At 44.2% G+C, this 144,179-nt stretch overlaps 2 protein-coding genes across 2 annotated transcripts; both read left to right on the top strand.

Moving 5' to 3' along the window:
- Nucleotides 1–16,620: 16,620 nt before the first annotated feature.
- LOC134391935 (cysteine-rich venom protein triflin-like) lies at nucleotides 16,621–28,141 on the top strand. The gene is made up of 7 exons (XM_063115857.1): nucleotides 16,621–16,635; nucleotides 18,673–18,786; nucleotides 20,325–20,415; nucleotides 23,674–23,819; nucleotides 25,240–25,334; nucleotides 26,500–26,588; nucleotides 27,999–28,141. The coding sequence occupies exons 1-7, from the start codon at nucleotides 16,621–16,623 to the stop codon at nucleotides 28,124–28,126; spliced, it is 678 nt and encodes a 225-aa protein (XP_062971927.1). The 3' UTR covers nucleotides 28,127–28,141.
- A 34,161-nt stretch (nucleotides 28,142–62,302) lies between these two features.
- LOC134391934 (uncharacterized) lies at nucleotides 62,303–120,692 on the top strand. The gene is made up of 12 exons (XM_063115856.1): nucleotides 62,303–62,362; nucleotides 64,088–64,201; nucleotides 65,232–65,322; nucleotides 69,154–69,299; nucleotides 75,681–75,775; nucleotides 81,823–81,911; nucleotides 103,855–103,916; nucleotides 106,370–106,483; nucleotides 111,304–111,394; nucleotides 115,468–115,613; nucleotides 119,973–120,111; nucleotides 120,499–120,692. The coding sequence occupies exons 1-12, from the start codon at nucleotides 62,303–62,305 to the stop codon at nucleotides 120,690–120,692; spliced, it is 1,341 nt and encodes a 446-aa protein (XP_062971926.1).
- Nucleotides 120,693–144,179: the final 23,487 nt, after the last annotated feature.

Below are 144,179 nucleotides of genomic sequence, written 5' to 3'. Positions count from 1 at the left end.
TAAGTGTTAAAATACTGAGTGAATAAAAAGAACATACTTTTCTATGTTGAAAAGTAGAAAAGTTATAGGCGTTTATTTTTTCCAATGCAAGTCTATGGGAATTTTTTTTTTTTTTTAAAAAAAGAATGATTTCAACATCCGAATCTCGATTTGGATTCGAATCTGAGGTGAGGCAGACTGGGTCTAAATCAATCTGAAGCGAAATCGGGCTCGATTCAGAAGGTCCGAATCAGGATCCAAAGTGAATTGGGGGGTCCATGCACATCCCTACATTAGGAGTCTAAAGAATGGTCTGAAAGCCACAATAGGGTCCAACTGCTGAAGCTAAGAGGGTTTGCGGCTAAGCAGTGACTGGATGGAAGATTGGCTAGAAACTATATATGAGCTGCTCTGAGCTCCTTAGATAAAGAGCAGTGTCTAAATATAACAAAACCAACATGCTGTATTTTAGGGTTTAAATTGGACGAGGAGGTGCAGGGAACGCTGATCAAATTTGCAGATGACACAAAATTGGGTGGGATAGCTCATACCCTGGAAGACAGAAACAAACTTCAAAGTGATCTTGATAGGCTGGAGTGCTGGGCTGAAAACAACAGAATGAAATTTAATAGGGATAAATGCCAAGTTCTACATTTAGGAAATAGAAACCAAAGGCACAGTTGCAAGATGGGGGATACTTGGCTCAGCAATGCTACAAACAAGAAGGATCTTGGAATTGCTGTAGATCGCAAGTTGAATATGAGCCAACAGTGCGATATGGCTGCAAGAAAGGCAAATGCTATTTTGGGCTGCATTGATAGAAGTATAACTTCCAAATCACGTGAGGTACTGGTTCCTCTCTATTCAGCCCTGGTTAGGCCTCATCTAGAGTATTGCGTCCAGTTCTGGGCTCCACAATTCAAGAAGGACGCAGACAAGCTGGAGCGTGTTCAGAGGAGGGCAGCCAGGATGATCAGGGGTCTGGAAACAAAGCCCTATGAAGAGAGACTGAAAGAACTGGGCCTGTTTAGCCTGGAGAAGAGAAGATTGAGGGGAGACATGATAGCACTCTTCAAATACTTAAAAGGTTGTCACACAGAGGAGGGCCAGGATCTCTTCTCGGTCATCCCAGAGTGCAGGACACGGAATAGCGGGCTGAAGTTACAGGAAGCCAGATTCTGGCTGGTCATCAGGAAAAACATCCTGACTGTAAGAGCAGTACGACAATGGAACCAGTTACCTAGGGAGGTTGTGGGCTCTCCCACACTAGAGGCCTTCAAGAGGCAGCTGGACAAGCATCTGTCAGGTATGCTTTAGGGTAGATTCCTGCATTGAACAGGGAGTTGGACTTGATGGCCTAGTAGGCCCCTTCCAACTCTGCCATTCTATGATTCAGAGAGCTTTGACTGTTGAGCAGTATAGAAATGTAATAAATGGATGGATAGATGGATGAAAATAAAAGTAAAATAATAATAATGCATGCATAGGGGTATTTATTGTATTTATATCACATCTTTCTTTCAAGGTGGTGTACATGGTGTCTGTCCCCCCCCCCCCCCCATTTTATAATATAAACTAAACTAAGCTTAGTTTATAATATAAACTAAGCCAGGGTAACTCAGTGAGTCCCATGTTTGGTGGCCACTTGTGAATTGCAAAAAAGAAGCCCAAATCCAGTGAGCAGATCACTGATGCTTACAAAAGCAGACTTAGGCCACATCTACACCAAGCAGGATATAGCACTATGAAAGTGGTATGAAAATGTTATATGGAGGCAGGATCTACACTACTGCTTTAAAGTGGTATTGAAGTGCACTGACAACTGTTGGGGCCCAAGACACATGCCGTATACTGCTTTCATACCACTTTCAGAGTATTATATCCTGCTTGGTGTAGAGGCGTCTTTGTCCCCAACAGTGGTCAGTGCACTTCAATACCATTATAAAGCAGTAGTGTAGCTCCTGCCCCTAACATGAGCAAAGCAAAGCAATGTCACCTTATTGCATGTTTTGCAACAGACTTGGGTGATTTTTATCTCCAATATAGGAGTTCTCATTTTTTCTTCAGCTCTTTTCAACTAAGTCTGGGCTCTACAGTTAGCATATATTTCATTATGATGATGATGATGATGATGATGATGATGATGATGATGTAGTATTCTACATTTTCTTTAAGGAACTTAAGCACCATACATGGGACTATCCCACTTTATTCTCACAACAGCCTTGTGAGGTTGATTAAGCCAAGAAATAGTCCAGTGGGCCAGTCCATCCGAACGGATGGTCCAGGGTCACCAAGTGAATTTTATTTTTATTCATTAAGGTTTTCTGTTAGCAAAGTGGCTAAATAAAGCAGACTAAATCCAGTAAGTGAAAGGCTTGGCCAAGTTTACTTAATCATAAAGAAATAGTCCCCTGGCTATAAAACAACAGAGCAAATCAGGCCAGGCTTCTAACAGAATGAAACTATTACTACTACAAAACATAGTGAACATGCTAGTCTTTTTATACATAAGAAACCCAAGCTAAAAAGACAATGTATATGGCTGCCAGGCAACATTCTCCAGCTCCTAATGACTCTTATTTGCACCCAGGGCTCTCTGATGTCCCCAGAACTGCTAATTAGGTCTGCAGTCTGAGTGGCAGTTGTTATTGTACCTACTAACATTGGACAAATTAATCCTCAGCTTCCACCCATTATTAGTGTGATCCCCTGCCATCGCTATTCCAACATTTGCAACACAGTTCTACTTGGCCTAACTAAAGCACCTCATCCACCATGCCACACTGTCTTTCATGTATAGGAGGAGGTGTATAGGTGGCTACTCGGAGGAGGGCTTTCTCTGCTGTGGCACCTCGGCTGTGGAACGAGCTCCCAAGAGAGGTTCGCCTGGCGCCTACACTGTACTCCTTTCGTCACCAGCTGAAGACCTTTTTATTTTCTCAGAATTTTAACACCTAATTTAACTTAAATTTAAACTTTGCTGTTTTAATTCCGTATTTTAACCTATATCAATTTCTGCTGTGTGGTTTTACCCTGGTTGTGCTTTTTATATTACATTTTGTGTTTGTGTTTTTAGATTGTTGGTTGTTTTACTATGCTCTTCATGGTTTTAATTTTTGTGAACTGGCCAGAGAGCTTCGGCTATTGGGCGGTATAAAAATGTAATAAATAAACAAATAAAATAAATAAATGTATACCCTGTCTTCAGTGGCACAAGACATCCTAGAAATATGAGATGACTTATTATCTAAATGGCTCCCCATAGCCTGCCAAACTAAATGTTTAAAGCTACCAGTATGCATTTTAAATTTGTTGAGATAGCTACCTTGAGTCATTTTCAAATTGCCACTGGCTTTAAATTCTGATTGCCACAAATACATTAAGGATTATATAGCCATATTCATTAAACAAAAACCCTACGATTTACAAAACAACTTTAAGGGTCTACAGTTTTCAACCAAGCACCAAAAAGCAGGGAAATTGGGAGTGAAGGCTCACCAGCCTTAATGCCACATCCTCCCTAAGGAGGCAGAAAGTGCCAGTGAAGTTCTCATTCTCCCAAAGCAGATAAACCAAGAGGACAGGATGGAGAATATGTAGGGTGACCATATGACCGGATTTGCCTGGATTTGTCCAGGTTTTTAAATGAAAAATCTGGTAGGGGGAGTGGAAATCTGGATTTTTCCAAAGAGCAGCTCTAAAGGGAATTAACCAAAATGCTTATAACTCCATCATTTTTTTAAGATAAAGACATGAAACTTGGCATGATGGTAGCTCTTAGGAAGGGCTTTAGTCATACCAAAATTGAAACATATCCGTTCATCCATTGATTTTTTTAGATTTTTTTTAAAAAAATTAGGTTTTAAAATTATTATTTTTAAAATTGTATTTTTTAAAGATAAATTGATGAAACTTTGTACCATGATAGGAGATAGGTAGAGCTTTAGCCACACCAAATTTGAAACAGATCCGTTCATCCATTGATTTTTTAGGATTTTTTTTAAAGTTGAGGTTTTTAAATTATTATTTTTTAAACTGTCATTTTTAAAGATAAAGAGCTGAAAGTGGGCACCATGATAGCTTTTAGGTAGAGCTTTAGCCATACCAAATTTGTAACAGATCTGTTCATCCACTGATTTTTAGGGATTTTTTTAAAATTTGAGGATTTAATTTTTTTATTAAAAATTTTATTTTTAAAGATAAAGTGATGAAACTTGGCACCATGATTGCTCTTAACAAGGACTTTAGCTATGCCAAGTTTGAAACAGATCTGTCCATTCATTGAGTTTTACGATTTTTTTTAAAGTTTGAGGTTTTAAAAAAATTTTTTTTTAATGACATTTTTAAAAGATAAAGGGCTGAAAGTTGGCACCATGATAGCTCTTAAGGAGAGATTTAACCATGCCAAGTTTGAATCAGATCTGTTCATCCATTGTTTTTTGGGGGATTTTTTTAGAAGTTCAAAGTTTTAAAATTATTGTGTTTTAAAACTGCTGGAGCCATATCCTTCAAACTCAGGTTGTCAAACCTCCTCTTTGGGGTGTTGCATATTGAGCAGTTTCAGCCCTTGGCATTAAGGGGATCTCCAGTCTTTAGGTAAACTGCCACAACACCCACCCTAATGTTAGAGTAGAGAAACTTGTGACAATTATACACAAGCTTTTTTTAAAAATTGAAATTAAAAAAAGCCAGCCATCCAGCCGGCCAGTGGCAAACCCTGTTAACAACAACAGCAGCTTGCAATGAGTGAAGATACAGTCAGAAAAGATATTTGAGGGAAGGGGAGACTGTATCACACAAAGCACAGCAAAAGCTTCAAAGTACAGCAAAACCTACAAAAGTAGTAGTGAGTGAAGTTAATTTCAGATACATTGAATCTCACTTGTTCTTTATTTCAGTGATTTTAACATTAAGATGTTATGTAGAACAGATTTGTCTTAAATGTGTGCTGTAAAATCAGACATGTGACCAAGGCTATGTTCGGGTGGGCACGCCCCCTTGGTGCTGGACACGCCCCCTTGGGGGGCAACCATGTTGTCCTCCTTTTTGGTTTGCAAAATATGGTCACCCCAGAATATGATATGCGGAGGTGACTGTGGGGTTGTGGGAAACTGATGACGAACAACTTAGGGCCACCTACTTCTTTTTATAATAGTAGAATGCCCTCCTAGAGGCACACAAAACACCTCACTTGTGAGAACCCGTGTGTAGCCCTCTGTTGATATTGCAGGAGCTGGAGTTTGGAAGGGAGGAAAAGACAAGCCCTGACTGCAATACCTATTTGTATCTATAAGAGGGCACTCCTGCCTAAATACTGTTTTACAGAGACATCATTAAAAAAAATGTAAGCTGCTGTCAGACAGGAAGTATGAGCAAGCATTTGGTTACTTTTAAAGTAGGGTGACCAACTGTCAGGATTTCCCCGGATTTGTCCTGGTTTTTGTTCTTTCCATGGTGTCAGGGGGGATTTTCTATAATTTTCAATAATGTCCTGGAATGACACACCTTCCCCTTTAAGGCTGCCATTAGCATGGCAGGAGGGAATGACATGCTTTCTTGAGGCACATCATTCCCCCACCCCGAGCTCCAATTGAGGTCTTAAAGGGGAAAGTGGGTCATTCGTGGACATTATAGAAAAGGCCCCAATTGGAGTGGATGGTGGTGGTGCAGAATGAAATCCTTTCCCCTCCTCCACTCCAATCGGGTTCTTTAAGGTGGCGGGGGAATAACGTACTTTCTGCAGGACTCAGAAAGCTGCTTCCCCCCCCCCCACACTAGGTGTCCTCTTTTTTGGGTTCCCAAATATGGTCACCCTATTTTAAAGTGATTAATCCTTTATTAATACAGGATGTTCAATTAAATGCTCCAACACTGAAAACTCAGTGTACAATCTGGAATCCAACTGTTTTTATTTCTTATTAAAAATGTCCATTACTAAACTTTTCAAGGGCAGTGACAGCCAACTGCAAACTGTGCTGGCAGCAACTAACTTAGAGATATTGGGGTTGTGGTGGAAATAAGAGCCTTGAATGAAAATGTTGACCCAGAGTGAGAGAACGGAAAATGTAACACATTTTTTTTAAAAAAAAGATCCACGGAGGATCTGGGAAATTACAGGCCAGCTAGCTTAATATCTGTTCCAGGTAAATTGGTGGAAAGCATTATTAAAGATGCAATTAGTTAACATATAGAAGGGCAAGTCCTGATGAAAAGAATCAATACTGTTTCCTATCTCACTAACTTTTCAGAGAATAAATAAACATGTGGACAGGAGTGATCTGGTTTACCAGGGGCAGGCAGCTTGTGGCCCTGCAGATGGGTTGGCCTCTAGTCAATATGATGAGGGATAATGATGATGGTGATGGTGATGATTTATTGCATTTATATACTGTCCCATAGCCGAAGCTGTCTAGGTGGTTTGCAAAGATTAAAACACAGAATATTAAAAACAAATATACAAAATTTAAAAGCATAAAAATAGAGTATTGGATGATGGGAGCTGAAGACATTTACTTGGACTTCCAAACGGTTTTTGACAAAGTCCCCCCCGAAGACTCCTGAGTAAACGTAGGCCTTAGCTAGACTGAAGGTTTATCCCGGGATCGTCCCGGGGTCATCCCTGTTCATGTAAATGACAAACAAGATATCCCGGGAGCAGGCAGAGACGACACCAGGACAACCCTGGGATAAACCTTAGGTCTAGCTAAGGCCTTAGTAGTCATGGAATAAGAGGAGAGGTCCTCTTATGGAACATAACTAGCTAAAGAACTGGGACATAGGAAGTTGATTTATCAGCAGGGCTGTGCCTCGAATGAGGCGGTGCTCCCCTCTGATTTTTGGAGCCGCCCCGTCGCTCCATTTCATTGGATTAGCTGCCAAAGCTCTGATCCATTTTCGTATAACCACTCCATTGTAGTCTATGGAAAGTAACAAAAATGCTTACATCTCCAAAAAAAATTTTTAAAGATAAAGAGATGAAAGTTGGCATCATGATAGCTCTTAAGCAGAGAATTAGCCATGCCAAGTTGGAAGCGGATCCGTTCACAGATGTAGTGAGGGGCATTTTGGAGGAAACTGGAACCTCCACATCACTCTTCTTCTCCTGCTCCTCAGAAGGACCACTATCACCACCACCACCAGCAGCAGCAGCAGAGAAAAGGCTGCCCCTAATTTTGTTGGTAGTGGGGAACTAGGAACACCTCTCCTTCTCCCTCTCCCACCATGGCCAGAACTACCAGTACCCATTCCATGCCTCATGATGGAATAATGGGCAAGCTTTATTATCATTTTTTGGGGGGTGGGGGAATGAAAATGTGTGCTTGTGCCCAACAACTAATATACACAACACACACACACACAAACTAGAAGACTGACAGAACAACACAACAACACAGAACCCACAAAGATTATTTTATTTTTTAGGTATTTTTAAAGATTTTTTAGTGGGGGGTAGTAGACTTGAAACACACACACACTAACAGCAGGCACTAGGGATGTGAGGTGAAATGCAAGGTAAAGGTTTTAAAGAAGGATTGGAATGGAAAGATAGAGAGGGGTTGTGTGTTTTTTAGCAGAGCTAACAGTAAAACACACACACACACATACTCAATATAACAACAAAGGGAGAAGGTGGGTTGCATAAGGAGCTTGGAAGGAACTTGGATTTTAGATACACACCAACAACAACAACAAGAAGAAGAAACTACACTGACTGAGACAGACAGTCTGGGATTTAAAGGATTGGAAAAATAAGGGTATAGATAGATAGATGATAGATAGATGGTGGGGTTAATAGTATAGAACAAGTACACACACACACACACACACACACACACACACATATGCAATAACACATAAAGGGTGTGTGTGGTGTGGGTATAAGGTGCTTGGAACTTGGGATTTTGGGAGGTATAAATGACACAGACACAGAACTAAGCAGAGGCCCAGACACAGAACAAGGAATCTCTCTCTCTCTCTCTCTCTCTCTCCTCTTTCCTTCCAATGGTCCAGGGGCTAGCAAAGGAATGACTCTTCCAGGGCAAGGACAAATGGTTATATCATTTGCAGTCTCTCCCCCTAAGAACTGTGATTGGAGGGGGGGGGCAGATTGGTTAGCCACAGATGCCAAATCTCAAAACTACCCTTCACCCCCTCAGCATCTTCCTAATATGGAGAAGTGTTCAGTTAGTCCATCAACATTGCAACTAGTTAAAACGACCCTCACGAAGCCTAAAAAACCATCAGATACCTTCAAAGTGCTTCGGAGCTCCGAACGATGTTTGCTCCGCTCCGCAGGTATCCAACAGTTTTAAAACCATCCCCGCAAGATCAGAGCTCCATTGGACGTTTGGATTTTTGGAGCAGAGCGCACAACCCTGTAAATCAGAGGTGCACAAAACTCTCCACATGTGTAATGTGCTACTGCTTTTTTCTCTTTGTACTGTATGGAATATAAAATAAAAGGGTTACCATTTATTAAGAGTTGGCTTTGGTTGTTTCAGGGTCTGTTTCAGCCTTTACGAAGAAGGATGTGAGCTGAGGCCTGTAGACCTGCTGTAGCGTCTAAGAATGATCTTCTTAGTTGTTGTTTTTAAATCCCCCACACCAAATAAAGTTTTGTTACAGTTCATGATGCCTCATTCAAAGCATGATTATAATAATGAGTTATTTTAAGGCTACATACTAATACATAGTGCATCACCATCTTTCCTCCAGTTCAAGTTATTGCTGTCAGGTATTGTTAACTTCTCACAGTCATTTGTGATTCTATTACCTGTAAAATAAATCTGATATTCATTTACAAAGCAGAAAGTATTCCCACTCATTTACAAAGCAGGACGCGTTCCCATATAAACACCTCTTCAGTGCAATTTAGGACTTGCTACGGTAAACCCTTCAGAACAAACAGAAAGGACGACACTGGCAAAGGTAATGTAGCCTTTCATTTTGACAAAAATCCTGCTTGCTAAAACAATGGCACACTTTCCACATAGATGTCTCCTGCCTAAGGGGTTTCAGTATATATAGTCCTTATCTCATATATAATAAAAGATAGTTCAAATATATGAAGTCTCTTTTAAATTATCTGTTAAAAGAGAAAACCCATCAACTGTAGGCTACCCCATTTATTCTACTGGATGTTGGAGGTTAGGCAAACAGCTATGAGAGAGATGACGTTCTCTGTGGTGACACCCAAATTATAGTGACACCCTTGCAAAGCGTGTTCATCTGGCTCCTTCCTTCATAACTTCTTGGTGCCAGGTGAAGTCCATCCTTTTAGCTCAAGCTTTTATGGAAATTTATGGCTTTATGGTAAGTGCCCTTTCCCCTTTTCATGGATTGATGGCTATTTTATGGGGTTCTAGTTACCAGCTCACTATGGCTGTCTTTACCTGCTGCTTTACTTGGCATAGTATTCATCTTAAGTGTATTAACCTTTCCCCATAAACTTAACATTAAGAATACCCATCTATCACTATTTCATGAAATATCATTAATCAACTTATTTAGATTTAACTTAATCATTTGAGATATGTCTCTTGGAATGATGATTCCCAAGTGATGGACTTAGGGCACTGACAAAATGGCCAGTTGGCTAATACACTAGAATGTATGCTATCTCCAATCGGCATTATTTCCAACTTTGACCAATTAGTTGAATGGCCAGATAAATCACCAAAAGTATTAATCCGTTTCATCAAAGCCAGAACCGACAACTGGAGTTTTGAAATAAACAATAAAAGTTCATCAGCATATAGAATAATTTTGAATTCTAAGTCAGCATGTGAATACTGCTGCTTTGCTTCATGGCACATGCCAGGTGTTCCAAGCATAAATCAAATATCAATGAGGAAAGTGGACATCCCTGTCTAGTACCCCGGCCAAGTGAGAAAAAAGCAGAAAGTAATCCATTAGACCTTACTCTAACTCTCGGGGCTATTTTTTTAAATTTATTTTTTACTCATTTCAAAAATTCAGTTGGGAAGCCAAAAATTAATCAAAGTAATAAAAATATATTTCCAATGAATTTTGTCAAAGGCCTAAAGAGATAATGGCTGACTATCTATCTATCTATATATAAAAGCCCAGACTGCTCCTCCAAGTCAGTTATAGTTTTTGCCTTATGGCGCCATCTGTCTCTGGAGAGGCCACCAGTGAGGGAGGAAGCAGCAGCCAGGCACCTCTCCACCGTGCCTGGGTCCAGCTCCAGCTCAGAGCCCCCTCCCTCCTGCTACCAACTGTCTCTGCAGAGGCCACCAGTGAGGGAGGAAGCAGCAGCCAGGCACCTCTCCACCGTGCCTGGGTCCAGCTCCAGCTGAGAGCCCCCTCCCTCCTGCTACCAACTGTCTCTGCAGAGGCCACCAGTGAGGGAGGAAGCAGCAGCCAGGCACCTCTCCACCGTGCCTGGGTCCAGCTCCAGCTGAGAGCCCCCTCCCTCCTGCTGCCAACTGTCTCTGCAGAGGCCACCAGTGAGGGAGGAAGCAGCAGCCAGGCACCTCTCCACCGTGCCTGGGTCCAGCTCCAGCTGAGAGCCCCCTCCCTCCTGCTGTCAACTGTAACTGCTGAACTTTGCAACTAAGATTGTAGTGCCTGAATTTGCTTTCCTTTCCGCCCTCCTCCTCCTCCTCCCTCCCAATCCCCTTTCCTTTTGTGTCATGTCTTTTAGATTGTAAGCCTGTGGGCAGGGACTGTCAAGAAATACTTTTGTAAGCCACCGTGAGAGCTTTTTTTGGCTGAATGGCGGCATAAAAATCCTTAAATAAATAAATAAATAAAAAATAGGGACGTTCCTCAGAACTGCGGCCTTCTATGGAAGTTTTAAGTTCCAAGAAATAGTTTTTGCCCTCTGGCGCCATCTAGCAAGGTTTCTTGGAACTGCAGCCTTCTAGGGAAGTTCCAAGTTCCGAGAAAGATAACTGCCAGGAGCTTCAGGCCTAGCAAACCCACTAACCTCCTCACCAGACTGTCTGCTCCTCTACACCTGTCGTATGACAGGCTTGTTTGCTAGTTTTTAATAAATCCCACCTGGTCTGGTTGAACCCTTGATGGAATAACTTGTCTATCAGCCAATATGGCAGTCAATATTTTGTTATCCACAACTGGTATGCCGCTTGCCAGGTTTAGGAATCACAATAATATAAGCATCAATTAATGATGAAGAAAGAAAGCCTGATTCAAAAATATGATAATAAAGACAATAGAGCTTCGGAGCTAGAAAGTTAGAGAATGTTTTGTACTACTCAATTGGAAATTCATCTGGACCAAGTGATTTCCCAGTGTTTATATTGCATTCATAATTTCCTCCAAATGTCTTGTTCTGCTATCTCACTACCCTTACAGTAAAGATAAGTATAAAAATTTTTAAAATGTGAGTTTATATTGATAGGAGAATTATATACTTTATTTATTTATTTATTTATTAAATTTATATACCGCCCCATAGCTGACGCTATCTGGGCAGTTTACAAAAGTTAAAACAGTGAACATTAAAAAGTATACAAATTTAAAACCATCAAAAATATAAAAACAACAGTGTAAAACAGTATCCATTTTAAACAACGACAGTTCTGGGGTCCATTAAAAAACAAACCAACTTAGCATATGTTGTTAAATGCTGTTAAATGCCTGGGAGAAGAGAAAGGTCTTGACCTGGCACCGAAAAGATAACAATGTTGGCACCAGGCAAGCCTCATCAGGGAGATCGTTCCATAATTGGGGGGCCACCACTGAAAAGGCCCTCTTTCTTGTTGCCATCCTCTGAGCTTCCCTTGGAGTAGGCACTCGGAGGAGGACCTTAGATGTTGAGCGCAGAGTATGGGTAGGTTCATGTCGGGAGAGGCGTTCCGTCAGTTATTGTGGTCCCAAGCCGTGTAAGGCTTTATAGGTTAAAACCAGCACCTTGAATTGGGCTCGGGATAGGCAGCCAATGCAAGCGGGCCAGAATTGGTATGTTCGGACCTTCTGGTTCCAATTATCAATCTGGCCGCTGCATTTTGCACAAGCTGCAGCTTCCGAACTGTCTTCAAAGGCTGCCCCACGTAGAGGTCATTGCAGTAATCTAATTTGGAGGTTACCAGAGCATGGACAACTGAAGCTAGGTTATCCCTGTCCAGATAGGGGCCACCACATGGAGTTGTTAGAAGGCACTCCGTGCACTGAGGCCACCTGGGCCTCAAGTGTCAGATATGGTTCTAAGAGAACCCCCAAGCTATGAACCTGCTCCTTCAGGGGGAGTGCATCCCCATGCAGAACAGGTTGAACACCCACCATCTGGCCAGAAGAACCACCCACCAGCAGCATCTCAGTCTTGTCTGTATTGAGTTTCACTTTATTAGCCCTCATCCAGTCCATTGTCGCAGCCAGGCACTGGTTCAGCACATCCACAGCCTCACCTGATGAAGATCAAAAGGAGAAGTAGAGCTGCATGTCAGCGTACTGATGACAATGCACTCCAAAACTCTGGATGACCACACCCAACAGTTTCATGTACATGTTAAACAGCATGGGGGACAAGACTGACCCCTGCGGAACCCCATACTGGAGAATCCACAGGGCCAAGCAATGTTCCCCAAGCATCACCTTCTGGAGCCGACCAGCCAAGTAGGAGTGGAACCACTGCAATGCAGTGCCTCCCACTCCCAACTCAGCTAGACGTGCCAGGAGGATACCATAGTTGATGGTATCGAAAGCCGCTGAGAGATCAAGGAGAATCAACTGAGTCACATTCCCCCTGTCTTTCTCCCAACATAGGTCACCATACAGGGCGACCAAGGCTGTTTCCGTGCTAAAACCAGGTCTGAAACCCGACTGAGGATCATTCTCATCCTTAATAGATGAGATAACATTTTGATGTTTTTGCTGCTTAACATGATGTGTAAGGATCTTACTAGGATGTTCACCAATTTCCCAGCATACTTGTCTTTAGCAAGTCAAAGCAAATTCCACCTGCTGTGAAAGAATAATGTTCAATACATGCTTGGCATCCTGCAATTCTGGGAAAAGTTGTGCAATGGGGGGATGGCAAACTGGGTTATAAGGGATTTCAGATTCTTGTGTAGATACATCTGTTGAGTTCCTTTTTTTTTTTTTATCAGCATCATAGGCAATGATTCCGAGCCCGGATAAAGGCTTTGCTAGCCTCCCACTCAATGGCACATGAACTGGCTGTACCCTAATTAGTTTTGAAGTACTCTGTCAGTTCAGCTAGCACCTCAGTTTTAAACTTCTCATCATTAAGAAGAGAAACATTAAGGCACCACTGGCCAGGGGCCCTAAGAGTGTCAAATAATTGCAATTTCAGACATACTGGGGCATGGTCTGACACCGCTAATATGTCAATTTTACAACCTTTTATTTGATCTGTGAAAGTTGTAGAAACCAAAAAATAATCTAATCTAAAGCAGTTATGATGAACTATTGGATTAAATGTATACTCTCTATCAACAGGATGTAAAATTATCCAAGCATCAGTTAAACCATATTCCATCATGTAAGCCTGACGTGCCAGTCTCACAACTGTTAGAGTCTTAGGAGGAGGTGTGCTCCTATCCAGCAACGGGTCTAAAACCTCATTAAAGTCCCCACCCACAATCAAATAATCATAAGCCATATCGACCAGATTGCTAAAACAGTCATGAAGCATAACCACAGTAGTGGGTTCATATACATTAATCATAGCAATTAGTTTATCCATATACTTTTAGATAACTGTAGAGCTGGAGATACCCGAGAAAGATGCAGCTGTCACCCACCTAAACCATCCAGATTATGAACCTGGAGAAACCAACTTCTGCAATGAGAACATAAAAATGAAATACAATTGGAAGCAAAAAACAACAACAGGTGCTTTTAAATAGACATGCATAGGATGACAGTGTAAAGTGATTAATTTTAAATGGGTATTTATACATATAGTCGTACCTAAAAGTGTGATGTGTGAAGTGGTCCAGGTTCTGCAGACAGAGTTTAATATTACATGCAGTTGGATAAAACCAAGTTGTTGTTGCTTTAAATTTTTCTGTCCTGTTTTTCTACAGCTAGGTCAACCAAAGTGGCCAACAATCACAACCATTATTATTGTCTCCACCACTTGGCCAAGCCTTCACTTTAAGAAATCAGATATCATAAAATGAAAACAGTTTGTTCTGTTCTTGCCCTGCTTCTCAGAGAGGGCCTTCTTGACTCCTTCATTAGCAGCCAGAACTGCAATAACTTCTGCTTGAGCCTCGCATTGTATGGATCATGTTCTGCCAGATATAGGCTGGCACATAAGCTGAACACCATGAACCATGGGCAAGATCAAGATCAACACAAAGTGAAGGCAAGAAAGTCATTTCACAGTTTGAAACCAAAAATCGTAACTGGAATTATACATGTACTTACTTCTGAGTAAATCTCATTAGGCCTGCACTGAATGTCCACAACCAACTTAAGCAAGCACATTTTCTAACTGCATTTGCAAATTGTTTTTGTTTCTCCAGAAATGCACCTTCCAATTCTCCTCCTGTCCTTCGCTGCTGTGCTGCAGCAATCTCTCCTAGAGGTATGAGCTTTAGTACTTACTAGGACATCTGAGAGACATAGCTTAGTCAGGGATCTACCATTAGTTGTAGTCCCAGTATTCCTGGAAATGCTGTTCCGCAAGTGCATCTAAGTGCCGAGGGACATTCATCTTAACATTTTAATCAATTTCCGAGGAGCCAAGAACGTACAGTGGGGAAACTGCAGTTTCCGCCCACCGTGCGTCCGCTGACCTGAAATGTAGTGCAGGCTGTTGGGCCACTCCTGCCATTGGAACAATCCTTTCAAGCAGTCAGGTGTGCCGCTGCTCCTGCCTGCCTGCCTGCCACATTGGCTTCTCCTCCTCCTCCTCCTCCTCCTCCTCTTACCGTTGCAATTGTTGCCACCAGGCTGTTCCGCCTGTTTTTTCTTCTCCCAGGCCGATTGCAATTCACCTGGAAGAAGAGGTGAGCTGCAAGCGCTGTGGTGGCAAATTGGGTAAGGAAGGGGAAGCTGCCAAGTCAGCTGCTGATAGGAGAGCTGGTATGAGATCCTCTTCTCCATCCCACCTCCATGGGCAAAGGTTGATGGACAGGAGATTTGAGCTGTTGGCCCCGAGAGTGCGCCTGTACAAAGTACTCTCCATTGCACTCCTAACTGCGTGCTCTGCATTGTCTCCCATGCACTGAGTTGGTAACTTCCTACCTTAATGGGCACTGAATTTCATATGTTTTATGATCTTTTTTCCATGAATATACCAGTCGTCGTCCATTTAGAAAGGATCTTTGAAAAGCACTTTCTTAACAATGAGTAATGTGAATTGCAGGTTATAATGAATTGCTTGTTTTTCCTCCTAAACCTTCTCCTCATCTCTCATTCTCTCTTACTGTCAATGATGTTACGCTTACTCCGGTCAAGGAAGCTCGTAGTCTTGGCTTTATCTTTGACTCCTCGCTCTCCTTTATTCCTCATATTGAGGCAGTAGCTAAATCTTGTCGATTTTTCCTGTTTAATATTGCCAGGATTCGATCATTTTTGTCTGTCTCTTCTGCCAAAACGCTTGTTCATGCGCTGGTTATTTCACGGTTGGACTACTGCAACCTTCTTCTCTCTGGCCTTCCTTCTTCTCACATCAGTCCGTTGGTTTCTGTTCACCACTCTGCCGCAAAGACCATCTTCTTGGCTCGCCGCTCCGACCATGTTACTCCGCTTCTGAAATCTCTTCATTGGCTTCCAATTCACTACAGAATCCAATATAAACTTCTCCTGTTAACCTTCAAAGCTTTTCACGGTCTAGCTCCTTCCTATCTCTCCTCTCTCATCTCACACTATCGCCCCGCTCGTGCTCTTCGCTCCTCTGATGCCATGTTTCTCGCCTGCCCAAGGGCCTCTACTTCCCTTGCTCGGCTTCGTCCATTCTCTTCTGCTGCCCCTTACGCCTGGAACGCTCTTCCAGAACATTTGAGAACTACAAGTTCAACCGCAGCTTTTAAAGCTCAACTAAAAACTTTTCTTTTTCCTAAAGCTTTTAAAACTTGATGTTGTGCAGACTTCTACTGTTACTTTCTACTGTTAGTTTTACCCTACCCTGTGCCTGCTTACCCTACCCTGTACCTGTTTGCATTCTCTTCCCCTCCTTATTGTTTTACTATGATTTTATTAGATTGTAAGCCTATGCGGCAGGGTCTTGCTATTTACTGTTTTACTCTGTACAGCACCATGTACACTGATGGTGCTATATAAATAAATAAATAAATAAATAAATAATAATAATAATAATAATAATAATGTTTACTGCTCATCTTTTGCCAGCATTTCTAATTCATTCTAATTTCTAAATAAGTCTTTTGATCCAAGATTCTTCCTTTGACCCCACTGCCTTTGGGCTAGTTTTACTATTAACTGCTTAGAATCCAAAGTATTGCCATTAACCTTCACATATCATACGCAAAAAATGAACTGAATGAAAATGTTAGCCCAGGGTGTGTATCGGCTGCAAAAAAGGCAAATGTAACACACGTTTGTTTGGTTTTTTAAAAAAAGGATCCAGTTAGCTTAACATCTATTCTGGGTAAATTGATGGGAAGTTTTATTAAATATAAAATTAGTATGCACATAGAAGGACAAGTCTTGATCAACATGGCTTCTGCAAAGGTAAATCTCACGAACCTTATTTTGTATCCAGAACATGATTGGGTGACTACTGTTCAGCATCATGGCCATTGGTCTGTAGGGATCCACGTGGTTCCGTCCCATCGTCTATGTTGTTTAATATCTACATGAAATCATAGTGGAGGTCATCCAGGCTTTGACATGAGAGGCCATTAATATTCTAATGACAATCAGCTTTATTGCTGTTTGTTACCTGAGACTAAGGAAGTGGTTGACTCTCTTGAATGTTGCCTCAGTTTATTTATTTATTTATTACACTTATATACCGCTCCTATAGCCAGGGCTCTCTGAGCGGTTTACAGAAATTCTAAAATTAAGATAAAAATGAGTATACAAAATTTAAAATTCTAAGACACAGAACATACACACATAAAACATTAAAAACCGTTTAAAAACTAAACATGTGGGTGATTAAGATGTGCCGCCATATGCCTGGGCAAAGAGGAAAGTCTTAACCTGGCGCCGGAAAGATAGCAGCGTTGGCGCCAGGTGAGCCTCGTCAGGGAGATTGTTCCATAGTCTGGGGGCCACCACCGAAAAGGCCCTGTCCCTCATTGCCACACTCCAAGCCTCTCTCAGAGTAGGCACCCGGAGGAGGACCTTAGATGTTGAACGTAGTGACTGGGCATATTCACGTCGGGAGAGGCGTTCCATCAGGTATTGTGGTCCCAAACTGTGTAAGGCTTTATAGGTCAAAACCAGCACCTTGAATTGGGCTTGGAAACATACAGGCAACTGGTGCAAGCGGACTAGAGCAGGTGTTATATGGTTGAAACTTCTGGTTCCCGAAATCAATCTGGCCGCTGCATTTTGCACGAGCTGCAGCTTCCAAACCGCCTTCAAAGGCAGCCCTACGTAGAGTGCATTGCAGTAATCTAACTTGGAGGTTACCAGAGCATGGACAACTGAAGCCAGGTTATCCCTGTCCAGATAGGGGCGTAGCTGGGCCACCAACCGGAGTTTGTAGAAGGCACTCCGTGCCACTGAGGTCACCTGAGCCTCAAGTGACAATGATGGATCTAAAAGAACCCCCAGTTCAATAATGGGTTGCATGAGGGTGAACAAGCTGAGATTAAATCCAGACAAGATGATGGCCATTAGCTAGGGACTAGGATTCATCCTATTTTTGAAAGGATTGTGCTCCTCCTGAAAGCTTAGGAGCGCTCCTTGATCCTATGCTGCCTCTGGAGCATCAAGGGTCACATTTACACAACTGTGATATGAACCTGATCAGTTGTTCAGATCAGCAGGAGAAGGCCTCTTGAAGACACCCCCCTAGCAGAGACCCATATGTTGGGCACATGAGAAAGAGCTTTCTACTGTGTCACTCCCAAACTCTGGAATGCACTCCAGCTATAGCTACGACTGGTCCCCCACTCTCTCTACATTCGGGAAGGGGATCAGCTTGGCTTTTCAATTTGTTTTTCTGGATTTTAATATTGTTGTTGCTGTTGTTTTCATTTTATTATGCTTTTATCTGATTATTATTTTATTTTTTATACACCACCACAATGCATTTCAGAAAGGCAGCACAGAAATACCTTTAAAAATAACACAAATAAATCATTATGGATGTGTCAACAAGTGTGTTGCTTATGAAAAACAAGGAACACTTTTTGTCATCTTTAAATAACAACATTAACGAGGCGAGCATGTCTACCTCAGCCCTAGTAGAAAAGGGTCGCCCCACTCTCTTCTGCTCAGCCCTGCTTGGGTTCGAAAAGTGGTAGTGCTTTGACACCTTTTATCACCCAATAAAGGCAACAGAGCACTCACTTCTTCTCAGTCCCTCATCATGTGGGTAATGTACAAATGGTGAAAGTAACAGAATTCATATGACAAATCTGATTTCAGGTTGAGTTACTTGGTGATTGTACACATGAGATCTCAGGATCCTGTGATAGCTTAATGGGATATTGATATGAATGCTTCCTGTACATGAGGATCATCATAAATGGAAAGAATTAGATTTTTCAAATCAAAGAAATCTCTGGTATAACTTCTTTTTTTAAACTTCAGGACAGGACAAACAGACTGAGTGAAATGGATTCACAAAAACAGAAGGAAATTCTTGACAATCACAATGCCATCAGGAGAGACGTGCAGCCATCCGCCAGCAATATGCTGAAAATGGTTAGAGACAATTCACTGATATTGCTTGCTTGAAAGACTTCTATGTGGTGTTACAGGAAAGCATCACCCAAAAGGGATGCAGCCACCTAGAACATGTACTGCCAGAATCCCAGTCTTCATTTCCTAGACCATTCTCAAGTTTCTTTGATCCTTCAGGCCCCTGCCCAGGGCTCCGGAGGTGAGACCTAAGGAGCCACCCTATGCACATTGAATCGGGCTGCCACACAACTCCTCCACCACCTCCATAAGCTGTCCCCTGTCCTTCCCTGGGCCAGTTGCTGGGGAGTGTGTGGGTCACTGCTTCCTGCTGCTGGTGCATCACTGACCCTTCAATCATGAGCAAACTGGCAGGCAGTGGCAGCTCTTGGGCTCACCCACAGCTGCTAATGGGAGGAGCTGGGGGGAGAGGAAGAGGTGATATCAGTGGGGCTGGTTTACACACTGAACACTGGCTGCTGCTGGGGAGGGGAGGGGGGAGGAGAGGGCTGGGATGGCAAAGGAGGAAGAAGAGGAAGCAGCAGAGGCCTGCCCTGGGCCACTTCTTGATGCCCCACTGATGCTGGTTCTCTCCAGCCTCATTGTTTCCCAGGATGCTGCTTGGTTTAGCTATCTTTGTCAAGGCTGCTTCACACTACCGGCGTATTTCGCCCCTCTTGAGGATCTAGGATGTGACCAAGTTGACCCACGAGAATCAGTTATCTTAAGGAACACACAGCAGCAGCTCAACCAATAACAGCTCTTTGGAATGCCTCTGGGATAGGCAGGGAGCTGTGCCAATCAATGCCACGTATCTCTTATGGCACTGCCATTTGGTTCATTTATCTAAGTATTACATTTATATGCTACCTTTCCATGAGAATTTGCCCAAAGGGACAGTTTATGGATGTAAGAAGCTGTCATATACCAAGTCGGACCATGGGCTCACCTGACTCAATATTGTCTCCTCCAGCTTCTAGACAGGATTCTTTCCCTGACCTTCCATGGCAATGATTGAACCTGGGCCTGTCACCTGTTCTCTCTCACTGAGCTATGGCTATTCCTTTACGTAGAGATTAACTGAACATGGCTGTAACATAGCAAGTCAGTAAATGGCTCTCTTTTTCACACCCACCCACCCGCCCAAATTTCATTGCCTGCCCACCCCTTGCTGGTAGGCTGCCCCTCCACACTGCCAGCCTGTTCTCTACCACCGAGCTTATGTGAATGAAATGGCATCATGCCTTGAGTTGCAAACCAGTGACGTCTCCACCAAATTACATTTTAAGTATGAGTTATTGATGAAACAAGCCAGCTTCATACATAACCCATGATCTGAAGTCGGCTTCTTTCAAATGACACTAACTAGAGTTTGTTGGATTAGGATGAAATGACAAGCTGTGGTTAAAAAGAACAGAATTGAAAGCCTCTGATCTCCTCATGGCCGCTCCAGAGGAGGAGAGAAGAGAGGGTGAGCCTGAGCCTTGCTGTTTATCATGAAGTCTGAAGTGGCCCATTGTAATATTTATTTGTTTGTTTTCTTTTTGTTTTGCTTTGCAAAGACATGGAGTGACAAAGCCAAAGAGAGTGCTGAAAAATGGGCTAAAAAATGTATACCAAAATCCAGTCCAAGTGCAGAGCGAACTGTGGATGGTAAGTGACATAGAACCATAGTAGAGTTGGAAGGGTCCTATAAGGTCATTGAGTCCAACCTCCTGCTGAATGCAGGAATCCACCTTAAAGCATCCCCGACAGATAGCTCTAGGGTGGGAGAGCCCACCAACTCCCTGGGTGATTGGCTCAGAACGTCATGGGGCACTTTGTCAAAACCTTTGCTGAAGGCAAGATATATTATGTCCACAACATTCCCATAGTCCACAAAGGAGGTTACCCAATCAAAGAAAAATATCAATTAGTCTGGCAGGATTTGTTCTTGACAAATCCATGCTGGCTTCTTGTAATCATTGTATTGTTTTCAAGGTGCTTGCAGACTGACTTTTTTATAATCTGCTCCAAAACTTTCCCAGGGATGGATGTCAGACGAACTGGTCTGTAGTTCCCAGGTTCCTCCATTTTGTCCTTCTTGAAAATATTTACCCTCCTCCAGTTGTCTGGCACTTCACCCATCTTTCATGATTTTGCAAAGATAATAGACAGCGGTTCTGAGAGTTTTTCTGCCAGTTCCTTTATTACTCTAGGATGCAGTTCATCGGGCCCTGGAGATTTGAAGTTGTTCAAAGAAATTAGGTGTTCCTTGACCATTTGTTTATCAATCTCAAACTGCAATCCTGCCCCTTCACCTTGTACTTCATTTTTTCCAGGGGGGCCATAGACCCGCCTTTGGGAGAAAATTGAGTCCTTAGCTAGACCTAAGGTTTATCCCAGGATCCTCCCGGGGTCGTCCCTGCCTGCTCCCGGGATATCCTGTGTGTCATTTACATGAACAGGGATGACCCTGGGACAAACCCGGGATAAACCTTAGGTCTAGCTAAGGCCTCAGCCAAAGAAGGAATTGAGCACTTTGGCCTTTTCTTTGCTATCCTCATTGAGTAGTTGAACCACTATTTCTTTCCTCTGTCTTTTACGATACATGTACCTGAAGAAAGCTTTTTAGCATCCCTCACTAGCCTCAGCTCATTCTCAGTGGGCTTTATGAGCTGTGGGAACCCTTCAGTAACATCTCTAATCTGTCCTCCATGGAGACTTCATACGTGGCAAGTCCATGAGTATTTGCGACATACTTGAGTTTCAATCCTAAGCAGCAGGGAGTCTCCCACAATGACTACTCTTCTCTTCTTGTTGTTGTAGGCCTTAGTGTGGTTGCCTCTTCTCGACTGACCTTCTGCCTCTTGCTTATTGCTGCATGGGGTTTGCTATAATTCTTCCTCTGCAGACTTTCCTCCAGTCTCATCCTCCAATCCCTGAAAGCAGTTACTTAGCTCTAGTGGTTCCATTGGTGCAGAGTGTCTTCTAGTTCTGCTCCTGTCACCCTTTTCCAGGGAGTTTCCTCTTCTTCAGCTTTCCTCACCTCAGCATTCCCCGCTTCTGCTTCAACTTGCTGTTGCTCTTCCACCTCCTGCACTTCTTTGTTGGTGCAGTTCCACCGTTCTGTCCAAGAACACTTCATCTTCTCTTATTCCTTGGAGGGTGGAAACTTGCCGCACAAGTACACTCACTTTTTCTTCCAATTGTACAACCAGCCTGCACTTGTTGCATGCGTACACCATGCTGATCTTAGGCAGGAAAACAAACATTGCACACACTTTGCAGGTCACCACCACTGGAGAGTCCTTTCCGTCCATAGTCTGGATTTACTTTTCGTTTCTGCCTTCCTGATTGTATTGGAATAGCCTGTGCTTTGTCCTGTTCTCCCTGAAAGATAACAATAGAGTCTCCTACAAGGACACAATTTTCTGTTAGGGACCTCCCCCTAGATCTCCTGTTTGCTCACTCTGCTCTCTCTCTCTCTCTCTCTCTCTCTCTCTCTCTCTCTCTCTCTCTCTCTCTCTGGGAACCCACTTCCTTAGGTAGCTTCTAGCCTAGCTGGGGCAGCTTCCTCTGCTCTGCTCTGCTCTGGGTCAGGAAACTGTTTCATTCATCATGCAGCAAAACCCAGGACAGTAGCCAGGTAGATTAGGAGTGGGGGTGGGGGCATGATGAGAAGAAAAAATGCCCGAAGGGCAAGAGGGGACATGTCCTCACCCTCCAGCATTTGCTAAAAAAAAAAAAAAACCAGAATATTTTATTGACTTTTTTCCATTAAAATAAAATATCTTTGGGAAGGATATAACAACTAGTTTATTGAGAAAGTAACCAGCTTCCCATAATCTGCCCAATTACTACAAAAGCTTTAGGATGATTGGGAACACTTTGGTATTTCACACTTACTATTTTCCAGTTTTATTAACATTTTTTACAGTATTTAATCAAATATACAACTATACTTACATATTAAGCTATGTCAATTCTGATGGATATTCATGGTGGGAATCTACACTGGTGTTATTCTAACGCTTTGAATGGGTTACTGTGACGCATAGCGTCATGTGACCCTGGGTCTCCAACGTTGTAAATGAGTCATATTTACAGGTTCTGTTTCTTAGTTCCAGCATGGCTGCAGATTCATGTGCCTTGTCCTACCGGTAATTCTCCTCTCCCAACCCAGAGCTGCTGAGTTTGTTCCGCCCACTTCCTGTTCTCCTTCCTTCACCCCGTTTGCTATCTTATCTGCTACAGCAGATAAATCACACCAGCGTTAAACTGTGCAATCACTGACAATTGCATGCAAAGGACTCGAAGTTTTCCACCTTAGAATCTGCTTTTATTGTGAAGTACTCCCATGCATCCTGCCTTAAAATTTGAATCAAATTGGGTCATCGGTTGATTTTTTATAATTTTTTAAAAAACATTTCCCCCCCTTTGCAAAGGAGCTGTAGCTCCCTGCAGGAAAATTAACAAGGGTCCAAAGCCCAAAACTCATGACCAATGGGGCTTAAATGCGGCTGCTGCTAAAACTTTTCAATTTGGTCTCCCATCCAAATTCTCACCAGACCCGACCCTGCTTAGCTTCAGCAAAATGGCTGGTTCTTGTGCATTCAGGCAATTCCCTGAGACTTATGCTAAGATGTTTTGGGAGGGAAGGATTTGTGTGTGCACTTATGACTTGCCCTGCACTGCTAGCTAGGAATGAGGCAGGCAGTGGGCGGAGCAAACCCAGCAATGAAAGGATTTAACAATGAGCCCTGCAGTAACGTTACAGCTACAGAGAACCGATACAGAGAACCACGTTAGAAAGGGACACTAGCAACGGTATAAGACTAGTGTAGATCCGGCCATGGACAATTTTCATTAAGCTGCTATAAGATTTGGAGCATACGCTCTTAGACATCACCATATGTCTTCCTATTGCAGGTGTCATCTGTAGTGACAATATTTTGCAATCGACTTATTCTGCCTCCTGGTCGGAGGTAATCCAAGTGTGGCAGAGTAAAAAATCTAACTTCGAGTATGGTCTTGGGGCAATTAATGCCAAAAGAGATGTTTATAGTTACACCCAGGTATGAACATAAAGTGCCTAGCACGTAGTACAATATTTTGAGAATAAAATGAATAAATGATGGAAATAATGTACAGAATACTTGCTTTTTATGCTATTTATGCAGGTCTTCTATTTTCTGAAAGCTTTGTAATATAAATTTATCCCAGGGAAGCAGTTGCTTAATAATTTGAGCATCAAAACAAACAAACAAACAAACACTAGCAAGAGCTAAACAATGTAGCTGAAAAAAATACAAAATATCTTTTTCCTCCCCCTTCCTGAAATAGTTTCAAGACCATGTTTGAGTAACTTGCTAAATTTTTTGAGGATCATATTATTAAGCAACTGCTTACCTAGGATGAACATACTTTAAAGTTGCATGGATGGATTTATTCAGCCCTCCAATTAAAATATGAATAAATCTCCAGGGTTTAGACCAAGTGTTCTTGCAGGCCACTAATGAAGACTGTTGTCAAAAATGTGTTTGGTCTACTGTGGTATATACTGTGGTATAACTTTCAGATTTTATCTACTCTGGTTTTAATCTTTTATATTTAAAAGATTAAATATGTCATCTATATTTATTTGCATTAAACAGTTTTGTTCAGAGACGTACACTTTTTCTTAACTTTGGCTTTTGTAGACAATACAAACTGTACTGTGCTCTGTTGTTTTTCTGAACCAGACTCCCTTTCTAGAGTGGGAAAGGCAGGCAGGGAAAGGGGGTCTCACAGTTTGGTCCTCTGCGGCCAAGACTTCCCAGGGGCCTTGGCCATGCAGCTGCCAAATGACCCCCATCCCTCCTCTCAACTCTGGAAGAGAGCTGGTCTCTTGTTCTGCTCACCAGAGGTTAGTGTTTACGCTTGCTCTGTTGAGTGTGATGAGCAGATTTGTCAGAGTCTGGCTAGTGGGATAACAGGGATGGGGCAAATTTCCACCGGATCTAGATTCAGACCAGAACCAAAGGTTCTGGCTGCTGTGGAAGTATTTCCAAAACAGAACCCAGAATGCATTCCCCCCCCCCCCGCCCGGTGATTCTGGGCTTACTCCAGAAATAGCTCCAGAAATGTAACACTGCTGAGGATGTTCTACCTCACATTTCCAGAGGCCTCTCAGAGATGTTGCCCATCTCCCAGCATGTTAGAACCCCCACAGCGAATGAGGCAAATAACACAAAGTATGAATGTGAGGAGTACAAACACCACACAGTATTTCACTTGCCAGGAAGCAAGGATTGTCACACGGCATGGATGAAACAGACCACAGCATTGAATAAAATCTGTAATATATGCGCCATGAAGACGCTTGCTTCTCGGAGGCTGACTGAACTACACATACATCATTTTGCTTAAATAATTTTCCTGACTATGATGGTCTATTATAAAGACTTGAACTCCGTGCTAAAACTATTTTTAATGTTTTTAATCTTATGTTCATAGCTCATTTGGTATAAATCACACGAAGTAGGATGCGCACTTGCCTACTGCCCACAAAATGCCTTCCCTTTCTTGTTTGTCTGCCATTACTGCCCTGCGTAAGTATTTTTCTGAACAAGATGTTCTTACATGTTCTTAATGTTCTTCACATGTTCACTATGACCTGCTGAGAGAACATATCACAAATATCCCCTTTTGGGGCAAGGTGCTTGAGCGTGTGGTGGCTGGGCAGCTTCAGACATTTCTGGAGGAAACAGATTATCTGGACCCATTTCAGTCTGGTTTCAGGCCAGGGTTCAGCACTGAAACAGCCTTGGCTGCTCTGACTGATGACCTACTCCGGGGGAAAGACAGGGGGAGTGCTATCCTGTAGATCTTTCTGGATCTCTCAGCAGATTATTATTATTATTATTATTATTATTATTATTATTATTATTATTATTATTATTTTATTTATTTGTTACCCGCTTCTCCCTCTGGATCGAGGTGGGGTACAACACTAATAAAAACACCACACCATAAAATAAAATCACATCTTTCAGGAGAGGAGAGTTTAAGTTTCCTTCCCCCACCAATTTTGTCCTGAAATACAACTAATTCAAATGTTTAAAACCAGTGCCATTGATCATGGTAACTTACTGGAGCAGCTCTGTGAGATGGGAGCAGGAGGCACAGTGTTACAGTGGTTCCGCTCCAACTTGCAGGGTCGATTCCAAAGAGTGGTATTGGGGGATTCCTTTTCAATCCCATGGCTATTAAGCTGTGGGGTGCCACAGGGTTCTATTCTATTATTATTATTATTATTATTATTATTATTATTATTTATAATATTTATTTATTTGTATCCCGCCTTTTGCCCAATGCTGGGCCTCAAGGCGGCCTAGATATTCTATCCCCCAACTGCTTTAAAAAATGTTTTTAATGTTTTAATTCATGGAAGTCTCCCTGGATCTGATGAAGCTTTCTCTCACATGCTAGTTTCCTACATTCAGCTCCCCACCTGAAACTTAAGTGGTGTAGTCCACAACCCAAGCCCCTCAGTTGGTGTCATGGGTAAACTTTGCTAAATTATACACCTGAAAACAATTTCCTGCAAATGATGTGTCGCCTTTCTAAAACAATAATTAGAAAGTTTTCATTCACTAGATCAAAATAATCAGTAGCTTGATCACAATGATCTAGCTAAGTAAACTATCAAGGTCCATTTGCATGATATCTTACTTCCTTTGATGACAAATATATTGCACTGCTCTGTGATTTTAGGGGGAACATTGTAGAAAAGGTGCAAACACCCTATGACGAAGGTCCACCATGTGAAGCCTGCCCCAACAACTGCGAGGATAAACTTTGTAGTAAGTTCTGATTATTATTATTATTATTTACATTTTTATACTGCCCAACAGCCAAAGCTTCCTGGGCTGTTCACAAAAACTAAAATCATTCAAAGTATAAAACAAACAGTATAAAAACTTGATATAAAATACACATTAAAAACGGATTAAAATATACCATAAATGATTAAAACATCTTTAAAATATTCTAAAATTTCACTGGATAGGCGTGCCGGAATAGATCAGTCTTTATTGCTTTCTTAAATTCTAAAAGACCGTCAAGTTGATGAATTTCCTCCGGCAGGCTGGGAGCAGTAGAAGAGAAGGCCCTCTGGGTAACAGTTGTTAATCTAGTTTGTACTAGCTGAAGTAGATTCTTCCAAGAGGACCTAAGTGTGTGGGGCGGATTGTACGGGAGACGGCGATCCTGCAGGTAGCCTGGACCCAAACCATGTAGGGCTTTAAAGGTAATAATCAACACTTTGTACTTTGCCTGGAGACTAATCGGCAGCCAGTGAAGAGATTTTAAAACTGGTGTAATGTGGTCACCCCTAGGTGTACCAGTGACCAGCCTGGCTGCCATATTTTGGACTAATTGAAGTTTTTGGACTAGGCACAGAGGTAGCCCCATGTAGAGCGCATTGCAGAAGTTGAGCCTAAAAGTTACCAGCGCATGCACGACCGTCTTTAGGTCTTCCAATTCTAGTAAGGGGCGCAGCTGGCGTATCAATCGAAGCTGATAGTAGGCACTCCTGGCCGTCGCATCTATCTGGGCTCTCATTTGGAGCGATGGATCTAGAAGCACCCCCAAGCTGCAAACACAGTCTTTCAGGGGGAGTGTAAGCCCATCCAGAACCGGTTGACACACCTCCAAACCCAGGTTGATGACACGAAGCAACTCCTCCAGGGATTAACCATCAGTGATAGATGGACAGTAAGTCTTCCTAGAATACCTTGCAAAGCTAGTTAAGGGATCATCCCTGTTATAAGCCATCTACAGCTACATTGTGGTTTCAGTCTGTGAGCTTCCCTGTTAAGCAAAGCCTCTTAGATGGATTTTAATAATCAGGCAGAACATTGTGAGCAACAACATTCCCTAAAGTAGACCAATATAGTTGAGCCATGACCAGATGTGGGACCTATGATTTGTACTGACTGATAAATAGCCCATGCTATTCTGCATCAGCAATAGCTTTTGAATTCTTTCAAAGATGGCTCCACTTAAAATGTGTTTCAGAAATAAATCTAAACTTTTAAGGAGACACCTATGGCAAGGTTCCTGACCTCCAGGGCAGAAGAGCCAGAAGGAGGCCAACAAATATTTTGAATGCAAGGCTGAAATAACACACTTTACAAACAAGCAGGGGGTGTAATGAAGTGCTGTCTTTCACTCATGCACAGCTAACTTGGCTTTGGTTTGATTCCTTTCAGCCAACCCGTGCATATATGTGGATATGAAGATGGACTGCCCAACTCTGATATCACTGTTCAGTTGTGAAGAGCCAGCATTTGGACCAAAATGCCAAGCCACCTGTAAGTGCAAAGCAGAAATTAAATAATATACAGAGTAACATCACAAGATCCATCTTGAGATAGTTGCTTTTAACTAAACTGGATGGAAATTCGGCCTATAATGGAACATCCCAATTTTTTCTTTGTTAGAATGTTGTATTTCTAATCACTGTGTATCAAACATTTAATATTGCAAAGTATTCACAAATTTACCCCCCCCACACACACACATTTTAACTTCACCTTAGATTTCTGTTTTGCACAAAATAGTAATTGAGATGTATTCTGTGCTACGTCAATACTAAATATTCTTTACTAAATTGATACTAACTTTATAACTGCTTCAAGTTGTGCATGAAACAGTTTGTACTTATTAACTCATATGTTCCTCTCTGCAGTTACAAGCATAGCATTCCCATTGCTTTTTTTTAAAAAAAATTAGGAAATAGCTGCAGGAAAACGGAATATACTATTTTAAATGCATTAAATGTCATTTGTTTGCCTCAGAGCCTTTCGTTGATTGTAAAAGTGCAAGTGCAAAAGGAATGCATTCATTCTTAATTCTCTTCCATTTGATAAAAAAAAAAGAACCAACCATGGTTACTATTCTGCAGTTACTTAAGGGACTCACATGCAACCTTTTAGTCGGTTTGCTAGGATCCCCAATGAAAAACTCACTGGATTCCTTGGTCACTCATCCAGATCATAGATTCCCCACACCACTTGCTAATACATGGTGACTACAGGGGCAAAACCTAAGGCAAGAAGTGGCTACCCTAAGGCAGTCACCCACTGGACGAGGGGGCTGCAGGAGAAGCCGTGGAGAGAAGGGGTTGAATCATAGAATAGCAGAGTTGGAAGGGACCTACAAGGCCATCGAGTCCAACCCCCTGCTCAATGCAGGAATCCACCCTAAAGCATCCCTGACAGATGGTTGTCCAGCTGCCTCTTGAAGGCCTCTAGTGTGGGAGAGCCCACAACCTCCCTAGGTAACTGGTTCCATTGTCATACTGCTCTAACAGTCAGGAAGTTTTTCCTGATGTCCAGCTGGAATCTGGCTTCCTTTAACTTGAGCCCGTTATTCCATGTCCTGCACTCTGGGAGGATCAAGAAAAGATTCTGGCCCTCCTGTGTGTGACAACCTTTTAAGTATTTGAAGAGTGCTCTCATCTCCCCGCAATCTTCTCTTCTCCAGGCTAAACATGCCCAGTTCTTTCAGTCTCTCTTCATAGGGCTTTGTTTCCAGAACCCCTGATCATCCTGAGAGCAGCTGAAGTTCCTTCTTCAGCAGCAAAGCCTGCTTTATGGGTACTGTCTTGCTGGAAAGCAAAGTGTTGATTGCAAAATGGCAGAGGCCACAGAAAAAAGCAGACCAGCAGAATGAAAGCTGGTGCTGCTCACTCCGGAGTGGACAAGCATAGAATTCAGCTGTGCTTTTCATGTTTGGTGGGGAAATGTCCAAATGGGTAAGAATGAGATCTGGCCTGCCCGTTTTGCTTTTGTCTGTCCTTGGCCCCGCCCTGTGCCCTTGGCCCCACCCACTGAGGGCATGTGGCCAGTGAGGCCCTTCCCAAATGGGGATTCCCCCGCCCCTCCCCGGCTCAAATAGGTCCAGGAGTGCCTGGCCTCCCCCATGAATTCATGCAGCCGATCTTAGACTGCTGGTCATATTGCCCAGAATGGGAGGAGCGCCATAGCAGGCCTTTTTATAGTGGAAGTGCCGATATTATCGAATGTTATCGTTGGAAGGGACCTCGTAGATCATCTAGTCCACCCCGGAAAACGCAGCTGCAGCATCCCTCTCAGGCTGCCATTGAGCCGCACTTGAATACCTCCAGCGAAGGAGAACCCAGCCCTCCCAATGCAGTCCGTTCCATGGCTGAGCAGCTTTCATTGTTAGGAAATTTCTCCTAATGTTAAGCTGAAACTTGCTGCCCTGCAATTTCCACCCATGGGTTCCCGTCCTGCCCTCAGGAGCAACAGAGAACAGGTCCGCTCCATCTTCTGCATGCCAGCCTTTCAGATATTTGAGCACCACTATCATGTCTCCCCTTCACCTTCTCTTCTCCAAGCTAAACATGCCCAGCTCTCTCAACCCTTCCTTGTAGGACTTGGTTTCCAGGCTCCTCACCATCCTGGTTGCTCTTCTCTGGACACACTCCAGCATGTTAATGTCCTTCTTAAAATGGGGCACCCAGAGCAGAACTCCACATGTGGTCTGACTAATGCCGAATAGAGCAGGACGAGTACTTCTCATGATCTGGATACGACGCTCCTGTTGATGCAGCCCAGGATAGCGTTAGCTTTCCTAGGGGCGGCATCACACTGCTTGCGCATGTTTAGCTTGTGACCCATGGAGACACCAAGGTGCTTTTCACGTCTTTTGCTGCCAAGCCAGATCGCCCCCATCCTATACTTGTGTCTTCAATTTTGTGTACATAAATGCAAGACTTTACATGCATCCCTGTTGAAACCCATCTTGTTAGATTCGGTCAAGGGTTCCTTTTGAATCTTGATCTTTTCTGTGGTGTTGACTGTCCCTCCTAGCTTCATGTCAACCCTTTGATGCCTTCATCCAAGACATTCCTAAAAGCTGGATGTCACAAAGCCTGGGACAGAGTCCTGCCACACTCCACGTGAGACCTAACTCCAGGAGGATGAAGAGCCATCAATTAGCACTTGCAGAATATGGTTGCTCAACCAGGGGGCTGTGTCTATACACAGGGAAAGCCCCGCAGTGGCTTGTGGATCTGTGCTGTATCGGTTAGATGATGCAGGCGCAGCTTCGCAGCCACCATGGAGCATCCCGTGATACTGTGTTTTGAAAAACTCAGGGATTTAACCCTGACTTTTTCAAATGGAGCAATGTCAATCTGGCACTTCCACTCTCTGACATTGCACTACGGCTAATCTAGGGTCAACCCAGGGGCATTGCCTGGTGGAAGGCAACTGGCAATGGGTCACCTTCCACCAGGAAGAGGGTGGGGGAGTCTCTTGCTCCCTGGACAGCTGCCCAGCAGCCCTGCACTTCCACCTTGGCGTCAGGATTACTTGAAGCCACCTTGAGAGAGGGAAAGTGCGGGGTTTGAGAGGGAGACTGTGCCAAACTGGCACCTTGGAAGCAGTCCCCAGCTGTGGATCCAGCTTTTGTCCAACCCAGGTTTTACTATCTTGTCAAAAAGGATGTCCTTGGGGAAACCTGGTCAAATGCTTTGCTGAAATCAAGGTATTCTATCCCCAACACGTTCCCATGATCTACTAAACTAGTAACTGTGTCAAGATAAGGTTGGTCTGGCATGACTAATTCCTGACAAATGCATGCCGACTCCTAGTAAACAATGAATTATTTTCTAGATGTTCACAGACAGACCCCTTAATCATCTGTTTGAGGATTTTGCCCAATACTGACATCAAACTGACTGGTCTATAGTTTCCTGGATCTTCCCTTTCCCCCTTCTTGAAGATTGGGACAACATTTGTCCATCTCCAGCCTTCCAACATCTCACTTATTCTCCAGGAATTTCAAAGATTACAGACAGCAGTTCTGAAATAACATCTGCAAACTCCTTCAGCACCTGGGGAAGTAATTCATTTAGCCCTTAAGATTTGAAATCAGTGTTCTCTGACCATATTCATACTTATTCTGGGCTGCAAATTCTCCTTCTGGGAGAAAACCGAGGCAAAATATTTTATTTATTTATTACATTGTGTGGTGCAGAGTGGTAAGCGGCAGTTACTGCAGCCGAAACTCTCCCCACGGCCTGAGTTTGATCCCAGTGGAAGCTGGTTCTCAGGCAGCCGGCTCAGGTCGACTCAGCCTTCCTTCCTCTGAGGTCGGTAAAATGAGTACCCAGCTAGCTGGGGGAAAGGTAACTGCGACTGGGGAAGGCAATGGCAAACCACCCCGCTAAAAAGTCTGCCAAGAAAACGTCAGCGAAAGCAGGTGTCCCTCTAGGAGTCAGCAATGACTCAAGTGCTTGCACGAGAGGTTCCTTTCCTTCCTTTCCATACTATCCAAAAGACAAAACTCTCTGGGTGGTCCACAACAATTGACACCATAAAATACAGCATGATAAGTCATAATATATCGCTTTAAAACTACAGAACAAAACCAATAAAATAAAATAAAATAAAAACAAAATCTCTCAATCACCTGTTAACAAGGCACCATCTTCCCTGAGTAGAGAACCTGCCCCTTCCTTGACAAAGGAGCCCATTTTGTGCATGGTGGTGTCTCATTCTTCAGTTGGCCCAGGGTAACCACCCATGGGAAGAACCTGGTACCTGATGGGTAGTTGCAGTCATGGGCATTTTCCTAGCAAGGCACACCTGGGGCTTGTGCCTGGACCTCCTGAAATGACCCAATGCCATCACCTGTCTCAATACAAGGTTGCCTCTCCCCTCTGTGTTTATCAGCCTTGGAGACGTTATGATTCATTCCCTTGGCAGACCAATAGTGGGCGTAGGATGAAAGCACAAGCCCTTTAAGCTATAGGAGACATGGCCACGTTTCCTTCCTTCTCATTATTTTCTATCTCTGCCTTCCTTTCTACTCTTACATGTCCAACTTGCTTGGAGTGAAAGTTTGCAGAGCGAAGGGGAAAGGATAGGAAGTGTTACATGTGGAATGCTGGTAGTTCATACATTACCTGACTTTTCTGCCCTAAACGAAAGAAGTGCAGCAAGTTCACCACAGCAAAGGATTTAATCGGTCTCCACAAGCTTCTCCCCCACCCCTTGACCTAACTGCAGGCAGCGGATTATAGACCAAAAGAAGGGTTAGGGCTAAACAACGGCGTCATGTTTCAGGAAGCGCCGGGGAGGCTGCATGCGGAGAGCCTCGTGGGACTGCCTGGGGAACATAGGGAGCCGCCTTATAGAGTGAGCCTAGAGCACTGACCTGTCTAGCCCAGTATTGTCAACACTGACTGGCAGTGGTGGCTCTCCAGAGTTACGGGCAGGAGTTTTCCCAGCTCTACCTGGAGATACCAGGGACTGAATCTGAGACTTTCTGTATGCAAATCATGTACTTCACCACTCCTCCACAATAGGGCTTTTTAAATAAGTTTTACTATTTTAAAAGCAGCAGCAGCAGCAGCAGCCCTCAGCCACTTCCCCCCACCCATGAAGTTATTTAAGGTATGTACAACCCTCACACACCCTCCACGCCCGCCCACTAATTACCCTAAAGTGCTTCCTCTCTGGAAAGAGTAGGGTTCCCCCCTCCCCCAGTAGTGATCACAAAACTTCTCCTTTCAAGGCAGTAGGGACCGCACCATTACACAATGATGTGTTCACCACTGCCTTGATCCATCCATTCAGTCACCCCACAGCTAGCTTGAATTAGCCATGATGGCAAGAGTTGTCATGGTGGGTCAAACAGAGGCAAGCGTCTTGTCCACATCCTCAGGCCCAGAACCTGAAATTGATTCCACGAAACAGGATAAGACGATGCACAGGACACCTCAACTGCATCAATAGCAGCATCTGAGTCAGCATGAATTGTCTTGCAAACTCATCACAGTGGGCCTCTGAGGGTTCCAGAATTGGATTCACTGGGTTCGATGTAAGCAACCCCATAATCACTCAGAAAAGCTCAGCTGGTTGGCTACTCAAAGATGCAAAGGAAGTGGGAAAGTAAACCTTCTTTGCTGCCTTCACCGTCATGCAGTAGGTGCAATTATACACTCTTAAGCATGCTCAATGACCTTCCTGATGAGTCTTATGCTCCAGCAGTCTTCTGACTTGTTTAATTGTCTGGAGCGCTCAGGTAAACCAGGGAGCCTTCCAAGTTCTTTAATGCCGAAGAAGGTGAACTGGAGCATTGATGTCAATGGCCCATCACACCTCGTCATTCCACAGTGCAACAAGGGCCTCGATGAATTGCTGGCTCTGAAAAATCCCCCAGAGCATTCAGGAATCACTTAGATTCCGTAAGTGGACCATCTTAATGGGCTCCCCACCCCTGGAGGGATGGACCGGCACTGTGAGACCAAATTTCACCAGGAGGGAATCTACACAGCGTACTGAGGACGCTTGCATGCGCCCCCAAAACGATCGTGTAGAGTCTCCTCTGCCTCTTCCTCCGTCTCTAATGGGCAGAATCTACACGATCGTTTTGGGGGCACACTGGGGGCGCATGCAAGCGTCCTCAGTACGCTGTGTAGATTCCCTCTAGGAAGTGGTCTGACCATGGCCGGATCTACACACATATATAAAACGTCATTTTTTGAGTCATTAAACATATTGTTTTATTATGATTTTATACGTCCCTGGGCACATGTATTTATTAAAACATTTCTTACCGTTGTGTTGTCCGTAGATATGCGCTGATCTGGGCCACACAATGTATTTTTAATAGTTTTTTCCTCAAATCCCCATCTGCAGTTTGTACCTCCCACTTCCTGTTTTCTTCCATTGCCCCTCCTTCGAGAGGGAGGGAGGGACGGAGGGATCCTCCAGCAGGGTTAGGGGATAACTTTCAAGTAAATCCCATTGATTTCAACTGTTTACATCACATGCCGGCTTCCCTTTGAGGAAAGCCCATTGAACAGAGAGAGTCTTACTTCGGAGTAAACACATATTGAACAATGCCCATACACATGCAGGGAGCCTCCAGCAGAGTTAGGGGATTTACTGTAAAGCAAATCCCATTGATTTCAACCGTTTACATCACATGCAGATCATGGAAAGGGGGAGGGAAGTTGTGGCTGCAAGGAGGAACACAAGGCGAGAAAGAGTTAAAACGGCTGCTACTTTGGGCGGGAAACGCAGGAAACACCCCCGAGGAAGGTGATTGGCTAAGGGAAAGCATTTGAAAATAATAGTATGTTTTAAGGACACAATCAGCCACATTACAGAAAATACAACTACTTCTATGGGTATGATCAGAAAATATAACGACAGGAACAATAAGTGATAAAACGATAAAAAACCAAGGGCGTTGCTAGACCTGCCGGGATAAGCCAGCAGGGAGGCGGGGCGATGGCGCGCTGACGTTAGCGTGCGCCGCCCGGGCTTCCAGACGTGAGACGCGCAGGGACATCGGGATCCCTGCAGCATCCGCTATTTTTTTTTAAGTTTAAAGGGGCCATGTGCAGCCGGAAGACTCTGGAGAAGGTAAGCCGTTTTTATTTACTTAACCCCCCCATCCGGTCCTGATCCCTTCCCATGCCTTCTCCCTCCGTGTGTCCCATGTCGTCTGTGCTCCCTTCTCCCTCCGTGTGTCCCCCACCCCCGGCCGATCGGCACAGCGCTGAGTGCTGTGCCCAGTCCGCGGCTTTTTGCAGCTACTCGCGAGTAAGCGAGTAGCCGCAAAAAGCCACGGAAGTCTCTAGACGTTCTGCAGCTCCGGCCTGAGGCCGGAGCTGCAGAAAAGGCGCGCCATAAGCGACTTCGCTTATGGTGCGTTAGAGGAGGCTTCAGTGCGACCTGGGCCCGGATTCCCCTGTGCGTCATGTGGACGCACAGCAGGGAAACCGGCTCTCAAGGCGCGCTAAGGCCTCGTCTAGCATGTGTCATGTGGCGGGATAAGACGGAAAACACAATTAAAAACGTTTATAAGAGGTTTATTCACTTATGTGTAGATCCATTCCATGATGAGATTTCCACCATCACGTCAGGACCAAAACCAGCCGTCTCATGCCCACAGGCAAAGGCCAGGTCAAGAGTATGCCCTGTCCTATGTATTTGGCCAGTGACAAACTGAGGCAGCCCGATAGCTATCATGGAGGACATGAAGTCACAAGCTGGTAGCGTTAAGGCAGACTCAGCGTGGATGTTGAAGTCTCTCAAGACCATCTGAATGGCTGAATGGCAAAACTTGCAATTGCAGCATTTGTTATGATCTAGGCTTGGCCTAGATGATAACAAATTATTAGGTTTTACAGCACCACTGCTGTTATTGGAAGCACTTATCGAGGACCCTAGACCTCCAGAAGTTACCCATCCCTAGTATATACATGTACATGCGCATATGCATATACAGACAAATTTACATCATGGGCTTGTGTCCTGGATGCACCTAGCAATGCCCCTGGTTGCAGCGGTACACAATCTCTCCCGATTTTCCTGATCCTATGAATTACGTTCTACTACTCCCTTAGCCCTTGCCCTTCGTTTTCTGCCTCTTCCTTGGAAACTCCCCCCTTCTGTTGTTCCTGTCTTTCATGTAGAAACCTCCTGCTCTCTCTGATAAGTTGAAGTGAATAGAGGCATGCCTCATTGCTTTTTCTTCCAGGAAGGCTGCTAGCCTCCATTGCTGCAGGTGTGGTTCATGTTGCCCCCACACAAGAAGAGAAACATGGCACACACCCTGCAATTTGATGGACAACACCCTCCCTATTTCCACATGTCTGCCATTTCCACAGACCGCCTTGCAACAACTCCCACACACAATTCTTGCATACTTCCAGGAAACAGAGATCTTTGCTACAGGGCTGACCAGCTCTGATTAGAATCACAGCATAGCAGAGTTGGAAGGGGCCTACAAGGCCATCGAGTCCAACCCCCTGCTCAATGCAGAAATCCACCCTAAAGCATCCCTGACAGATGCTTGTCCAGCTGCCTCTTGAAGGCCTCTAGTGTGGGAGAGCCCACAACCTCCCTAGGTAACTGGTTCCATTGTCGTACTGCTCTAACAGTCAGGAAGTTTTTCCTGACATCCAGCTGGAATCTGGCTTCCTTTAACTTGAGCCCGTTATTCCGTGTCCTGCAATCTGGGGGGATCGAGAAGAGATCCTGGCCCTCCTCTGTGTGACAACCTTTTAAGTATTTGAAGAGTACTCTCATGTAGGGGTGTGCACGGACCTCCCCCGCTCCGCTTCACTTGCAGATCCGCGATTTTCGGATCGGGCCACTTCGCCCTGCCCCCGCTCCACCCACTTCCGCTCCGCTCCGCTCCGCTCGGAGCTCCGGATCCGGATCGGAGCTCCGTTTTCCCCCCCATAGGCTTGCATTGAAAGCTAAAAAAGTAAACAACTTTTTTTCTGTTCAAGTTAAAAACCTCACGTTTGGCACCATGACACCTCATGGGGGTATACACACGCACGCCAAGTTTCAAGGCAATCCCATCATCCCCTGATTTTTGGGGAATTTTTGAAAATCGGGAACCCCATTCAGACCCCTTGGGATAGCTCCATCAATTTGCATGTTAGAAACCTCAAACTCGGCACCATGACAGCTTATCCATGTGTCCACATGGACGCCCAGACTCAAGGCAGTCCCATCATCCCCTGATTTTTGGCGCGGTTCTAACCTCTAACGCACCACCCATAACCCTAATTCACACCCCTTTCGATAGCTCCGTCAATTTGCACGTTAGAAACCTCAAACTTGGCACCATGATAGCTTATCCACGTGTCCACATGGACGCCAAGTTTCAAGGCAATCCCATCATCCCCTGATTTTTGGGGAATTTATAAAAATCGGGCACCCCATTCAGACCCCTTGGGATAGCTCCGTCAATTTGCATGTTAGAAACCTCAAACTCGGCACCATGAGAGCTTATCCATGTGTCCACATGGACGCCCACACTCAAGGCAATCCCATCATCCCCTGATTTTTGGCGCGGCTTAACTCACCCCAAATTGTCCCATTCTACAACTACGTCAATTTGCATGTTAGAAACCTCAAACTCAGCACCATGATAGCTTATCCACGTGTCCACATGGACACCAAGTTTCAAGGCAATCCCATCATCCCCTGATTTTTGGGGAATTTATGAAAATCGGGCACCCCATTCAGACCCCTTGGGATAGCTCTGTCAATTTGCATGTTAGAAACCTCAAACTCGGCACCATGAGAGCTTATCCATGTGTCCACATGGACGCCCAGACTCAAGGCAATCCCATTATCCCCTGATTTTTGGCGCGGCTTAAACTTTTTAACTCACCCCAAATTGTCCCATTCTACAACTATGTCAATTTGCATGTTAGAAACCTCAAACTCGGCACCATGATAGCTTATCCACGTGTCCACATGGACGCCAAGTTTCAAGGCAATCCCATCATCCCCTGATTTTGGGGGAATTTATGAAAATCGGGCACCCCATTCAGACCCCTTGGGATAGCTCCGTCAATTTGCACGTTAGAAATCTATCCTTTGGTCCCATGACAGCTTACCCATGTGTCCCCATGGACACCAAGTTTCAAGGCAATCCCATCATCCCCTGATGTTAGGGGAAGTTTTGAAAATCGGGCACTCCAGTATGTCAGGGATTTAAAGTTGCAATGCAGACAACTCAATGGGGCCAGTTCCAAGGAAATCCCAACATGCCACGAGATAACCCTAAATCTTCTTGCACATTTGAAAAATGGATTATTGAACTTGATAAAGTCTAAGTGAGCGCAGGAAGGATTTCTCCCCTGAGTCAAAGCAAGACACATACACCATCCCTGCAAGGCGGGAAGGGGAGAAGGGAGGGAAGGCAGGCAGGCAGGCAGGCAGGCAGCATGCATTGTAGTGCTGCAAGGATGGCTTGAGCACTAACGCATAGCAAACCAATCTGTAAGCGGGCGCAAGGAGCAAGTGAGGCAAAGATGGCTGGTTGTTTCTTTCTAAGCCAGCAGTTACGCATTGAGGGGCACAGAGGACGATGACTGGGAGCAAGCGTGCCGGAGGGTGCTGGGCACGAACCGCAAAGCCCATCTCCCAGGCACCAGGCGGGCAGAGAGGCAGGCAGAGCAGGCGAGGAGTCAGTCCTGGCAGATGCCCCACCACAGCAGCACCCTGGGTGGGGGAAAGCAGGCAGGCAGGCAGGCAGGCAGGCAGGCAGGCATGGGTTGGCGGGCCCAGAAAAGCTGGTACCTTGCACAAGTAAGCCATAGATCTGCGGGGGAGTCAGTCCCAGCAGATCCAGCTACCTCACAAGGACGGCTCCCAGGCAGGCGGGCAGGCGCATCCACTGTAGTGGCTGTGCTCAACTCGGCGCACTACAAGACGAGTTGAAGTGAGAGCTCACTTCTCAGGAAACTTAAACTGTCCGTACGCACGAAGTGGCTGTGCTACGGGTGATCGGTGCATTACTGGAGCTTAGCTTTTTCTCAGAGGGAAAGTCCATGAGTTGAAGTGAGAGGTTGCTTCTCAAAGAGGGGGTTACAGCGGAAGAGGGGTGGGACGAGACCGGGGAGGGAAGCTCAACCAGCTGCTGCGACTAATCCTCACCCACATCCTGGAAGACCACAGCATCCACAGGAGTGGCTGTGGTGAAGTCAATGGCTGTCATGAGTCGAAGTGAGAGCTCACTTCTCAGAAAACTTAAACTGTCCGTACGCACTAAGTGGCTGTGCTACGGGCGATCGGTGGACTGCTGGAGTACCACCCACACATAGGGGAAGTGCATGAGTTGAAGTAACAGCTTGCTTCTCAAAGAGAGGGTTACAGTGGAAGAGGGGTGGGACGAGACCGGGGAGAGAAGCTGGACCAGCTTCTGCTACTAATCCTCACCCACATCCTGGAGGACCACAGCATCCAACACAAAGTGGCTGTGGTAAAGTCAATGGCTGTCATGAGTTGAAGTGAGAGCTCACTTCTCAGATAACTTTGCTCCATATGAGACTGGGGAGAGAAGCTCGACCAGCTGCTGCGACTAATCCTCCTCACCCACATCCTGGAGGACCAAAGCATCCAACACGAAGTGGCTGTGGTGAAGTCAATGGCTGTCATGAGTCGAAGTGAGAGCTCACTTCTCAGATACCTTTAATTGCTCCATATGAGACTGGGGAGAGACGCTCGACCAGCTGCTGCTACGAACTCCACTTCAGGGAAAGGACAACATGAGGAACAGCTAAGTGGTGAAGTCAATGGCTGTCATGGCTGTGCTATGGGCGATCGGTGGACGCCTGGAGTACCACCCGCACATAGGGGAAGTCCATGAGTTGAAGTGACAGCTTGCTTCTCAAAGAGAGCATCCACCGTAGTGGCTGTGCTCAACTCAGCGCACTACAAAACGAGTTGAAGTGAGAGCTCACTTCTCAGATAACTTAAACTGTCCGTACGCACTAAGTGGCTGTGCTACGGGAGATCGGTGGACTGCTGGAGTACCACCCACACATAGGGGAAGTCCATGAGTTGAAGTGACAGCTTGCTTCTCAAAGAGAGGGTTACAGCGGAAGAGGGGTGGACCAGCTTCTGCGACTAATCCTCACCCACATCCTGGAGGACCACAGCATCCAACACAAAGTGGCTGTGGTGAAGTCAATGGCTGTCATGAGTTGAAGTGAGAGCTCACTTCTCAGAAAACTTAAACTGTCCGTACGCACTAAGTGGCTGTGCTACGGGAGATCGGTCGACTGCTGGAGCTTGGCTCGCGCACATAGGGGAAGTGCATGAGTTGAAGTGACAGCTTGCTTCTCAAAAAATCACCAGACTGGATCACGAATAGTGCATCTGATCCCTGAGCTCTCCAAAGGGCGACCCGTGGACTGCTGGAGTTAACCTCCCTCAATTGGGGAGTGACGGGCAGGCGGGCATGGGCAGGCAGGCAGGCAGGCATGGGCCGGTGGGCACAAAGGAGCTGGTACCTTGCACAGGTATGCCATAGATCTCTGGGGGAGTGAGTCCCAGCAGATCCAGCTACCTCACAAGGACGACTCCCGGGCAGACGGGCATGGGCAGGCAGGCAGGCAGGCGAGCAGGCAGGCAGGCTTCGGCCGGTGGGCACAAAGGAGCTGGTACCTTGCACAGGTATGCCATAGATCTCTGGGGGAGTGAGTCCCAGCAGATCCAGCTACCTCACAAGGACGGCTCCCAGGCAGGCGGGCATGGGCAGGCAGGCAGGCAGGTAGGCAGGCGGGCAAAAAGGAGCTAGTAGTTTCTGAAGCAGTTACTTTGAGTGTGGAAGATTTGTGTGCAGGCTTGGAGCACATTAACGTTGCTGCTGGATGCAAAGTGGAAGTGTTGGATGACATGGAAAAACCAAGCCTCAGCCAGAACCTTCCAAAGGGCAACCCGTGGACTGATGGAGTTTTCCTCCTGTTCCCGGTGGCTGGGACGGGTCTCGGCTTCTCAAAGCCATGGCACTGGTGTTTATTTATGCACTGCAGCTTCTCCTACGAGAGCTGTCCCACGGACGACTGGTGCCTTACTGGAGCTCAGCTTTTTCTCAGAGGGGAACTCCATGAGTTTAAGTGACAGCTTGCTTCTCAAAGAGGGGTGGGATGAGACTGAGGAGAGAGAACAGAGCATCCACCATAGTGGCTGTTCAATGACAGAGCTTCAGGAAGAAGTGAAGTGAGAGCTCACTTCTCAGAACACTTTAACTGTCCGTACGCACTAATTGGCTGTCCCACGGACCACCGGTGCCTTACTGGAGCTCAGCTTTTTCTCAGAGGGGAACTCCATGAGTTTAAGTGACAGCTTGCTTCTCAAAGAGGGGTGGGATGAGACTGAGGAGAGAGAGAGAAGAGAGCATCCACTGTAGTGGCTTTGCTAGTGGCTGTGCTACGGGAGATCGGTGGACTGCTGGAGTACCTCCCTCAATTGGGGAAGTGAATGAGTTTAAGTGAAAAGTTGCCTCTCAAAATCAGCAGACTGGTTGAGTAGTCCACTTGATCCCTGAGCTTTCCAACGGGCGACCCGTGGACTGCTGGAGTTTAACCTCCCTCACCCTCAATTGGGGAAGTGAATGAGTTTAAGTGAAAGGTTGCTTCTCAAAATCAGCACACTGATTGAGTCACCCACATCCTGGAGGACCACAGCCTCTACGTAGTGGCTGTGCTGAAGTCAATGACTTCCAGGAGTTTCAGTGAAAGGTTGCTTCTCAAAGGCGAGGACTCTCCTGTTCCATTTTCGCAGCGAGACAGGCAGCTGCAGTAACACTCACAACCACACACACAATGACAGCTTTTGCACAGAGGCTCATGAGTTGAAGTGACAGCTTGCTTCTCAAAACCATACTTCTGGATCAGGGAGTACATCTTCCAAGGGCGACCTGTGGACTGCTGGAGAGAGGCAGCCTGGCTAGTGGTGGTGATGCCAGGCATTGCCTTGCCCCCTGCTTGCACCTCACCCAAACACGTGCAGTCAATCATGGAGTCTTTTGGAACTGGGTGGAAAACTATCCGGATGAGTTGACTAAGCTGTACCGGACGCCACAGAAATGAAATGAACTCAAGTGCGGTGCTTTGCCCTCACAGTCAGTCACACACACACACACACACGGTGAGATGAATCGAATGATTCAGAGTTGATGTTGTGAACTGTAACACAGCCACTAAATAATAATAATAATAATAATAAGAAGAAGAAGAAGAAGAAGAAGAAGAAGAAGAAAAATATAATAAAAATAATAATAAAAAGAAAAAACCTGCCTGCCTGAACTGTAGTGTGCCTGCCAACCAAAGGAGGGGTGGAATTAAAGGGAGGGGAGCCTGCCTGTCACTCCCATGAGGGCTTGAGGGTGGGGTATCCCAGCAGGGGCAGATTACCCTTCAGAAAGACCAGCTGCTCCACCAAGTCCGGCTCCAAGCGAGAGCGGTGAGGGGTCACTATGTCGCCCGCCATAGAGAAGACCCTCTCGCTTGGAACACTGGTGGGTGGGCAGCTGAGTCGATCCATGGCCACCCGTGACAGTTCCGGCCAAATCTGAAAGCGGGATGACCAGTAGGCCAGGGGGTCCATGGAGCACTCCTCCATGGGCTCTGCCAGGTAACGCTGCCCAACCACGGCGTGCAGAGCCTCTTCCCAATACCCCTGGCCTGTGCTGCTGCTGGGAAGGATGCAGGTGAGGCTGCTGCTGCTGCTGCTGCTGCTGCGGGGAGGGGTGGCCTGCTCCTCTGCCTCACTCTGCCCCACCCTCTTGGCCCATGCCGCCCGCACTTCGCCCACCAGCGTTTCCACCCAGTGCTGCCAGCTATTTGGCCCACAAAGCCCATCCTTCACACGAGGGTCGCACATGGCTGCCAACATGTGGACCCTGTCTGTTTGGATGGGCTCCAGCCTCCGTGTCAGGCCGTCCCTCAGCCTAGTCACCGCTTCGCGGACCTCGGGCTCGAAGCCCCTGCCGGTGACGGGATCCCTGTACTCCAGAAACTCGCCCATCTGTTTCTGGAGATGCCTGCATACAGGGATCACCTGGCTGAGGAGGGCAGAGGGTCTCGGTGGCCTTCAGGAACGGCTTGAGGACCACCACCAGCTGGGACATGGCGTCCCACTGCTGCTCGCCCATGTGGTGGACGCCCATGTCCCTGACCCTGAACAAGTCGTGGATGGCACGCTGTTGCTCCACCATCCGCTCCAGCATCAGGTAGGTGGAGTTCCAGCGTGTCACCACGTCTTGCACTAGCCTGTGCTGCGGGAGATTCAACTCCTCCTGCTTCTCCCGCAGCAAGCGACTGCCCTTGATGCTGTGGTGGAAATGGCCTGCCACCTTTCTGCAGCTCTCCAGGAGGTTACGGATCCCGGACAGGGGACTGAGGTTGGCCTTGGTGCTGCCCATCCCAAGGCCATCCCTCACCACCAGGTTCAACACGTGCGCGATGCAGCGGACACCCTCGAATCCGCCGTCGCGCACTTTCACCATGCTGGCTCCCCCGTCCGTGACCATGTAACCGTGGGTGACCTTCTGCCCAGCTAGCCACCCACCATGCGGTTCATGGCCTCCATAATCTCCCCTGCCATGTGGGACTGGTCCATCACTTGCGTGTGGAGGAGGGCCCAGCAGTAGCCCTCCTTGCCAGTCCCTCTAGTGCTGGATGCTTCCTGCCCCACGGCTGCCCACCAGTGAGCCGTCAGGGATAGGTAAGCGTGCACTCCGCCCTCGCTGGACCAAATGTCCGAGGTGAAGTGCACCATCCGTGCCTCTGCCTGGCACAGACGACCCAGCACTAACTCCCTCCAGGAACGGTACAGGGAAGGCACCACCCGCCTGCTCAGGGTGGTGCGACACGGCAGCTTATAGTATGGCACCACAAGCGCCATCAGCCTCTTGAAGCCTGCGTTGTCGACGAGGCTGAATGGCTGGTCGTCCAACGCCACCATCTCACCGATTAACGTGGTGATCTGGGTGCGCGTTGGAAAACGCCATCTTGTGGGTCCATACTTCCCCCACCCCATTTCCGGCAGGGTTGCCTGCCTAACCCTTGTGGGGATGGGAGATGGAGAGCTTAGAGTGGCAGTGCCAGCAGCAGCAGCAGCAGCAGCCTTCGGCTTTCCCCTGGAACTAGTCGCCTTGCCCGCCTCTTTCCCCAGCAAGACCGACTGGTGCTGCCTGTGAAGATGCATCTTCATGCTGCTGGTTCCATAATGCCCTGTTGCTGAACCCCTGCTTAGGGTGAGTTTGCAGTGGCGACAGACAGCAAAGCGGGGATCCGCTCCCACCTCATAGTGGTCCCACACTATGCTTGTCTTTCGCTTCCGTGGTGACACCACCAATTGCCCGCCTGAGCTCTCTGGTGTTGCCACAGAAACAGGGGTGGCAGCGGAAGAGGTGTGGGATGAGACTGGGGAGAGAGCCTCGGCCTGCTGCTGCTCCTCCTCAGCCCCCACATCCTGGAGGACCGCCTCCTCCTCCTGTCCCTCCACTGTGCTGAGGACCTCATCTATGAGTTCTGGAGACAGGTCCATCAGTGGGCTCATGGGCTCAAAGGATAATGAAGGAGTTGGGGATACTCCTCCTCCTCCTCTAATGGCACTGCTGCCACCTGCCTCTTGCAAAGGGGCACTTTTCCCATTCCCACCCTCAAAAAGAGAACGCCGGGCGCAAGTTGGAGAAGAGACTGCCTCTGCCTGCTGCTTGTCCTGCTTCTGTTGTGGAGCAGCCAGCCAAGGAGTTGCCCGTTTGATTTTCACAGCAGGAGAGGCAGCCTGCTTACTGGTGCCAGCCTGAGCCTTGCTGCTTTCAGCATGCCTGCTCCCTCTTCTCATGATGACTAATAAAATATTAATACTACTACTAATTTGTATAAGAAGAATAAAATATTAATACTACTAAGAATATGTATAAGGATATAATAATATGTTTAAATGTAGGGAAATGGGACAAGAAGTGTGTGTATGCTTTCCCCAAAATGCTCAATCTGTGGCTGCCTGTTGCACTTCACAAAAGCAGTGCACACACAGCACACTCACAGTCCAAGTTACACAGAGAAGAAAAAGAGAATAATATTTTTTTGGTATTTTTTTGTATATAGATAGAAGGAAACACAATCAGGATTTAAGAGAGGGGAGGGGGGAAACGAACCAACCAAACACTACTACTAATATGTATAAGAAGAATAAAATATTAATACTACTAATAATATGTATGAGAATATACTAATATATATACTACTAAGAATATGTAAAAGAATATAGTAATATGTTTAAGAATATTACTAATAAATGTAGGGAAATGGGACAAGAAGTGTGTGTATGCTTTCAAAAGAAAGCTTTCACAAAAGCAGAAGGAACACAGTCAGGCTTTAAGAAAGGGAAGGGGTGGGAGACAACCAACCAACCAACCAAACACACACTCCAAACTTTAAAAATAAAGTTTATATTAAATCAAAGTAAGGGAAAAACACAGGGCAAACTAAGCTAAAAGTCAGAAAGAAGCAAACAAACACACACGCCAAGCTAAAATCCTAATCTATCTCCAAAGTACACAGCAGCAGCTCGCTAAGTAGACCCTCTCCCAACGAATGCTAAACCCTCAAGAGGCTGAGAGCTCTCTGACTGTGAGGGTGACTGGCTTAGTCCCCGCCTCAAACGCTGGGATTGGAGGAGGATGCTTCATGAGGTCATCAATTCTCATCAGGATTGGGAGTTGAATGTGCCTGTCATAGCTTCAATAAACCCCGCCGCGCCGCAGCCGGGTTTACCCTATCGTTTGTATGTAAATGTACCCGATTTTTTTAAAAAAATATTGCACGTGAACCACAGGACGCAGAAAGTTGAGAGTAGTCTCGAAATGACCCCCATCCACGACTCTCTGTGCACAATAATTTTCAGAACGATAGCTTAAAAACCAACCCAGTTATCCCCAATTCTTTTCCTCAATGCAATCCTATGGGCGAAAACCGCTGTTTGACCCGCGCTGTCCGTTTGTTGACCCGATTTTTAAAAAACTCTAGCACGCGACCTGCACGACGCAGAGAGGTGACAGTAGTCTCAAAATGACCCCCATCCACGACTCTCTGAGCACAAGAATTTTCAGAACGATAGCTTCAAAAACAACCCAGTTATCCGCGATTATTTCCCGCAATGCAATCCTATGGGCGAAATGTTTTCAAGATGGCGACCGGAGCGCTCCGCCTGAAAGAGGAGCTCCGAAAAATGGCCGCTTCTCTTCGCCTTGCTTCTAGGGGTCCATGGTCCACTTCTACTCCGCCTCTGGGTAAGGCGGAGCAGGCCAATTCGCTACTGCTTCTCCGCTCCTAATCGGAGCGGAGCACATGCCTACTCTCATGTCTCCCCTCAATCTTCTCTTCTCCAAGCTAAACATGCCCAGTTCTTTCAGTCTCTCTTCATAAGGCTTTGTTTCCAGACCCCTGATCATCCTGAGAGCAACTGAAGTTCCTTCTTCAGCAGCAAAGCCTGCTTTGGAAGCTATACTTCTATTAATGCAGCCCAAAATAGCATTGGCCTTTCTTGCAGCCATATCGCACTGTTGGCTCATATTCAGCTTGCAATCCACAACGATTCCAAGATCCTTCTTGTTTGTAGTATTGCTGAGCTAAGTGTCCCCCATCTTGTAACTGTGCCTTTGATTTCTATTTCCTAAATGTAGAACTTGGCATTTATCCCTATTAAATTTCATCCTGTTGTTTTCAGCCCAGCACTCCAGCCTATCAAGATCACTTTGAAGTTTGTTTCTGTCTTCCAGGGTATTAGGTATCCCATCCAATTTTGTGTCATCTGCAAATCTGATCAGCGTTCCCTGCACATCCTTGTCCAAATCATTCATAAAAATGTTGAAGAGCATTGGGCCCAGGACTGAGCCCTGCGGTACCCCACTCATTGCCTCTCCCCAGTTTGAGAAGGTTCCATTGATAAGTACTCTTTGAGGTGGATTCTGTCGCCAACTGTGAATCCACCTAATAGTTGCTCCATCTAGCCCTCTTTTAGCTAGTTTGTTAATCAGAATATCATGGGGCACTTTGTCAAAAGCTTTGCTGAAGTCAAGATATATGACCTCCACAGCGTTCCCATGGTCCACAAGGGAGGTTACTTTATCAAAAAATGAGATCAAATTAGTCTGACAGGACTTGTTCTTGACAAATCCATGTTGGCTTCTAGTGATCACTGCATTGTTTTCAAGGTGCTTACAGATTGACTTCTTTATAATCTGCTCCAGAATTTTCCCAGTGATGGATGTCAGACTGACTGGTCTGTAGTTCCCAGGTTCCTCCTTTTTGCCATTTTTGAAGGTAGGGACAACGTTAGCCCTCCTCCAATCGTCCGGCACCTCACCCGTCTTCCATGATTTTGCAAAGATAATAGACAAAGGTTCTGAGAGTTCTTACGCTAGCTCCTTCATTACTCTAGGATGCAGTTCATTGGGCCCTTTTCCTAGGGGGGTCATAGACCCGCTTTTGGGAGAAGACTGAGCCAAAGTAGGAATTGAGCACTTCAGCCTTTTCTTTGTCATCTGTTATTAATTTGCCATCTTCATTAAGCAGTTGAACCACCATGTCTTTCCTCTGTCTTTTACTACTCACATATCTGAAGAAAGCCTTTTTATTGCTTTTAGCAACCCTCGCTAATCTCAGCTCATTCTCAGCTTTAGCCTTCCTGACACCATTTCTGCACTTCTGTGCCACCTGTCTGTACTCTTCTTTTGTAGCCTGGCCTTCCTTCAACTTCCAATATATATCCTTTTTTGTTTTCAGGTCATCTCTAAGCTTTTTGTGGAGCCACATTGGTTTCCTTTGTTGTCTTCTATCTTTTCTACTTGTTGGAATTGTTTGTAACTGTGCCTTTAAAATTTCCTTTTTTAAATACTCCCACCCATCCTGCACTCCTTTTCTCATTAGGCTCATTTGCCATGGGACCTTACTTATCATAGTTCTGAGTTTATTAAAATCAGCTTTCCTAAAATCCAGAGTACGTGTATGGCTACACTCAACTTTTGTCTCCTTTATAATCAAGAATTCAAGTATGACATGGTCACGTAACTGCCACCATCCACTAAGTCATCCCTATTGGTCAATATCAAGTCAAGGATTGCCGATCCTCCAGTTCCTTCCTCCACTTTCTGTAGGAGAAAGTTATCACACACATGTCAGGAATTTCTTGGAAGGGCCGCTTTCGGCAGTATTTGTCTTCCAACAGATATCAGGGTAATTGAAGTCCCCCATCACTACTACATCACACTTCCTTGAAACACTGGCAATTTGTTTCTAAAAATTTTGCCCTCGTCTTCTCCTTGATTGGGTGGTCAGTAGTAGACTCCATTTATCATGTTCTTTTTATTCCTTGCCCCATTTATTTTAATCCAGATGCTCTCAATGGGGCTCCCAGTCTGATCCGCCTGTATTTCTGTGTAGCGATAGGTATTTTTAACATATAGTGCAACTCCACCTCCCTTTCTATTTCTTCTGTTCTTTTTGAACAAGTTATTGTTCTCTTATTCCTTGGAAGGTGGACACTGGCCGTTCCTCTCACTTTTTCTTCCAAAAGTGCCACCAGCTTGCACTTGTTGCAAGTGTACGCCATGTTGATCTCAGGCAGGAACACGAACATTGCACACCCTTTGCAAGTCACCACCTCCAGAGAATCTTTTCCATACCTATTGTCTATTTCTGTTTTTCCCTCGGCTTCTTCCGCCGAGCTCTCCAACCCGGGTGGCTCTTTCACCGGCAGCAGGAGGCCGCGGGGAGGTGGGCGGCGGCGGCGGCGGCGGCAAGGACTCCCCAGCGAAGCCGCCGAGCCCGGGAACTTTTCGCCCCGTCCCTGCGAGGGGCAATGCGGGGCCACTGCCGCCTCCTCCTCCTCCGCCTCTTCTGGATAGGTACAGCAGGATCTACACAAAGAGTTTCGGGGCGCCCTGGAGGCGCACGCAAGCGCCTTCAGGACGTCTTCACGACTCTGTGTAGATCCGCTCTAATATGACTTATTCTCAAGTAAATGAGTTTAGGAAATCCAACCCAAAGCCTTAGACTACTATTGAAATTAAAACTGACTGGGATCTTTAAGAACTGCTTCCTCATGGAAGATAAGATCAGTTTGCTACAGTTCAAAAAGTTTTAAAGGCAGTTCTGCTTTTCTTTTACAGGCAGTTCTGCTTGGTTAAATTGTCAAATGTCTTGTGTTTTTGCATTCCCTGAGAATCCAGATCTTGTCCTGGCCCACTGCATCACTTCATTGCCAAGAGGGTTGGATCAGGTGTTTTCAAGAGATCTGCAGTTACATCAGTTTTGTCTCAAGGGATAAAGTGGATCTCTCACTAGCTCTTCCCTGGTGAGAAGCTGTTACCAATGGGAGCCTGCACCTCCAACCCTGTGAACTAGGGCAGGCTACAAGACACCTGTCTTTGTTGTACGTCTCAGAAGGTGTCCTCCACCTCTCATGTGATCAATAACTCCAGGGCACATGGAAGTCCTGGTGATGACGGTAATGGAGAAAGATAGGCCCCATTTCCAGAGCTTCCTGCCAACTCCTTAAAAGTCAGGTGAGCATGTTTGCTGATGCTCTAGGCATAAGTAAGGCAACCTTCAAGCTAGGCCAAAGAATTGAAATCAAGGCAGGATCTTCACTACTACTTTCAAACGGTTTATAACAGTAGTGACAATTGCTGGGGCCCAGGACACACGCCGTGTGCAGTTTTCAAAACGTTTTCAAAGTGTCATATCCTGCTTGGTGTAGATCTGCCCCAACACACATTTCCAATTAATTATTTAAGAACCAAGCAGAGAGAAGTTCAGAGATGGTCTGTTGCACATAAAATAGCGGTGGGAGTGTTGGAAATCTCCACTTAGGCCTTAGCTAGACCTAAGGTTTATCCCGGGATCATCCCTGCCTGCTCCCAGGATCCCCTGTGTGTCATTTACATGAACAGGGATGACCCCGGGACGAACCCAGGATAAACCTTAGGTCTAGCTAAGGCCCCAGCCATGAAAGGACCTTGGGCCAGTTATTATTTCTCAGCCTAACCTGCAGGGTTTTTGTGAGGGTAAAACCAGGAGGGAGAGGTACATTTGCTGCCTTGAGCTCCCCGGAGGAAAGGTGGAATATAAATGCAATCACACTAATAATCTGGCAGGTGTAGAGCATCTGGAGCTCAGTTTAGGCTTAGTTCTTTATTTGTTTTTGCTTTTACTCTTTTTTACACAAAGACAGAGGAAGATTTCATTTGCAAAGGTATTTATTTGGGGACTGGGGAACTCCCGGAGAGGAAAAATAAAACGAACTGATCAGTGACCTGGGAAGACCCGATCATGCATCCCTCAGATAATTCGTGCATGTACCTGTTTAAGCCTGAGTCATCGGGTGGTGATGGCGACGCACCAGCTTTGGGGGTATAGGATGCAAATTTTGCTGCCTATAGATGTCTAGTCATGCTCTTTCTTCGGAGAAATTTCTAGCAAGTGTGGGGAGTTTGGGTTCATCGCAGGCACTGGTAACCTGCAAATGCAGGGGGGTGGGAGAGAAGGAACTGTGTGAAAAGAGCACAATTTTGGGTGGGGGAAGACAAGATCTATCCATCTTTAAGGAGGCACAATGTTATGAGAGGAGACAGGAGAGGATTTTCCAGTTCCTTCCCATTAGCCCAAAGAATGTTCCGCCATTTTAGGCAAGCTGGCCTGGTTGACCACTCAGGTCTGGCTGCCCAAGGTAGACTGTACCGAGGCCCCTGTTCTTGCATAGGGACACAGGTTTTACCCAAGCCTACCCCACAGCTTTCATTGTTTATATTATTTTGTGAGGCAGACAAGGGCTTCTAATGGTAATATTTCCAAATACTGAAAGACCTAAACCGGGTTCACATGATCGTGGAGTGACAATAAGCCAGCGTGGTTTATTTTCCCTTCATGATCGTGCGAACCCAGTCACTGACTTCAAACTATCACTCGTCACTGACTCCACAGCAAATGTGAATAAGAACAAAAAAATGACCAATGCTGGGTTGGGCAATCAGTCCCTCTTGCTGGGGGACTTCCTGGACACAGTGTGTTCACCAAAGATCCCCTCATAAGCAATAAAATGCTTGCTAACGTTTCCTGACAACGTTGCATATTATTTTCAGACCTCGTGGCTTTTTGACATTTGCGACATACCCACCCGTTTTGCATAATGGATGGAATGCTATAAATTGGATACATGGTTATAAGGTGCAGTGAACCATGTTGGTAAGTAGATAACTTTATTTAGGAGGATAACAGGGCATTGCCCACTCTGAACTCTATCACTTGTTCCAGCTAGAGGGTACACTTCTAAGTGCCTGTGGGACGTCCACAAGCAGGCACTGGTGTACATAGTAGGGCTGTGAACACCCCCCCCAATTCGCCTCAGAGGCCATTTCGGAGCCCCGAAAAGAGCCCCGATTCGACTCAGGGTGCTTCAGGGGTTGCCCGCCTCACCTCAGTGCTGAAGCCGAGGCGAGATTCAGGCCCTCCGAGGTGACTTGGCCTTGTGAGCCAGCACCCAGGAAAGCTGGTAGCAAGGCCAGCCATGAGTCCATTGGACTCACCTCCCTGTCCCCACTCTCCCTGCTCACTTGCTGCCGCATCGCTGCTGCCACATCGCCGCCTCTGCCTGCGTCGCTACCACCATTGCTGCCGCAGCATCGCCCACTGCGACCAGGAAACGTGGCAATCCTCAGAACCAGACCGCGATTTCGAGTTATCACAGGGGCTCTGTGGAGCAGTTCTACGGCCACAAACTATGGTGGCCATAGAGGTACTAAACATGAGCTCCCACGATATCTTGAAATCATGGCCTTGTTCTCAGGAGCGCTGCGTTTCCTGGTCGTAGAGGTGATGTGGCAATGTGGTGCTGGCGGTGAGCAGCAATGGTGGTGGCAATGCAATGGCAGCAATGTGCAGCAGGTGAGTGGGGGAGAGCGAGGTGACAGAGGTGAGTCCAATGGACTCACGGTGGCCTTGCGCCGGCTGTCCTGGGAGGGAGGGAGAGCCCAGCGTTGCTCTGAAGTGGCCTGAGGCACCGTGAGGCTTCGGTACCGGGATACCTCAGGCTGACCCGGAACCAACTCGGAACTGAGGCGAGGCAGGCCAAATCAGCCCACGTTGCCTCAGTTTTGGGGATTTGGCCAAGGTGGTGCACAGCCCTAGTACACCGGCATGCTGCCTCTGAACCTGGAGGCTTTAGCCATCAGGGCTAGTAGCCATTGATAGCGCTATCCTCTGTGTCCTTTTTTGGCTATTTGAATGTTTAAGGTTTTAAAGAATTTTTTTTAGTTTAATGTACAAACTTATATACCCAGGGAATGTACAGCTGAGTTTAGTATCAGTAAAAGTGGTTATAATAGAGACTTAAAGTATAGCGTACAGGGGCAGAATAAATGAGATCAAATTTGTCTGTCAAGAACAAGTCCTGTCAGACAAATTTGATCTCATTTTTTGATAAGGTAACCTCCCTTGTGGACCATGGGAACGCTGTGGACGTCATATATCTTGACTTCAGCAAAGTTTTTGTCAAAGTGCCCCATGATATTCTGATCAACAAACTAGATAAAAGTGGGCTAGATGGAGCAACTATTAGGTGGATTCACAGTTGGCTACAGAATCGGACTCAAAGAGTACTTATCAATGGAACCTTCTCAAACTGGGGAGAGGCAACGAGTGGGGTACCGCAGGGCTCAGTCCTGGGCCCAGTGCTCTTCAACATTTTTATGAATGATTTATTTATTTTTATTTATTTATTTATTTATTTATTTATTACATTTTTATACCGCCCAATAGCCGAAGCTCTCTGGGCGGTTCACAAAAATTAAAATCATCATAAAACAACCAACAAGTTAAAAATACAAATACAAAATACAATATAAAAAGCACAACCAGGATAAAACCACGCAGCAAAATTGATATAAGGTTAAAATACAGAGTTAAAACAGTATAATTTAAATTTAAGTTAAAATTAAGTGTTAAAATACTGAGTGAATAAAAAGGTCTTCAGCTGGCGACGAAAGGAGTACAGTGTAGGCGCCAGGCGGACCTCTCTGGGGAGCTCATTCCACAACCGGGGTGCCACAGCAGAGAAAGCTGTTGTGGACAAGGATGTGCAGGGAACGCTGATCAAATTTGCAGATGACACAAAATTGGGTGGGATAGCTAATACCCTGGAAGACAGAAAGAAACTTCAAAGTGATCTTGATAGGCTGGAGTACTGGGCTGAAAACAGCAGAATGATTACCCACATCCTAATTACCCACATGTTTAGTTTTTAATCAGTTTTTAATGCTTTATTTGTGTATGTTCTGTGTTTTAGAGTTTTAAATTTTGTATACTTGTTTTTACCTCAATTTTAGAATTTCTGTAAACGGCCCAGAGAGCCCTGGCTATAGAAGTGTAATAAATAAATACATAAATAAATAAATAATAGGGATAAATGCCAAGTTCTACATTTAGGAAATAGAAACCAAAGGCACAGTTACAAGTTGAGGGATACTTGGCTCAGCAATACTACAAACGAGAAGGATCTTGGAATTGTTGTAGATCACAAGCTGAATATGAGCCAACAGTGCGATATGGCTGCAAGAAAGGCCAATGCTATTTTGGGCTGCATTAATAGAAGTATAGCTTCCAAATCATGTGAGGTACTGGTTCCTCTCTATTCGGCCCTGGTTAGGCCTCATCTAGAGTATTGCGTCCAGTTCTGGGCTCCACAATTCAAGAAGGACGCAAACAAGCTGGAGCGTGTTCAGAAGAGGGCAACCAGGATGATCAGGGGTCTGGAAACAAAGCCCTATGAAGAGAGACTAAAAGAACTGGGCATGTTTAGCCTGGAGAAGAGAAGATTGAGGGGAGACATGATAGCACTCTTCAAATACTTAAAAGGTTGTCCCACAGGGCAGGGCCAGGATCTCTTCTCGATCCTCCCAGATTGCAGGACACGGAATAATGGGCTCAAGTTAAAGGAAGCCAGATTCCAGCTGGACATCAGGAAAAACTTCCTGACTGTTAGAGCAGTGCGACAATGGAATCAGTTACCTAGGGAGGTTGTGGGCTCTCCCACACTAGAGGCCTTCAAGAGGCAGCTGGACAAGCATCTGTCGGGGATGCTTTAGGGTGGATTCCTGCATTGAGCAGGGGGTCGGACTCGATGGCCTTTTAGGCCCCTTCCAACTCTGCTATTCTACGATTCTATAAAATAAATGTCTAAATAAAAAAGGAAACCCATTATTTAATCCTAGCGATGTGATTCTAAGATTGCATCTTTAATCTAATATTGTAACCCTCAGCTGGCTCAAACAATTGAGTTTAAGGTGAACAAAGCACTCTTATCTTTCTACATAAAATTATTTACTTGGCAACATGGTTCAATGTACCTTACCACTATGTACCCAGTTTATAGCTTTCTATCTTCTCTGCAAAACAAATGTTTATGTCCTAACAGTCAAAGGCCATGGTGTCATAAAATAAAATGCAATGGCATAGGCTTTGAGGGGATACCAAATTTCAGGGTTTGTCACTAACATAACTCTCACAGCTGCTTATTTGCAGTGGTGATAGTCTGGATGTCTTCATTATTCCCCATGGGCAACTCTCATAGCCAACCTGGAGGAGAGAGAGAAAAAACGGAGCAAATTTACAGTGGATTGTGTTACTCTACACTTTCCCAGCTCTATAGGCTTGACTGTCCATCACACGCTTGTGGATAGCAGCACAAAACTCAGGGTTGGTTAGGGTGACCATATGAAAAGGAGGACAGGGCTCCTGTATCTTTAACAGTTGCACAGAAAAGGGAATTTCAGCAAGTGTCATTTGTATATATGGAGAACCTGGTGAAATTCCCTCTTCATCACAGCAGTTAAAGTTGCAGGAGCTATACAAGTGTGACCAGATTTAAAAGAGGGCAGAGCACCTGCAGCTTTAACTGTTGTGTTGAAGACGAAATTTCCCCAGGTTCTCCATATATACAAATGACACCTGCTGAAATTTCCTTTTCAATACAACTATTAGATACAGGAACCCTGTCCTCCTTTTCATATGGTCACCCTACTCAGGGTTGGTGGCACAGAACAAGCACAGAATGTTGGTATAGTTTTGGAGTTAATGTCAGTGTTGTATTTTTTTGGAGTGTGTGTGTTTAACTAGGAATCCAGATTGGATATGTCAGTGTACAGCTGTGGGTAGTGGCACAAAAAACCAAAAACCAAAGGAGGAAAAGCATCCAAGTCAGGTGAAAAGAAAGAGAAACAGGTTCTCAGGATGCAAAAGATTGAGGGGAGACATGATAGCACTCTTCAAGGACTTGAAAGGTTGTCACACAGAGGAGGGCCAGGATCTCTTCTCGATCCTCCCAGAGTGGAGGACACGGAATAATGGGCTCAAGTTAAAGGAAGCCAGATTCCAGCTGGACATCAGGAAAAACTTCCTGACTGTTAGAGCAGTACGACAATGGAATCAGCTACCTAGGGAGGTTGTGGGCTCTCCCACACTGGAGGCCTTCAAGAGGCAGCTGGACAACGATCTGTCAGGGATGGTTTAGGGTGGATTCCTGCACTGAGCAGGGGGTTGGACTCAACGGCCTTGTAGGTCCCTTGCAACTCTGCTATTCTATGATTCTATGATTGGCCAGTGGAGCACCTGGCCTGTGGTTCTTTATGTTGCTGAGATGCTCCCCTATGCATTTCTTTAGGGGTTGGGTGCTTTGGGGCATTTACACTGGATAGAATAGATAACAAAAGCACTATTGCAGTGGTAAAGTGTTTCAGAGAATATCTCTGCAGATCGGTGTGGGTGGGTTGGGAATCCTTTGATTTTGGTGGTGTGTTTGCAATAGCAGCAGTGTCCACATGGATGGTGATCTACAGGCATGGTGGCACCAGGTAAAATGCTGGGTGAGCTTCTGTGATGTTCTTTGAATTCACTCCTGATCAGTAAATCTCTTATATTCCTTGTTCTTTTAAAAGTGACCATTGATTTATCCTGGTACCCAGGAATATGTTGCTGTGGATAGTGGCAAATCCCACAAAACCTGGGATTTGTGGCATGAAACAGCATAAAACTTTGCACCGGTATGGATGGGATACCAAATTTCAGGGTTCAGAGTTACCAGAGATAGCAGTGTGTCTATCTAGAAACAGAAGTTAGAAACAAAGAGTGGATCTTTTAAGAGTGCTACCAAGCCAAAGGCATTGTGCAGGTGTTTCCGTCCTTAATAGATGTAGTGGGAAAACATGTGAGGATCACAAATGGAAGGTGACATCACCTGGACACCCCCTCCCAATAACATTTAGCAAATGAAGCAGGGTTAACAATAAAAACCTCATCTGGAAGCACCCTAAGTTGGTCTTATTTCATGTAAATATGTGATTTGTTTGAGCTTTTAAAGATTTAAAAATGCAATGTGTCTGCATGCAAATGTGCAATGGATTTCAAGGCTTCTGCATGCAGTTGTGTGTTGAATTTGGGCTGGAAGGGAGTCTTTGGGAGCTTCCAAATGAAGGATTCCTAGTACCAAGAGCTTTTCTACACAAGGCTGTTAATTCACTGCAAATGCTTTTGTTTTTGTCACAGAATTGAGATCTGAGCACTACACAAGGCGTGTTTCTTTTCCTGCTTTTCTGCTACATGTACTGTGGCACTGTGGCATAGCGGAATAGCACAAATACACAAGAGGAAATTGCAGTTTCTTTCACACACAATTAAATGCTGCATTTTTCCTGCTCTAAAAAAACCCACTGAAAGTGCTGGCTAGACACAGAAGTGAAATGGAGGGTCTAAAGAACCCGTAAACAACTGTGAGTTGGGAATGACAATTGCATGATAAATGACTTGTGTAGAAAATAACATCCAGAAAGCTTTGTGCAGCTATGCCATCTTTTCCTTCTTAAGAAAATTTCCCATAGTCATTAAGCAGATACAAGAACCACCTGACCATGGCATGTGATCTATTCCTCTGGCCAGGGTGCCAAGCAGAACCCCACCCTCCTCTCCTGTTTGGAGAGATGGGTGAGGAGGCAGGGACAGACCTCAGTTGTGTTTGAGCTATGGTACGTTCTAAAGCAAGGATGATTCTTGCCCTCCACTGCGAGCTTTTCTACAAGAGGCTGATCATCACTGTATCTACTTTTGGTTTTGTTGCAGAATTGAGATCCAAGCTGTACATAAAGAGTTTTTCCTTTTCCGCTTTTCTGTTACATGACCTCTAGGTGGAGCTGTGCTATAGTGGAAAAGCTCAAATACACAAGGAGAAACAGCGCCATTTCCCTCATTCTAAAATAATGCATGTTTAGACAGACAAAAAACAAACAAACAGGAAAGTGCTCTGAAAAAACAGAAGTGAAAGAGGAGGATCACGTCATCATCTAAAGAACCCGTAAACAACCATGAGTAAGGAATCACGAATGCTGCTTTCACGGCTGATCCCCCTAAAACCCTGCAGCATCGCAATTACAAAGAGACAGCCACCGCGATACATGGGCAGGATTGAACATGGAATGACCGGCCCCGAAACTTCACAGGATTGGTTACATGGCTGAAATTCCCAGCAAATAGTGACTCACGTTGGAGTTCTGAAAGTATTTTTTCTTCCGCTAAACTCCATAGCAGTGAAAGGATGCCTCCACACACCTATGCAGCTTTGAACCCACAGGTGCCCGCCCTCTCTCTGCTGTGCTCCTTCATAATTGCGAAACTTTGAATCAACAGGCTTCCCCCCGTCACTCACATGTTCATAAAGTGAAATGGAGGAGTTACTTCTGAGTAGACATGCCAACATCTACCCTCACACGCCTCTCTCTTCCCACAGTGGCTGCTGTGCCCCTAAGCCTTGGTGAAGTCTGGAAGTCTGAAGTACCCTATATTGAAAGTGCACAACTGCGAAATAGTGCAACAGCAAAGAGTGGAAAAGCAGTGATTGAGCCCATGTTGGCAACAGCGCAGCTTCAAAGCAGTAGAGCTGCCTCCCCTCCCCACTCCTGTACTCCGCAAAGTGTAATGGAAACAACGCGTTACTTCTGGGTAGCCATGTACAGCCCTCTGCTGCCCCCACAACCGCACCCAGGGCAACTTTCCCTTCAGCCAATCAGCACCACTTCCATCAGCCCACGCCGAAGCCAGCTGAGGTCACATAGCCTCCCAAACTGCACTGAATTCACAGTGATGGGAAAATCCATCACAAAATGAGTTTGCGGGGGGGGGGGGGCGGGGGGGCGGACGGATTTAGGGCAAGAAATGCCGAACTAGCTACAGAGTGGGGTGTGCGTCAACTAACAAAATCACTTCGGGGGTGGAATAGAACTGGAGTCAAAGCTCTTAGTAATGTAACCACAGTTACTCTGTCCAAACTTTTCTAGCTGCAAATTTAGAATTCAGGGAGCGGAGCAGGGGATTGTCACCAACTTCGGGCAGAGACAGAGCGTGGCGTCAGGGGACAACAAGCCTAGGCAAGCACTTTTACTCCAGTGTAGTCCCATTGTGAGACAAAAAGCCTCCATTTGCTTGGAGTAAGGCTCCCTGAACACAATGAAATGACTCACTTCTGAGTAGACATGCATTTGCTTCATTATTATCAATATTTATAGGAGGGCATGTAACTGAGTTCAGGACCGCACTGAAGGAGAGTAGCAAGCTTAGAAAAGTTTAAAATCCCATAGAGTGTTAAGGATCTCAACCAAAGAAAAGGGGGAAGGACAGAGAGACAAGGCCTGGGGGCTGTCTATACATTGTCTTTGCCCCGGGGTGGCTCCGAATCAGTGATAAGACACAGTCGCTGATTCAGAGTCATAGAATCATAGAATAGCAGAGCTGGAAGAGGCCTACAAGGCCATCGAGTCCAACCCCCTGCTCAATGCAGGAATCCACCCTAAAGCATCCCTGACAGATGCTTGTCCAGCTGCCTCTTGAAGGCCTCTAGTGTGGGAGAGCCCACAACCTCCCTAGGTAACTGATTCCATTGTCGTACTGCTTTAACAGTCAGGAAGTTTTTCCTGATGTCCAGCCGGAATCTGGCTTCCTGTAACTTGAGCCCATTATTCCGTGTCCTGCACTCTGGGAGGATCGAGAAGAGATCCTGGCCCTCCTCTGTGTGACAACCTTTCAAGTCCTTGAAGAGTGCTATCATGTCTCCCCTCAATCTTTTCTTCTCCAGGCTAAACATGCCCAGTTCTTTCAGTCTCTCTTCATAGGGCTTTGTTTCCAGACCCCTGATCATCCTGGTTGCCCTCCTCTGAACACGCTCCAGCTTGTCTGCGTCCTTCTTGAATTGTGGAGCCCAGAACTGGATGCAATACTCTAGATGAGGCCTAACCAGGGCCGAATAGAGAGGAACCAGTACCTCACATGATTTGGAAGCTATACTTCTATTAATGCAGCCCAAAATAACATTTGCCTTTCTTGCAGCCATATCGCACTGTTGGCTCATATTCAACTTGCGATCTACAACAATTCCAAGATCCTTCTCGTTTGTAGTATTGCTGAGCCAAGTATCCCCCATGTTGTAACTGTGCCTTTGGTTTTTATTTCCTACATGTAGAACTTGGCATTTATCCCTATTAAATTTCAATCTGTTGTTTTCAGCCCAGCACTCCAGCCTATCAAGATCCCTTTGAAGTTTGTTTCTGTCTTCCAGGGTATGAGCTATCCCACCCAATTTGGTGTCATCTGCACCCCGGGGGCAAAGAGCCAAAGATGCGAAACAGAAAAATCTGGGATTTATCCTGACTTTACCTGACTGTCCTTGTTTGGGCACTGCTCCGGGGCATCCCTTTGTGGAAGGCAACTTGCCATTGGTCACTGGAAGCCTTGCGTTGCCTCCCTTCGTTGGTGTAACTTGTTGCCACCCCACCCCAGCAATACTGCGGGGCCTGGCGGAGGAGCTGCACCCACTCAGCACCATGAAGATGGCTCCCTGCTTATCTTCCAACAGTTTATAGTAAGTAGCCTGAAGGTGGGGATTAGGGTTGGGGAGATGTGAACTATGAGATTAAAAAATCTCCCTCCTTGCAATTTATGGGAAGGAGGAAAGGAAAAATGGCACCTTCCTGCCTGCTAGAAACCCCCTCATCCTGGTATATAGCAATAAAGTGTTCAGATTTAGACCTGGCAGCCAGTCTTGAACCCGAGGCCTTTATAGATGAACAAGGGAGAGTTTCAGAAGGATAGCAGGGCCATTGCTCCGCATGAATCATGGAAGTCTCACTTGGATTGTAGCTGGGAAGAAATGCTGTGCCAGAAATATCCTGGTGGGGGCATATGCCCACCCCTCACCAAGGACCCTTGGAGAAACAGGGTCCTGGCCAGGGGGGTGGGATCTTTCCCCGACCAGCCATTTTGGGGGATGCAGCCTTTCCCACCATGCAAATCAATGGAAACGTCAGTGTCTCCATTGGTTAAATAGGGGGAAAGACTGCACCTTCAAAAATGTTTAGTGGGGAGAGAACACCCACCCACCCTCTAAGTACCTTTGGGGCAAGAGGTTCCTGTTGGGGTTGATTCCCATGATTCCTTTTTGTTTGGGAGAGTGTGCAAGGTTCAAAATTGGACTGGCTCAGAAATTACCTGAGTCATTTTCAGATTTGGGAGAGGGGGGAAGAGTTCTGGACTGCGTTACAAGATCCTGTTCTAGGCTGACTAGAGTAAGGGGCCATGGATGCATTTTAACATGTGTTTGTTCCCATGTTGAGCAGGGGTTGGACTTGATGGCCTTATAGGCCCCTTCCAACTCTACTGTTCTATGATTCTAGGTGTTATTTGCAGTTCTCTTACCTACAGAAAAATGTGTCTGATGAATACAATAGTCTCTGCATTTTAAAATGGCTTACAATTAAAAATATATGTAGATTATTTATTTATTTATTGCATTTCTATACCGCCCAATAGCTGGAGCTCTCTGGGTGGTTCACAAAGACTATCAGAGTTGAACTGGCAGCATTGCAACCATATATTTCCTGATAAAGTACAAGACTTTTTTTAAAAAAATAAATTGCTGGTTGATGCTGAAGAATATATTTTTGCTAGCACTCATTTACAAAGCAGGAAGTATTCTTGCTATATATACTCCCGCTTCAGTGCAATTTAGATCTTATTCCTGCAGCCCTTCAGAAGACCAAAAAAGGAGCACACTGTGAAAGGTAATGTAGACAAAAGTTCTGCTTCCCAGGTGGGAATTCCAGGTGGGTGTCTGATGGTGGCTTCCAAAACTTGTTTTTAACTGTGTATATTTATTGTTTTATACTGCATGTTTTTATCTGCATGCCGCCCTGAGATCTTAGTGACATAGGGTGGGATATAAATATTTTAAATAAATAAATAATAATAAATAAAACTGATATACAAATTCATTTAACCCTACACAGGAAACTTAATTAACTAGTGGGCCACGAACTTTACTTCATGCATGCTATTACCCTGCCATCAAAGGTGTTTTCCAAGAAAGATGATTTCATAATTTGACCAAGACAGGTAGGGATTATTACAACTAGAAAAAAAATCATGGCAACTCTTACCCCCAAGGCTCATTAAAGTCACAATCCTATGCACGGTTAGACACACAAAAAAACAACCCTACAGCTCCCATGATCTCTTCAATCAGCCACGCTGGCTGAGGTGTAGTAGGAATTGTTGGACTTTTTCTGTCTAAAGATTGGATTGTTCCCTGAGTTTCTTTATACCTAAGCAATTTGTTGTGTATATTAACATGTTAAGGGTGTGATCTTATGCATGTTTAGACAGAAAAAAGTTGTACAACTTGCATCCTGGCTTGGGAATGCTGGGACTTGTAGGACTTTTTTTTTGCCTATTTATTTATTTATTTATTACATTTTTATACCGCCCAATAGCCGAAGCTCTCTGGGCGGTTCACAAAAATTAAAACCATGATAAAACAACCAACAGGTTAAAAGCACAAATACAAAATACAGTATAAAAAGCACTATAAACATGCATAGACTAGTGCCCTAAATTCCTTATTGAAGAAGTAGCCTTCTTAAACACAAACGGAAAAAGTATTATTAGAAATAAGGTTAAGAAGGCTAACAGATCATTTACTGCAAAGCCAATAGGGATACTCTGGAGAAAGTCGCTTGACGGTTGCAGACCATTGTACTGTTGTGTTTCTTCTTTCTTGCAATGGAGATTAAGATCCTAACCACATTTGAAATGGTTTCTGTTCCTCCAGGAATGCTTCTTCCAGCTGTACTCCTGCTCTTGGCTGCTATCCTGCAACAGTCGCTAGAAGAGGTGTGAGCCTTAAGACTTTAATAGAATATTTGTTAGGCACAGCTTAGTCAGGGAGCTGCAGTTACGTGAGGTGGAGAAAGCAGAGAGATAGAAAAAGCTGACAGTTCAGATCATTTACTACACAAAGAAAAGGCATACTCTGGAGAAAGTTATTTGGCATTTGGAGACCACAATTCCTAGAAAGATTTCCCCACTATTCTTACTGATTCCAGATATCTTAACATATTTTTTTCTTATAAGTTTTCAAACAGCCAAGAATGTATAGGGGAGAAGGTCAAAGGAGGAAAAACTCACAATTTCTATTCGCAGTTATGTTGTTGCTAGGCTGTTAAACAGTGGATATCAAACTTTCTAGCTTCAGGGAACCATTATCTGCTATGCATCTCCAAAAGATGCTGGGTGGCAGACTCAGGTCTGGCAGTGTCTTCCCATTGCCCAAGCCAATGGCAGCGTTGCTCCATAAGGCTTCACTACAGCTGTGCATTGCAGGCAATGGGAGCCTTCCACAGAGTGAGCATCACATCCGCCACATGCCTTGTTTTGAAAGAAGAAGGGAATAAATGGAAAATATCTGTGTGTGTGTGTGTGTGTGTGTGTTACATAAAAAGGTTTTCTCTTGCCATGCATGTATTGGATGAGTTTTACATTTTAAAATTATAAATAGTCGTGTAGAATTACATTTTGATACTTGTTTTAAACATGGCTTTTCTTTAGGCTCAGGGTTGGAGCTTGCACTGGGGGGATTCTACACGTCGTACTGAGGGCGCTTGCATGCGCCCCCAGTGCGCCCCCAAAGCGATCGTATAGCTTGCCTGTTCGAAGAGACGAGGAAGAGGCGGAGGAGGAGGTGGCTGGGGAATCCAGCCGCATCCTTGCCGCTGCCGCCGCTGCCCACCTCCCCGCCGGCCTCCTGCTGCCGGCGAAAGAGCCAGCTGGGTCGGAGAGCTTCTTCTGCTCTCCGCCCCACCTTCTTCCACTGAGCTCTCCGACCCGGCCGGCGAGGAGGTAGGTGGGCGGCGGCGGTGGTAAGGACGCCTCTTCCTCGTCTCTTCGAACAGGCAAGCTACACGATCGCTTTGGGGGCGCACTGGGGGCGCATGCAAGCGCCCTCAGTACGACGTGTAGAATCCCCCCTGGTGCCATTGGACCAGCACGATAATGAGCTTACAGGGACCAGGCTCTGGGGTTTCTGCAGGTGATGCTGCCCAGGTTCTGTTTCTGTGGTGGTGGCTTGATGGAGGAGGGCTGAGTCCCTGGAAGGCGGCTGGCTCACCATGGCACAAGCGCGGTGTGTGGGGTGGGGCTGCAGTGCAAATTGATCAGCTGCTCCACTTCAAACTTTAAGCCCAACCCTTCCTTTACTCTGGCACCCTTTCGGACTTGGCAGTATCTTGCCCCCAAAATCTACTGACTGTAACAGTTTCCTTCATCTTACTTCGTGGCAGGATGAACCCTGCAGAGAGTCCAATTTGTCAGTATGTGGTAAGGGATGAGTTGCCTCTCAGGTTAGACAAACTGGCATAAATGTGAGTCAATAGGTTGGACTAGAGATTGACAATATCAAAATGAAGGATTTGGGCATCTTGTGGTATTGTAACATGATCATCATAATAAGAACATTGTTACTGTACGTTAGGCTCATCATGATGGAAGGATGTGAAATTTTTCAAGTCAAATGAATCGCTGGCATAACGTTGTCTTTTTTTTAAAAAAAAAACCCTTCAGGATAAATCAGTTGTACTAAGTGACACCAGTCCAGAAAAACAGGTTGAAATTATTGACATGATAAATTCCATCAGGAGGGACGTGACGCCAACTGCCAGGAACATGCTGAAAGTGGTAAGGTGCAATTCACTGATGTCCGAAGGCTTTGCTTTGGCATTTGCAGGCAGCCCTCCTCCCCTCACAACCTCCTAGGCAACGAGGAGTTGAGGAAGAGGCTACATCTACGCTACTGCCCAGGCACAATCCACATACTGCTTTCATAGTTTCCTGCTTTTTATTCCACAATCATAATGATTGACACAAGGGGTAGATCTCGCCACAGCGCACCTGGGAAATGTAGTGCAGAGCCAGAAACGATGGCTCTGGAGGCCAGGGAATCCACAGTGCTTTTATTGGAAACACTCAGAGTGGAGGTTTAACGCACTAGGTGGACTTCAGCCTTCTCCATCTCCGCAGCTCTGGATGGCTATTGACGGCATTTATCTACCCCATTCTCTCTCCCTTCTTTGCCATTCCATGCTATGTTATCCATTTTCAATGATAATTCTGATTTACTGCCTATTCCAATCTTCCATTTTCAAGACAAAACCCATTCCCCTTGGTCTGCTGCTTTCTTGGGCTTCTGCCCAGGACCAACCTGCCACCTCCATGCAGATTGAAGTGGGGTGCCACCCTCTTACTCTTCTACCTCCATTGGCTGCCCCCTGCCCTTCCTTTCCCTCCCCTGTACCAGTTCCTGGGGAGTGTGTGGGTCACTGCTTACTGCTGCTGGTGCATCACTGACCCTTCAATCATGAGCGAACGCGGCAGGCAGTGGCAGCTCTTGGGCTCACCCACAGCTGCTAGTGGGAGGAGCTGGGGGGAGAGGAAGAGGTGATATCAGTGGGGCTGGTTTACACACTGAACACTGGCTGCTGCTGGGGAGGGGAGGGGGGAGGAGAGGGCTGGGATGGCAAAGGAGGAAGAAGAGGAAGCAGCAGAGGCCTGCACTGAGCCACTCCTAGCCTCACTGTTTCCCAGGAGCCATTGTGGCTCCTATCTTCAATCCAGTAGCTGGAGCTGTGTCTGCACAGCCCTTTTGAAAAAAAGCTGTATTCTGATGATACTACAACAAACATCTAATTCTTCTTCTTCTTTTGCTAAGACATGGAGTAGAGAAGCTAGCAGGAATGCTAAGAGATGGGCCGCTAAATGTCAGTTTAGAAGCAGTCCCCAAGAGGATCGAACTACTAGTTGTAAGTGAACTGAAGAACTCTTTGATTATAAAGCAACAAAGTGGGTTTGCCACCGGGTGGAAAGCAGCTTATTAAGGGTATGTTAAGGAGAATTGTCTGAAGCAAGGAAAGGGCTAAGCAGTTCCTCCCTCATCAATTCATTTACCAATTGTGTTGCCGATAGGCAGGAGGTTCTCCTTAAATTCAGTAAACCAGCCTTCCTCAACCTGGGGCGCTCCAGATGTGTTGGACTACAACTCCCAGAATGCCCCAGCTCTGCCGGCTGGGGCTTTCTGGGAGATGTAGTCCAACACATCTGGAGCGCCCCAGGTTGAGGAAGGCTGGAGTAAACCCACCCGTGGGTGAAGGCGAAAGATTTATTAAATTGAAGCAAATTAACGAAATATTTAAATCAGAACACTACAATGCAATGATTGCAGACAGCGTACATCCCTCCTGCCAGGGGGAACCCTTTTAGAATCAGGACTCCCATAAGAGTTTCTGAATCAGGAAGGTCCCAGGGACACCTTTGCTACCCCATTGGCCCATCCTGTTCTGGCTATACTCCGATGACCTTGAGAATGTTTGCACACTCTTGGAAAGTGAAAGGATCTGTTCTGAGTAGTGGTTTAACTTTCAGATCTTGCCAGAGGCTTGTCTACCAGCCTTGAGAATGTCCAGCCTTATAAGATAACTGGCCCTGGGAACTAATGGGGAGCAGAAATTTAACTAACCACTAAAAGCAATAGGCCCAAACAGAAGCCTAGACATAAGAAGGAGCCATTTGTACACCACTAACTCCCATGATACAGTTCCAGCAGCTGATTTTCATTAAAACAAAATGAAACAAAACTTTGGGAGGCTTCCTACAATGAGCAGGGGGTTGGACTCTATGGCCTTATAGGCCCCTTCCAACTCTACTATTCTATGAATTACACACTCTGAGAGGTTTGCTTACTAACAACATAGTTTGATCCTCACTCAGGGCCAAGCTGTGAAAGTGACATTAAACATGTTAGTAGCAACCATGTCACTGTATGTATTTGTTTTCAAATATATATATACGTACGGAGGCAGAATCAAAAAATTTATTGGGAGTGGAACATGCAGGTTTAACAGAGGTTTAGCATGGGTCATGCGGAATACACTATTTTGCAGGGCAATTTGTCCCTACTGAAAGTGGAAGGAGAAGGAATTTCCATGATTTGGGGGGTGGAGGCTGATCGCTGCAATGTCCATGGGGCAGTGAATCCACTCCAGATTATAGTCTGAACACGACAGAAGCCATTCATGGTGCTGAATCTATTTTGTGAATGTTGCCCAGCACTCTGGACAGCTCCTTTAAAGTTCAGACAAAAGCCCCAGAGCAGATTCACCATCCCACAGACACCAGCCTCAGTATTAACGAATTTTTTAAAAAGACACTGGTAAGTGTTATGATGACTGAAGCCTGGATATAATCTTGTAGATGCCTGGTGATGAGATACTCAGCTCCCTTAACAACGACAGTGCAGGATGTATCTGATCATAAGATCCGAGATATTGTGTTTGGTGAAGATGCCAAAAGAGATTCCGAATACATAAAAAACTGTGAATTTGCTACTTGGTATACCAAAATCAGAATAGATCATAAAAGGGCTACTTATTTGTGATAATGAACCTTTTTCCCTGTTAGGCGTGCTTTTACCCAGCTCAGATTTCAAATCATAGAATCATAGAATCATAGAATAGCAGAGTTGGAAGGGACCTACAAGGCCATCGAGTCCAAACCCCTGCTCAATGCAGGAATCCACCCTAAAGCATCCCTGACAGATGCTTGTCCAGCTGCCTCTTGAAGGCCTCTAGTGTGGGAGAGCCCACAACCTCCCTAGGTAACTGATTCCATTGTAATACTGCTCTAACAGTCAGGAAGTTTTTCCTGATGTCCAGCTGGAATCTGGCTTCCTTTAACTTGAGCCCGTTATTCCGTGTCCTGCACTCTGGGAGGATGGAGAAGAGATCCTGGCCCTCCTCTGTGTGACAACCTTTTAAGTATTTGAAGAGTGGTCTCATGTCTCCCCTCAGTCTTCTCTTCTCCAGGCTAAACCTGCCCAGTTGTTTCAGTGTCTCTTCATAGGGCTTTGTTTCCAGACCCCTGATCATCCTGGTCGCCCTCCTCTGAACAGGCTCCAGCTTGTCTGCGTCCTTCTTGAATTGTGGAGTGCAGAACTAGGCACAATAAAAGAATGCTTTTGCAAATGTGAAGCAGGACATATTGAAATTCTTGAACATTATATCACATACTGTCCATTATATAATTCGCCGAGGGCTAAATTTATTCTCCCTTTCCAGACCACCTTAGAAGGCCAATCAGACAATTTTAAAATTAGATAGCTGTTGGCTGAAGTGAACAGATTCATCACCTATAGGATAGCTTTATTTGTGCTAGCTGCAAGAAAAATAAGAGCAGTCTTTCTAAACCACTGCCAAATCCTATGGGGTTATTCTATTTCTATTTCTATTTTCCCACCAACCCCTTTGCTGCGACTTCCAGAAGCAGTAGAGCTGCCCAACACTGTTCCTTATTTGATTTAATCAGATGTTTAATTTTTGTGAACCGCCCAGAGAGCTTCGGCTATTGGGCGGTATAAAAATGTAATAAATAAATAAATAAATAAATAGTCCAATAGGAACGATGCTTCCCCCTCTTTTGTGGTTTTCCCTTGTTTTTTGTGGGTTATTATTATATTTGCAAATAAAAATTCTTCTTTTTTTAAATGGGTCTGCTGCCACCTTATCAGTAATAATTAACCTAAGTGTCCAATTATTTGAACTCCCCCAACCTGATGAAACATTCTAGTTCCAACTTTTTCTTCTCCTACCCACGTCCCAACAAATATCCTTCCCCCAGTGTCTGCTATCCCCCCATCTGCCCTAAAGCCCCACTGGCACCCAGAGGAGCTTTCCTTCTGGAGCTAAGAACTTGGCAGTGTGCTTATTGTCTGCAGGGGAGGAATAGGTTCAGATCTCCTCCCTATGGACTCAATGAAAAATGTGGGTTTATTCAAGGGAGATATGTTTGTTTGTTTATTAATTCAAATATTTTAATTCCATCCTATACTGATTGAACATAAGGTGAGGTACAACAACATCAACAATAATAGTAATAATAATAATAATAATAATAATATTCAGCATAGAAGTATTATAATCATCAACAGTCTGAACAACAGCCGGACTACAGGTAATATAACCCCAAAGTTTGGGTAACTAGCCAGGTGTTAATTTGGTGCCAAAATGAGGCCCATGTCAGTGCCAGTTGGGCCTCTGAGAGGAGGGCATTCCTTAGCTAGGGTGCCTCAGCCAAAAAGGCCCTCCCTTGTCTCTCCTGATGGGATGCATCTGGGGACAGCCCCTCAGGGAAATCTCAATAGTAATGGTGTGGTATCATCTCTGGTTTGGCCCTCAGTAAGAAACCAGATTCCTGTGCTCCAGCAAATTATTATTATTATTATTATTATTATTATTATTTATTTATTTATATAGCACCATCAATGTACATGGTGCTGTACAGAGTAAAACAGTAAATAGCAAGACCCTGCCGCATAGGCTTACAATCTAATGAGTGTAAAACATCAAGATAATTGGGTAACAGCACTTTTCCCCACTTGCTCTTTTCAAAATTACATTATGTTTTTGACTGTATTCAATAAGCTCTATAGCTGTAATTGAAAGATATTAGCTTACTATTTATTTAGGGGATTTGGCTATGGTCTAAATACCATAATGGTCCAAATTCTTGACTCATTTTAGTGGATAATGCATCTCGACTAAGCAATCTGGCGTATGCAATCACATTTCTTCTTATTGCAGTGCATATGTGTGGTGAGTCCATAACACAGACTATGATTGCCAAAAGCTGGTCAGATGTATTCGCATCATGGGCTGATAAAAAGGTTTATTACAAGTATGGCGTTGGACCAACTGACCCAAAGAAAAACGTTTATTCATATACACAGGTATGAACAGTAACACCTTCTGTTCTTCTATTTTACCTCCGTGAAACTTTGTAATGTGTAATTTGTAAGGGAGGGGATCGAAAGAGCTGCTTAGCTGTAAACCAGCAGTTCTGAGCACAGATGAGGGCCTCTATCCTCCCCCACCCCCAACACCATCAGGCCACTATGCTCAAGACAATTTTTTTCACAAAGTCCCTTGAGAGGGGATGAATTCTTCTTTTCTTGTAAGCAACTCTGGTGAGATGTTGCTTCCAGAATATGGGTTGAGGGCTATTTTTGAAGTCTTGCAAATAGGGCAAAAACAAAACAACCCAAAAAAATGGTGGTACAGGTACAGCTAAGCCTCGCACGGCGCATAGTTAAATTATGGAACTCACGACCACAAGATGTAGTGATGGCCACCAATTTGGATGGTTTTAAAAGGGGATTATTTATTTATTTATTTATTTATTACATTTTTATACCACCCAATAGCCGAAGCTCTCTGGGTGGGTCACAAAAATTAAAACCATCATAAAACAAACAAGATGTTAAAAGCTCAAATACAAAATACAGTATAAAAAGCACAACCAGGATAAAACCACGCAGCAAAATTGATATAAGATTAAAATACAGAGTTAGAACAGTAAAATTTAAATTTAAGTTAAAATTAAATGTTAAAATACTGAGTGAATAAAAAGGTCTTCAGCTGGCGATGAAAGGAGTACAGTGTGGGCACCAGGCAGACCTCTCTGGGGAGCTCATTCCACAACCGGGGTGCCACAGCGGAGAAAGCCCTCCTCCTAGTAGCCACCTGCCTCACTTCCTTTGGCAGGGGCTCACGGAGAAGGGCCCCTGTGGATGATCTTAAGGTCCGGGCAGGTACATATGCGAGGAGGCGTTCCTTCAAATAATCTGGCCCCAAACCATCTAGGGTTTTAAATGTCAATATCAGCACTTTGAATCGGGCCCGGACCTGGACTGGCAGCCAATGAAGCTGGAAAAGGACTGGCGTAATGTGATCTCACCGGCCAGTCCCTGTTGGTAAAAGGACTGCCTTTAAAAACAGTTCCGGACCGTTTTCAAAGGCAGCCCCATGTATAACGCATTGCAGTAATCCAACCGAGAGGTTATCAGAGTATGGATAACTGTAGCTAGGCTATCTCTGTCCAGATAAGGGCGCAGCTGGTATATCAGCCTAAGCTGATAAAAGGTGCTCTTTGCCACTGAGTTCACCTGACCTCAAGTGACAGGGTTGGATAAATTCCTGGAGGCGAAGGCTATCAATGGCTACTAGTCCTTATAGTTGTGTGCCATCTCCAGTATTCGGGGCAGTAAGCCTGTGTGTACCAGTTGCTGGGGAACATGGGTGGGAAGGTGCTGTTACACCATATCCTGCTTGTTCATCCCTGGCCGATGGCTGGTTGGCCACTGTGTGAGCAGAGTGCTGGACTAGATGGACCCTTGGTCTGATCCAGCATGACACCTCTTATGTTCTTATGTCCATGGTCCTATGCCGCCCCCATTTAGATGGCCATGTATATTATTGCAGTTGTGACGCATGCAAGCAATATGTCTATTCTCCCATTAAATTGCCATTCTATACTTAAAGCTGCTTCTAAATTCCAGGTATGTAGAACAACAATAAAACTCTGTGTCAACCCTTTTTTAAAATCACTCTGAACATGTGCGGTTTTATATTTTAAACTTGTTTCATAGCACCATCATTATCAAATGGAATCAAATGGAGTTTGATTTGGTACCTGCTGCTCTCTGGGGACCGCTGGGCTGGGGACCCCCTGGACTTTAGCCCCAAGGTTCAGCATTAGCTGCAGTTCCACTCATAAAACCCTCCCACTAAATATCAAGGAATTCTGCAACAAATGTGATTCACTAAGATGATCCCCTTTGTGGAAACCAATCTGTAACTACCCTGGGTAGGCAAACGACAGAAGAAAGCACTGCATTAGTATGTAAATAACAAGGTCTAAATGATTACTCCAAACACCATAAGACAAAGGCAATGCAAGAAAGTTTCACAATGATCAATAAACCCAAGAGAAACTTGTCAGGTATACAGATTAGAAATACATGGTTTTATCAAAACCAGTGGAACAGAACCCCCTGGTGGAATACATTTTCCTTTTCCTGCGGCCCCTGCACCACCTAAATCTGCTTGGAAGGGTTGAGGGACCTTCCAGAGCCGATTAGGAAGGCACAGGAGGCTACAGTGGAAAGGAGAGCAAGGGGAAACCCCATGAGGCAAGTGAAAGTCCGCTCCAGTGTTGTTGGATTTAACCCATAAACTGTAAATCGCTGGTTAATAGAGCTGCAATAGGAGTCAGCTCTATTAGTCTACCAAAACCAGAGGGGCGTAGCTGACCTGAAGGTACCATAACTAATTTAATGTGGTTGTGAATGGTTATTTACAGAACTAACAAGGGCAGCTGTTGCTGGTGAAATGGTGCAGGAAAGAATCAGAAGTTGCACTAACTATTGCTGGTGAAATGGTGCAGGAAAGAATCAGAAGTTGCACTAACTATTGGAGTTAGACAGGCATTTTCTCTTAGATTACAAAGCTTAGGGAATTCTCGCTTTTCTGAAAGATATTGACTGATCTGCTTATGACTTTTCATCCTGAAATACAGTCCCAGGCATGCCTTCTCTCTTATTTTTTGAGCATTTTCCTGAGACAGCAGAGCAAACGTGCTTGGAAGGTGGCTTGCTTTTTTAGAATGACCTGGCTTGAATGTACTGACTGATTTAAGGAAGTAATCTCTCAGCCTTGGGGTATCCTAGCTGTAAAATGTGAGCAATAGTGCAGACTCTGGAGTCGTATCTGTCCTTATGCAATAACATGTATATAGTTGACAGACCTGTGTCATTTCCCAGCCTCCATATTCCCTATCTGTAAAATGGGATCAATGCCTTAATCTAGAAAGGCATATTATTATTATTATTATTATTATTATTATTATTATTATTATTATTATTTCCCGCCCTTTTCCCAATACTGGGCGTATGCTAGTTAATCAGAGGTATGTGACTTTGCTCATCTTCTTAAAGTTTCTTCTGTACACGCACTTTTTATTCCCTACTAAATTCAGGGAACTGTATCTAATTATTTGATTAATTAATTACTATCCCAACTTTCTGCCAAAATAGGCACTCAAGGTGGCGAACTGTAGTGAAATTGCAATAAAAACAGCAATACAATTAAAAATTAAAAACAGATTAAACCAGAATGAAAACACCATCAGCAAAACGAAACAACAACCAGCCAATTAGATCAGGAGACTGTCTAAATGCACGGAAAGCCCCAGGGTGAGTTGCGCAGGGATGCTGGATTGATTATACGCCACAGCAGCCCCTTTGCAGCCATTGTGGGGGCATTCCAGCGAAGCTGCGAAGAAGAAAAAAAATCAGCGACTTACCCAGATTTATTTTCTCTAGAGCGAGGCGAATACGGCGCAGCTGCCATCTGGCTGTGCTTTTATATTGTATTTTATACCATGTTTTTATACTGTTTGTTTTATACTTTAAATGGTTTTAATTGTTGTGAACCGCCCAGAGAGCTTCGGCTATTGAGAGGTATAAAATGCAAGAAAGAAAGAAAGAAAGAAAGAAAGAAAGAAAGAAAGAAAGAAAGTAAGAAAGAAAGGGGTTTAGCTTAGCATGGTGGTAGTCACATAGCTGCCAGAGATCATTGATCTCTCCATCATGACCCACAGAACTCTCCGTCATATGTAAATGAGATGTTAGGATTTCTTCTCCCAATGTGGATCACTTTAAATCTACTTGGGCCATAGCTAGACCTAAGGTTTATCCCTGGATCGTCCAGGGGTCAAACCTATTCATCTAGGTGACACACAGGGGATCCAGTGCTCAGGCAGGGGCGAACCCTGGATGATCCCAGGATAAACCTTAGGTCTAGCTGTGGCCTTAGTTTCAACCACATTTGGCCATTTTGTTGTCCCGTTTGGAGAGATGCTTTCAGAGCTCTTCATAATCCTATTTTCCGTGCTGAATGATTTAGTGTCATCTGTAAACTTGGCTACCTCCCTTGGCTACCTCACCCTTAATTCTAGATAATTTATAAACAAGTGCCTATACATATCCTTGGGGGACTCACTTAGTTCCCTTCATTGCTTCTGGTGTTCTTAATGTCTGTTGTAGATAAATATCTGTTCTACTTCCACATCTGTTTGCCTCTGATACTCTGTTTTCTGATGGTTATCTGCAATTAAAAAAGGACCTCTACCAAAATACGGACTGGATCCAGATTTAGTCACACTAAGGCCAGATCTACACTAAGCAGGGTATATCACTTTGAAAATGTTTTGAAGACTGTATCTGCAGTGTGTCCTGGGCCCCAACAGTTGTCACTACTGTTATAAACAGTTTTAATTGTAACAAAAAAGTGTTACCCTTAACCTAACAGAATACAATAGACAACAAAGAAGTTAAGGAAGAAGATTAAAAATAACAATTTTATAAACTGAATAGCAATGTTTAAAAATAATATATACAAAGAATTCTATAACATGTGCAAAAATACAATCAATCCATCAAAGAATTCAACAAAGAATGCTCAGGAAAGCTGTTTCCATTGTTTCCATACCGTGTTTGAGCAGAGGTTGTCGGAGACACGTTGGATGGGCTTCCTGCGAATGATTGGAACTACACAGTGGGAAGTAGTGACACTTGATTTCGTTTATTTCCTTTACTATTTGAAACCTGTAAAGTCAGTCCCAATAACAACAACAAAAACAGCCCCTGGCTCCAACCAGCTTTGAGCTCACAGGCCATTGAGGAAGACCTTGCGTCAAAGCGCGTCTGGCTAATGGAAACAACTTTCCTGAGCATTCTTTGTTGAATTCTTTGATGGATTGATTGTATTTTTGCACATGTGATGGAATGCTTTGTATATATTATTTTTAAGCATTGCTATTCAATTTATAAAATCGTTATTTTTAATCTTCCTCCTTAACTTCTTTGTTGTCTATTATAAACTGTTTTAAAGCAGTAGTGTAGGTCCTGCCTTAGAGTGTGACACACACTTTGCATTTTGCGGCTAAGGCATCTTGCCTCCCAAATGCTGATTAAACTAGACATAATTCATCTTCCTTTTAAAATTGTACAGCTCTGGGATTGGGTAATACAGGGAGCATAGCGTCGTTCCGTTTCCTGGTTCTGAGGTCAGAGAAATCCCCCTCGTGGCCTGCACAGAGAGAACCACGGTGTCTATCTCTCTGTTCTCAGAGGCAGGCGTGCTGAGACGGGGGAAAGGGGGCGTTCCCAGGAGTGGGGAGGGGAGGGGAGGGGAGAAAACCAGAGTGCCTGTGCTATGGCCTATCCTGTGGCCGCCCCAGCATCCTTCCCTCCCCATCTGAGGTGCTGCTGCTAGAGGGGTGAAATCGCCCTCTAGCAGAGTGCAGGATGGCTGCAGCCTGGGTGCGAAGATTTCCTCCACTGTCCTCCCACCCTGCATCAGATACTGGGCACCCTCCAAGTTCAGAGGCTGCTGGGTATCATCATTGGGGCTGTGCCTTCAAAGACGTTCTGCCAGGATTATGACTTGTGAGGAGACAGAGACGCTGCTGTTGCTATTGGCCTTACCAAGCCCACAGCCGTAGGAGCCTCGTGTGTGTGTGTGTGTGTGTGTGTGTGTGTGTGTGTGTGTGTGTGTGTGAAGGTGCTTGGGCTGCTTCCAGGACAGCTTGGGGACAACGGCAGGAGGCACAGCTTTCCGCATCCCGCCTCGCCTGCTGCCAAGAGACTACTAGGAGGGGAGTTGCTATGAGGCTCAGGGTCCCCTTCCTTTGATCTAGGCACAGGACCCTGGGAGAAGGAGAGCCTCTTTCTGCTGCTTGGAGTGCCTTCTTTTTCTTTCTTTCCTTGTTTGTTGTGAATCTGATGCATCTTTTCGTTAGGTGTATTATTTAGTGTATTGTTTAATGCAAGTATCTATTACTAGTGGTATTGGACAGTGTTAATCAATATACTGCTATGTCTTATTTACATCTTGGTATGTTTATTATTCCATTTCTGTTGTTTTGTATTATAGAATCATAGAATAGCAGAGTTGGAAGGGGCCTACAAGGCAATCGAGTCCAACCCCCTGCTCAATGCAGGAATCCACCCTAAAGCATCCCTGACAGATGGTTGTCCAGCTGCCACTTGAAGGCCTCTAGTGTGGGAGAGCCCACAACCTCCCTAGGTCACTGGTTCCACTGTCGCACTGCTCTAACAGTCAGGAAGTTATTATCTATGGGGATTGCATTTGTTTGTTTTGCAAACTGTTTTGAGCTCAAACAGTGGAATATGTGGTATACAAATCAACGGGTTATGATTATGGTTTATGATCTAAAGCTTGTCTGATTTCCCCCCTTATGTTAATAGATTATTTGGTATAATTCATACCTGGTTGGCTGTGCACTTGCTTACTGCCCAATGAATACCTTCCATTTCTTGTACGTGTGCCATTTTTGCCCTGGGTAAGTATCCTTTTTGAATGCCATGTGTGCATAATTCACCGTCTTCAAGGGTGCCAGGTGTGGTTGAGCTCCTCAGACTCAGGGCTGCTCTATTTATTTCAATAGAGGAAGCAGAGCTGTGGGTGGGGGGTCATGCATTTGCAAATCTGCAGCTCTGGGTTTCCACTTCCCTGAGGGATCTCCAACCCTGTATGAAATTGTCAGCTGCTCCAATCCTCTCCTGCCATTTACAGCTGACAAATTGGGGCCGCTGTTTTGATTTAGGGGGGCTGATTCTGGACCCACACCCCCAATAGTTTCTTCAGGGAGGTAGTATTTACCATGACATTGGCTGCAACAACATCCTAGTATTTATTTATTTTTATTGTTTTTCACTGTTTAAAAGTTGCTTGCAAAGCTGTTAAAAGAAGTGTGTGTGTGAGAGAGGGGTGGCTGAGAATGAAGAGGAAGCTTCCACCCACCTCAGAAGCAGCACAGTTTTTCAGTTTTTAACCCAGCACCTGAAATCATGGCCTTCAATTTGGAGTAGGCAAAATGTCCCCTTCCCCCCCCCTCCCCACAGGACAGGGCAGTGTTTTTTGAAGACAGGTTGCTAAAGCCCTAGTACAAATACAAACCTCAAGAAACTTTGTAGGCCTGCATTCAACATGAAAGCCATTAAACTTGGCAGAGATATTCACACTGGAATATACTTGTAGACAACTTTAGCCACTTGAAAATTCAATATGGTGTCTATGTCTTAATCTTTTACTCCTATGCTTAACTCATCCAGTCATAGCAGAGTAAATGTCTAGTTTATATGTTTGAATAATTCCACATAGAAATGGCTGCACTGAGATAGGTTGAAACACTCCTCCCAGACAGCGGTTGGATCACTGTCCATGTTGAAGTAGGGATTACAGCATCTGGGGCAGCAATTTTATGCTGAATTACAATTTATCAAGATGATCAGTTCTATCACCTGCAGATAATTCTATCACTTGAGATAATAGGTTTCCATCCTACCATATGTGTGTTGACAGTATATAAATACATAAGAGTCCTGGTGGATCAGACCAAAGGCCAGTGTCTAATCCCCCTTTAAAGCCATCTTTATAGGTAGCCATCACCACGTTTTGGGGGAGCAAATTCCATAGCTTGTGTCAAGGGCAGAACCTCTTTCGGCCCAAGGACCAAATTCCATTTCAGAGAGTTCTCGAGGGCCTCGTTCCAGTGGTGGGCAGGGCTAAAGGCAAAAGAGGCGTGGCAAAACACAACAACCCAGCATCCCACTGTATTTTAGCTTAAATCTCTTACTAACAATCACTTACCCTTAGGAGAGGCATCTCAACCTTTTAAACGGGGGAAAAAACTATGCCCCTGCTCTTTGTGAAGAAGTAGTTTATTTGTCTGTCCTAAATCTCTCGCTATTCAGCTTCATTGGATGATCTTAGGTTCTCAGATTATGAGAGGGGGAGAGAGAGAGAGAGAGAGAGAGAGAGAGAGAGACCCTCTTAATCTACTTTTATTACATTATAGGGGATAAATTTGTTTGGTTTGCATTTCAATACAAATCAACCTAACTTGCACTTCATGGATTAATACGCAAACTGGAATACAATTATCCTATCTCCAAATTTTGTAATGCAGTTCTCTACAAAAATGCATGCATATATTACATATATACATACGTATACAAAATAGCATAAATTAGGCAAAACATTTTGCAAAAAAAAACATTTTAAGGGAAATTGTATAAAATTGAATATAATTTTTCAAGCAGACTTTAAAAGAAATTGAAATGTGGCAGCAATGGAACGAACATGCTTGAGGAAAGGCAAACATTATGGAAAGTGAAATAGACAGATCTATGCCACATCATGGATAATTTTATAAACCTCTAACGTGTCTTCTCTTACTCATCTTTTTTTCTAAATAAAGAAGTCTCAAATTGGGGAACCAATTTGGATCACACCCAGAGTCACCTCCTCCTTGGTTCTATGACACAGTAGTAAAATAATTTCTCCTCCGGATGTCCCCCGGATTTCATTCTCCAACACCTGGATTATTTTTGTTGGGAGATGGGGAGAGATAATGGCTTGGTTCACGAATCATGGTTGTTGAACCCAGGAATTGCTGGGGATGAGCAGAGTATCTGAGTGGCATGTAAGCCATTTCTGCTTTTAATTAACATTCCAGGGTTGTTCTGTGACATGCAAACTGATAAACAACCCAGAGTTAACCTATGCTTTGTTGGGAGCCTGCAATTCCTGGGTTAAACAACTGAGGAATTGCCATGGTGACATGGGAACTGGGTCAAATTTATCCCCAGTACTAATTTAACTTTGGTGCCTGCTATTGCCACTCACGGGCATTCTGTGGGGAGGCCTTCACCATTTCAGATATCAGACACTATACCAAATACAACCTTCCCTGGCCTTCCCGTAGAATTTATATTCAGAGATGATCTCACTGGTTCTCTCCATTCCATCAGGTTTCCATTATACTCACTATAGCTATGATTTCCTTTAAAAAGGAAATCTCTCCAATCCCTTATCTTCATCCAGAGGCCTCTAGTATTCAGTTATAAATACCTATACATGGTGTCCCTTTCCAAATGTCTCTGGCATGTGCATTCCCCCCCCCCCCATGGCATTGCCTAATTCTACACTGTCCCTGTTTGGATGACTGAAACTATATTCACTGCCATGCCCTGGTGATGATTCAACCTGAACCAGAAGCTTTGCAGCTTCTATCAGCTTCCCCACGCGGTCATTTTAAAAGCTGCTGTGCAATTTTTTAATACTGAATTCCAGCAATCTGGTACCATTTCATTTCAAGCCAAGTCCATCACTTTTGTACAGACCCAAATCTCCCCAAAGTGTTGCTGCCTAACACATAGGGACCCTTCTTCCTGACACCACCACCTTATCCACACAATGGGTCAGTCTGTACGATCAAACAACTCACCATCTTTCTGGCGTGGGCAGGCAGCCATTTTGAATATTCAAGCTGTGACTGTGACTTGGTGGGGGTTGTGCGAGGGTTACACAATCCTCTCATAACCTGCGGCTTGCTTCAGTGTTGTGATCGTGCAAACCAGGGCCAGATCTACACGTTGTTGCGAAGGCGCCTTTTTTTAAAGACGTACCTAAAAGAAGCGCCTCTTTCTTTACTGTGTGTACTGTGAGCTAGGCAGCGCCGCCTGCGGAAGAATCTCTACCCCATTCAAAGACGCTGCTCGGGCCGCTTCCCCCTCGCGTGTTCTTCCATTCGAATAATCCCCCCTCCCACCCGGCGGCTCTTCTGGCGCGTCCCGGTGGCGGCTGCGGCTCCTCCTGCAAAACACTTTTCTCCCTCGGTGTGTTTGTATTTGTGTTTGCGTGCGCGTGTGTGAGCACACACCGAAGAGAGTCCCGGGGAGATGACACTGCAGGGGAGAGCAAGAGGCAGGAGCTTAACTTGTCCGCCGCGTGCACGCAAACGCAAATACAAACACACCGAGGGAGAAAAGTGTTTTGCAGGAGGAGCCGCCGCCGGCGGGACGCGCCAGAAGAGCCGCCGGGTGGGAGGGGGTATTATTCGAATGGAAGAACACGCGTGGGGGAAGCGGCCCGAGCAGCGTCTTTGAATGGGGTAGAGATTCTTCCGCAGGCGGCGCTGCCTAGCTCACAGTACACACAGTAAAGAAAGAGGTGCTTCTTTTAGGTACGTCTTTAAAAAAGGTGCCTTCGCAACGAAGTGTAGATCTGGCCTAGGTCACTGGAATTGCCAACTTGGCCCTCTGTGCTGATCAGGTACCATTTCAGAGATGTCTCCTTTGGAGGTCCTGCATTCCTACCTAGCAATCTAAATTTTGTTTCCAGAACTGCATAACACTTCCACATGTCATTGGTTCCAATGTGCATCACAACTGCTGACTCTTCCCCAGCACTAGCTATCAACCTATGTAGACGTCTGCTACCTTCACGCCAGGCTGGCGAGTCATATGCAGTATAGATGCCAGTCACAAACCCATCTCTGCATTTCTAGTGATCAAATTGCCCACTACTTGTGCCCCCTACTCCATAGAGGCATAGCTTTGGTCTAGAGGATATTGGTTCATCTCCCAAGGAATGGGTTCTTTCTAATAGGATCGTTTCCATTAGAAATAAATAGATTTGTTAGTTTCTTTGCCTAATGCGTTCAATTTAAACAAAACAAAACAAAAAATCTCAAGATTTTTCCATTCTGTACATGAAAAAGTTTGCAAATTGTTGTTAAATTCGCATCAAGAATGAACCAAAACAAAATGTTGATTCATCTCCATCAGCCAAAATTCAGTAAGTACAGCTATTCCCAGTATTGAGAGGGCTGTATTGCATTGGCCTGCCATGCAACCGTTAAAGAGGTGGCCACCCATATTCAACATCAACATAAACATAGTTGAATAAACAGAGATTCAAAACCCAGACTGTTAAGAACTAAGTGCTCAAAGTTCTGAGCCTGGATGAAAAAAAGCTATCAGTTTTGGTTTCTGGCACATTTGAATGTTTTAAATCTCGGTTGTGAATGAATGAATGAATGAATGAATACCTTTATTGAATAAGTCTTCTGACCATTTCAAAAAAATCACATAATCATTAAAAACAAACAGACATTACTTAACATTTATGATTTTAAATTTTAAATTTCTTTCCACCTCAGTTTCTTTCCATTCCATTGATTTCAATGGGTCTACTCTGCATATAAATAAATCTGGACCCAGCGCCTAGGAGTGGCGCCCTTCTTTTCCGAGACCCTTTCTCCATGTCAGTAGAGGAGCTGTCACTCCTAAGAGTGGGATGTTGCTATCACATTCCCCAAGGCCTCCAGGTTGGCTACCTTGGCTTCAAGGAACAAACTTGTTCCTTGAGAGCCAGAAGCTCATTGATCTGAGAGCGCACAGGTTCTGTCCACCTGGCAGGTAGTTGCCCTGGAAAAGCCTCACACCCCTGCCGGCTTTCAACCTTCATAACTCTGCTCATTGATCCACAAATGCTTGGCTGTTTGTTACCATCAGCACTCCTTTGTGAATGCTCACTGTAACCTATTTGCATACATTTAAGCTTTAACACAACTATCACATTGATCCTGTTCAGCATGGCAAGGGAGGATGATATGCTTTCTGGAGGCCCTGGAAAGTGTGTCATTCCTGCCCCTCCCCCTACTGCCCCAATTGGGGCTTTTTCTATAATGTCTGGGAATGACACACTTTAAGACCCCTTTTGCATCTGTGTGTGTGGTGGTGGAGGAATGACGTACCCCAGAAAGTGCATCATTCTCCCCCACCATGCTAATGGCAACCTTACAGGGGAAAGTGTATCATTCCTGGACATTATAGAAAATTACAAAAAATCCCGCAACACCCATAATAGAACAAAAACCATAAAAATCTGGCAGTTGTGCAACCTGACAGTTGCTCACCCTAATGTGGTGTGAATCATTCCTAATCATGGTGGCTACATAACCATGGATTAAACATGCTCACTTACCATTTACTGCAAAGGGGTTAGAGCAGCTTTCCTCAACCTGGGGCACTCCAGATGTGTTGGACTACAACTTCCAGAATGCTCCCAGAATGCCCCAGCCAGCTCTGCATTCTGGGAGATGCAGTCCAACACATCTGGAGCGCCCCAGGTTGAGAAAGGCTGGGTTAGAGGGTTAGCCATGGTTTAGCATGTTGTCTGAACAGGCCCATTATATTCCATTTCATGTATTATTATTTTTTTGTATTTCATTTCCTTCCTGTTCTCACTGTTCCCATCTTTTCTCCTTCTGCGTTTAAGTATGGATATATTCGCCAACATGGTCCATAAAAACTTATGCCAGAATAAATTCCTTGGTCTTGAAGATGCCACAAAACTCTTCATTGACTTTTCAGCAATAGTCTTCTGCAGCTGCTGCTATGAAAATTGTTTCCTGCAAGTGGTGTTAAATTAATTCTTAGCAAATAATTTGAGCTCTCTCAATGCTATCAATCTATGGAAGCTTTCGCATTCTGCATTGTCTTTTAAGACCCACACTTTTGCATTGCTCTGTGATTTCAGCGGGAACACTGAAGAGAAAATAACAACACCCTATAAAGAAGGTCCAACGTGCGCAGACTGTCTTAACAACTGTGAGGATAAACTCTGCAGTAAGTTACTAATAATATAAAGCAATTTCTCTGGATAATATTAATTTCTTTACAATCTAGCAATATTAGATCTCATAGCTTACTCCAGAAACTCTTGTGACACTTGTTCCCTTTTGCAGATTATCTGTGCTATGTCCTATAGACTAATACCTATGAAAAGCAATAGCAAACAGCTATTATTTTAAGTAGCCACTACAACCACCACCCCTCCTAATTTTCACTCTAGAATAGGCACACAGACTCCATCTTGATCTTAAAAGCCCCACAGCCCTGGTGCTGGAGTCCTGATCTGGATCACACACTCTGCTCTTGCACATCATCATCATTATCATCGATGTAATTGCTAGACACAGACTTGTATCAGTTTGGGCCCTGTAAGCTCCCCTGAGAATTCTGTCATTTAAAGGCCACCACAAAGAAGGCCTTCTTTGGAATGAACCTCCCATCAGAGCAGAACCCAAGACAAGACCTCTTGGGAAATCATCATGAGCTACAACATGCCTTATAACAGGCTGGACCCAGTCCTTTTAGGCCTCTGTGGTTAATAATGATTAACACATTCAGTAGAGCCTTGAACTACATAGAAAGCCTGTGGCTTAGCCAAGACTGGAGTAATAGGGGGAATATTGTATGCTGTCCCTAATAAAGGAGCAGCAGGATGCACTAGCTCTAGTATGAAGGGCAATTTCCAATCAAGTGCACTACTGAAATAAAACTAAGCTTTTACCAAGACACCAATGACCATGGCAGGGCTCCTGCCCTCCAGAGCAGAAAGCTCAGAATTAGGACTGTGCTCTGCTTCTCTTCGGGTCGGAGAAGCAGAAACGGATTGGGGTGCTTCGCCTCCCCTTAAGGCAGAGGCGAAGAGGATCAGGGGGCAGCGGAGCATCATGGAGCGGATTGAGATGAAGGTGGATCCTTCGCCTCGATCTGGAGCTCCGAAAGAAAGGTAAGAGTGCCTTACCTGGCGCTGCCGCCGCCCGTGCAACAATGGCAGCAGAGCCAGGTAAGGGGGGAGGGGGGGTCTTACCTGGTCCGTCGCAGCCCGTTGCCAGCTTCACTTGAGCTTGTGGCTCAACCCGGAAGTGTAGGCCCCAAGCAGGCTGAAATGAAACTGGTGACGGGCCGCGACGGATGCAGGTAAAGGGGGAGGAGGGGGGGGGCCTTACCTGGCAGCGCTGCTGCAGTCCATGTGGTGATGGTGGCAGAGCCAGGTAAGGGGGCAGGGGGGAAGGGTCTTACCTGCGTCTGTCACATTCTGGCAGCGTCTTCAACTGAGCCTGAGGATTCAAACTAGAAGAGCAGGTCGCGACTGCAGCCTGGTCTTCCTGTTTGAGTCCTCAGGCTCACTTGAAGCAGCCACTGGAACACGACGGATGCAGGTAAGTGGGGAGGAGGGAAGGGACCTTACCTGGCACCGCCCCCGCTGCTGAGGAGCTTCGATTCGGAGCTGGAGCTTGAGAGCGGAGCGGACCATAGGCGAATCGATGCAGGGCGGATCGGGTGCGGAGTGGATCAGGGGGTCCGTGCACAGCCCTACTCAGAATGAGGCAAAAAATGTACACTGATGGTGCTATATAAATAAATAATAATAAAATAATAATAACAATAAAAGTATTTTGGATCAATAAGGCTTGACTGTTGCAAGACTGAAATAATACACTGTACAAATCAGAAGGGAGAGAAACATTTTTTAAAAAAAATCAAATGAATATCTTTCTTTGTCTCATGCATTCTAACTTTATTTTGGTTTGATTCCTTTCAGCCAACCCTTGCAAATATACCAATAGACATGCTGGATGTAATGGAATGAAACATTTCAGTTGTAGTAACAGCGTGATAGCTGACATGTGCGAAGCCAACTGTAAATGCGCAACAGAAATTATTTAAATATATGTGCATCTTGATATGATGGTTCTTTACTGAAAAGGCTGGGGGTTCTGCATTTTGAAAACTATATTTTCCATCTAAAATTGACAAAAACCTAGTATCTAAAAATTGTTGTTTTTTATTTTTAAAAAGAGCAATTCCAAGAGTCATTTGCAAAGAGTGAAAGAAATCCGTCACTATTTCCACTTTGCCTGTTAAATTCTATAGCTGAATTTATTATTCGGCTATAGAAAATGTTTGGAATACTTCAGAATTAAATATTGAAATATTCTACACTGTTCACCAATACAGCTGTGCAAATTCTAATTCATTTCCATGCAAACAGTTCTGAAGATGTAGTCTTTGCCATATGTTAATTCAGAATAGTGTTCAGTAAGCAATTAATTAATTGTACAACTGTTTCAGGTTCAAACTGGATTCTGATTACAGTTATAAATGGGTATATTCTGGAAATCAAAGCACAGCATTCCCATTAATTTAATTTTAATGAATTAAGACAAGGCTGCAGGAATTCTAACATAGTATTAGTCCATTCTTTTTAAGTTCCATTTGTTTTCCTCAGAACTTGTGTTGACTGTAAAAGTGAAAGTAGCCTTGCAAAATAAATACATTCTCAGCCTTCACTGAAAGCTCTTAATTCTCTGGTCCTCTTTGGGTGTTTGTTTTGGAGTGCATGAAGGAGCCTGTGACCACATGCAGGACTTAGCTGCATCCCTCCATGACCCCTGCAGGCTGGCCATGCTTTCGAACCAGCATGCAATGCCACCAGCTGTTGGCATTGTCTGCAGGCTTTACATCATGAGGATGGGAACCCTGGGCAATCATGGGTCCTGTCCCAGTGTTTGTAAAGCCAACGCGTGGTGAAGTTGGACCCCTTCAGATCCAAGCTGATTGTGTGCTGGCTTGAAAGCCCGGCCGGCAAACAGGCCTCCTCAAGAGGGCTGAGCAGGCTTTCGCAGCCCTTCAGTGATCCCCGGAAGAGAGCTTTTTACGATCTGAGAAAGAGAATCAGCCTTGGGGACAAGCATGCAGCTAGTTTAAACCCAAGTCACGGGCAAGATTTTAAGGTGATGTGCAATAATGGCAGCATGCTGGGCGCTGAATCTGTTTAAAAATAAACCCTTGATCAGGTGCTGAGCTGAAATGGGAAATGCGTTTTGGAAATTCTTTAGTAGGGGTGTGCATCTTTTCATGGCTGCCATCTCTCTCTCTCTCTCTCTTTCTCTCTCTCTCTCTCTCTCACACACACACATTAACTCACATGAACAACACCAGGCCCCCGTCTTGATGGAAGCGGGTCTGTGCCGCGAGGCTCCGGGCGCTTGAATTGGCGCTCCTTTCTGGCAACTGCATGGGAAGGAGCGCCAATGTGGAGTTGCCGCTGCCACCATCGCGGGACTGAGCACTGAGGAGGGGGGAGGAACAGGGCAGCCAGCTCTCTTCCCTCTGACCGCCCTCCGGCTGCCCCATTCCTCTCCCCCTGGTTTTTTTTTTTTTTTGTAATCTGTAGATGCAAAGGTTCGCATCTACAGATTTAAAAAAAACTTTAAAAATGGGGGGGGGGAGGAACGGGACAGCCAGAGCAAGGTGAGAGGGAGGAGAGCTGGCTGCCCTGTTCCGCCTCCTCCCTGGAGCTCAACCCCCATTCCTTCCCCCTCCTGGCTGGGCCCTGCAGCAGTAGCAGCCTCCCAGCTGCCCCGTTCTTCTCCTCCCCCCATTTTTTTTTTTACTATTATACCGACTTCTTTTCAGTGGAGGTTCTGGGCTTTGCCCCCAGATGGCTTCGCAATGGTGGCTGCATCATGGAGTTGACCTGCCTCTACTCTGAATCCACCACGAGGCAAACCCTTTCTCAAGACAAGCCCCAGGGTTGCACAGAGGGGGCTTCTGAGTGGGGAAAATGGCAGCTGCCAGTGCATCCCTCCCCCATTAGAAATTCAGCCCTTTAAATGGTTTCAGGGCAGAGGAGGACATTTACATTTGTGCCAGAAGAGGGTGTTTCACATCTCTCCCCATCCCCTCTGAGACCAGCCCTTCTCTTGGAGAGATAATATGTCATGTACCATCATTCCAAGAAGCATTCAGGAGGGGGACGGTGGCAGCTACCCAAAGGAGGACTGGTACCACCACTGTCACCGTCAAATGCGGTTTTCCTGACCCTTTCACCAATTCAGCGGATTCCTTCACCGTGCAACGAGGTCACAGAGTTGCCACACTACTGCCAATACATTTTTGGAGTATTGGTGGTGCTTCTATCAATATGTGGTCTATACTATCATCTAGGCAGACATTGGAGAAAAGCTATCTCAAGATTAGGTGTAGCTGGGGTGACCATATTTTGGAAACCAAAAAGGAGGACAATATGGCTGCCCTCAGGAGGCATGGCCACCCCAACATGTCTGGCGCCCAATGAAGCGTGGCCTCGGTCAGCATCCATTATCAGCATCTATTGTCAGCATCACCATCATTAGCAGCAGCATTATCAATATCATCATCATACATTATCATTATCAGCACCTTTATCATCATCACCACCATAAGTAGCAGCAGCAGCAGCATCAATATCAGCATCCATTATCATTATCAGCACCTTTATCATCATCATTAGCTGACTTTGCCGCCGCTGTCCTCCTGGTACCTCTGCTGCCGCCGCTGTCCTCTTTTGCTGCCTAGCCGGGTGGCCTGGTCCGCCACTGGTCACTGCCGCCTGGGTGGTCTGGTCTGCTGCTGCTGAGGCGGGGAGCAAACTGACCCCTGCCCCTTGGCTCTCATCACATGCGACGAGACCCAAGGGGCGGGGCTTTGTTTTCGCTCCCCGTCCCGGGTGGCTGGGCCTGGCCCAGCCAGCCCTGCTGCACTGATGTGATCACTTCAGCACAACAGAAGGGTTAGATCAACCCTGGGGGGTGGGGACTGGGAGACGTGTTCCTGGAAGTCTGGGAATGCATCTTCCAGCTCCTCCCCCGCCCCAGAAATGCAGGCCTTCTCCTGAGCCATGGTGCTTTCGTGCCAACGCACAAAAAGCTAGAGCGTCGCTGGGGGCGGGGACTGGGAGACAAGTTCCTGGAAGTCTGGGAACGCGTCTTCCAGCTCTCCCCACCACCACCAGCGATGCAGGCCTTCTTTTGAGCACTGGCACCATCATGCCACGCACAGGAAGGCTAGAACGTCCCTGGGGGCAGGGACTGGGAGACGTGTTCTCGGAAATCTACACAACTCCGATATAACAGCACAGCAGCCGGTACAGTGGTATTCTGCTACATTTCCTTGGAGGGCTGTAAGGTGGCACCATGGTGAGAAGTAGTGTTCTCCTGAAGTCCCTGCATTCTTCTGCCCATCTGCTCATCCCTCCTTCCTTGCTACCTTCTGTCGTGCCGCCATGCTAGAAGAAGTGTCTCCTGTTTTGAATGGGGATGGCTCAGCACCGCAGGACATACTGGCGAGAGGAGGACATGGAACTCCTTTCAGAGTTCATCCAGGACAGTGGACTGTGGACCTGCTGGTTGTGTCCACAGACCAGGGGCCCTTTTAAACAGGAATCTGGTTACACATAAGACTTAGGTGGTAGTCATTTATTTTAGTGTTCCTTCTTTGCAGGCAACCACAGGCAGACTGGCCTTTGCCTTGCCAATCTGGTACAAAACGTGGCATGGATTATCTGAACTTAATGCAGGTCATTCAGAAATCCTGGCCTGGCTCTGCTAGGAGTGGTAAGACTTTTTTTCTGTCCGAACATGCGTCGGCTTGCACCCTTAATAGCTTAAACAGAGAGATCTCATCTAAATGCTGACTTCCTTATTCAGTTCTGAATATGGGTTTCAGCTGATAGAAGAAGCTGAAATTCTATACGAAGCTCATTTCAGAATCAGCACATACTTATACCATTTGGTTTAGAGATTACCTCTGAGATAATATTATCTACTATCTGGTAAATTGGGGCTCACATTCTTAATAATATCATTGTTACTAAACATTCCTAAAAAACTGAAAATGCAAAAAAGGCTAGATGTGTATCTTTCAAACTCGATTAATTTTGAATCATATCTTTAAAATTCTACTCATTTAAAAGCTTCTAAATATACAAATCTTTCTAGCAAGTTATATATCAAACTTTTTGATGTCTGTGACTTATACAATATTGTCTGCCTATTATTATTATTATTATTATTATTATTATTATTATTAATTTATTTATTTATATAGCACCATCAATGTACATGGTGCTGTATACAAGTCAGACTTCAAATATGTTTTTCATCCTTAGAGAAAAATAACAAAGATTCCCATTCCAGGCCTCTTTCACAGAATCATAGAATAGCAGAGTTGGAAGGGGCCTACAAGGCCATCGAGTCCAACCCCCTGCTCAATGCAGGAATCCACCCTAAAGCATCCCTGACAGATGGCTGTCCAGCTGCCTCTTGAAGGCCTCTAGTGTGGGAGAGCCCACAACCTTTGAATAACTCTTCGCCCTTGTCAGTACATCTTACAATTCTTCCATCTTCAAATAATCTCTTGGCCTTGAGCAATGGGCTTCAACTGTTCTTGGATATTATCCAGGCCATCTTGACCATTATTTTTTTAATGCCAGTTAGCCAGAAATCATTGTGAACCATGATTTGAAATGAAGATTCAGGGACAAATGGTGAAAGTTTAAACACTGTTTTATTGAGCAAACTTGCAAGTCCGGATGTCTAGGCATGTAGGCACACCTACCAGCTAGAGCAAAACCATTTTATCCCTTAGCCCGGCCTAAGCGGTCCCTCCCCTATCACTCTATTGGTCAGAGACAGCCTATCCCGGTACGCCTTGTAACTCCGCCTCTGTTTACCTCCCTGCCTCCCTCATTTGATATTCCACCCACTCTTATTTACTTACTTCCATATTAAGAATTAATTCCCCATAAGCCCACCTCTTGATTACTCTGATTATGCCCTACTCCCATCTAGCTTTAACCACAACAGATGTGTTTCCTTTCTCCTAACCACAAGGCTATAAATTCTGACAGTTGACAAGTATGTTTCAGTCTGTGCTTAGTTTATCTAACTCTTCTGACCACAAGCCTGACCACAACTTCTTACTATTTCAACTGAAGCCGTACACCTGCTATGCCTTCCTGTTTTTCTATAAAGCTTCAGTTATAACCAGGCCTTTGAGCCGACTGTATTCTGAAGCTTTTAATAATACATTTAATAATGCATTAGCCATTATTATTATATTCTCTTTTATGTCAAGCATTGCAATATTGAAAAAGTAACATATCTATCCATTTCTAACACCTGTTTGTGTCTTTATGTTACTTTTTTATTTTACTTATTTACATTTTTATATTCTTAATGAGTTAGTAGATTTTTGGCATTTTGTAACAGAAAAGCTTATATTGTTTTGAGCGAGATGAGTTAACGAGTTCTCAGTAGCCTTCTTAGCAATTCCAATAATGAAAAAAAACAGCTACTTCCTAAAAATCCAGGACTCCCTAAAGCATGGTGGATATGGAGAGGTTTTATCTCTAGGCAAAGGAGGAAGCCCTTTAGTTAATTCTAGGTATGATTGTTTAAGATTGCATTTATAACCAACTTGTAACCATTACATGGGGGCGGGGGGGAATTATGGAGCTTAGGTTGAACTGTTATTTTAATGCTCAGCGTTATGTGCTCATTGACATGGTTCATGAAGCTTGTTAGTATGTGCCTCATTTATAGCCTTCTTTAATTTCTGTGTAACAAATGTGGACATCCTAAATAACAAAAACTTTTTTTGCACCGATGGTCCCCAAGTTAAGAAACTTGGAACCATACAGAGAATACAATGTTGTCCAAAAGTATTAGCCAGCATTTAATTGCTCATCAAGTAATCCTTTAGGTGTACAGTCTTCCCACACTGGGAACTACATGTCCAACCTAGTATTCATCTGTTGTAATTCAAATTAAAAAAAATACTTAAAACTCAAAATTTCATGTTTTTATATTTTTCTGATACATTATACAACCAGACCTATCAGCGTGCCAAATTTCAAGTTTCTAATTCATATGGAAGTGGGTAAACTTTTCCGGACATAAATCCCACACACATACTTTCAGCTTTATAGGTAGAGATATAACAGCAATTAGTTTACTGTGTCTCCAAATTAATTTGGATTGATGTTGATTGTGTGTACCAAGTGTATCCCACATTTGATCATTGTGTTATGTTTGATGTAATTATAGTTATAACAAACATTATCCAGAGGACTTTCTCTTCTGCCACTCCCACACTGTGTAATGGCCTGCCGGGAGAGATTCGTCAGCTTCACAGTATTCTGGAATTTAAGAAAGCCATAAAGACTAATCTCTTCCAACATGCCTACCCAGCTGAATTTTAAGATGCCTTTTAATAATGTATTTGTTTTATATGTTTTTAATCCATTATATGTATTTTAGGGTGTTTTGTATTTGTGTTGTATCCTGCCTTTATCCAGAGGGAGAGGCGGGTAAGAAATTTTTATTTTTATTATTATTATTTATTATTTTAAATGTAACATTCAATAAAATGTTGTTTTTTTTAAAAAAATGCCTTGCTAATGTGTGCAGATAATATTAATCATTATTATACCCATATTGCAAGAGGCAAGGCTTTAGCTTGGAAAGTGTGGGTTACACAAGTCCTGCAAAGTAGTCCATTGTTGTTATTCCCATTTTGCCTGGATGTGTGGATGTGTGCATTAGGGTAGTATATGGCAACTTAGCTGTAGTCCAGTGTTGTTGGTGTTTTTAGGAGATACAGATGTGGCTCTGAAATTGATTCTAACAGCAGTGTAATTTATTAATTTATTTATTTATTACACTTATAGCCCGCCTTTTCTCCTCCAAGGAACCCAAGGTGGTGTACATAATCCTCCTCCTCTCTATGTTATCCTCACAACAACAACCCTGTGAGGTAGGTTGGGCTGAAGTGGGTAAACAGGCCCAAAGTCACCCAGTGGGTTTCCATGGTTAAGTGGGGACTAGAACCTGGATCTCCCAACTCCCAGTCCAACACCTTAGCCGCTACACCGCACTGTCTCTCATGAGGCTCTTGTTTATTAAGAATTGTTTGTTGTGATATATATATATATTCAATGAACAAAAAACCTACAGTTTATAAAACAACGTTAAGGACGTACACTTTTCCACCAAGCACCAAAAAGCGGGGAAATTGGGAGTTAAGGCTTGCCAGCCTTAACGCCACATCCTCCCTAAGGAGGCAGAAAGTACCAGTGAAATTCTCATTCTGCCAAAGCAGATAAACCATGAGGACAGGATGGAGAATAGGATATGCAGAGGTGACTGTGGGGTTGTGGAAAACTGATGACGAACAACTTAGAGCCACCTACTTCTTTTTTTGTTTAGAGCAGCCCTTCCCCAACCTGGTGCCCTCCAAAGGTGTTGGACTACAACGATCCATCATTGCAAGTCAGTACCAGGAATGCTGGGACAGCAGGATGGGGAACGTAGGGCGGCGGCTCCAGGCAAGCCCCCCCCCCCCCGCTTACCTGCTCTGTCGTCGTTGGGCCCGGGCTTGAACTGAGCGCCCTGGTGCACCTGGAAGCAAGGCCACACTTGCAGTCTTGCTTCTGGGTGGACCCAGGGGCTCAATTCAAGCCCGGGCCCAACGACGACAGAGCAGGTAAGCTCATGGTTTATCTGCTTTGGCAGAATGAGAATTTCACTGGTACTTTCTGCCTCCTTATGGAGGATGTGGCGTTAAGGCTGGCGAGCCTTAACTCCCAATTTCCCCGCTCTTTGGTGCTTGGTGGAAAAGTGTACGTCCTTAATGTTGTTTTATAAACCGTAGGGTTTTTGTTCATTGAATTTCATGGCTTTTTGTAAAGGATGACGAAAGCCCTGCCCTCTTTTAAATGCGGTCACTGTAGTGTGGCTCCTGCAGCTTTCACTGTTGTGATGAAGAGGGGATTTCACCAGGTTCTCCATATATACAAATGACACCTGGTGAAATTCCCTTTTCATCACAACAGTGCAAGCTGCAGGAGCTATACTAGAGTAATCAGATACAAAAGAGGTCAGGGCTTCTGCAGCTTGCACTCCCTCGCCCGCCGCGCGCTCACTTACCTCCCTTCACTCACCGCCCGCTCCAGGCTTCGAAGCCAGGACGCTGGGGTTGGAGGCGGAGGCTTTAGAGTAACCCACCCGCGAAAAGACACTGACAATATTTGCTAGAGGAGGCAGCCATTTTCTCTCAATGTTCCAATATAGCTGATATAGTAAGAATGATGGAGACAAGCTGGAGAGGTTCAGAGGAGGGCACCCAGGATGATCAGGGGTTTGGAAACGAAACTCCATGAAGAGACTGAAACAACTGGGCATGTTTAGCCTGGAGAAGAGAAGACCGATGGAACCAGTTACTTAGGGAGGTTGTGGCCTCTCCCACACTAGAGGCCTTCAACAGGCAGCTGGAGAACCATCTGTAACGTATGCTTTAGGGTGGATTCCTGCATTGAGCAGGGGTTGGACTAGATGGCCTTATAGGCCCTTCCAACTCTACTATTCTATGATTAAAAATGAATTGCTGTGATTCAGGGGGCTATGACAGTTTTGTTCGTTTATTTATAAGGGTGGAAACGGTACAGTAACTTTCAGAATTGTATCAAACTTATTCTCAGCAGCTATTCAGTGCCCCAATGTATAGCTGAACACCTACAAACTTATTCCATTGACAATGTGATCCAGACATCCCATGATAAAAAGTTGGCATGAAATATTTTTTGCAAAACTAGCAATAAATCATTATTTATTATTACATTTATATACCTCCCCATAGGCAAAGCTCTCTGGGTGGTTTACAATACATTTACCTCATTACTTGAATATAAGGTTTAAATAATATCTGAACCTGGCCCAATGGTGCAATCCTATGCATTTTTAGACAGAAAAGTAAAAATCCTACAACTCCCAGCATTCCTCAGCCAGTCTTGCGGGTTGGGGCATGCTGGCAGTTGTAGGCCTCACCCCTTCTCAACATGCATAAGATTACACCCTTATGGACTTAAGAGTATTTCTTCATCTACCCCAGTGATGCTTCCAGTAACAGGATGCAAAAAGAGAAAATATTTCCAATGTATTATTTTAATTATTATTATGCCCAACATGTTTCAGAATGAAGAGCTCATTAACTTTTGTAAACTGCCCAGAGAGCTTTGGCCGTGGGGCAGTATGTAAATACAATAAATAAACAAATAAATTAATCAGGGGGTAATCTTTACAATCCCAAATTCTAGGAAGTGGATAAGCCAGCTTCTAGAGATGTGATCCAGACCTCTTCAGAAGGGGGAATAGTGTTAATCCAGACCTCTTCAGAAGGGGGAATAGGGTTTTGGTCAGTCTAAATTGTCTCCAGGGTTCCCTTACTCAGTTCCTCAGATCACAAAGAGCGCTTTGCCATGGATCCCTATGGACAAGTATGGTTCCTCTATAGAGCTCAAACATGTCTAAAGTGTCCTATTTTTAAAGAAAGACTGTATTTTAAAGAAAGCCTTCTCAAACCTTAGAGAAACAGCCTTTTTTTTTTAATCTTTAAAATAAAAAAAGGCTGCAAAGGGAGTCTAGAAGGATCACGGTGGTCTATGAAGTAATGTTTCCTGAAGGAAGAATATTGCCACAGTTAAAATTGAAGTTCTTAAATAAATAAATAAATTATTTTAACTTAATTGCTTTTCCTTCACCTAAGCAAAGATGAGGTTCTAATACAATCTCCAGTGGAAAAGAAAGAAACCGCCATTGTATTCCTGCATTGAGCAGGGGGTTGGACTCGATGGCCTTGTAGGCCCCTTCCCACTCTGCTATTCTATGATTCTAAATACTGACATTTCTGCTGCAAACTAATGCCTGCGTTTGTTTGTTTTTCAAAGAAAGTCTGAACCATTTTACTTATAATAGAAAAGGATGGAACTGCAAATAGCCTAAAACTGTTTAAAATTAATATCTAGACACACAGAACCATAGAATAGCAGAGTTGGAAGGGGCCTACAAGGCCATTGAGTCCAAACCCACCCCCCACCCCGCTCAATGCAGGAATCCACCCTAAAGCATCCCTGACAGACATCCCTGACAATGTCTTAAGAGAAATATTTTTACAGAGTTTTATCCATACACACACCCAAACTCCCCCAGCAAGACTTCGAGATTAACACTGCAAAGGCTGGAATCTGTACAATTTTCAAGCGTGCAAGCTAAATACAGTTCACACCAGCACCCATGTACCTGCTTTTGCAGTTGTCTTGCTACTGCTGCTGCAACACAGAGCTACCAGCTTTAGACATTGTTGTTTTGCAGCAATCCTTTGCAAACCACCATGTGAGTTTAAGGGGGAAATTGCATTTTTTTTTGCAAATTAAGCACAATTAAAGCAGGATGCATGAGAGTACTTCACAATAAAAGCTGATTTTAAGGTGGAAAACTTCTGAGTGCTTTGCATGCAATTTGCAGTGATTGCAAGGTATAGCGCTGGTGCAATAAAGCTCTTAAGCAGCCAGCCGCCTACATTCACCTAGCCACCATCCCCCCTACCAACCCCCCTCAGTCTTACCTTCTAATTGCTTCTTCTCCTGCTTCTTGCAGCTTTCTTCTTCTTCTTCTTCTTCCCCTCGGCCTAGGCAGGGAGTTGGGGGGGGGGACGCTTCCAGGAAGTCCCAGAATGCATCCCACAGCCCCCTCCCTCAGCGTCGATGGGGCCTTGTACTTGCTCTGCACGATCTTGCAGGCAAAGTACAAGGCCCCATCGAGGCAGGGAGGGGGCGGAGACGCTGGGAGGAAGCCTGGGCCCAGCTGAGGTGAACTCCTTGCGCGGCTGCAGGCCCAAGTGCTAGAAGGAGGCCCTGCCCCCCCCCCAGAGGATGGCCTTGCTTGCTCCCAGACTCTCTCCCACTCACTCCCTTCTCCCCCCTCCCTCCTTGGAACCGGAGGCGCATGCGTGAGCTTATCGGAGTCCCATAGGCTAACATTGGACGCAAATAAATTAATAAAAAATCAACGGAAGCAGATATTTTAAAAAGAAAGGCCATTCCATCAATGAGGAGGACAGGGGAATACCATCCCATCAATGGATTGGAAGGTAAGGGTCCCAATTTGGCGCTATAAGTGAGCAAAAAAAGGTTGCCAACCAGGAAGTAAAACAAAGCAGATCTGGACAGACATACTGCCCCCCCCCATTTTCTGCTTTAAACTCCCACCCAGCCCTCAATATTGCAGGAATCTCCCTGAAACGCGCAGGGAATGTAAAGCCAGCATTTCTTTCTGTCAGTACCGCGTTTCAGAAAGATTCCTGAATTTTTTTTTTTAATTTTGGGCTGCTAGGTTGACCCACCCCCCAGCAATTCCATTTAACATGGCGGAATGCTCGTTTTACTGACGGCCCTTAACTACAGGAATCACGGCTGTGATTCCTGTAATATGGTGTTAATGCTTGTGAGCCTTAACTCACAATTTCCCTTGGTTAAAAAACTCTATGGCCTTAACTTTCTTTTTGTAAATTGTAGGCTTTCTAGAACAGATGACTTGATAGTATAGACACAGGCGGCTCTATATTTGGGGCAAGTGAGAAGGTGATCCCCCACCTGTCCCCCACCCTGATGTGGCAGAGAGATCCCACTTACAAGCAGGTACATTTGCTCCATCGCTTCCAAGAGCCGTCTTCTGATTCCCTGGCTGCAGTCAGCGTCTGCAGTAATCTTTGCGCCCAGAAATACAAAGTCTGTCACTGCCTCCACGTTTTCTCCCTCTATTTGCCAGTTATCCATCAAGCTAGTTGCCATAATCTTGGTTTTTTTGAGGTTTAACTGCAACCCGGCTTTTGCACTTTCTTCTTTCACCTTTGCCATAAGGCTCCTCAGCTCCTCCTCGCTTTCAGCCATCAAAGTGGTGTCATCTGCATATCTGAGATTGTTAATGTTTCTTTCTGCGATTTTAACTCCAGCCTTGGATTCGTCAAGCCCAGCACGTTGCATGATGTGTTCTGCATACAAGTTGAATAGATAAGGTGAGAGTATACAAGCCTGCCGTACTCCTTTCCCAGTCTTAAACCAGTCCGTTGTTCCGTGGTCTGTTCTTACCGTTGCTGCTTGTTCGTTATACAGATTCCTCAGGAGGCAGACAAGATGACTTGGTATCCCCATACCACCAAGAACTTGCCACAGTTTGTTATGATCCACACAGTCAAAGGCTTTAGAATAGTCAATAAAACAGAAATAGATGTTTTTCTGGAACTCCCTGGCTTTCTCCATTATCCAGCGGATATTGGCAATTTGGTCTCTAGTTCCTCTGCCTTTTCTAAACCCAGCTTGTACATCTGGCAATTCTCGCTCCATGAATTGCTGGAGTCTACCTTGCAGGATCTTGAGCATTACCTTGCTGGCATGTGAAATAAGTGCCACTGTCTGATAGTTGGAACATTCTTTAGTGTTTCCCTTTTTTGGTACGGGGATATAAGTTGATTTTTTCCAGTCTGATGGCCATTCTTGTGTTTTCCAGATTTGCTGGCATATGGCATGCATCACCTTGACAGCATCATCTTGTAATATTTTAAACAGTTCAGCTGGGATACCGTCGTCTCCTTGTTATTAGCAATGCTTCTTAAGGCCCATTCAACCTCACTCTTCAGGATGTCTGGCTCTAACTCACTGACCACACCGTCTGAGCTATCCCTGATATTATTATCCTTCCTATACAGATCTTCCGTATATTCTTGCCACCTTTTCTTGATCTCTTCTGTTTCTGTTAGGTCCTTGCCATCTTTGTTTTTGATCATACCCATTTTTGCCTGGAATTTACCTCCGATGTTTCTAATTTTCTGGAAGAGGTCTCTTGTCCTTCCTATTCTATTGTCTTCTTCCACTTCCGCACATTGCTTGTTTAAAAATAATTCCTTATATCTTCTGGCTAACCTCTAGAATTTTGCATTTAATTGGGCATATCTCCCCCTATCACTGTTGCCTTTTGCTTTCCTTCTTTCTTGGGCTACTTCCAGTGTCTCAGCAGACAGCCATCTTGCCTTCTTGGTTTTCTTTTTCTTTGGGATGTTTTTTGTTGCCACCTCTTGGACAATGTTGCGAACTTCTGTCCATAGTTCTTCCGGGACCCTATCTACTAAATCTAGTCCCTTAAATCTATTCTTCACTTCCACTGCATATTCATTAGGAATATTTGTGAGCTCATATCTAACTGATCTGTGGGTCTTCCCTATTCTCTTTAGTTTGATTCTAAATTGTGCAATAAGAAGTTCGTGATCTGAACTACAGTCAGCTCCAGGTCTTGTTTTTACTGTCTGTATAGATGTCCGCCACCTTTGGCTGCAAAGGATGTAGTCAATCTGATTTCGCCATCTGGTGAAGTCCATGTATAAAGCCGTCTTTTAGGTTGTTGGAAGAGAGTGTTTGTTATGCACAGTGAGTTGTCCTGGCAGAATTCTATCAGCCTATGTCCCGCTTCATTTTGTTCTCCTAGACCATGCTTACCTGTAATTCCAGATGTCATTTGACTACCCACCTTAGCGTTCCAGTCTCCTGTAACGAAACTAACATCTCTTTTTGGTGTATTATCGAGTAGGTGCTGCAGATCCTCATAGAACTGATCTACTTCTGCTTCTTCAGCATCTGTGGTTGGGGCATATATTTGGATCACTGTAATATTAAATGGCTTACCCTGAATTCGAATTGAGATCATTCTATCGTTTTTTGGATTGTATCCATGTACTGCTTTAGCCACTTTATTATTAATTATGAAGGCTACTCCATTTCTTCTGTGATCCTCTTGTCCACAGTAGTAGATCTGGTGGTGATCTGATGTGAAGTGCCCCATTCCAGTCCATTTCAGTTCACTGACACCCAATATATCTATATTTAATCTTGACATCTCACCAATAACCACGTCCAATTTGCCCTGGCTCATAGATCTTACATTCCAGGTTCCTATGGTGTGTTGATCTTTAGAACATCGGATTCGTTGTTCACCACCAGCACCGTTGGCCGCTAGCCGTCTTTTTGGCTTTGAGATAGCTGCGTCATCACATCTGGGGCTAGTTGAACTTATCCTCTGTTCCTCCCCAGTAGCATTTTGACCATCTTCCTACCTGGGGGTCCCATCTTCCGATGGTATACTGACATATCTCTAGTTGTACTGATCCATTTAGTTTTCATGGCAAGAATACTGAGGTGGGTTGCCATTACCTTCCCCAGGGCTCGTATTTAGTCTGACCTCTCTACCATGACCTTCCCGTCTTGGGTGTCCCTTCACAGTTTAGCTCATGGCATCCTTGAGGTGCTCAAGCTCCAGCACCACGACAAGGTAACGATCTCCTTTGCAGGAAAGCATACATTTATATAAATGCTTCTTGAATCCTCATGTACCTTCTCCATGGACACTTTAAAGGCTGCAATGTGGTGCATACTTCTTTAGGAGTAAAAGTAAGCCCTTGTGAATTCAATGGAAGTGATTTTGAGTCTTTTAGAGGATTAGACTAGGGGGCTGACTTCATGGGGGATTTCCCGCAGCTTGCATGTGTTACGTGGTCATTTGAAGCACATGATGTTGCATCAGCCACAGTGTCAGAGAGTCCTTTTACTCTGCTCCTTTTAGTTCAAGCAGCTCCCAGGCACTTGCTCTGCAAAGTGCCCCCGTGCCTCCCCATTCGAAAATTTTGTGGGAGAAATTTTCAGCATAGCACTAGCTTGAGGTAGCCATTCATACACTACTATTGCCCATTTCCTTCGTGAGTCAAGGGCTCCTACAGTCTGCCAAACAGAAAGTCATAGTGCTGCCTGGCTGGGCCTCGCCACTCCTTGCAGGTCCAGCTTCTACAGCAGCCACTCTCAGCTGAGGTTGATGGAATCCCACCTTACACCCCGAGCTTTAATTTACTGACCTCCCCTGGCTGGGAACTAGAGACAGATGGGGCAGATGTACCCAAGACTTAGCTGTTGCTGCTCTCCGAATTGAGCTACTTTGGAGTGGAGGAGCCTAGTTATCCTGCAATTACCTCTTTTGAGGAGGTGCTCCCATGGTCCCAGTTAAACTCGAGGGCACCCTCCCTCCCATGTTTAATTTACTGACTTCCTGTCCTTTCTTAAGTTCTGCCCATACGGCTGGAAACTGAAGGTAGAGACAGATGGGGCAGGTGCAACACAAGCAGGCACTTTTGCCACTTTCAGAATGGAATCCAGGGGGAGGCACCTCCCTACCCTATGAGCAGATGCCAAAAGATTCTGTGTAACAAATGTGGATGTCCTAGATAACAAAAACCTCTTTTAGACCAATGTTGCTTATCAAGTAATCCTTTATGTGTACAGTCCTCCCACACTGGGAACAACATGTCCAACCTAGCATTCGTTTGTTGTTAATTCATTTTAACGATTGGGTTTTACCAAGCCTTTCAAGGTTATATTCAGTAATCACAAAGCCAATGGGCTGAAGCTGAGACATAATACTGATGTGCAAACAGTCTAATAAGTGGATAGTCACTTCATCTTGGCAGTAGACCTTTCATTATTTCAAAGTCTAGATGTGCTTGTGTTTTCTCCTATTTGGAATTGTGTTTTAGAAGTCAGCTGAATATTAGCTCATCATTTGAAATTATGCTGACCTAAGTCCCTTGTATGGATGAGCATGGTTATGCAGATTTTAAGTTCATTGCAGATTCCCTACATAGTCCATAGAATCATTTCATTGGGGAACCCTTTCAGCTCAGTCAGGAAGTTTTGTCATTTGTGGGCTGTCAGGAGGTGTTGGGGCATACACTGGTGACTCGCTTGAAATTTGTACATGCTCAGACATTGCACCTCCAGGATGGTTTAGCCTCAACTCCCGGAAGATTGCACAAGCTGTTTCTTGGGAGGTGGGCACGATGTCAGTGCACGTGGTGTAAACAAGTCAGTATCACAATGTAATAGGATTTGTCATCTAGGGTGAACCAGAAATCCAGATCTATTGGTGCTATTCACCAATGCTAACACTGAGCAAGGACAGATCTATATCTTCTGTCATATCAATAGAAACCCATCATGGCAATGCTATGAGTGTCATCAGACGAGCGTTTTATTGCACGCTCATTATTGGGCACTCAAAGTTTTTTGCTGGTCCTGTTCACACGTGTCTCCCACCCTTTCTAGCCTTCTTCCCACAGCAAAAAAAGACTGGCAAGTCCGAATTATTTTTAGAGACGCAACTTGCTGCTATCTCCTGCTGTGTGCAGGAGAAAAGGTGTAATAGAAATGGACCACTGAATGGGCCATGTGCAAGTTGTTTACTTCCTCTTTCCTCTCTCTGAGAAAGAGGAAGTATTGAGCAAGAAAAACGAGAGTGGAGAAGCGACAGTAGGGAAGCATGCTCCCCCCACACCGTCTGATGGAGCTCTTGATCCCTCTTGTGCATTTATATCCTGTGTCACACACAATGGCATCGGCTGTGATCTTTTCGATAATACAGAAGAAAAAGCGGGAAATAACACTAGAAAAGCAGTCTATAGAGTGTGTAATGTGCCCCAACGATGATCAGTGCCCTTCAATAGGTATAAAAAGCTCTTCTAGCACTTCATAAAACATGTTAGTATTATTCCCCTTCCCCTTTGTTTTCTCTGACATTCTGTTCTTGCCCCCAGGGCCTCCAAAAGAATAATCTTTTGTTATGCAATGATTAAGACACATCATCTTGGTATCGTGTGAATTGTCCAAGAAGAGCAATTATATCCAGAAAGTCTGAGAACCACTTTGGCTCTTTTCAGAACAAGCTGGGCTGTGCAGCAATTGCTGAGCTCCACCCCAAACAGATTCCTCTGACATCCTGCTATATATACATTACTTCAGTGCAAGTTGGAGCTAACTCTGGCAACCTTTCAGAAGCTACAGGAAAGAGCGCCCTGAAAAAGGTAATGTTAAAGATTCTGTTTGGGCAAAAAGTCTGTTTCCTGAAGCAATGTTTCATATTCCAAGTAGATGCCTGTACAAAAAGTTTAAACATTCCCTTATCCCTAAATTAAATAAATATTTAATTTCTTGAATTTACTGTCAAATGGAATATTAAGCAAACATAGACAATGAAATTCACTACCTGCATACTGTTATCTTCCCACAAAAACTGATTTCCAGGAAAGATATTTAGACGATTTGACAAAAGGAGGTATGGATAATTTTGTTCTGCAAGTAGCAAAATTCATTGCAACCGTTATCTGTAGCAAACACATTGCCTGCAAATACAATTTGTTTAGTATCAACATGTTAATTGTCAATTTTGGGAGTAGCTCTATCGACATATTTTGATTAACCTTAAATTGTCCAGGAAATTAAGAAATGTGGACATTCTATGTACAGAACACACCCATAACCTGGTAGAGGTATTTTTATTGATATTAAATTTCTCTCAATTACTTAAGGGATAAATTTTTAGCAACTATTTTATTTTCCTTTAGATAAAAAAATAGAATAATACAGTATGAAAAGAATAATAAAATCAATGAAGAGTAATAGTAAGAAGTGAGTCTTAATTTCAGAATCTTTTTGTAATATTTTTATTTTTATTTCAAAACATATGTCGCGGAAATCAAGCTGGTTCTTTTACCTAATGCCCACAGGTATAAGAAAATGGCTTTATAACACATACATCATAAAGTTCATAGCTTCTTCTTGCTTAATTAAAACCTATTTTTTAATGTTACACTTGCTGCACTAGCTGATGTTGAAACTACATGTCACAAGATAGTTAAACTGTTGTGAGATATTTTGTAAGGCAAGTTAACCACAACTAGGAAACAGATGGAGATGTAGTTCCTGTAGCTATTGAGATACCAATTATGGTGTTTTAGTCAGAGAAGTAACTGAACTCTGTATATGCCTAGGTGCTTTGCTATTTCATTGGTTGTTGTGTTGCTGAGCTGTATTATATATGGTGATTTGGTGTATTATGATTGGTAGGAAGGTTCTGCCATTGTATCGGAGGAGACCTGACCCTATAAATATGTTAACCTTTCCTGAAATTGTTGGGCAGTTCCTCAGACTGCCACCCTGCAGCGCTGCTTGTAATAAAATCTTCTAAGGAGAGAGAAATTGTGTCTTGAGAGTCTGTGACCACCACTCAGCGGACCACAGGGACCCGTTCTTTCGGGTTCCACCACACATAACAAACTAACAAAAACAAAATACACAAAGTAAGACAAATAATAATAAAATAAAATAAATAAAAACATAAAAAACATAAACCACATACAAAAATTAGATGGGCTTCCGATTTTCTCAACAGCAAAAATATGTAACAATATTTTCTCTTGCTCTGTAATTTCAAAAGTCAAAATTCCCCTCTTACTTTTATCTTAAAGTTTTCTTCTTATTCATTGAATCCACAGATAAACAAATCATTATTTTCTTGATTCTGCATAAAGTCTATAAAAGGTTTCCATTCTGAACCTAGATGTCGACTTTTCTCTAATTATTGATGTAGGTTTTGCCATCTCCACCCACTCCAAAATCTTCAATACCCATTCATCCATCGTAGGTACTATTGCGCCTTTCCATTTTTGTGCATATAGTAGTCTCACTGCCGTTATCATATATATTAAGCCCAAAAGGAAATAATTCTGGTTTCAATTGTATATTCATTTTTAATATCTTCTATATTAAAGAATGAATTTGTATCCAAAATGTAAAAGGCAGGAGCCACACTACTGCTTTATAGTGGTATTGAAGTGCACTGACAACTCTTGGGATCCATTGACACGTACCATATACCATTTTCATACTGCTATATCCTGCTTGGTGTGGCTCCTACCTTTTATAAACCACCTTCATAGTGTAATATCCTGCTTGGTGTAGATTAAGCCACAGAGGCAAACCTAGGTTTGTCACTGAGCTAACAGTCAACAAGGATTGGAAGCCAATCACAGTTCTATGCTCAGTCTACCTCTATGCTACATGTGCTCACAAATAGGTGTTGGTCAACCCGTGGTCCTACTCCATGATCTACCTGCCTCAAAAGCATGGTTAGTGGGGATTCAAGATGGGATCTTTTCCGATGCAGCACCCAGACTATGGAATTCCATGCATGGCAAGACTCAAGTGGCCTCCTCTTCGATGATCTTCAGATGGGCTCTTAAGACCAGGCCTTTGGTATTTAACCAGACCTTTGGTCTGTGCTGAATTTCTCCACCTGCTGTGTCAGTTTTGATGCTAATGTATTGTCTTCTGTTCTATAGTTTTCATTGGTTTTTATGTTCTTGGAGTTTGTAGTACAGGTTGTCGTTTTGTACTTTTAATGTTAAGCCATTTAGGAGATCAACGTTAGCATCAGAAGGTAAAGTACTTTCTAAATGAATAAATAATCTCCACAGTTTACTGTAGTCACTGCCAATAATGGTAAACTCTTTGGCTAGATCTTCACTACTGCTTTACAGAGGCATTGAAGTGCACTGATAACTGTTGGGGCACAATCCGCATCCCATATACCACTTTCATAGAGTTATGTCCTGCTTTTTATCCCACATTCGTAATGATTTGACACAAGGTGTAGACCTGCCCCTGGTTTTAACAACTGTTCCTGTTTGTCAGGAAAAGCACTCTTTCCTCCTTCCCTGGCAGCCCAGCCAGAACTGAAATCGCCTCTTCATGAAGCCCACATTCGGACAGACATCCTTTGTATGAGCTTTGTTCTGTGAAATTGAGGTGGCTGCAGTAGTTGAACACAGCACAGCAGCAAGTCTTTTCCACCACAGAAAAGACAGCAAAGAAGGCCGTAGCTAGACCTAAGGTTTATCCCTGGATCGTCCAGGGGTCAAACCTGTTCCTCTAGGTGACACACAGGGGATCCAGTGCTCAGGCAGGGGCGAACCCCGGAGGATCCCAGGAGAAACCTTAGGTCTAGCTGTGACCGAAGTCACCTTATAGTGGGGAGAAATGTTCTATGGATCCACTCTAAGGCTGTAATTGTAAGCACATTTTTGAGGGAAAAGGTCCTATTTGACACAGTGGAACATCTGAGTAAACATGTCTACAAAAGCTTAAGCAAGTTTAGATTCTAATCCTTTCTGCTGTTTGTTTATGTTTCCCCAGAAATGCTTCTTCCTCCTGTCCTCATGCCCTTGGCTGCTATGTTGCAACTTTCTCTAGGACAGGTATGCACCCGATATTCCAATCCAATAATGGCCATGACTGTGCTGAAACTTATAGCAGCCAACTGGCATCCTATGCCTCCTCAGCATCAGTGCGAAGAGCAGAATAATAATAGTAGAAAAGAAAGAAGCCAGCATAGCCAAGACAATGGCCACACCCAGAGTACCTAGCAGCACTGTATATTGCCCATATTGCCTGGAAATGGGAGCAACCAATCAGAAAGCAGCTAAGGTGGGAACGCCTTGGCAATATTAAATAATAAACTTTATAATGCTCCCTGCCTCCACCCACATCACAAGGCGAAAGCAGGTCAAGAGAAGACAGCTAATCATGATAGTAAATGTTTTAGATCAGGGCTGCAGAACCTTTGGGGACATGGCCACCTGGGGGCTTAATTCACCAGAGGGCTGAATTGGGACCACTGGGAGGCCAAATTTGGCCCATGGACCTTGTCATAGCCATACAATGTCCCTTTTGCCAGGAGAAATGACAGGAACACTCATAGAAGATGCTCCAAGTTAACGTGACATAAGATATAGCCCTATGTGATCTATTCTGTCGCCGGAGTAATGCACTTCCATCTAGGGCTGTGCAAGCTTCGGGCCTCGGATTCGGAAATCCGAATCACAGAGGCCATTTTAGGATGGATCCGCCATTTTAGGACAGATCCTCCATTTTATTGCACAGCCCTAGCCCCCACCCCCTCATACAGCCTACACCTCCCAGTATCCAGTGCCTGGAAGGGCTGCACATACCAGGGCCCAGAAGCAGTAGGAATTCCGGAAGTAGCTGTCACCTTCGCTGCCTCCTCCGTGCGATGGCTGGCTTCCTCCTTTGCACGATCGCCTGCCGGCGTCCTCGCGCAGGAGAGGCGTCCAGCCATTGCGTGGAGGCAGCAGCGATGGAGACAGCTACTTCCAGAATTCCTACTGCTTCTGGGCCCTGGTATGTGCAGCCCTCCCAGTCACTGGATGCTGGGAGGTGTAGGCTGTATGGGGGGCTGCAGTTCCTCCCTTCTTTCATAGACTCATCTAGACAAGCAGCTCTCAAGGGGGTGGGATTCTCTCCAGAAGGGGTACGGGCCTCGGGGATTGTTGCGTAACAGCCTTCCCTGTCCCAGGGCCAGCTTTTTCTTGCCCTTTCAGAGGACAAGCAGCAGAGACATGTCACTTTTTAAAGTCACCTGTAGCACCCCTCTGCATGAGGATCTGAATCTGTCCGCTTGCTGCCACTGCTGCCCCCTCACTGGTCCAGTCTTGACCAGATTTCTGCTGAGTTAACAGCTCTTATTGTTATGTCCTAGTTATAGACTTAGGGCCTGGTCTTTTATATTATTATTGTTAGAAACATTTTATAGTCAAGGGTTGGCTGGGCATGTACATGGTGACACATGTTAATTTTTTTATTTTCACTTTAAATATGTGTATTATCCTTTTCTACAGCATAATGGTTTCTCATCAAGGCAGCAGAGGTTTCATTTTTTTCCTGCAGTCATTATTGTGCTATGATTTCAGTGGTTTTAGAACGTAGAACCGCATTTGCTTGGAGTATTATTTTTCAATCAGGGTTTCCAAATAGTTCCTCTAACTTAGAAATGTTGATGTAGTTGTAAATCATGGAATGGAGGTAGGACAGGGTAAGAAGAGAAATGCGAAGCACATAACTAACGACCACAGTAACGATCATGCTCAATTAAAGCTTCCTGCCATCTTGCATAAGCATTAAGCCCAGGACCTCACATTGCCTAGCTGTATCACTCTGTAAGAAGATCGTAAGTAGGTCTATGTTTAATACTCTCTAACCTATGTGTTTGGCCATAGCTAGACCTAAGGTTTATCCCTGGATCATCGAGGAGTCAAACCTGTTCATCTAGGTGACACACAGGGGATCCAGTGCTCAGGCAGGGGCGAACCCTGGATGATCCCAGGATAAACCTTAGGTCTAGCTGTGGCCTTTGTTTCAAAGGGAGGTCATGCAGTCAAATGAGTGGGCTGTTGGCAAATGAAGATGATGCACAGCATAGGTCAGCTCCACCACTCCCTCATTATGTGTATAGTGTGCGATTGGGCCGTAGCTAGACCTAAGGTTTCTCCCTGGATCGTCCAGGGGTCAAACCTGTTCATCTAGGTGTCACACAGGGCATCCAGCGCTCAGGCAGGGACGAACCCGGGATGATCCTGGGATAAACCTTAGGTCTAGCTGTGGCCTGAGTCTCTGAGACTGGGCAAATGTGATGTAAATGTGAGGCATTTTTTATGATGAACTGAGTTTCAGGTTGGATGAGATCCTTGTTGTTTGTAAACGGCATTGAAGGTAAGGCTTTAAAAATCCTGAGGTAGCGTAATGGGATATTAACGCTCACTATACATTAAACTCATGATAGATGGAAAGAAGTTGATATATTTTTTTCAAATAAAAGAAATCTCTTGCATTCTTTTTTTTAAAAAACTTTTAGGGAAAATCACCCAACGTCCTGAAACTCTCTAAAAAGCAGCAAGTGGAAATCATTGATGAATTTAATTCCATCAGGAGGGAGGTGAATCCAACTGCCAGAAATATGCTGAAAATGGTAAGATAAGAGCCAGCAATTTTGTTAGATAGTTCTGGAAGGCATGGCAGACCGTCCTTCCTACCCTCATAACTTCCAAGCTGACATGGAGTTTGGGACATAGGTCACCTGGAAATGATAGAGCCAGAAAGTATGGCCCTTGAGACCAGTAGGTCTGAAGTGCTTCATTGGAGATATGTAAACTGGGCCTGCAGTATATAGATTTCAGTCTTCCTCACACTAGCAGTTCCAGAGCCTTTATCTGCCCATTCTCTCCCCTACTTATTCATCACCAAACCTCCCTGAATTTATTCTCCTCTTTCTCTGATAATTCTGCATTTTATCTATCTATCTATCTATCTATCTATCTATCTATCTATCTATTTATTTATTTATTTATTGCATTTCAACACTCCCCAATAGATGAAGCTCTCTGGGCAGTTCACAAAAATTAACAGCATGAAAACCATTCAAAATATAAAACCAACCACAGTATAAAAACACAGTATAAAATATAATGTAAAGCACAACCAGTTTAAAACTGAGCAGCAATGCAGAAATTAATACAGATTTAAAATAAAAATTTAAAAGTTAAAAAAAGTTGATAAACTGTTAGAATACTGAGTAAATAAAAAGATCTTTACCTGGCATCTAAAAGAGTACAACGTAGGTGCCAGGCAAACCTCTCTAGGGAGCGCATTCCACAGCCGGGGTGCCACAGCAGAGAAGGCCCTCCTCCTGGTAGCCACCTGCCTCACTTCCTTTGGCAGGGGCTCACGGAGAAGGACCCCCCAAGGATTACCTTAGGGTCCGGGCTGGTACATATGGGAGGAGGCGTTCCTTCAGATAGCCTGGCCCCAAGCCGTTTAGGGCTTTGAATCTTAGTACCAGCACTTTGAATTGGGCCTGGACCTGGACTGGCAGCCAGTCAAGTTGGAAAAGGACTAGCATAATATGGTCTCATTGGCCAGTCCCTGTTAGCCCTGTTTTCTACCAGCTGAAGTTTCCAGGCTGTTTTCAAAGGCAGCCCCACATATAAAGCATTGCAGTAATCCAAACAACAGGTTATCAGAACATGGATAACTGTAGCAAGGCCATCTCTGTCCAGATAAAGGTGCAGTTGGTATATCAGTATAAGCTGATAAAAGGTGCTCTTTGCCACTGAGTTCACCTGTGCCTCAAGTGACAGTTCTGGATCCAAAAGCATCCCCAAACTACGAACCTGATGCTTTAGGGGGAGTGCAACTCCGTCCAGGACAGGGTAAACATCACCTAACCAGACAGGTGAACCACCCGCTAACAGTACCTCCATCTTGTCTGGATTGAGTCTCAGTTATAGGCCCTCTTCCAGTCCATTACCGTGCTCAGGCACTGATTCAGAACAGCCACTGCCTCACCTGGATAGGTAGAGCTGGGTGTAGGGTGACTATATGAAAAGGAGGACAGGGCTCCTGTATATTTAACAGTTGTATTGAAAAGGGAATTTCAGCAGGCGTCATTTATATATATGGAGAACCTGGTGAAATTTCCTCTTTATCACAACAGTTAAAGCTGCAGGAGCTATACTGCAGCTATACTGTGACCATATTTAAAAGAGGGCAGGGCACCTGCAGCTTTAACTGTTGTGATGAAGAGGAAATTTCACCAGGTTCTCCATATATATAAATGACGCCTGCTGAAATTCCCTTTTCAATACAACTGTTAAAGATACAGGAGCCCTGTCCTCATTTTCATATGGTCACCCTAGCTGGGTGTCATCCGCATATTGATGAGACCTCACCCCACATCTCTAGATAACCTCTCCAAGCGGTTTCATGTAGATATTGAACAGCATAGGGGATAAAATAGAGCCTTGTGGAACCCCAAGGCCTAGACGCCATGGCACAGAGCAACCAGTAACAGGCCTCAGTGATGTTGACAATGGCTCTGTCAGTGTGTTTTAAAGTCAGCTTCCCATTATAAGATATTTTAATTCCTAGGGCAGAGTAGAAATGTCCTCTGATTCCCTACTGCCATCTGCAGCGTTTGGGGAGATCGGAGCTGGAAATGTTGCAACATATTTGAGGGGTTTTCTGTGGAGGGGCAAATACAGCAGGATCAGATTTCTGCACTTTTTCCTTAAAATGGTTTGTGATGCCCCCCCTCCCCCACACCCCACCCCTGTAATTAGATTCCCCATATCTAGTAGACCAAAATGGCTTCCCAAAATTTGGGAGAACCAACATGTTTCATGAGAGTTACTGTTTTAAAACGGTTTATAACAGTAGTGACAACTGTGAGGCCCAGGACACACTGCAGATACAGTTTTCAAAACGTTTTCAAAGTGTCATATCCTGCTTGTGTAGATCTGGCTCTGGTCACAAGGGAGACCTTTGAATTACAATTTCTGCTTCCAACCCTGCAATGCACAACCTAGGCAAAACTAAGTGCAGGAAAGACTTAGCTCAAGGATAAAACAGCTAACCTGCCCACCCAAATGAGTAAACACGGCTGGATTGTGCTCGCTGAATTGGCAAAATGTCAGGGATTAAGCAATTTCAGCAGGTACCGATTTAACTTGTTTGCATATTGCCCCTTGCCTTTCTCTGTACTCAGTGCTAAGTTCTCTGACTCCAGCCCAGCTAGGGAAAATGTGCAATGGGGCTTCTATGTAGGCTTCGCTAGCTGGGTACGGAGCTCCAGATGCTGCGAGAGGCTCTAAGGGCACTTTTGCAGTTCATAGAATCATAGAATCGCAGAGTTGGAAGGGGCCTACAAGGCCATCGAGTCCAATCCCCTGCTCAATGCAGGAATCCACCCTAAAGCATCCCTGACAGATGGTTGTCCAGCTGCCTCTTGAATGCCTCTAGTGTGGGAGAGCCCACAACCTCCCTAGGTAACTGATTCCATTGTCGTACTGCTCTAACAGTCAGGACGTTTTTCTGGAAAAAGCCAGAATCTGGCTTCCTTTAACTTGAGCCCGTTATTCTGTGTCCTGTACTCTGGGATGACCGAGAGAGTAGGGTGACCATATGACCGGATTTTTGTTGCAAACCGGCAAATCCGGGAGGGGGAGGGGAAATCCGGATTTTTTACAAAGAGCAGCTCTAACGGGAATTAACAAAAATGCTTATAACTCCATCATTTTTTAAGATAAAGACATGAAACTTGGCACAATGGTAGCTCTTAGGAAGAGCTTTAGTCATACCAAATTTGAAACAGATCTGTTCATCCACTGATTTTTTAGGAATTTTTTAAAAATTAAGGTTTTAAAATTATTATTTTTTAAATTGTCATTTTTAAAGATAAAGAGATGAAACTTTGCACCATGAAAGGACATAGGTAGAGCTTTAGCCACACCAAATTTGAAACAGATCCATTCATCCATTAATTTTTTGGGAATTTTTTAAAAATTGAGGTTTTAAAATTATTATTTTTAAAATCGTCATTTTTAAAGATAAAGCGATGAAACTTTGTACCATGATAGGATTTAGGTAGAGCTTTAGCCACACCAAATTTGAAAGAGATCCGTTCATCCATTGATTTTTTAGGAATTTTTTTAAAAATGAGGTTTTAAAATTATTATTTTTTAAACTGTAATTTTTAAAGATAAAGAGCTGAAAGTTGGCACCATGATAGCTTTTAGGTAGAGCTTTAGCCATACCAAATTTGAAACAGATCTGGGGCCAGTAGCAAACCCTGTTAACAACAACAGCAGCTTGCAATGAGTGAAGATACAGTCAGAAAAAATATTTGAGGGAAGGGGAGAATGTAACACTTTTTATACTGTTGTTTTTATACTGTTTTTATGTTTTTTAAATTTTTGTATACTTTTAATGTTTACTATTTTTAATTGTTGTAAACCGCCCAGAGAGCTTCGGCTGTGGGGCGGTATATAAATGTAATAAAATAAATAAATAAATAAATAAATAACACAAAGAGTATAGCAAAAGCTTCAAAGTACAGCAAAACCTACAAAAGTAGGAGTGAGTGACGTTAATTTCAGATACATTGAATCTCTCACTTGTTCTTTATTTCAGTGATTTTAACATTAAGATGTTATGAAGAAGAGATTTGTCTTAAATGTGTGCTGTAAAATCAGACATGTGACCAAGGCTATGTTCGGGTGGGCACGCCCCCTTGGTGCTGGACACGCCCCCTTGGGGCGACCATGTTGTCCTCCTTTTTGTTTTCCAAAATATGGTCACCCTAGAGAAGAGATCCTGGCCCTCCTCTGTGTGACAACCTTTTAAGTATTTGAAGAGTGCTATCATGTCTCCCCTCAATCTCCTCTTCTCCAGGCTAAACATGCCCAGTTCTTTCAGTCTCTCTTCATAGGGCTTTGTTTCCAGACCCCTGATCATCCTGGTTGCCCTCTTCTGAACACGCTCCAGCTTGTCTGCGTCCTTCTTGAATTGTGGAGCCCAGAACTGGACGCAATACTCTAGATGAGGCCTAACCAGGGCTGAATAGAGGGGAACCAGTAACTCACGCGATTTGGAAGCTATACTTCTATTAATGCAGCCCAAAATAGCATTTGCCTTTCTTGCAGCCATATCGCACTGTTGGCTCATATTCAGCTTGTGATCTACAACAATTCCAAGATCCTTCTCGTTTGTAGTATTGCTGAGTTGGAGCTATGTCTGCCGAGCCCCATTTTCAAAAGCTAAATTCCTGATAATTGGCTGTTGAGGAAGGCAAGTGAGGGCTCTGGAATTAGGCCCCGTGCCTTATCAAAATATATGACTAATCCAAAATAACTGATTGGTGGAATTTTAGCTGCTTTGTGTGTGCTTCACGGTATGATAGTGTTTGTTATGGTTTAGCTAAAATGAAATTATTTCTTTGTTTGTTTTGCTAAGAGTTGGAATGAGAAAGCTGCGGAGTCTGCTGAAAAATGGGCTACACAATGTCAACCAAAAGTCAGTCCCTTAAAAGATAGGTTAGTGGACGGTAAGTGACATAAAAAACACCCCAAACTGTGGTTCGTCGCTGGATGAAAATAAAGCTTTATTGGGACCACTTTTCTAAGCAGAAAAATAGCCAAAGGGTTAAGCATAAACCCCACTCTTATGTGGCTGCCAGCTTTTTGCTTTTTTCATTTCAAAGGCATGCTAAACGTGATCATTTATTGTATTGTCTAGTTTTACCCTCAGAAAGAAAGGAACTGACTTCTGTACCTCACCAATGAATTAGAAGCCATTGGGATGACTGAGAGGCACTTGAGTGCTTGACATTCATTTATGTCCCCCACTTATTAGCATTACATTTATTTTTTAACAATTTTAGCTAATTATATGAATTGCCACACTAGTCTTTCTGTGGGTTTGGGGATATAGGCTAAAGTTTGTACTGGTGGAATTCTTGGGTCAATTTGAATACACCAAGCCCCCTTTCCTTAATGGTCATAGTGGGATTTCCCATCCACACAAGGGGCCGGGTGGGTGGTGCTCTATGACAGAACGTGTCTAGGTGTCGTTTCCCTGTCCCCTCGCCCCTCCCATGGCTCTGAACCCCTCCCACAGTATTCCCGCCCCCCATTCTGAGCACTTCTGAGTGAGTGTGGCTTGCCTGCACAAACCACTTTTCTTTAAAAATATATATTAGAAATATGAGCACACAGCTCTCCTACGTCTGCCAACCCAGCTCCCTGTTCTGTTTCCCAGCGACTATGGCTGCTAAGAAGGGGGCTTTAGATTCCCTCCCCGTGCTTTGTAAAAGAAAGTGCCAGTGCCCTCCCACCTAGGGTGACCATATTTGGGAAACCAAAAAAGAGGACACCTAGTGTGTGTGTGGGGAAGCAGCTTTCTGAGTCCTGCAGAAAGTACGTTATTTCCCCGCCACCTTAAAGAACACGATTGGAGTGGAGGAGGGGAAAGGATTTCATTCTGCACCACCACCATCCACTCCAATTGGGGCCTTTTCTATAATGTCCACGAATGACCCACTTTCCCCTTTAAGACCTCAATTGGAGCTCAGGGTGAGGGAATGATGTGCCTCAAGAAAGCATGTCATTCCCTCCTGCCATGCTAATGGCAGCCTTAAAGGGGAAGGTGTGTCATTCCAGGACATTATTGAAAATTATAGAAAATCCCCCCTGACACCATGGAAAGAACAAAAACCAGGACAAATCCGGGGAAATCCTGACAGTTGGTCACCCTACTCCCACCCCTCCCCACCATCACAAAGCAGTTTCACAAAATTTTACTTGTTTTAATTTATATACCACTAACGTACCACAGCAGCAAAGGATTTTAACACCTAATTTAACTTAAATTTAAACTTTGCTGTTTTAATCTCATATTTTAACCTATTTTAATTTTTGCTGTGTGGTTTTATTCTGGTTGTGCTTTTTATATTGTATTTTGCATTTGTGTTTTAATTTGTTGGTTGTTTTTATGCTCTTCGTGGTTTTAATTTTTGTGAACCGCCCAGAGAGCTTCGGCTATTGGGCAGTATAAAAATGTAATAAATAAATAAATAAATAAAATAATTAAGTGGCTGCTAATGCTGTTTTGAAGAGGATTACACCACTATTCCAGCAGGCCTATCCAGTGGAATTTTAGGATGTATTTTGGATGTTTTTAGGATGTTTCAATAATGTATACTATGTTTTTAATTCGGTTTTATGTATTTTATACTTATTGTCGTTCCCCGCCTCAATCCAAACGGAGAGGTGGGTAAGAATTATTATTATTATATTATTATTATTATTCCTTTTTAAAGGACTGGGCAGATTGACCTCCCCTCAGCATATCACTGCTATGTAAAAAGAACTCCTCTGCCTCCCTCACTCCACACAGACATCACAAAGCAGTTTCACACCATTTTACTTGTTTTAATTTACAGACCTTGTGCAAGTCTGTTCTTCTGGAATATTATTAACATACACTAAAACAAAACACCAAAACAAACTACAAGGTTAACCAGGGCAGGATCTGCACTTGTGCTTTAAAGTGCTTTATTACAGTTTTGACCACTGTTGGGGCCCAGGACACACTCCGTATACAGTTGTCAAAACTGTTATAAAGTGCTTTAAAGCAGTAGTGTAGATCCGGCTTTATTTCAGTCCTGGTGTTAAACACACTGCATTCAGTAGAACAGCAAATGAAACAATTAAGTGGCTCCTAATGCCGTTCTGAAGAACTGAAATGAAATGCAGGATATGGCTCTACAACAGGGAATGCATGGCAAGCAGTTGGAAGATGAGGACCGCCTCCTATATGTCATCTACCCTCCCCAGGGACAATTCCTCCCAACTCTGCTTCCATTCTGCATTTTCCTGTCTATACCATCAAACAGAGTGTGCAGCTGTTCTGTTCTTTCCCTCCTTAACTTTTTGCTTAATGTGGAAAATCTGGATCACCTGTGAAATGTGAGTGAATGAGCCACTGCGATTCCTCAGGAATCCTCATCTGGAAAAGCAGTGTGTAACTGTCATACTTTGGAGGCTCACTTTTTATGGGGCATCCGCAGGATATAGGCCTGTATTTCTCCTGTGGTACCGTCCGTCTTTTCTCAGACCACAAGAAATGTGACTATTTTCCCCTCAGAATAATAAAAGAGTAGAATGACGACCCATAGGTATAGAAACCTTTAGAATAAGTTTGCTACCTTTTTTTTAAAGTGTGGAATTTTGTTGTAGGCAGCGATGTATTCACACATTCATTTTAAAACTGGGGGCCATTTTATGAATGGGGAAAGAGAGACACACTCTGGTGCTAGTGAAAAATCTTTTCTTTAATAAACTATTCTTCAATACGCTCAATGTGTTTCGGATAAAAATTGTTTCTCAAGAGTTACAAAAACAAGATCAATACAACATAAGCACTAATGAGAGGCAACATTGAACATGTTTTTAAATCGTTAGTAACATTGTAATTAACAAACATACCCCCTAAAACAGTAACCAAATAGACTGAGCTGAAGAAAGACACAAGCTGGTGAAATATAAAACAATAACTAAAAGGTCCCAAGCCTTTTCTTTTTCTTTCGGGAGTCCCTGCGGAGAGCTGCGTTATCTAAAACCACAACAACTCCTACTTGTGCTATGAAGTTGAAACCAGTTGATAAGCTGTTGGAGCTAATTAAAGAGCAATCTACAGCTATGATCATGTTATATCTTGAAGGTCCTGCTCGCACTTAGTTATAGCTGCTAATATTCTTAAAGCGTACTACTCACTTACTGCACAGAACGTTAAATATTTTTTCCTGGATCCTGTTTTGTTATTTGTATGTGGTGAACTCTAAAGAGTTATTCAGTCCCATAGATGCCAAACATTTCAAGGACAAAATCCAGAAAAGTTCTCCTTTCACCTTTTCTCTATAGCCCAAAGCAATATGGACTCAGGTCCAGGCTTTTTTATCCAGAAGGTGTTTAATCAGAGCAGCCCCAACCTTCTGATGTCTCAGGTTATAAAGATGTTCGCCTATCTTTATTTTTAATGGTCTAGATGATTTTTCTATATAGATCTCATTGCCGGGACAGGTAATAATATAAATAAATTCTGCGGTGTTGCAACTGAGAAAACCTATGGATTTCCCATTGTTGGGATGAGCAAATGAATGAAACTTTTTTGGTAAATTTACAATACACACATCAGCCACATGGATGGTGACCTTGGGGCCTGGATAAGTTTAACACAGTGAGCTGAGATACGGATATATCTTGTATATATGTAACTTGCATGGTCTGTATGTATTAGCTAATCTTTTAGATTTTTAGTTCTCTTGAATGTCACCACAGGTCTCATTGTTAGACCTGGCAAATCTTGAAGCAAATGCCAATTGGAATGTATGTATATTTGTAATTTTTTGGTGACTAGATTGAAAAGCAAAGTACATTAGATTTGATTATTTTCCACTCTTTGCTTGGGTACAAGAGGCTTTCATGGTTACAATTATTGGCCTTAAACATGGCTGCTTCAGTGATCTTCTTTGGGTAACCCCTGCTCTGAAAGTGTTGTGAACAGGGCTGCAATATCTGAGTTGTGCCCCCAAATACAACTGTTTCCTTCTTATTGCAGAACACATTTGTGGTGTAACTATATCACAATCAAATTTTGTCAGAACCTGGTCAGACGTCATCAAAATGTGGAAGAAGTCAAAGTCCAGTTTCCAGTATGGCAATATGTCAGCTGACCCACGGAAAATGTCTTCGCCGTATACTCAGGTATGAACAGAAAGTCATAAACATGTATTTATTTATTTGAACACTTGTATCTCACCTTTCTATGATAAAATCATATTCAAGGCAACTTACAAATAAAAACATAAATTGCAATCAATTTAAAACAATGTCACGATTGGCATTGTTTTAAATTTATTGGCCAGCCTTGCTGGAGTTGTGAATTGTATGGAGCTGCTGCATACAGTTGAGCCGGCCCGTGCCCCACCGAAGAAGCCAATTCCAACATTCCATTAAACCAGATGAAGCGAGAGAAAGTGTCTGCAATTGCAAACTATTCTAGACATCACTTTAGCTCTTTTACCTTTGAGCTCCATGTTTCTGGCACTTAGTGAGCTCCTCTTGGTGTGCGCACAAACATACACTCAGTGCCATGGGGTGGGGGTGGGGGGCTGGCTTCCTTCCTTCAGTTTCCCTCCCCCCCTATATTTTGCTGCCATTTCTTCCTCTTTTGTTGGAACAACCACTACATTCAATCAATCAATAAATCACTTTATTATGGTCCAAGACCAGCACAACATTAATTCAACAACAACAACCATACAAAGTAGTACAGATCCTTAGTTCCCATCTCCTCACTTGCCAAGAAAAGTTCAGCAGCCATTCTGAGGTTCTTTCATACACGAGGAGGAAATTTTATTCCAGCTGCAATTAAACTGTTTGTGGCAAAATCGAGAGCACAGCTCTTGTATGGAGCACAATTGGGTCCATTTTCCAACTTAGCCATATATGAGAAAATACAATGGGGCTTCTTAAGGTCATTATTTCTGACACCAAGAAGTGTCTCCAATGCGACATTACGAATGGAGAGTGGATTAATTAGAATTGAAGCTAATGTGTGGCAACCACTACATTCTGTTCCCAAAATTCCCTGGATGCAACTGTATTCCAGGACATTGGTGGTGGAGCAAGGGCAGCTTCCACAGAAGTGGTGGCAAGCATTGGATTGTCCAGTCTCACCCACATCTTATGGTAGTGAGTTGTCTACTAGGATAGGGCAGGGAAGTGTTGACTGGCGTGGCCTCCTTCCCCCCTTGCTAAACTCACATAACTGCTTAACTCCTGTGTGTACTTACCACCACCACTTCCTCCTCCTTCTCACGGTGGCACTTTATCACTGGAGTTAAGACAAGTCTCGCAAGCCTGCCTACTCTGGCTAGTTAGTCCCAACTGCTGCTGCAGTCAATCAGGTTAGAGGACTTTGTTTAAAAAACAAGGGAAGATGTGGCTCAACTACTGGTCTGCACTAGCTTCCAATGAGAGGAAATCTAGGTCAATTAAGCCCCCTGGGAATGGATTTTTTTAATTAGGGGAAAAGAGAATAGTCAACGAATAGTTGGAGTGTACAATAGACAGTGGGTAGAGGATTAAGAAGCCAATGTGGCTTGAGCTCCCCTAGGAGTGCAAATGTCTCACATACTGAGCCTGGCTTAGGGTGAACTTTCTGACTTAAGCCGGATTTAAAAAACAAAACAAAAAACTACATGAAAAGCTGAACTCTTTATCTGGGGTGAATTTTGTAACCAAATTTAACTTTATGAGCTACCCTTAAAGACCTAAAGCCTGGGTTTGCACTTGAGCCTGAGCTTTTTGTTTACAAGCAAGCTATTCCACTAGCTAAATCTTTACAGTGGCTCTTCAATATAGCTCTTCAATTTAGAGTTATAAATTACTTTTATTCTGCCTTTCCAAACTTGTATTTAGTTTAAGTATGTGGTTGAGGTTCTCTGCAACAATTCAGGAATCTCTGCTATAGTAGGGGCTCATCTACACGGGCGCTTCCCCTCCCCCCCGGTAGCTTTGGAGTGGGGGCAGGTGACCTACATGATGCAGTCACCACTCTGAAGCGATCCAGGGGCGAAGCCCCAAAGCTTCACACTAAAAAACGTCAGGCCCTTGCTCCGACTTTTCTAGATTGGAGCAAGGCTCTGCACCTCTGCAGAGACTTGTTAAGAAAAGAATAATACAATTTAAAGGGTGGGTGGGTTGGAAATCCCACCAGGGAGGGAGCACCCCATTCCTCCCTTGTTCCCCCCAAATTAGCTGTAAATGAAATCCTTCACATTTACAGCTTTAAAAAAACAAAACAAAAAACACGTTAGTCCCATTTTCCCTAAAAACACACACACACACCACTAACCTTAGAAGAGAGTGCCTACTGTGTGAGTGCTCAGGTGGGCGGGCACTGGTGGCACCCCGAAAGCCCTCAGCTGTGTTCCTGGTGACGTAGATGGCTGGAAGGAGCATCAGTGCGGCAGACAGCATTATCGTCGTCGTCAAGACAAGGGCCAGGACTGCAAGAAATCTAAACTTCTGTGGGATTTCTCCCTTTGGATTTAGCTCTTGACTGTACATTTCTGCAGGATTTCCGCTGAATGAAATGAATGAAATAATAAGTCAATAGCACTTGCCTTCTGCTTCCATAGCTGCTTAATTGTGTGCTTAACAACTTTTTACCTTGATGGCTTTGTCACTAGGGTTGAGATGCCTCGTCACTGAGGTTAGTTGTGCTTGTGACTTCATATCTGTTGAATAATCATACCATTCCTAGTCTCATGGTATAATCATACCATGAGACTAGGACTTGGAACTTTGTGTAAAATTGTACCCTTCCTTTCTAATCTTTCTCCCCACAACAGATCATTTGGTATAATTCACATTGGATTGGATGTACACTTAGCTTCTGCCCACAGAATGCATACAATTTCTTTTATATGTGCTATTTCTGCCACGTGTAAGTATCAGTTCTAAATGAAATGTTCTTAATTCATCCTGTTCAAGGTCCTCATGTGCTCCCTGGTGTGTGCACAGAGCTTTTACGTCCTGGGGCTCCTTCATTCATTCCACTAAACAAGAGAAACAGATCTCTGTGTGCAAGGGTGTGTACTCAACACTCTATTGCTAGAACTCATGAATGGAGAGGTTTTGCTGGTAGGAGGATCCCCATTTCCATGTTGGCTCTCTAGCACCCATATGAAGTAGCATAGAATTATATGATTCTGTTTCATTAGATGTTTTAAGTGAGGCTGTACAATGCCTCAGGCTGCATCCGAAGCAAGGTGGGCTGATTCAGCCCACCTCAGCTCAAATCTGGAGCAGCACTGGGTCAGCCCAAGGCGCCCTAAGGCCAAAGCAGATCGGAGGGCACTGGGCCGGTGCAGGGCTGCTCCCCCATGCCCGCCTGCCTGGGAAAGCTGGCGCAAAGCCAGCTGTGAGTCCAGCTGAGACCATTGGACTCACTCGACTCACTCCCCTCTCCCTCCTGGCCTCCTACCACCACTGCTGGGACTTACCTGTAAGCTGCCACCAGGACTTACCAGCTTCGGTGCAAAGGTGAGGTGAGCCCTCCCATGAAGCACCCTGAGTTGAATTGGGGGTGTTTCGGAGGCTAGTTTTAAGCATGCAAAGAGGATTTTAACCAGCTTTAACTGCTACTGGAGCGACTGACACAACTGCATTTTTAAATGTTTTCTAATGTTTGAAGTTTCTTGTATGTATATATTGATGCATTTATACAAGTATTTGTATACAGCCTTTTGACCCAAAGTAACTAACAGGAATAGTTTAAAATGAAGAATATAAGACACTGAAACAATGAATTAAGATCATGACAGCAAATGAAGAACAGAAGTGACACAATAATTCAAAGAATAATTGAGATTAAACACCTGCCTAAATAAATAGGTCTTCAATATATGGTGAATATCTAAAACATGGCAACTAAAGAGATCTCCAAGACCCGGGTCTTCCATAACGTGGGCGATGCCAGGGAAAGGACCTCTCCTGTATTCATGCCAGATGCACCTCAGGGCTTCTCCAGATGTCCTTGAAAGATCTGAGAGGCGCATTTGGGGGGAGGAAGTCATTTTAGTATTTCGATCCTTTTAGTAGTCAAGTTATTTAGGGCCTTAAATATTAGAATCAGCACTCTGAATCAAGCCCAGAAACATATCAGTAGAAAATAAAAATTGAATCCACCTAGGCAGAGGAGCAACTCTGGGACGACCAGAGGCTATTTGTGCCCCAAGCCACACCCACCCACAGCCTGCATCCACCCCCACACCACTCCATGGAACCGTTTTTTTAAAGGAATAAGGAACAATTATAGAGCGCCAAAATTAGCTGTTTTCAAGCTGATTTTCACTTTTGGTTGCTTCATAGTAGCTACAGAGTACTAAAACAGTAATAAAAAAAGACTTCAAAAGAGCCACTTAGGATGCCATTTTGTTAAAAATATATATATTTTTTTACAACTTTGGGGGTGTTGTGGGTAGCGATGGGAGCTGGGGTTCTTGGCAGTGGGGGGTGCAAGTTGCCTACCCCTAAAACTACCTGTATTGTAAGAACTGTACTTTGATGGTTGACCATCATGTTGCACTACTCCATAATTTCAGAGGGAATATACTGGAAATGTTACCAAAACCCTATAAAGAAGGCCCATCATGTGGAGACTGCCGTAACAACTGTGAGGATAAACTCTGCAGTAAGTTATTGACATATATTATATATTACTCTGGGTCATATTAAGCTTCTTCTAAACTAGCAGTGTAAGAAGTAATCAATCACTCCAGAAACTTGTGAAACTTGTTCCCTTAGGGCAAAGGTGCACAACCCAACCCCCATAGGACACCTGTAGTTCCCAAGAGGAGGAGATGACGATGATGACGATGATGACGATGATGATGATGATGATTGTGCCCCTATGACTCCCCTGCCAATTTTACCACTATTGCTAATTTCTCCCCTGTCCAGCTGTCCCTGCCACCAATGATTCTGCCCCCTCCACTGCCTGCCCCCCACTGCTGATCACCACTGTCACAGCCCCTCTGAGGAATCTTCTTCTGAGTAGGAACTTGACTTACCTGATTAGGGACTCTCCTTCTCCTGAGCAGGTTCCAGAGGCAACATTGCAGGAAGAAAGGGGATGTGCAGCTGAAGAGGATGCTGGCCCCTCGGGAATGCCCAGTGGAGGTCACCCTCCTTCATCATCTCCTGTCCCCAATGGTTCAAGACTCTGAGCCAGAAGACTCTGATAATTTAGATCAGATTAAGATTGGGATCTGAGAGAGTGGAAGAGTTGGAAGAGGTCTATAAGTGAAGTGCAGAGGGCAAATCTGGCCTTCCAGGAGAGGTCCTAGATTGCTGGGTAAAAGCTCAGGTCAATGAATGCTGACCTTATATAGCCATCTTAGATTGTTGCCACTCAGGACTGGCAACAATCTGTCGTGTTTCAGCTACAGGGTCTTATCAGAGGTCCATCTGAAACATACAGAGACGAGCTTCTGGGCTGCAATCTAGGACCTCTCCCAGAAGGCTGGGTTTGTGCTTCATTTATAGACCTTTTCCAACTCTACTATTCTATGTCCTTCACTCTCTAAGATCCCAATCTTAATCTGATCTAAATTCTCATACATTAATTCCCTGTCTCAAAATGAGTACCCAGTTAGCTGGGGGAAAGGTAATAACGGCCGGGGAAGGCAACGGCAAACCACCCCGCTATAAGGCCTGCCAAGAAAACGTCAGCGAAAGCTGGCATCCCTCCAAGAGTCAGTAATGACTCAGTGCTTGCACGAGAGGTTCCTTTCCTTTTTCTTTCATTTCTTCTCACTTGAAATTCCTGTCTACCTCACACAGGCACAGCATCTGGTTTATGTAGCACATACACACACACTTCTCTCAGCCAATCAGCTCACTCCTGTAAATCCACCATTCTCACACTAGAGATACTTACAAACTATAGATCTATAACAACAAAACACAGTTATAAACATAAACTCAGTATGGACAGATTGTAACACCACAAGGATCATCAATCTATTTCTAATAGCCATCTAAATCTATATTATGATCTAGCCCTGTGAACTTCTCTGGTGAATAAATCTCCATCATTTAGTTGTTCCCATCAAGAGGCCAAGTTTTGAACATCTGATATGAACCTCCCTGGGGAACAGGACCCTTAAGCAACGCATGTTTGGTAGATGTGAGCCATCAGGGAGAAAACTGAGTGACAGCATTCCCTAATGCAAGGGTGGGGAAATCTCAACTTGAGGGCCAAATTCAGTTTTGGAGAAGCTCTTGGCAGCCACGTTTCAGTGGTGAGTGGGGCCAAAGTCAAAAGGAGAAAGGCCAAAATACAAAAAATACTAGCATATTTAAGGCTTTACTGCCTGTAGCGTAAGTTTAGGAGAGGCATATCAACCTCTTACAATGGGGTGGGGTGGAGATGGAGTGGGGGAGAGGAACTGCACCAAAACTGCACCACCAATCAGCGGTCAGGGAAACCGGGTCAGGCTAGGAGAAGAGGCTGTGGCCACCTGAGAAACCCTGGACTGCTGAATTGGGCTTCCAGGAGGGCAGGTGCAGCCCCTGGGGCTGTGCTTGCCCATCTTCCATCAGTGGTGATGGGAACCAAGGGGCTGAAGAGGAAAGGGTTGTTTTTACTTGTGTGATGTGGTGGTGCAAAAGCGAGGCAAGAGCACCGCAGCCTCTACTTTTGTCCTTTGAGCTAAGCAGCTGGTATCTTTCTTGCTGTCCAAGGGAGAAAGGCAGTGCTGCTTAACCGGAATAAAGGTGCTCTGTAGGTCTCTGCTCTAGTAGTAAAAATGAATTCTAGTGATGAACCGAAGGCATGGGAGAGCAGCTGAGCTTACGTGTTGTAATAGTAGTAGTAGGAATATGATTATGAATTTCTGTATAATGCTTCTAAGCATTCAAAGCATTTCATATATATTATCTAGTTTAAGCCTTAAAACAACCCTGTGAGGGAAGCCAATATTATACCCTATATTGCAGATGGGGGAATGAGGCAGAGAGAGAGAAAGAGAGGCTAGATTAAGGCCGTTGCTAGACGAGGGTTTAGCCCGGTGCGAGGCCCGGGCTCCCTGCTGTGCGTGCAGATGACACACAGGGGATCCCGGGGTCAGGCCGGGCTAAACCCTCCCTTGACCCGGGATAACCGGATCCACTTTTGGGCTGGTTTTTTCGCAGCCCGGGCTCAGGAAGGTCTAGCTGGTTCCGTGGCTTTTCCTGGCTATGCGGCTTACTCACGAGTAGCCGGGAAAAGCCACGCACTGGGCACAGTGCTCCATAGGAGCGCTGTGCCCATCGGGCCAGGGGTGGTGGTAAAATCACGGGGGGGAGATGGCCAGGGGGGGAAAGAGCAGCCGCCACCACCCGGAAGCCATCATGGGGCTTTCCAAAGAAGCCACACATTTAAAGGTCAGGGACTTACCCCCAACTTTTCAGGATGGAAGGAGGCGAACGCAGCCCTTTGGCCACCAAACCTCGCTCTATCCTCGATGCGGAGATGTGGCCAGGCGAATGGCGACTCCTGATACATCACCAGCTGCCTGGGCAGAGGGCATGCCGGTGAGCCACTTGGCCGCCAGAACGCCCTCGCACTGCCTTAGGCAAAGGGAGCAGAGTTTCTTTTGCTGGGAAGTTTCCTTTTAAGGTTGTGTGTGAAAGAGACAAAGGGGGGAAACCAGGCAGGGAAGGGGAAGGGTGGCTTCAATACCGATGACCTCCCTAAACTCTGCACTCACTCCTTGGCACGGGGATTACCTGGTGCAACCCTGTAGGAGCAAAAACATGGGTTTTTTTTTGGGGGGGGGGTTGCAGTGCCAATGCGACACTGCCAAGACAGCCACCAGATATTATACTGAATAAACGGGAATGGAAAATACCCTTTACTTCAGGTCAGAATACCCAAGTATTTTGGATAGGGGGAATCAGCTTGACAGATGCAAAATTAGAACAATACACTTGGCATACCAGAGGGGAAAGGAATATTTTTAAAGGGGTTCTCTGTGTCTCTCTCTTTGTGTCTGACTTTGTTTTTGTTTGATTCCTTTCAGCCAACCCGTGTAAGTACAAAGATAAATATAACAACTGTGAACAACTGACAAGACAATTTAAATGTGAAAATGCGTGGGTCCTAAACGCATGCAAAGCCTCCTGCAAATGCGAAACAGAAATTGTATAAATACACATGATTATCATAAGATGGATCTTGAGATAACTGTTCTTAACTGCAAAGAATGGAAATTCAACAATAAAAAACGCCTAATTTTTCCTCCAAAATAACTGGAATTTCAGTGTTTGAAAATTGTGTGTATAACGGGGTAAGGTTATTTTTAAAAAGCATTTCCAACTGTCTTTTAAAAAGAGTGGAATAATTTTATCTTTGTAATTCAACTCTGTTTTTTCTGTATTTTTCTGCTTTAGACAATGTTTTGAATAATTTATTTATTTATTTTTATTTATTTATTTATTACATTTTTATACCGCCCAATAGCCGAAGCTCTCTGGGCAGTTCACAAAAATTAAAACCACAAAAAACATCCAACAGGTTAAAAACACAATTACGAAATACAGTATAAAAAGCGCAGCCAGGATAAAACCACACAGCAAAGTTGATTATAAGATTAAAATACAGAGTTAAAACAGTAAAATTTAAGTTAAAATGAAGTGTTAAAATACTGAGTGAATAAAAAGGTCTTCAGCTGGCGACGAAAGCAGTACAGTGTAGGCGCCAGGCGGACCTCTCTGGGGAGCTCGTTCCACAACCGGGGTGCCACAGCGGAGAAAGCCCTCCTCCTAGTAGGGTAATCCATATTAATCCATAACTAAACACTGAAATGTTTTAAAGCGTTTTCAATCTTTTCCCTCCAACCTTAAACTCACTTTAGACTTTAATTCTGCACCAAACAGTAATGAAAGTATATTCTGTGCTGTATATTGATCATAAGTATGGTTCAGTAAACTAGATATTAATTTTATAATTTCTTCAGATTCAAATATTAATCTGATGGCAGTTCTTAACTGATATATTCTGTAAATCTAAGCATGACATTCCCATGACTTCATTATATATATATATATATATATATATATATATATGAAAAAGTTGCAAGAAAATATAAAATCGTTTCATTTTGTTCGCTTCAGAGCTTTTTGTTGATTGCAAATGTGAAAGTAATCTGCAAAATAAATAAATTCCCTAACTTCACTGATGCCTGTTCAAGATTCCTCTTAACTCCCTTTGACAAACAATAATCAACCATGGTTACAACCTAGAGCTAGTTAAGGGCCAGGTTACACACATTTTTTCTGCTAGCAGGAAGGGACGGCTCCTGCTGCTGCCAGGGACATTCTTCAGGAGCCCAGGCTTCATGGGTGGGTGGAGTCCAACAGCTCTGTTTTCCCCTCCCTCCAGGCAATTCTTCTCCCTCCATGGTTTATTCATAAAGATTAGGGTGACCATATGACCGGATTTGTCCGGGTTTTTGGATGACAAATCCGAAATCCGGCTTTTTTTCCCCAAAGGGCAACTCTAATGGGAATTAACAAAAATGCTTATAACTCCGTCGTTTTTTAAGATAAAGACATGAAACTAGGCACAATGTTAGCTCTTAGGAATGGCTTTAATCATGCCAAATTTGAAACAGATCCGTTCATCCATTGATTTTTTTAGGATTTTTTTTAAAAATTGAGGTTTTAAAATTATTATTTTTAAAATGGTCATTTTTAAAGATAAAGAGATGAAACTTTGCACCATGAAAGGATTTAGGTAGAGCTTTAGCCACACCAAATTTGAAAGAGATCCGGTCATCCATTGATTTTTTAGGATTTTTTTTAAAATTGAGGTTTTAAAATTATTATTTTTCAAATTGACATTTTTGAAGTTAAAGAGATGAAACTTTGTACCATGATAGGATTTAGGTAGAGCTTTAGCCACACCAAATTTGAAACAGATCTGTTAATCTATTGATTTTTTAGGAATTTTTTAAAAATTGAGGTTTTAAAATTATTTTTAAACTGTCATTTTTAAAGATAAAGAGCTGAAAGTTGGCACCATGATAGCGTTTAGGTAGAGCTTTAGCCATACCAAATTTGAAACAGATCTGTGGCCAGTAGCAAACCCTGTTAACAACAACAGCAGCTTGCAATGAGTGAAGATAGAGTCAGAAAAGATATTTGAGGGAAGGGGAGAATGTAACACACAGAGTATAGCAAAAGCTTCAAAGTACAGCAAAACCTACAAAAGTAGGAGTGAGTGAAGTTAATTTCAGATACATTGAATCTCTCACTTGTTCTTTATTTCAGTGATTTTAACATTAAGATGTTATGTAGAACAGATTTGTCTTAAATGTGTGCTGTAAAATCGGACATGTGACCAAGGCTACGTTCGGGTGGGCACGCCCCCTTGGTACTGGACACCCCCCCTTGTGGGCGACTATGTTGTCCTCCTTTTTGGTTTCCAAAATACGGTCACCCTAACTAACTATGTTTTTCATGTCAACAGTTTCTCAGTAAACACTGCCAGTTCAAACTGTAATAGGCTTTTTAAACTATTATTTTAAAATATAGCCCTCACTGCATTGGCTAGCAATGGATGTATAGCTGCCACAAGGAAGCAACCCACCCACCTCCAAACACACACGAGACAATACAACCCTCCCTGAATTGGGGAATCCCTGGGGCACAGCCAGGAAAAACGCAAAGTTGGAAGAGCAAAAAGTCTTTTGCCCAAAGGGCACAGAAAAGGTTAGCCAAGCGGAGCAGCAGAAAAACAACTGGGACACAGCCCATCCCGAGACCCAACCATCCAAGACACAGGTCGCCTGAGACCAGAGGTAAAGTCCAGTCTGGAAACAGCACACCTGCCAATGGAGGAACGCTTTTGCTAGGGAGAGAAGACAAAGGGAGGGACAGAAGAGGCTGCAAAACTACAGAGAATGATGTGGAACGCTGAGAAAAAGGCCTCTGGCCTGTTCTGTTTTGCCCTGTGGGGTGCTTTGACTGACCTCTCCTTTCCCACATTTTGATCTGTGGACACCTCACCTCTGTTGAGCTCCAGGTGCCTGCCTGCCCACAAAACCTGTGATAGGAAAGCTGCCATGCCCGCCCAGCATTTCTTAGCTAAAAGCTGGAGATCCCCTTTATGCCTAGGGCAGAAACGTCTTAAGGTGCAATACCCCAAAGAGGAGGGTCGGATCTACACTACTGCTTTAAAGCGCTTTATAACAGTTTTATAGCGCTTTAAAGCGGTTAAAGCGCTTTATAACTGTTATAAAGGAGGTTTGACAACCTGAGTTTGATGGATATAGCTCTAGCAGTTTTTTAAAATAATAATTTTAAAACCCCAATTTTTTTTAAAAAGCCTAAAAATCAAAGGATGAACAGATCTGCTTAACTCTTGTCATGGCTAAACCCCTACCTAAGAGCAATCACAGTGCCAAGTTTCATCTCCTTACCTTAAAAATGATGGGTTTGTTTTTAAATAATATTTTTAAAACCTAAAATATAAAAAAATTCATACCGCAAGGAAAGGGAAGCCAGGGATTGGAGCCCTTGCCCTGCATTTCTGCTTTTAAGAATTGTGACATGTGCCCTGATCCTTTTGTTTTCCCCACCTGTGCATTGCATTCCCCCACCCCCACTCCAAACTTCCCTGAGGATAAAATTACAAAGAATGCAGTAGGTTTCAACATGGAACCCTTCTAAAAAGAATGGAAGTGTGCTAGCTTCAGAATGAAAATGAACATTCATGACATAACTTTGCCAGCAGTTTCTGTCCTGGGTTGTAACCTTAATAATGTTTGAATGGCAGTTCATAACTTTAACAAACCAATAAAGGCACACTACCTCAACAAAGTACACCAGTAGTTTTACTCAAAATTTGAAATAAATAACTGATATGCCATCCTGCAGACTGGAGAAAAAGGGGGCAATTTTTGCCAGTTTTTAATCTGCCATACTTGTGGCAATTATTATCAGATCGATTTGAATTTTTGAATAATTGTAGATCTCGTCAGCTAGATCATGGATGTTGATTTTCAAGTCATTTGACCAGTATCATTTGTATAAGCGATAGCCCCTTTAATCTGTCACTACCACCAGAACAGGAAAGCAGAGGGCTGGAGGCAATTACTGGGACGTGCTTGGAGCATCTCCCAGCAGTGTGGTCCAACCAGCTACTGCTCTTGATAGTCCTTTTTCCATGGGGTGAGGAGCTCCCTGAAATTAAGTGGTGGCAGCATATATGAAGAAACTGTTTTCAAGGGTGCTACAGTGGATAGGGTGACCATATGAAAAGGAGGACAGGGCTCCTGTATCTTTAACAGTAATGTAGAAAAGGGAATTTCAGCAGGTGTTAATTGAAGAGGGTGAAATTCCCTCTCCATCACAACAGTTAAAGCTACAGAAGCCCTGTCCTCTTTTGTATCTGGCCACTCTACTATAGCTAGTGTAGCTTTAACTGTTGTGATGAAGAGGGAATTTCACCCTTTTCAATTGACACCTGCTGAAACTGTTAAAGATACAGGAGCCCTGTCCTCCTTTTCATATGGTCACCCTAATAGTGGAAATGTACAAGTATTCACTGCTCCTTCTCTCTGCCCTAAATGTGCAGTGTATCAGTGCCTAACAAGGAAAAATCTAAAGGAAAGACCAGGTCATTTCCTGGGGGCAATAGAGATATAAATATTTATCCGGCTCTGGCACAGTTCTGTTGCAGATTTGCAACTCATTCCACTGAGCAACCAAAGAGCGGGATGTTCAGGGCAACGACAACCCATGTTGTTCTGAAGTATGAAACTTCATGAAGTGTGATATTTAAAAGAAGGGGGACCTACTTGTAAAACTTTCACAGCTGTGGTAAAGTAATCTCACCTCCCGTAAGAAAGTAGCTCCTAAACATAAATAAATGAAGACTTGAGCCTGCACCCAAGTAGCCACTGAATGCTTTGGTCCTGTTTGTCGGCACAGGAGATTTGTGGGGATGTTTGTGGGTGGTCGTGGATTCACAGTGATGCCGACTTCTAGTATTTTTATTAGTAGTGGTAGTATTTTGCCTCTGCTGGGAGCAACAGCATAACTCCTCTCTTAAAAGCCTGACAAATTGTCCCCAAACGTTCCAAGCACAATGTTATCCCAGGGCAATTTGGGCAAAAATGGTAGCTGTTTCAAATAAAATATAACGAAGGTGCCACCGTGCCAAATTCGGCTACTTTGCTCTGTTATAGGTCTGACTCACGTACCCCAGTAAATACTTTTTCTGTCAGGCTTTTAGTGTGATATACTGTTATGCTAGGGAAAGTGGAAGGCAAAAGGAAGAGGGGCCGACCAAGGGCAAGATCTATGGATGATATTCTGGAGGTGACAGACTTGACCTTGGGGGAGCTGGGGGTGGCAACGGCCGACAGAAAGCTCTGGCGTGGGCTGGTCCATGAAGTCACGAAGAGTCGGAAGCGACTGAACCAATAAACAACAACAACTGTTATTTATATTTGACTGAGCAATTGTGTGATCAATCTGTTAAAAGGATTAATTAATATATCACTTAAGAACATAAGAAGTGCCATGCAGGATCAGACCAAGGGCCCATCTAGTCCAGTTCACACAGTGGCCAACCAGCCGTCGGCCAAGAATGAACAAGCAGGACATGGTGCAACAGCACCCTCCCACCCATGTTCCCCAGCAACTGGTGCACACAGGCTTACGTCCTCGAATACTGGAGATCGCACACAACCATCAGGGCTAGTAGCCATGGATAACCTTCACCTCCAGGAATTTATCCAGCCCCCTTTTAAAGCCATCCAAATTTAGGGTGACCCTATGAAAAGGAGGACAGTTGTATTGAAAAGGGAATTTCTGCAGGTGTCATTTGAGAACCTGGTGAAATTTCCCTCTTCATCACAACAGTTAAAGCTGCAGGTGCCCTGCCCTCTTTTAAATCTGGTCACTCTAGTATAGCTCCTGCAGCTTTAACTGACTAGGATCAGCTGTTCCTATTTAAATAAAAACAGCTTACAACAACAGAATTTACAAAGCTGTAGCCACTTAATAGAATGACAGGATATCCATGCAGGACCTTGGTAACACAATTCCTAAGAAGTGTATGCATGTGTGTGTATATGTATTATTATTATTATTATTATTATTATTATTATTATTAATTTATTTATTTATTTATATAGCACCATCAATGTACATGGTGCTGTACAGATAACACAGTAAATAGCAGGCCACTGTCAATCCTAAATGGCTATAAACTTATTACTGCATCTGCAAATGACTGTTATGGCCTAGGGCGTGCTCATGGGATTCCAGAGGCCTAATTCCTGTATAGAAACAGCCCTGGGTTTGCCTGTTTTGTTCTGGGGTTTTGAAGCTTGAAATGTGTAGTAAAGACCACTTTCCATAAGAACTAACAAGAGATTTATGCCAGATTGGACATTCAATTCCCAATACTTAGGATTTATTGGAGATGCTGTGTACATAAAAGATTACTTCATGAGCAATACAATGCTTGATAACATTTCCTGGTAATGCTGCATGCTCTATATAGTTTCAGGGTCCTTTTGTCATTTAGATCAAGCACGGTCGTTAGGCATAGATGAACGATTATACACTAAGGCACAGTGAAGCATGCAATAAGCACATTATTGGAAGTCATTTTGCTCAACCTAAACTCCATCACTTGTAGGGTGACCATATGGAAAGGAGGACAGGGCTCCTGTATCTTAATCATTCATATTGAAATCGGTATTTCAGCAGGTGTCATTTGTACGCATGCAGCACCTGGTGAAATTCCCTCTTCATCACAACAGTTAAAGGTGCAGGAGCCCTGCCCTCTTTTGTAAACTGTCCAGAGAGCTTCAGCTTTGGGGTGGTATATAAATGCAGATGACGACGATGTATCTGGTCACTCTAGTATAGCTCCTGCAGCTGCAACTCTTGTGATGAAGAGAGAATTTCACCAGGTGCTGCATGCATACAAATGACACCTGTTGAAATTCCCTTTCCTATACAACTGTTAAAGATACAGGAGCTCTGCCCTCTTTTCCATATGGTCAGCCTGATCATTTGTTCTAGCTAATGGTTGTAATAGTAGGTTACAAATGGAATCTTAAAGACTCATGACTAGCATTTAGTTATGGCCTTCCTTCTTTCTCTAGAAATAAATCCTTACCCCAACCCTATACATCATACTGTATTTCTCTACCGTTTCTTCTGATAGTGAATTGAGGGGTGGAACAAGGTCCCCCACCAACTGTCGTTTTTACATACTTGGGCCATAGCTAGGCCTAAGGTTTATCCCTGGATCGTCCAGGGGTCAAACCCGTTCATCTAGGTGACACACAGGGGATCCAGTGCTCAGGCAGGGGCGAACCCTGGGTGATCCCAAGATAAACCTTAGGTCTAGCTGTGGCCTTGGAGAACTACACCACTGTGAGCTGAATCCTGATTTAGCCTTTCTACCACTCTCATACATACATACACACAGCACCTTCCCCCTCCACTCTCAAACACATATACAAATGGCCTCCCCAACACACACACACACACACACACACACACACACAGAGAGAGAGAGAGAGAGGGCTTCTCTACATTGAAGAAAAACACCCCACACCCTTACTGGGGGCTTCTTCCGGAGTATTTGTGGGTTTAGAATCAGCACAATGCACATGCTTCCTCCCCACTTTTGGGGGCCTGTTTGCTTTATAGGTAAATTCCATATGTCACATTTGCACACCCAGTAGCTGGTACTGCAATATTTCACAATTCCAGAAATATTACTGCATTTTTGTTGAGTTTAAAAATGGCAGAATAAAACTTAAAAGTGATGGGAGGAGTTGATGATGTAATTGAAAGGATTCTCAAACTACTGTGAGTGATCAACCATGTTCGCAATAAAAGCCATGTGTGTGTGTGTGTGCGTGCGAACACACACACACACACACACTGCCAATCAGTGGGCTTTTCAGGTTTTCCCAGCTGTTTGGGAAAGCCATGATTTTCACAAGGAGGATGGTTCACAGGGAGAGTTATTCCTGTGTGCCGTCCTCCTCATGTAAATTGCACTCTCCATAGCTTTTTGGAAGTCCGGGGAGACCACAATTGTGATGGGGAGGAGTACATAAAGTGATAACCCTCCCCACATGGCATCATCCCAGGGAATATTTCTATCATGGAATATTTATTTATTTTAAGTATTAAAAGTATTTAGGAGAAGACAATTGTCGGGTCAAATCCCCATTTCTACCTATGTCTCTTAGAGAGTAATCTGGGAGCCCATAGGATAGGGACTGCAGCATGGACAAAGAGTTAACCTCCCTCCAGATCTGGATCAGCCCCCCCCCCCCCCGCCCACGGACTATTTGTAAGAGGAAAATGTTACACTCAAGGGCAAACCATAAACTTGACGTAACATGAAGCTATCTGGCCCAAAGGATCTAAAACAGGTTTTTCAAGTTCCTAAAGAATGAAAAAATATTTAACAACGTTGCTTTACATCCAGAAAAGAATTCCAACAGGAGAAAGCACATCTCACCCTATGAAGCAGTTCATCTTAATGATAATAATGGACATAATAACACATCAGATTTTCTTGCTGGCTTTTGCACGTACTTCTGCAGCAATTATTTTTTAATTGCTGCAGCTCGGCTATAAAGCAACTGACTGTAAGGAAGGTGCTCCAACAGTCCACCAGGTGGGGCAAAATCATTTCAGATGTATGCTCTCCTCTCCTCCTTGAAAGTTTTTAAACCAGGCAAGACGTTTGGGAGAACCTCTGACAAAAGCGATTCTGTCAGCTACTTCACTCAAAAAGTTTCTACCCATAGCAACATTTCCTGATACATCCTGCACCACTAAATTCACAACATGGGCCGCACAGTGCACAGAGAGTGCTCTTGGTTCCTCTTCCTTCACCATAGCCTGAAGCCCACTAATGCGTCCAGCTACATTTGATGCTCCATCATATCATGGGCCACGACACCTATCTATCCCCTCAACAGCACTAACTTAGGGTGACCATATGACCGTATTTTTGATGGCAAATCCGGGAGGGGGAGGGGAAATCCGGATTTTCTTTTCAAAGAGCAGCTCTAATGGGAATTAACAAAAATGCTTATAACTCCGTCATTTTATAAGATAAAGACATGAAACTTGGCACAATGGTAGCTCTTAGGAAGGGCTTTAGCCACACCAAAATTGAAACAGATCTGTTTATCCATTGATTTTTTAGGAATTTTTTAAAAATTAAGGTTTTAAAATTATTATTTTTAGAATCGTCATTTTTAAAGTTAAAGAGATGAAACTTTGTACTATTATAGGATTTAGGTAGAGCTTTAGCCACACCAAATTTGAAATAGATCCATTCATCCATTGATTTTTTAGAATTTTTTAAAAAATGAGGTTTTAAAAATATTATTTTTTAAACTGTCATTTTTAAAGATAAAGAGCTGAATGTTGGCACCATGATAGCTTTTAGGTAGAGCTTTAGCCATACCAAATTTGAAACAGATCTGGGGCCAGTAGCAAACCCTGTTAACAACAACAGCAGCTTGCAATGAGTGAAGATACAGTCAGAAAAGATATTTGAGGGAAGGGGAGAATGTAACACACAGAGTATAGCAAAAGCTTCAAAGTACAGTAAAACCTACAAAAGTAGGAGTGAGTGAAGTTCATTTCAGATACATTGAATCTCTCACTTGTTCTTTATTTCAGTGATTTTAACATTAAGATGTTATGTAGAACAGATTTGTCTTAAATGTGTGCTGTAAAATCAGACATGTGACCAAGGCTAAGTTCGGGTGGGCACGCCCCCTTGGTACTGGACACGCCCCCTTGGGGGCGACCATGTTATCCTCCTTTTGGTTTCCAAAATATGGTCACCCTAATCTAGAGGAGGAATAAAGTGGCAGAGTGCATCTTTGAAATAATGCCCCAGGAAGCAGTAGGTGTTGGGGCAGCAGAAAGCAAATTCCATTTTATTCCTTCAGTCATGATGGTGTGTTGATTGCAATGATTTCAAAATGCAAAAGTGCACATGCTCAGAATATTTTGTTTTTAATTCTTGGTTATTAAACAGGTTGTTGTTGTTATTGTTCTAACATAGCAGGAATGCATGAGCAGTTGGTTAGGGACCAACAGAAATGTTTACTTATGTGCTTTATAACTGGAATAATACACATGGCCATCTGAAGTTGGGTATCTGCGCGCGCTGTAAGACCATTAAGTGGGGAGATCTGGGTTCTAGCCCCCGCTCAGCCATGGAAATCCACTGGGTGACTTTGGGCTAGTCACAGACTCTCAGCCCAGCATACCTCACAGTGTTGTTGTTTTGAAATTAAATGGAGAGGGGGAGGATTACGTCCACCATCTTGGGTTCCTTGGAATTAAAATGGTGGGATATAAATGTAATATATATAAAAAAGTAAACTCTGTAACCTTGTAACTTGTAGTCAGATGTTTTGATGGTGGTATAGTAACTTCACAGAATCACAGAATAGCAGAGTTGGAAGGGGCCTACAAGGCCATCGAGTCCAACCCCCTGCTCAATGCAGGAATCCACCCTAAAGCATCCCTGACAGATGGTTGTCCAGCTGCCTCTTGAAGGCCTCTAGTGTGGGAGAGCCCAAAACCTCCCTTGGTAACTGATTCCATTGTCGTACTGCTCTAACAGTCAGGAAGTTTTTCCTGATGTCCAGCTGGAATCTGGCTTCTTTTAACTTGAGCCCGTTATTCTGTGTCCTGCACTCTGGGAGGATCAAGAAGAGATCCTGGCCCTCCTCTGTGTGACAAGCTTTTAAGTATTTGAAGAGTGCTCTCATGTCTAAAGAGTGCTAAACATGCCTAGTTCTTGCAGTCTCTCTTCATAGGGCTTTGTTTCCAGACCCCTGATCATCCTGGTTTGGTAGAAACTCCCCACTGAGTTTCACAGCCTTGCTGTATAGCAGCAGGTTCTTAGGAGGCACCCAACTGGGTTGGTTGGTTTGCTTGCTTGTTTATGCATAGATAAGAGTGGGAGGTGCCACAGGAGAACTTCTGGGGGAAATCTTTATGAATAAACCATGGAGGAAGAAGAATTGCCTGGAGGGAGGGGAAAACAGAGCTGTTGGACTCCACCCACCCATGAAGCCTGGGCTCCTGAAGAATGTCCCTGGCAGCAGCAGGAGCCGTTCCTTCCTGCTAGCAGAAAAAATGTGTGTAACCTGGCCCTTAACTAGCTCTAGGTTGTAACCATGGTTGATTATTGTTTGTCAAAGGGAGTTAAGAGGAATCTTGAACAGGCGTCAATGAAGTTAGGGAATTTATTTATTTTGCAGATTACTTTCACATTTGCAATCAACAAAAAGCTCTGACGCGAACAAAATGAAATGATTTTATATTTTCTTGCAACTTTTTCATATATATATATATATATAATGAAGTCATGGGAATGTCATGCTTAGATTTACAGAATATATCAGTTAAGAACTGCCATCAGATTAATATTTGAATCTGAAGAAATTATAAAATTAATATCTAGTTTACTGAACCATACTTATGATCAATATACAGCACAGAATATACTTTCATTACTGTTTGGTGCAGAATTAAAGTCTAAAGTGAGTTTAAGGTTGGGGGAAAAGATTGAAAACACTTTAAAACATTTCAGTGTTTAGTTATGGATTATTCAAAACATTGTCTAAAGCAGAAAAATACAGAAAAAACAGAGTTGAATTACAAAGATAAAATTATTCCACTCTTTTTAAAAGATAGTTGGAAATGCTTTTTAAAAATAACCTTACCCCGTTATTATTATTATTATTATTATTATTATTATTATTATTATTATTTATTTATTTATTTATTTATACACACAATTTTCAAACACTGAAATTCCAGTTATTTTGGAGGAAAAATTAGGCGTTTTTTATTGTTGAATTTCCATTCTTTGCAGTTAAGAACAGTTATCTCAAGATCCATCTTATGATAATCATGTGTATTTATACAATTTCTGTTTTGCATTTGCAGGAGGCTTTGCATGCGTTTAGGACCCACGCATTTTCACATTTAAATTGTCTTGTCAGTTGTTCACAGTTGTTATATTTATTGTTGTACTTACACGGGTTGGCTGAAAGGAATCAAACAAAAACAAAGTCAGACACAAAGAGAGAGACACAGAGAACCCCTTTAAAAATATTCCTTTCCCCTCTGGTATGCCAAGTGTATTGTTCTAATTTTGCATCTGTCAAGCTGATTCCCCCTATCCAAAATACTTGGGTATTCTGACCTGAAGTAAAGGGTATTTACCATTCCCGTTTATTCAGTATAATATCTGGCGGCTGTCTTGGCAGTGTCGCATTGGCACTGCAACCCCCCCCCCCCAAAAAACCCCATGTTTTTGCTCCTACAGGGTTGCACCAGGTAATCCCCGTGCCAAGGAGCGAGTGCAGAGTTTAGGGAGGTCATCGGTATTGAAGCCACCCTTCCCCTTCCCTGCCTGGTTTCCCCCCTTTGTCTCTTTCACACACAACCTTAAAAGGAAACTTCCCAGCAAAAGAAACTCTGCTCCCTTTGCCTAAGGCAGTGCGAGGGCGTTCTGGCGGCCAAGTGGCTCACCGGCATGCCCTCTGCCCAGGCAGCTGGTGATGTATCAGGAGTCGCCATTCGCCTGGCCACATCTCCGCGTCGAGGATAGAGCGAGGTTTGGTGGCCAAAGGGCTGCGTTCGCCTCCTTCCATCCTGAAAAGTTGGGGGTAAGTCCCTGACCTTTAAATGTGTGGCTTCTTTGGAAAGCCCCATGATGGCTTCCGGGTGGTGGCGACGCAGGGTGACTGCGGAGCCACTTTGGTGCCTCCAGAGCCTATAGACAGCCCTGGATTTCATTTTGGAAAACATTTCATATGGAGCTGTCTTTCAAAATATTCAGAAGGTAGAGTTGACATGCAATGTAGTAACCCACTTATTGTGGGGCATTCCAAACTGGCTGAGCTCCGCTGGCTTTCTGTTTGGTTCTATGCTTGACTGAAGGCCTGGGTGCCTGGAAAGAGTAAAAGTGGAGCCAAGAAGGTCCAGAGGGCAGAGTCAACTACACACACACCCCGTGAGTTTATCCAGAGTACTAACCCAGAGAAAGGAAAGGTTTTAAACCCAGGGCTTTGCTAGACCTACCTGGTAATCCGGTGGGGGGTGTAAGGAAGGGGTTAAGGTTACTGGGAATGGTTCATCTTTTAATATGTTAAATTTTATCATTATGGTTCCTAGGAAATGGGCGATAAGCGGCCAGCTGCATGGGGGCGTACTGGCGCATCCAGGAACCGCTTGGGGCAAGGCTGGCTGGCCTTGAGAGAAAATTAACATCTCTGCCGGGAGGTGTGAAAAGATCTTCGTATGGAAAGCCAAGGGCAGGGGGAAGGAGCGAAGAAAAGAAACTATAAAGGCTATTCTTGGGAAGGGGGATTGGTCTGAGCTGGCTGACTTCAAGGTTGGGTGATGTATGAGTTGTAACTTAGTTTCTAGCTTGCTTCTTCTGGGTTCTTATATATATGCATGTTTTATAGTTTGAGTATGCTAATCCCGTGGAACCTACCACTTATCCTGAAATAAAAATTTGGTCTTAAACCTCTAAATTGGAGCTGTGTGCGTTTGTTCTGGGGATTTGTGCAAAATCCAGTGGAAAGGCCAGCTTTGCTGGGGCGTGCTTCCTTTACAGGGAGTACGGGCGAGGCCGTGCTGCAGCTAGCGCAGGCCGTCGCCCCTAGCTAGATGTAACACGCGATGAGGTAAGGGAAAACCCTGTCGCATCAGCCATTTTTTTAAAAAAATAAAGGGCCATGTGCACAGGAACGAACCAACGAGAAGGCAAGGCTTTTTTTAAAAATAAAATAAAGGGTTCGCCATGCCCCCTGCCCCTGATTTCCCCCCCAATGTCTGATGCCCCCGCCCGCCCCCTCGCCATGTCCGATGCCCCCTCCGCCCCCCCTGTCCCCGATCTCCTTGCCCTGGCCCCGTTCTTCTTTCCCCCCCAATCCACCAAGTCTGATGCCCCCTCCGCCCGCCCCCGGTCCGTGATCTCCCCACTCTGGCTCCGCTCTTCCCCCCATCTCTCCTGCCAGGTCTGCTCTTTCCCCCCCTGGCCATCTCCCCCCCGTGATTTTACCACCACCCCTGGCCCGATGGGAACAGCGCTCCTATAGCCTCACACCAGGCTAAACCCTTGTCTAGCAACGGCCTTAATCTAGCCTCTCTTTCTCTCTCTCTGCCTCATTCCCCCATCTGCAATATAGGGTATAATATTGGCTTCCCTCACAGGGTTGTTTGAAGGCTTAAACTAGATAATATATATGAAATGCTTTGAATGCTTAGAAGCATTATACAGAAATTCATAATCATATTCCTACTACTACTATTACAACACATAAGCTCAGCTGCTCTCCCGTGCCTTCGGTTCATCACTAGAATTCATTTTTACTACTAGAGCAGAGACCTACAGAGCACCTTTATTCCGGTTAAGCAGCACTGCCTTTCTCCCTTGGACAGCAATAAAGATACCAGCTGCTTAGCTCAAAGGACAAAAGTAGAGGCTGCGGTGCTCTTGCCTCGCTTTTGCACCACCGCATCACACAAGTAAAAACAACCCTTTCCTCTTCAGCCCCTTGTTTCCCATCACCACTGATGGAAGATGGGCAAGCACAGCCCCAGGGGCTGCACCTGCCCTCCTGGAAGCCCAATTCACCAGTCCAGGGTTTCTCAGGTGGCCACAGCCTCTTCTCCTAGCCTGACCCGGTTACCTTGACCGCTGATTGGTGGTGCAGTTTTGGTGCAGTTCCTCTCCCCCACTCCATCTCCACCCCACCCCATTGTAAGAGGTTGATATGCCTCTCCTAAACTTACGCTACAGGCAGTAAAGCCTTAAATATGCTAGTATTTTTTGTATTTTGGCCTTTCTCCTTTTGACTTTGGCCCCACTCACCACTGAAACGTGGCCGCCAAGAGCTTCTCCAAAACTGAATTTGGCCCTCAAGTTGAGATTTCCCCACCCTTGCATTAGGGAATGCTGTCACTCAGTTTTCTCCCTGATGGCTCACATCTACTGAACATGCGTTGCTTAAGGGTCCTGTTCCCCAGGGAGGTTCATATCAGATGTTCAAAACTTGGCCTCTTGATGGGAACAACTAAATGATGGAGATTTATTCCCCAGAGAAGTTCACAGGGCTAGATCATAATATAGATTTAGATGGCTATTAGAAATAGATTGATGATCCTTGTGATGTTACAATCTGTCCATACTGAGTTTATGTTTATAACTGTGTTTTGTTGTTATAGATCTATAGTTTGTAAGTATCTCTAGTGTGAGAATGGTGGATTTACAGGTATGAGCTGATTGGCTGAGAGAAGTGTGTGTGTATGTGCTACATAAACCAGATGCTGTGCCTGTGTGAGGCAGACAGGAATTTCAAGTGAGAAGAAATGAAAGAAAAAGGAAAGGAACCTCTCGTGCAAGCACTGAGTCATTACTGACTCTTGGAGGGACGCCAGCTTTCGCTGACGTTTTCTTGGCAGGCCTTATAGCGGGGTGGTTTGCCGTTGCCTTCCCCGGCCGTTATTACCTTTCCCCCAGCTAACTGGGTACTCATTTTGAGACAGGGAATTAATGTATGAGAATTTAGATCAGATTAAGATTGGGATCTTAGAGAGTGAAGGACATAGAATAGTAGAGTTGGAAAAGGTCTATAAATGAAGCACAAACCCAGCCTTCTGGGAGAGGTCCTAGATTGCAGCCCAGAAGCTCGTCTCTGTATGTTTCAGATGGACCTCTGATAAGACCCTGTAGCTGAAACACGACAGATTGTTGCCAGTCCTGAGTGGCAACAATCTAAGATGGCTATATAAGGTCAGCATTCATTGACCTGAGCTTTTACCCAGCAATCTAGGACCTCTCCTGGAAGGCCAGATTTGCCCTCTGCACTTCACTTATAGACCTCTTCCAACTCTTCCACTCTCTCAGATCCCAATCTTAATCTGATCTAAATTATCAGAGTCTTCTGGCTCAGAGTCTTGAACCATTGGGGACAGGAGATGATGAAGGAGGGTGACCTCCACTGGGCATTCCCGAGGGGCCAGCATCCTCTTCAGCTGCACATCCCCTTTCTTCCTGCAATGTTGCCTCTGGAACCTGCTCAGGAGAAGGAGAGTCCCTAATCAGGTAAGTCAAGTTCCTACTCAGAAGAAGATTCCTCAGAGGGGCTGTGACAGTGGTGATCAGCAGTGGGGGGCAGGCAGTGGAGGGGGCAGAATCATTGGTGGCAGGGACAGCTGGACAGGGGAGAAATTAGCAATAGTGGTAAAATTGGCAGGGGAGTCATAGGGGCACAATCATCATCATCATCATCATCGTCGTCATCATCGTCATCTCCTCCTCTTGGGAACTACAGGTGTCCTATGGGGGTTGGGTTGTGCACCTTTGCCCTAAGGGAACAAGTTTCACAAGTTTCTGGAGTGATTGATTACTTCTTACACTGCTAGTTTAGAAGAAGCTTAATATGACCCAGAGTAATATATAATATATGTCAATAACTTACTGCAGAGTTTATCCTCACAGTTGTTACGGCAGTCTCCACATGATGGGCCTTCTTTATAGGGTTTTGGTAACATTTCCAGTATATTCCCTCTGAAATTATGGAGTAGTGCAACATGATGGTCAACCATCAAAGTACAGTTCTTACAATACAGGTAGTTTTAGGGGTAGGCAACTTGCACCCCCCACTGCCAAGAACCCCAGCTCCCATCGCTACCCACAACACCCCCAAAGTTGTAAATATATATATATATATATATTTAACAAAATGGCATCCTAAGTGGCTCTTTTGAAGTCTTTTTTTATTACTGTTTTAGTACTCTGTAGCTACTATGAAGCAACCAAAAGTGAAAATCAGCTTGAAAACAGCTAATTTTGGCGCTCTATAATTGTTCCTTATTCCTTTAAAAAAACGGTTCCATGGAGTGGTGGGGGGGTGGATGCAGGCTGTGGGTGGGTGTGGCTTGGGGCACAAATAGCCTCTGGTCGTCCCAGAGTTGCTCCTCTGCCTAGGTGGATTCAATTTCATTTTCTACTGATATGTTTCTGGGCTTGATTCAGAGTGCTGATTCTAATATTTAAGGCCCTAAATAACTTGACTACTAAAAGGATCGAAATACTAAAATGACTGCCTCCCCCCAAATGCGCCTCTCAGATCTTTCAAGGACATCTGGAGAAGCCCTGAGGTGCATCTGGCATGAATACAGGAGAGGTCCTTTCCCTGGCATCGCCCACGTTATGGAAGACCCGGGTCTTGGAGATCTCTTTAGTTGCCATGTTTTAGATATTCACCATATATTGAAGACCTATTTATTTAGGCAGGTGTTTAATCTCAATTATTCTTTGAATTATTGTGTCACTTCTGTTCTTCATTTGCTGTCATGATCTTAATTCATTGTTTCAGTGTCTTATATTCTTCATTTTAAACTATTCCTGTTAGTTACTTTGGGTCAAAAGGCTGTATACAAATACTTGTATAAATAAATGCATCAATAGATACATACAAGAAACTTCAAACATTAGAAAACATTTAAAAATGCAGTTGTGTCAGTCGCTCCAGTAGCAGTTAAAGCTGTTTAAAATCCTCTTTGCATGCTTAAAACTAGCCTCCGAAACACCCCCAATTCGACTCAGGGTGCTTCATGGGAGGGCTCACCTCACCTTTGCACCGAAGCTGGTAAGTCCTGGTGGCAGCTTACAGGTAAGTCCCAGCAGTGGTGGTAGGAGGCCAGGAGGGAGAGGGGAGGGAGTCGAGTGAGTCCAATGGTCTCAGCTGGACTCACAGCTGGCTTTGCGCCAGCTTTCCCAGGCAGGCGGGCATGGGGAGCAGCCCTGCACCGGCCCAGTGCCCTCCGATCTGCTTTGGCCTTAGGGCGCCTTGGGCTGACCCAGTGCTGCTCCAGATTTGAGCTGAGGTGGGCTGAATCAGCCCACCTTGCTTCGGATGCAGCCTGAGGCATTGTACAGCCTCACTTAAAACATCTAATGAAACAGAATCATATAATTCTATGCTACTTCATATGGGTGCTAGAGAGCCAACATGGAAATGGGGATCCTCCTACCAGCAAAACCTCTCCATTCATGAGTTCTAGCAATAGAGTGTTGAGTACACACCCTTGCACACAGAGATCTGTTTCTCTTGTTTAGTGGAATGAATGAAGGAGCCCCAGGACGTAAAAGCTCTGTGCACACACCAGGGAGCACATGAGGACCTTGAACAGGATGAATTAAGAACATTTCATTTAGAACTGATACTTACACGTGGCAGAAATAGCACATATAAAAGAAATTGTATGCATTCTGTGGGCAGAAGCTAAGTGTACATCCAATCCAATGTGAATTATACCAAATGATCTGTTGTGGGGAGAAAGATTAGAAAGGAAGGGTACAATTTTACACAAAGTTCCAAGTCCTAGTCTCATGGTATGATTATACCATGAGACTAGGAATGGTATGATTATTCAACAGATATGAAGTCACAAGCACAACTAACCTCAGTGACGAGGCATCTCAACCCTAGTGACAAAGCCATCAAGGTAAAAAGTTGTTAAGCACACAATTAAGCAGCTATGGAAGCAGAAGGCAAGTGCTATTGACTTATTATTTCATTCATTTCATTCAGCGGAAATCCTGCAGAAATGTACAGTCAAGAGCTAAATCCAAAGGGAGAAATCCCACAGAAGTTTAGATTTCTTGCAGTCCTGGCCCTTGTCTTGACGACGACGATAATGCTGTCTGCCGCACTGATGCTCCTTCCAGCCATCTACATCACCAGGAACACAGCTGAGGGCTTTCGGGGTGCCACCAGTGCCCGCCCACCTGAGCACTCACACAGTAGGCACTCTCTTCTAAGGTTAGTGGTGTGTGTGTGTGTGTTTTTAGGGAAAATGGGACTAACGTGTTTTTTGTTTTGTTTTTTTAAAGCTGTAAATGTGAAGGATTTCATTTACAGCTAATTTGGGGGGAACAAGGGAGGAATGGGGTGCTCCCTCCCTGGTGGGATTTCCAACCCACCCACCCTTTAAATTGTATTATTCTTTTCTTAACAAGTCTCTGCAGAGGTGCAGAGCCTTGCTCCAATCTAGAAAAGTCAGAATGTCTGCTTCAGAGCTCAGGCATGCGCAGAGAGCACGGGCTCCGAGGTAAGGTCATAACCGGAAATGACAGCCAGTTCCCTCACACCACCGTCCCCACTATGGTGTCATTAATCAAATTGATCACCTGGTGGTTCTCCTCAGTGAGACTGTTTAGGCGGTTTCAGGAACTGAGGAGTTAGGCGGGAACCCTGAGCATGCTCAGTAGACGGTGGGGGAGGGGTTCCTGCCTAAAAAGTTTCAGCTAGTGAAGTTTCCGAAGCTGGCCCCGCGCAGGCGCAGAGCCCATATGTGTGACTGCACAGATGACCACTCGAAGAACTACAGTTACAGGTAAGCAACCTGTCTACTTATGATATTTTATTGAGTGCAGATTTGATCTTTATGAGGGGGCAGCTATCAAGAGCAGAAGTCACAATGAATGGGGCAAGCAATGCAGGCCCCCCCTTCTCATGCCTTGGGGCAGATCGACAGACACTGAGGAAATAGACTTCTGCAGAGTATTCCTAATGACTTTGTTCTGAGAACTAATTTTCCCACCTTAAGAGCATCCTCAAGCTATGTAGCCCTTATTCCAAATAATACATCCTCTTATACTCCATTGGGGTTTGCCTTAAAGAGGGCTTTTCCCTGAACAAAAAAAAGTGTTAATTTTTTAAAAAATGGCAACTCAGCCCCACTGATTTCAATGGAACATAATCACAATTAATGAGTTAATTAGTAATATGATGAGAATTGCTATGAAGTTCTCTCTAGAACAAAATAATCCATAATTTCTCTTGTTAAATTAGGTAATCATCTTTTCTGGAAAATCCTTTTTGTAGCAGGATAATATTTATTTCAACAATAACAGGATGAATGTGGTACAAATTTCATTGTCTACAGTTGCTTAATTTTCCCTGTTAACAATAAAATCAAAAGAGGTTCCATACATGTGAAATATTTGTGTTGATTTTGAAACACGAATATGAACCATTACTTGGGAAGCAGATTTCTTTTTGCCAAAATAAAGGCTTTTAAATTACCTTTTTCAGGGTGTTCTTTTCTGTCTTCTGAACAGCAGCAGGAGTTTGATCTAAACTGTGCTGGCAAGGCATGTATATATAGAGCAGTCAAAGTTCCTGCTTTGTAAATGAATGCTCCCCTGCCCTGCCAGAAACAATATCCCCTCAACAGCACTAACTTAGGGTGACCATATGACCGTATTTTTGATGACAAATCCGGGAGGGGGAGGGGAAATCCGGAATTTTTGTTCAAAGGGCAACTCTAATTGGAATTAACAGAAATGCTTATAACTCTGTCATTTTTTAAGATAAAGACATGAAACTTGGCACAATGGTAGCTCTTAGGAAGGGCTTTAATTATAACAAATTTGAAACAGATCCGTTAATCCATTGATTTTTTAGGAATTTTTAAAAAATTTATATTTTAAAATTATTATTTTTAAAATTGTCATTTTTAAAGATAAAGAGATGAAACTTTGCACCATGAAAGGAATTAGGTAGAGCTTTAGCCACACCGAATTTGAAACAGATCCATTCATTCATTGATTTTTTAGGATTTTTTTAAAAATTGAGGTTTTAAAATTATTATTTTTCA

The sequence above is a fragment of the Elgaria multicarinata genome, chromosome 2 (assembly GCF_023053635.1).
Source record: "Elgaria multicarinata webbii isolate HBS135686 ecotype San Diego chromosome 2, rElgMul1.1.pri, whole genome shotgun sequence".
In the NCBI taxonomy this organism is placed as follows: domain Eukaryota; kingdom Metazoa; phylum Chordata; class Lepidosauria; order Squamata; family Anguidae; genus Elgaria; species Elgaria multicarinata.
This window is presented reverse-complemented; position numbering and strand designations above follow the sequence as displayed.

What these genes read in the sequence shown, in the direction of transcription:
- LOC134391935 (XM_063115857.1), top strand. An exon ending in TGCAGAGCGAACTGTGGATG is followed by an intron (nt 20,416 to 23,673) that starts GTAAGTGACATA and finishes TTCCTATTGCAG; the next exon opens with GTGTCATCTGTAGTGACAAT. An exon ending in GTCTGCCATTACTGCCCTGC is followed by an intron (nt 25,335 to 26,499) that starts GTAAGTATTTTT and finishes CTGTGATTTTAG; the next exon opens with GGGGAACATTGTAGAAAAGG.
- LOC134391934 (XM_063115856.1), top strand. Translation starts at nt 62,303, where the DNA reads ATGCTTCTTCCAGCTGTACTCCTGCTCTTGGCTGCTATCCTGCAACAG. An exon ending in ACGTTTATTCATATACACAG is followed by an intron (nt 69,300 to 75,680) that starts GTATGAACAGTA and finishes TTATGTTAATAG; the next exon opens with ATTATTTGGTATAATTCATA. An exon ending in AAAAGATAGGTTAGTGGACG is followed by an intron (nt 111,395 to 115,467) that starts GTAAGTGACATA and finishes TTCTTATTGCAG; the next exon opens with AACACATTTGTGGTGTAACT.